Source organism: Phyllobates terribilis, unplaced genomic scaffold, assembly GCF_046119375.1.
Source record: "Phyllobates terribilis strain yellow unplaced genomic scaffold, ASM4611937v1 Scaffold_2__4_contigs__length_985480577, whole genome shotgun sequence".
Lineage (NCBI taxonomy): Eukaryota > Metazoa > Chordata > Amphibia > Anura > Dendrobatidae > Phyllobates > Phyllobates terribilis.
Genome location: NW_027362762.1, coordinates 371,099,347 through 371,243,525, shown reverse-complemented (window position 1 = coordinate 371,243,525; position 144,179 = coordinate 371,099,347). Strand labels below are relative to the sequence as shown.

The 144,179-nt window shown below is 43.4% G+C and overlaps 1 protein-coding gene across 3 annotated transcripts; it reads left to right on the top strand.

Annotated features, from left to right (window-relative positions):
* The first annotated feature begins 23,334 nt into the window (after nucleotides 1-23,334).
* On the top strand, nucleotides 23,335-121,828 carry LOC141252203 (uncharacterized). Of its 3 annotated transcripts, none has more exons than XM_073670480.1 (12): nucleotides 23,335-23,644; nucleotides 46,866-47,554; nucleotides 50,835-51,020; nucleotides 52,561-52,648; nucleotides 56,151-56,326; nucleotides 74,727-74,937; nucleotides 79,322-79,403; nucleotides 80,111-80,202; nucleotides 94,185-94,307; nucleotides 95,537-95,663; nucleotides 119,341-119,571; nucleotides 121,610-121,828. In XM_073670480.1, exons 2-12 carry the CDS (start codon nucleotides 46,904-46,906, stop codon nucleotides 121,665-121,667), a joined length of 2,025 nt encoding a protein of 674 aa, XP_073526581.1. In that variant the 5' UTR covers nucleotides 23,335-23,644; nucleotides 46,866-46,903; the 3' UTR covers nucleotides 121,668-121,828. The 3 variants fall into 3 exon arrangements, with proteins under 3 accessions (XP_073526581.1, XP_073526582.1, XP_073526583.1); XM_073670481.1 differs by lacking the exon at nucleotides 23,335-23,644 and adding an exon at nucleotides 24,534-24,649; XM_073670482.1 differs by lacking the exons at nucleotides 23,335-23,644; nucleotides 46,866-47,554 and adding an exon at nucleotides 47,865-48,001.
* The last annotated feature ends 22,351 nt before the right edge of the window (nucleotides 121,829-144,179 follow it).

Genomic DNA, 144,179 nt, shown 5'->3' with positions numbered 1-144,179 from the left:
CAGGACCCTCATCTGGGATTTGCACAGTTCAAGGACAGAGCCATCCGGGTGCTTCGAGAACCGGCACCAGGTGGCGTTGTGACCCCCAGACGCCCCACTGCCACTTACCACCAGGAGGCGGCGCCCTTGTCGGCAGGGCCTGTGGGGCTGATGCGCAGGCTTTGAACAATGACCCGGCTCCAGACCTGCACCATCAGGTCCAAGAGCTAGCTAAAAGCGTTGCTGCGCTAACCCGAACTGTGCAGTCTTTACAGGTTTCCACTCCAGGGAAGATCCAGCTGGCATCCGGACCGGAGGACATCCCGTGGCGTCGACCAAGGAGGACCCCACCGGCCAGAGGAAGACCCAGCGACCGATACAACGAGGACGGACGACCCATCTGCTGCCGCTGCAATCAACCCGGACATATGGCAAGGTACTGTCCTTTAAACTGGCACAACCTGGGGTAGAGGGCCAACCCCCAGGAAAAAGATCACCAGGCCCATCGAACTGGCGCGACAAATATGTGGGAGGACGTCCAGTCTTACCCGTAATACTGGATGGCATTCCTATGAGTGCCCTACTGGACACCGGGTCACAGGTCACCACCATCCCGTACGTGCTCTTCAAGCAGTACTGGAATGACTCGGATATCACCCGCTACCCTGACGACGACTTGAGTATCATCGCCAGCAATGGTCAGCCCGTGCCACAGATTGGATTTAAAGAGGTGACCATTAAAATCGGTAGAGTCGAACTGGCAGCACAGGGACTGATCATTGTAGACATTGACAAACACGAGAGTCACCCAAAGATAACTCTAGGAACTAATGTAATTGAAAATTGTCTTGCAGAGGTGATTTTCCTTTTACAGCAGGTTGCCAAGAACGCCAGCTCCGGCCAGCAGCGAGTGCTCCAGAAAGAGATCCGGGCACTGATGCGACGGCAACAGCTAGAACTCTCCGGTGGTGAGATTGGTAGCGTGCGAATGTGTGACCCTTTCCCTATTGCCATGCCCCCGAAAAGTGAAATGATGATTTGGTGCCGGGCAGCTATTGGTCTGAGAGGTAGAGATTACCAGGCAATGGTAGAACCAGTTTACTCAGACAGTAGGCCCACCATTTTGACAGCACGGGGGGTGGTCAATGTACGCCATGGGAGGGTGCCCGTTCGCATAATAAATATCGGGAAGAGGGAAGTGTACCTGCCCCGGTATGCCACGCTAGCCAAATTGTATACCATCAATCAAGATTCCATACAGTCCGTAGAACCCTTGCCTCCATCTTCCCCGGAGGAAGGTAACGGCTCTCAGAAAACAATGGAGGACTGGTGTCAGCAACTACATTTGGGTACTGACTCCACTCCCTCACACCAGAAACAGGGAGTCTATCGGATGGTTCAAGAGTACGAGAGAGTGTTTAGTAAACACCCGTTAGACTTCGGGCGAGTCAAGGGGGTAGAACACCACATCCCCACGGGAGACCATCCTCCCATAAAAGAGAGGTATCGACCCGTACCCCCTGCACACTACCAACACGCCAAGGGGATGCTTAGAGACATGAAGGAGGCTGGGGTGATCAGGGATAGCTGTAGCCCCTGGGCAGCTCCACTAGTCTTAGTCAAAAAGAAAGACAACACCATGAGGATGTGTGTAGATTACCGGAAAATCAACCGTATCACACACAAGGATGCGTACCCCTTACCAAGGATAGAGGAGTCTTTGGCTGCTTTAAGATCTGCTAACTTCTTCTCTACCTTGGATCTCACTAGTGGGTACTGGCAGGTTCCTGTAGCAGAGGCGGACCGGGAGAAGACCGCATTCACCACCCCGATGGGACTTAGCGAGTTTACCTGCATGCCGTTCGGACTCTGCAACGCACCAGGAACCTTCCAACGATTAATGGAGTGCTGTCTGGGCCACAGAAACTTCGAGACGGTCCTGCTGTACCTGGACGATGTCATCGTATATTCCAAGACGTATGAGGACCACCTGAAACACCTGGCGGAAGTGTTCGAAGCTCTGGCAAGCTACGGCCTAAAGGTGAAACCCTCCAAGTGTCACCTCCTGAAACCAAAGGTGCAGTACCTGGGACACGTGGTGAGCGCTGATGGAGTGGCTCCCGACCCTGATAAGATCACCGCAATTAAGGAATGGCCAAGTCCCTCCAGTGTAAAGGAAGTGCGGCAGTTCCTCGGGTTGGTAGGCTATTACCGCAGATTCATCCCCGGTTTCACCAAAAAGGCAGCTCCTATGCAGGACCTCCTGATAGGCCAGTCCCGGAAGGCCAAGAACCAGAAGCCACCCTTCAAATGGGAGAAGTTAGAAGAAGAGTCCTTCCGCCAGCTGAAGATGGCCCTCACGGGGGATGAAATCCTGGCGTACCCTGATTACAGCCAGCCCTTTATCCTCTACACCGACGCAAGTAACATCGGGCTAGGAGCCGTACTGTCCCAGATCCAGCAGGGGAAAGAACGAGTAATCGCTTACGCTAGCCGAAAACTGCGACCCACCGAAAGAAACCCTGAGAATTACAGCTCATTTAAGCTAGAGTTCCTGGCAGTGGTGTGGGCAGTCACCGAACGCTTTAAGCACTACCTCGCTTCTTCCCGGTTCACCGTGTACACGGATAACAACCCGTTGACACACCTGGACACGGCAAGACTCGGTGCCCTAGAGCAGAGATGGATGGCCCGTCTGTCCAACTACGAGTTCACAATCAAATACCGGGCAGGACGCTCCAATACCAACGCGGACGCCCTGTCCAGGATGCCAAACCTACCGGACGTAGGAGAAGATCCAGAGGGACTGGAAGAAGTCGAACTCCCCGCGTTCCACCGTCATGGGACTATCCAGTATTCCCATCGGGTAAGGAGTAAGCAAGCCGCTACGTTTAACCCCTTGCCTCACTACGACTGGGAGGAAACGCAAGACAGTGACCCTGCCGTCCGGCTGGTAAAAGAGATGCTGACTCGGCCAGAGGCTCGCCTTGACCCAGACGCTCCGGAGGAAGCCAAGCAACTGTGGGCTGAGAAGAGTCGACTGTTCCTTTACAAGGGGAAGTTGTGCCGCAGAATGGTTAACTCCCGGACGCATGAACTAATCTGGCAAGTAGTGGTGCCACGGAGAGACGCAGCCATGGTGATGGAGGCATACCACGACGGGGCTGGACACTTCGGATGGAAGAAGCTGGAGTTCCTGCTGCGTGGGCGGTTCCACTGGGTAGGCATGAGGGGAACCATCGAGAGGTGGTGCAGAGACTGTGGCCCGTGCAACCTAAGAAGGAAGGACCGTGCCAGCCAGAAGACTCCCCTGCAGTCCATCGTCACCCGGCAGCCGTTGGAACTGGTAGCCTTGGATCATGTAAAACTGACCCCAAGCAGAAGTGGCTACGTCTACGCGTTAACCATTGTGGATCATTACTCCCGGTTCTTGGTTGTCGTCCCCGTCAAGGACTTAACGGCTCAAACAGCAGCTAGAGCCTTCCAGCAGCACTTCTGCTGTCCACACGGGTACCCGGACCAAGTGCTGACGGACCAGGGACCTGCCTTTGAAGCGGAGGTCTTCCAGGAATTCTGCAATCTGTATGGCTGCCGGAAGATAAGGACGACACCCTATCATCCGCAAACTAATGGACTTTGTGAGAAAATGAACCAGGTGGTAATGGATCTCCTGAAAACGTTGCCCCTGGAAGAACGCAGTCTGTGGCCTGAGAAGCTGCCCGATCTGGTGGACCTATACAACCACATCCTGGTAGGTTCCACCAACTGTACCCCGGCTTACCTAATGAGGGCGAGACCTGGTAAGTTACCTGTTGACCTGGAAATGGGAGTCCTGACACCCGAGGACACTTCACCAGAAGCAGACTGGGACACAGAGAGGCAGCAGCAGTACCGGAAAGTACAGGAGAGCGTGGAGCGAAGTCTCTGTCAGGCTAGGGAAAGACAAGAGAAAACTTACAACCAGTATGCTCCCGCTGTTCCCCTGGTACCCGGAGAGCAGGTCTTGAAGAGGAAAAGACGGCTCCACAAGTTGGACGACCAGTGGGAGAAGGACCCGTACACCGTACTGCCCTCAAGCCACGAGAACCCGAAAGTCTGTACCATCAGTAAAGACGGAGGGGAGACCATAGCCATTGTATCCCGGGATCACCTGAAGAAGTGTCCTGAACAGCTACGAAACCCTGAAGAGGAACAAGAAGACCATCGACCGGTAGAGGAAAGGGAGGATATGGTTAGTACTGTGCTCGGAGACTTCCCTCGGTCCTGGACTCAAGTCAATGGTGCAGTTGTGGTACCCGTCCTCACGTTCCTCCAACCAGCATCCCAAGTGCCTACGGAGCAACAGGTAGAGCTGGAAGAGCAGCCGGTCCAGGAGGCAGAAGACTCCACACAAGCAGAACAGGAGGATCAACCCTCTGCTTATAGTGAGCCTGCCGTACCCCTAGTGAGCCAAAGAGCCGGTAGACAGCTGCCCAGTTTACCCTTGACAGCTCCTACACCCTGTAGTTCAGGGCTAGACAGTCAGCTCCGTAGGTCCACTAGGGCCACTAGAGGCCAGCTACCCGCACGTTGGAGGATTTGAAGTGTATAAATTGTTTTATTTGTGGTTACCTGTTTTTCTTGTTGCTTGTGTATAATTATGTGTTTCTAGTTATTTATAGGAGTCCTTGGTGGATTTACCGGGAATCCTTTGTGTATAGTTGGAGCGTAACCCAGGACGGACTAAAGACTGTTAAGGACTCGGGGCAGGACAGACCCCTACCTGGTTACGTCTCCCTGTTTTGGTGAAATGGACACCTTGCTTTTCTTCAAAGACTGCACCCGGTTGCGGACACGCCGTAACCATCTTTATGTGTTTTTCTTATTGTATTATTATTGTTTATACCTTGTTATGTTTTTCTAAAAATATGTTTAGTCCCGGAGTACTAAATTTCACTAGGGGGGAATGTGGCACCCCAGGGGTCTGGTTTCCACAGTAACGGCAATGTTATGTCTGAGAGCAGGTGGGAGGTCTCTTGGTCAGGGATCCTATGCATGCCACACCTCCTGCCCAGTCCTGGGAGGGGAAGAACTTCCCCTATATAAACCTAGGGCTGAGGCAGGGTTAGTAAGTAGAGAAGAAGTAGAGACAGAGAAGCAGATATAGGAAAAGAACATCAGGAGCTCTGTGGGAGCAGTACTACAAGGAGTCAGGGGCTGGCAGCTGCAGAGCTCGCCCTGACTGAAAAGTTATCACCGGACCCGGAGTCCGAGGCTGTGGGGACTAACTCCTATCCAGCAGCAGAAACCGACCGGCAGGGGATTGCAGGTCCTCTGGCCCAGAAACCCGAAGGCACGGTCACACGCGTGGGACCAGCACCGCCGTCTTGGAGCGGAAGCTACTAGAAGGCCCCGAGTCACCGGCCATACGGGTGAGCACCACACGGTACACTCAGGGACGTGGGCTACTTATACCCGCCTCTAGCAAGGTAGCCGGAAGAGTATCGTTAGTTTGGGAGGCCTACAACTCCGCCTGGCCAGGGGAGATCCCATCTGCTCAAGGACTGACCAGGCCCCAATCGCTAGCCAGTACTCCGGGAGGGTCTATCTTTGTCACCAGTAAAGACCCTGAACTACACCGTACCGTCTCCGAGTGGTTCCTGCTACCTCCATCATCCACGTCGGCTGCCCTGAGGCCATACCCCTCCCGTTGGGGGTTATACTATCACGCTGCACAATCCTACCCCCGGCCTCAGCGGTCTGCCCTGCAGCTCCAAAGCTGCATTCAACGGGTGGCGTAGTCATCCAACATCCACTGCTAATAGACCGCCACTTAGTTTGACTCCCTGGGCACGGACCGGGTCACCGCCACAAGACTACAACCCTCAAAAGATCCGGCTCCGGGTAAGCTCCCGCGTGCACAACGCAGCGCGACACAGGCCCAGGGGCGCGTCACATACATATAGGGATATGTAGTTTTTATGTGCTGCTTCTGTGGTTTGTCTTTATTTGTTATGTATTGTGGTCACCTATTTAGTCATACCACCATTTGTAATAAGAATCTTTTAAATAAAATTTTGGTAGTATTTTTGAATAAACTGTATCCCATTTCCTCTCTTTTTATGCTCGGTAGTTACATATGTTCTTTGAGGGGGTTTTACCTATATAGAGAATCATTGTTTGTTTCATAACACCGTAATAGGCCTCAAACCTTGTTACCTTCAGAGGAAATTATTCTGAGATCCTACCCTCCAACAATACAAACTTACACAACAGTACTCTAAGCACACTGCTATATAGACGTTACTTTAAATTTGAGGTTTTGAGTACAATTTAAAAAAAAAATTGTGTGATCTCATCTGCCAACGACAAGATGAATTCTTCATCTGCTGGAGAAGAATCGGAAGGTCCCCATACACATTAGATGGTCAACTAATCCTGCGAGTTCAGTGGCTGTTTCTTAATGTACAAATGTACATAGAGGCCTTTAGCCTCAACTATAAGATGGTTTGAAGGCATTAAGTCTAGGATGAATCCATGAAACAACCTGCAATGAGCACTAAGATGTAAATTAGGACAAAAAAAATAACCATGTAAGGTGGTGTACATCATAATAATGACATACATCAAAGTCATTGCATGTAAATCTGGAACAGTGTTTAATGTATTCCAAAGTTTCTTGAATGTCATTCTCCTTCAGCAGATTTGCAGATGATTTTAATATATTTAAAATTGGCAAACTTGAATCAAATTTCCACCAAATATATTCTTTTTATTTAGACCGGAGCTTTGTGTAACTATACATGATGAAAGTTTGATTTTAGCAAAAGGCCAAATCTGCATTTTTTACATTTATTTGACTCATTGAAATTCTGTTCCATTAAAAAGATGCCTTAAAAGTTGAAATACTTTTATATTTGACATGCAAAATTATTGAATTGTTGAAAGAAGAAAATGCTTTTCAAGTTAAAAAACGAGGAAGAAAAATAGCCTAATAAACATTTCAAAACCCAGATGAAGGTCTATATTTTCTGCTCAAAAAATATATGTAGTTAAAAATGACATTTCTCAAACACATCATTTCACAATGTTATTATGATACCACAAGCAAAACACAGTGACACCTAAAAAGTCTTAGTCTACTAGAATGATGTAAAACAAAGACCATACATATAGAAATTAATCCTAGAATCTAATTAAATGTAATTAAAATGAAAAGGCAGGAATTCAGTAACTAGCAGACTTTTCAGAAAAATGCATTTATAGTATACAGTATATCTTTACTGCAAAATAGAATGCATCCATAATAATAGAAAAAAAGCTACATGGCAGCCATGATTACATTGTAAAGGAACACTGCCTGACAGTGACACATTTACAACTACAAGTTATAAAATTGGTCTCCTAGTCAGGTTAGGAATGCCATTCTGCTGTGCTAAATTAACATATAGTGCTATACTGTGACACTAACTGGAACAATGCCTAATGCTATCGAATAAATAAATGCATTAACATGTCTCTCACCACATGCTGAATGACAAGGAGAGAAATGGTAAAAATCTTATCACTCATGGTGTGTCTCTCATGGTCACCAAGATGGTTCTCCTTCCTTCCTCTCTTACTCCCTCTCTTTAGTCTCATCTCTTTTTGCAAAGAGAGACTTTGGTTGAATTTATTCCTGCAGTGTATTAGGTTGTCCAATGTCCATACCTCTTCAATTTCTATTAACTGAAAGCTTGTTTTACTGACAGCTTCTCCTCCCCTATACACATTCACGCTCAGATCATATGACAATACTTGTGTCTTTAATGGGGAAAGGGGAGTAAATTATTGCCATACAACTCTGGTAGCAGGTTATTTCCCCTAATTACAAAAGGATCAGAGGCTTGCAATTAAACATGCCTGATCCTTCTTTCCCACAGGAATGGGTTTGGCCAACCTTAATGTATGAGGGACTTTAAATATAAACAAGTATCATTGACTTTATATTACTGTGTCCAACAGATCATTACCTTCTTTATTCTCATTAAACTCCTCCTGATTGGATGAAAGACAAGTAGGAAATATTTATAAAAAAAAAAAAAAAAAAAAAGAATTTGGGATACAATGGAATTCTGTACACTGAATTTGTCCCCACTCAAAGCGGACCTATTACTCAAAAAATTGAGTTAAATACCTTGTAAAAATCCATCAGAAGACTTAATTATGTTGCTTTTTTCCATTTTGCGTTGCGCCACTCCTTTGCAGAGATATTCAGATTTGTTGCTTTTGAGGCGCAGTATGAGAAATCTCTGCGCTCGTAGTGAGTTTCTTTGCAATCTGCTCTTGGGGGGTGTACACTTTCACCCATCACAGACACTGCCAACCACTGATCAGTAGCTGGTCTAGCAGTCTGAGTCTCAGACATTGCCGAGTTGTGATTGGCAACATCTTGAAAGGAGGGGTGAAAAATATACACTCCCACAATAGTGTGAGAAGAAGCCCAATTAGACTGCAAGCAAGAGATTTCACAAGTTGCACACCGAAAGAATCAAATGTGAATATCTCTGCAATGCAGTGATGCAGCGCTGAAAAAAGAAACAGAATCAAGGGAGCTCAGAGATTTTCACAAGTTATATAACTCATTTTTTTGGAAAAATTGGCAGTTCCTATTTATAACAATATTTCTTTGTGAAGGAAAAAAAATTAACAATTCTCTACTAGAGGGGTCAGCATGTATCCCATGGGAACTAAGGATAAGACATTATCATCTGCTGTTATGGAAGAATCAGGAGACCTCTAAAACATTATATTATTGGTTGATCTCATTGGGTTCCCAAAGTCAATAGCAAAGTCTTTTACAGTTTTGCAGAATGTGCTAACAATAGAAAGAACTAAGATGAGCATGACGCTCTAATGATATTGTATTGGAAAACTATCAGACTGGAATAACTAAAAGTTATGAGATAATTAAATAGAGAATAATGCAAAATATTGATTGAATAAATAAGTCTGGAATGAAATTCATTACCTGCATTCGATTCATTGTAATTCTAATAAATATTGTAGTCAAAATAAATATTTAGTTTATAGGTAATAACCAAAGTGCCATATTTATTTATTTGCCATTGACAAAAATGGTGAAATCCTAATATGAACTCAAAAGACTGAAGCTCTAAAATGAGAAACGCTAATTTTCCATTGACTGCCTCAGTAATAATAATTACACATGGTCCCAAAGGTCAGGACTGTCAGCGAACAATAGTTTCTATAATTTATACGGTACATAGTCCTACCTTAACTCATGTTTAATCTGCCAGATTTGGGAGACCTAATCATATTGAGACTCCTATTGCAGCCCAGCTTCTCATAGCCATTACCCTGAAAATTGTTAAATATATTGCTTATAAGCATTCAAAAATCTATTAAGCAATTGTGTATAAGTGTCTGGATTGCATAGTTTTAATTAAAATCCATTCACGGAAAGAGTAATTCATAGAAATTGATAATTAAACAATGACAGATGGAGCTTAATAGCAAAATGCCAACGTCTCATATATATAAATGATGTAATGCCTCACAACATGCCATCCAACGGATTTTCTAAGGATGGATGGAAAAAAGCCTTCAAATTATCATATTCAATGACAGCTGTAGTGCCCTGCAAGGGTAGTTTTCATTGCATGTAATTTAAAATGCTAAGAAATTAATAAAATGCATTAATATTAAGGAGCTATAGTAAAGTGCAGTACACAGTATATTTAGAAGAGGGCTATTAAATACAAACACCTGTGTTCTGCCACAGAAGAGAGACAGTCACGTCCTCCAAAAAATCCAGTTCAACACCATTGACTCAAAAAAAATCCATTAATATTTCCTTATAGTTGAATAAGAGGTTACATTTAGAAATCTAACTAATGATTTAGGATTCAGTGGGCACAATACATTAAGTGAGATGTGTTCTTTGCAGCAAATAGAAACCACCCCTGACTGCAGAGGTGCCGTTCATGGGCAAATATGTAGTTGTCGATCTGAGTCCTTTTGAGGTTGAGTACCTGGAGAAGGGCACTTTTATTTCTGGCAGACAAAAGGATACAATAAAGGCCCATTTAGATGAACAGATCATAGGGGAACATGCCCATTTATTGGCTTGTCTAAACAGGTCGTAATCACACAATAACTGTCCAGAATGCTCTTTCGTCTAGTACAATAATTTTTAAGCAAGCTTAAAAATTATCAGTAATGGCAGCACATTGCCCCATGTATGCAGATGACCTGCTGCTGGTAATACCGTGTTCTGTGTGCACAGAGGGATCGTATTAGCAACTGTTCAGTACTCATAGAATGTTTGTTGCCTGTTTAAACAGGTCACAAAACAACGGATGAATGGTTTGCATGTAGCTGAATGGCATATGGTCAGTAATGTCTAAATGTGCCCTAACTTAAGAGTATTTACATCAGAAATAAGAATAAAAAGACAAGGACAGTAGCACAAAATCTATTAGTGATCTTTTATAATAATGCTAAATTGGAGAGGCAATTAATAGTTTGCCATTAATATTCCCACAATTGTATTTAACCGTAACACAAAATAATTGGTATGTTTCATAAAACTGGCCTTAGTAGCCCTCACAGGATAAATCAATTGCTGGATTTAGTATGTCAACATGTGCTGAGAAACACAGGAATAGAGGCACCACGTGAAAAAAACTGCAATCTATCCTTTAAACATTTATACAAGTATATTCATTATATTAATATTTTACATGAATGATGCACACAGTGATCATGGTAATAATGTACAGTATCACTATACAGAAATAATGAAGTGGTGATATAACAGTTATGTCACGATACATGCTTAACCTCTTCTCACCCGAGCCTGTTTTCACCATCATGACCAGGCCAAATTTTACAATTCTGACCACTGTCATTTTATGAAGTGAGAACTCTGGAACGCTTCAACGGATTCTGAGTCTGTTTTTTCGTGACATATTGTACTTCATGTTAGTGGTAAAATTTCTTTGATATGACTTGCATTTACTTGTGAAAAAATTTGAAATTTGGCGAAAATTTCGCAATTTTCAAACTTTGAATTTTCATGCCCTTAAATCAGAGAGATAAAATAGTTAATAAATAACACTTCCCACATGTCTACTCTACATCAGTATAATTTTGGAACCAAAATGTTTTTTTTTTCTAAGAAGTTATAAGGGTTAAAAGTTGACCAGCGATTTCTCATTTTTCCAACAAAATTTAAAAAAACATTTTATTAGGGACCACATCACATTTGAAATGACTTTGATGAGCCTTTATGACAGAAAATTCCCAAAAGTGACACCATTCAAAAACTGTACCCTTCAAGGTGCTTAAAACCACATTCAAGAAGTTTATTAACCCTTAAGGTGCTTCACAGTTACTGAAGCAACAGGGAAGGAAAAAATGAACATAAAAATTTACCTTAGACCCAATTTTTTTTTATTTTCGCAAGGGTAACAGAAAAAAATGGACCCCAAAATTTGTTGTGCAATTTCTCCTGAGCACGCTGATACCCCATATGTGATGCAAAACCACTGTTTGGGCGCACGGCATGGCTTGGAAGGTAAGGAGCACCATTTGACTTTTGGAATTCAAAATTGGCAGGAATCGATAGCGGACGACATGTTGTGTTTGGGGAGCCCCTGAGGTGCCTAAACAGTGTAAACCCCCAACAAGTGACCACATTTTGGAAACTAGACCCTTCAAGGAACTTATCTAGATGTGTGGTGAGCACCTTGAACCCCTAGGGGCTTCACAGAATTGTATAATGTTATGGTGTGAAAATGAAAAAACAAATTTTTACCACAAAACTGCTATTTTAGCCTCAATTTTTTTATTTTCACAAGGGCAGCAAGAAAAATGGACCCCAAAATTTGTTGTGCAATTTTTCCTGAGCTGAGCACGCTGATACCCCATATGTGGTGCAAAACTACTGTTTGGGCGCACGGCATAGCTCGGAAGGTAAAGAGCGCCATTTGACTTTTTCAATGCAAAATTGTCTGCAATCGATAGCGGACTCCATGTTGTGTTTGGGGAGCCCCTGAGGAGCCTAAACAGTGGAAACCCCCAACAAGTGACCCCATTTTGGAAATTAGATCCCTCAAGGAACTTATCTAGATGTGTGGTGAGCACCTTGAACCCCCAGGGGCTTCGCAAAATTTTATAATGTTGAGGTGTGAAAATTAAATATAACGTTTTTTTCATGAAAAAGTTGATATAGCCTCAAATTTCTCATTTTCACAAGGGTAAATGAATTAAATGGATGCCACAGTCGATTGTGCAATTTCGCCTGAGTACGCTGATACCCCATATGTTGTTGGAAACTGCATTTTAGCCACAGTGCAAATCTCAGAAGGGAAGGAGCGCCATATTGGAGAGCAGATTTTGCTGGAATGGTTACTGGGTGACATATCACATTGTCAGTGCAATAAAATGTTGCTCAGTGAGTATTTTCACATCCTCAGATTCTAATGGATGAACGGGGCTAACATTTTCAAAAACAAGATTTTCAATTACCTTGTCTTGATAGTCAAGAAAAGTATCTGAATTTCCTGCTTTTTTTGTATACCACAAAAGAATTGTATGTGGCCACCTGAAACAAATAACTAACTTTTTATACCAGGTATAGGACTTTCTTGATACCTGGTATGGCTGTAGAACCTGGTCTGCAAGGTCCACACCCCCCATGTGTTTGTTGTAGTCAGTGGCTGACACAGGTTTTTGTTTTAGAGTAATGGATCCTAGTTCTACAGTGGCCCTTGTGGCATCTGTGTGGATCGAGCTGAGGATAAAAATATTCTTCTTATCCATATACTTGAGGGCCAACAGCTCTCCATTGTGTTCAACCCCTGACTGCCTCTTTTGGAACTTTTGGTTGACCAATGGTTGCGGAAACCCTTGACGTTTTTTACGAATGGTCCCGCAAGCTCCTATGTTGTGTTCAGCCAGACTTTTAAATAAGGGTGTGCTGGTGTAATAATTGTCCACATACAGATTGTAACCTTTTTGTAAAAATGGACTTATCAGCTCCCAAACAATTTTTCCAGATATCCCCAGATAAGTAGGGCATCCTGGTGGATTTAGTTTAGTTCTCATATATGGGAAAACCGGATGTGTATCCGGTTGAACTTTCACACATTTTATAGACCTTTATTCCAAACCTTGCCCTCTTAGATGGGATGAATTACTTGAGGTGCAGTCTTCCTTTGAATTTTACAAGGGACTCATCTATAGAAATGTTTTGCGTTGGGGTGTAGAGCCTTAAGAATTTTTCTGTCAAATTTTCAATGATAGGTCTGATTTTATATAATCTGTCATGTTCTGGGGCATTTCTGGGCAGGCATTCACTATTGTTGTTAAAATACCAAAACCTCATGAGCATATCATAACGGGTCCTAGGAAGAACGACTGAAAACATAGGTGTGGCTTGAATAGGGTGGTTGGACCAGTAGGATCAAATGCTTGGTTTTTTAACAAGCCCCATAAGAAATGTCAGTCCTAAAAAAAAATTTATTTCCGGGAAATTAGTTGGTGTCCATAAATTTTCCCTAGCATAATAGGATCGTGGATTCTGGCTAATGAATTGGGACGCGTATAAATTTGTTTGCACGACAATATGCTCTAGCAAGCTGTCTGTCAAAAACAAATGAAAAAAATTAATTGGTCCAAAATCTTTCACCTCCACATTTATACCAGGAAAGGCGTTGAAATCAGTGCTTAATGGAGCAGCCGAATCCAAAGCCTCCCATCTGGGAAATGCTATATCAAGTGGCAAAGCCCCTTGTACACTGGCGTGTGACAATTCACTATCACTAGGGACAGCGCTTGTACTGGGCAGTGTTCCCTGATCTGGAGACGTTTCTCCAGTAGCGCTATTTGACCCCCTTGTACTTGTGTTTGAGGATGGACTAGAATCACTGCTCATTTCTGAGCTATCACTGTCGCCACTACTAAAGCAATCAAAATCCACATCTCCATCTGACATTGCACTTTTGTCACTGTCAGAACATATCAGGGCATATGCCTTCTCTGCAGTATAAGTCTGACGGGCCATTTTATTTGTTTTTATATTTTTACGAGACTGACTGACTGATGAGAATGACGAGACTGACTGACGACACTAACTGACGAGACTGACGACTAACCCTAACACTAAGCTAACCCTAACCCTAGGCTAACCCTAACCCTGAGCTAACCCTAACTTTAGCCTAGCTCTAATTAGCCTGACTAACTTTCTTTATATGTTTTTTTTTCTTCACAATGGCAAGATCACTGACTGACACAGCTCCTGTCAGCAGCGCTTGTCACACTGTTTCTCCTCTGATCTCTCCCACATACAGTGCCTACAAGTAGTATTCAACCCCCTGCAGATTTAGCTGGTTTGATGAGATGCAAATAAGTTAGAGCCTTCAAACTGCAAACGAGAGTAGGTTTTATGAACAGAAGCATAAATCTTACAAACCAAAAAGTTATGTTGCTCAGTTGAATTTTATTAAATTTTAAACCTAAAAGTGTGGGTCAATTATTATACAACCCCTATGTTTAATATTTTGTGGAATAACCCTTGTTTGCAATTACAGCTAATAATCGTCTTTTATAAGACCTGATCAGGCCGGCACAGGTCTGTGGAGTTATCTTGGCCCACTCCTCCATGCAGATCTTCTCCAAGTTATCTAGGTTCTTTGGGTGTCTCATGTGGACTTTATTCTTGAGCTCCTTCCACAAGTTTTCAATTGGGTTAAGGTCAGGAGACTGACTAGGCCACTCCAACACCTTGACTTTTTCCCTCTTGAACCAGGCCTTGGTTTTCTTGGCTGTGTGCTTTGGGTCGTTGTCTTGTTGGAAGATGAAATTACGACCCATCTTAAGATCCTTGATGGAGGAGCGGAGGTTCTTGGCCAAAATCTCCAGGTAGGCCGTGCTATCCATCTTCCCATGGATGCGGACCAGATGGCCAGGCCCCTTGGCAGAGAAACAGCCCCACAGCATGATGCTGCCACCACCATGCTTGACTGTAGGGATGGTATTCTTGGGGTCGTATGCAGTGCCATCCAGTCTCCAAACGTCACGTGTGTGGTTGGCACCAAAGATCTCGATCTTGGTCTCATCAGACCATAGAACCTTGAACCAGTCTGTCTCAGAGTCCTCCAAGTGATCATGAGCAAACTGTAGACGAGCCTTGACATGACGCTTTGAAAGTAAAGGTACCTTACGGGCTCTTCTGGAACGGAGACCATTGCGGTGGAGTACGTTACTTATGGTATTGACTGAAACCAATGTCCCCACTGCCATGAGATCTTCCCGGAGCTCCTTCCTTGTTGTCCTTGGGTTAGCCTTGACTCTTCGGACAAGCCTGGCCTCGGCACGGGAGGACACTTTCAAAGGCTGTCCTGGCCGTGGAAGGCTAACAGTAGTTCCATAAGCCTTCCACTTATGGATGATGCTCCCAACAGTGGAGACAGGTAGGCCCAACTCCTTGGAAAGGGTTTTGTACCCCTTGCCAGCCTTGTGACCCTCCACGATCTTGTCTCTGATGGCCTTGGAATGCTCCTTTGTCTTTCCCATGTTGACCATGTCTGAGTGCTGTTCACAAGTTTGGGGAGGGTCTTAAATAGTCAGAAAAGGCTGGCAAAAGAGATCTTTAATCCACACATGTGAAGCTCATTATTCTTGGTGCCTGAACTACTTCTTAATACTTTTGGGGGACCAAACAGAATTCTTGTGGTTTGAGGGGTTGAATAATAAATGACACTCTGAATTAACTTTTAACGTTTAAAAAAAAAAAAAAAAAAAAAAATTTGCTGCAGTGCATTTCCCACTTCCAGGCTGATCTACAGTACAAATGTCACAATGCCAAGTTAATTCCGCATGTGTCAACCAGCTAAATCTGCAGGGGGTTGAATACTACTTGTAGGCACTGTATGAGATCTGAAGAGAAACACTGTATTTATCAGGCAGATCGCCCGAGAAAGTTTGTTGCTACAACAAACTTCCCCAGTGATCACTCTGATTGGCTGGCATGACGCTGACATCATCGAGACCAGAACCAATCAGGTCTCGATGAGGTCAGGGGTCACAGCCAGCATTCTGCACTGGGATCCCCGCTTTGTACAGGTATGTGGGGGTTCTGATAACCGCAGAACTGGCTGTCACTTCTATCTTTTAAATGCCGCAATCACGATGATCGCAGCATCTAGAAGATAGGAACGGGTTAACATGTTTCATGCCAGAGCTGTTGCCCTGCACCGGATCCGCAGCGCTTGCAGGACCCTGGGGGTCCTGTGCACTGCGGGACCGCCGACCATTTATAAACGTCTGCGCTGCATAGACCCCAGGCAGCGCAGACGTTTATGTAGAGTGGGCGGTCAGGATCCGGTTAATAAACCATGAAAAGGCACAGGAAAGAGTTCTTCTATGCAATTCAGTCACAGTTATGGGAACAATGTCCATAATTAAGTCAAAAAGGGATAATAAATATAGAAATGTTATAGCTATTAGCACAGATGGACCACAGTGATGTCACAGAACTGGGATCACAGTACAATAGATGGATAGTAAAAGTAAAACTATTAGAAGCAGATTATAATGAGCGCAATCTGGGCTTCTACGCAAAGCTCGAGGCTCCAGGGGAAGGTGTCCATGACCAGATTGCCAATATTATAGCCAGGGGCAGACACAGACTGTAGTGGGCCCCTGTGCAAGAATTTTTTTTGGCCCCCCCCCCTGCCCTTCATAGGGGGCATGAAGGCCCCCCCCCCGTGCATCTCTCATCCCCCCGTGCATCTCTGATTCCCCCCACTCCTAGTTAATTAATTGTATTTAAAAAAAATAAAACTTGTTATACTTACCCCCAGGGCCGGTTCCAGGTTTTTGTGGGCCCTGGGCGACAAAGTTTTAGTGGGCCCCTTTAACACATACCATGATTCATGATGCACAGATACCGAAGAGAAATATATATATATATAGTACAAGGCCAAGGATTTCACTTACTACATTACATGAGCGATATCTATTGTAAATTCTACAATAGCTCAGAAACCGGCGAATCCTCACAGCGCACAGTGCAGACCGGACAGTATAGTCCTCTATACAGTATTATGGGCCCCATATAATGCTCCATACAGGATACTGACCCCCTTATAATGCTCCATACAGGATACTGGTCCCCATATAATGCTCCATACAGGATACTGGTCCCCATATAACGCTCCATACAGGATATTGGTCCCCATATAACACTGCATACAGAATACTGGCCCCCATAAAATGCTCCATACAGAATACTGACCCCCATATAACGCTCCATACAGAATACTGACCCCCATATAACGCTCCATACAGAATACTGGCCCTCATATAACGCTCCATACAGAATACTGGCCCCCATATAACGCTCCATACAGAATATTGGCCCCCATGTAACGCTCCATGCAGGCTGTTCCCCCCTTATAATGCCCCATGCAGGATGACACCCCCCTTTTAATGCCCTATGCAGGATGTCACCTCTACCCCCCATAAAATGCCCCATGCAGGATGTCACCTTTCCCCCCCATATAATGCCCCTTGCAGGATGTCACTTCCCCCCTTTTCAATGCCCCATGCAGTATGTCAGACCACCCCCTCCCTTATAATGCCCCATGCAGGTCACCCCCCCTCCTTATAATGCCCCATGCAGTATGTCACACACCCACCCTCCTTATAATGCCCCATGCAGGATGTCAATTTCCCCCTCTCCCTCTTATAATGCCCCATGCAGGATGTCACACCCCCTCCCTTATAATGCCCCATGCAGGATGTCACTTCCCCCCTCCCTTATAATGCCCCATGCAGGATGTCACTTCCCCCCTTCCCCTCTTATAATGCCCCATGCAGGATGTCACACACACCCCCACCATATAATGCCCCATGCCCCCATACATGAAAAAAATAAAAAAATCCAATACTCACCTCACTTCTTACCTGCTGCTGGCGCTGCTCCGGAATACAGCGTCTTCCCGCTCTGCACTGTGTCAGGTGTGTCCTGCGGGGGGGCCCCATGAGGAGACGCACAAGAGGGGGGCCCCAACGGGGCTCCGAGGGGGCCCCGACCGGCCGGGCCCCATGCTGGAGTCATGGCAGTCATGCCCTGATGGCGGCCCTGTTGGAGGCTGGAGGGGCCCCCTCTCCCTCGCGGGCCCCCGTTCAATGAACCGGCTGCACGGGCGGTAGGTCCGCCCCTGATTATAGCATTGTTTTTCGCCACCATTGGTGGTGTACATTGCCATACAGGCATTCTTGTAGCTCTGCTGCCAGCAACAAAGAATCTCAGCGAAGCTGTAAGAAGTCATTCTTGGCTTCCTGGCTGTAGCTTTTTCTATGATTTAGTTGGCATGATGACATCATCATGCCATTTGCATCATTTAACACATACGCACCAGACAGAATAGGAATTTACCGCTGAGGGAAGCGGAACTGAGAGGGATTGTCTGGAAAGGTAAGTGATTCATTTTTTATATTATTTTTTTCATAAAATTGAATGAATTAGAGGTGGAGGGTGTGGTGGGAAAGAGCACATGAAATTATAATGAATTGGGGGGCGGGAGAGATGACATGTAATAATGAATTGGGGGGCATGCAATTGTAATGAATTTGGGGAGTAGGAGGAGCACAGTTGTGGGGGTTGAGGACACAAAAAAAGTGACTGGTAATGTATTAAGGGAAAGAGTACAGTGGATAATTAATTTATACTTTTATTTGATTTGGAAAAAGTGGCTAATTATTGTTAATAGAGTGCACTGTGCTGGATTATCAATTTATATTTTGAATGGAGGGTTGCACAAAGGCTAGTTATATATTAATGGTGTGGTGCATATTTTCAGGGGCACGGTCATCTGTGAAGCAAACTTGGCAGTGACCAGGCTCTAAAGAGAATCTGTCAGTAAGATTTCACTCTCCAAACTATTTATATGTGCATGTAGCTCTTTCAAAGACAAGTGAAGTAATACCTTTACATGGTCAGTCAGTTCCTCCAGTGCTGAGAAATCAGCACGTGAATTAATATGCAAATGAGGCTGAAGAGCTATTTGTAGATATGAAGCCTCTGTCACTCCAGCTCTATTTAAAGAATTCACTGATAAAGGACCTTTTGACTCCCAATTGTATATCCACCAAAACGATAACAAAATCACTGACACATATTAAAATGTAACTTTTAATTTATTTTAATTAAAATATTGTCACCTTTTCCACCGTGCTTGTTTGCAGTCTATCCACTGCGCCTTAGTAGATGAATATAAAGGTCATATTGTGGATACTGATAAAGATAAAACAGACAACTGAGTGCCTTTTAATAATGAAACAGCCCAATAATCAATAATATAGGGGGTGCCCCCTAGATAAACACACCTAACTGTAACTGTATCAAAGATTTTAGAAGATTTTATAGAGCCCCTTGCAGGAATAAAGTGCAATCCGCATTTAGGAGTTAAGCTATTGCACCTTGCCCTATCATATAAATTGGATTGTTTGATATCCACAAAGTATCTAAAATACCGGGACTAAGTATCTTCCCTTCAATGATCTCCTCACTATCTGGATACACTGATGCTATACTGTTTCAATCCTGCATGGCTTAATCGGACATCAATCAATGGTACATTTAAATGTGCGTCTTGTAAGGCCTGTGATTTTGTGGAGAAGAGGACAACCAACATTTACCAGTGATGCAACAGGAAAAGTCTATCAAAATAGAGAATTTAGAAACTGTCAATACTGTCGCATTGTATATCTAGCTAATGTACTTGTCCGAAAACCTATGTAGGGAAGATGAGTCGACAATTTAGAAAAAAGATCCTGGAGCATATAGGGGATATTCGAGGAAAGAGGATACCCCTATTTCCAGACATGTATGGGAAATGCATGGGGGAGATACCAAGGTTATGAGATTTCAGGGTATCAAGAAGGTAAGGACATCTCCCAGAGGGGGTGACCATGATAATAGGATTTTAATGAAAAGAAGCACAGTGGATCTTTAGATTAAAAACTGTGACTCCATTAGGTTTAAATTAGTGCATTTCATTTGTTCCTTTTATCTAGAATTTGTGATTTCTATCAGGTTTACATTTAATCAGGTTATCTAGTTTATATCTATTACAGATGGATGTGAATATGGTTTATATTGGGCATCAAGGTGGCTCAGTGGTTAGCACTGCAGCCTTGCATTGCTGGGGTCCTGGGTTCAAATTCCACCTAGTTTGTGTGGGTTTCCTCCGGGTTCTCCGGTTTCCTCCCATACTCAAAAAGACATACTGATATGGGATCTAGATTGTGAGCCCCAATGGGGACAGTGATTATAATGCCTGTAAAGCTCTGTGGAAATAATGCCACTATGTAAGTGTGTAAAATAAAATATTAGGGAGTATACAATGAGGATTTGGCAACTATGCAAAAAAAAAGAGTTATCACCATCCTAGTGATGTTTTCATAATAAGAGTAGGGAGCATTAATACTATAGGGATCAAATTATTGGATCTGTATTTCTTATTTTGGCCCCTTCCCCAGTTGAAATCATTTTGGATTATTAGTGAAATCAATGGTGGAGTTCAGTCTGCATACTAAAAACTGAGAAACTGACAATGTATTTGATAATTAGGATTGGGTTAATAGCTAGTGATCTTTCCCCTTATATATTATATACTTCTCCCTGATGTATTGGGGATAACCTTTATTAATCTGATTATCCATAAATATGCTGCACAATATAAATCTAAGTAGTCATTGTTGCCGGACTACAAACAGTTAACATCCTCCGGAATCTATCTGTCGTCTTGCTGGTATCCTGAAAACGGCCGCATCTCCGCTGATGTAATGATGTTCGCGCTTGACGTGGCCGCTCTGGATTGGCTCGGAGGTAGCGAACCTGTGAGTGGCTGGTGTGCGTGCGCGTGCGTCATAGGTGGGAGGCGGAGTATTCTTTATAAATGTCGGGCATCTGTGCGCCACGCGCAGCTCATCATGCCCGGGAGTACAAGCTCCTGTGCATATGTATAAGCACAAACTATAATATAAGCCTCCTGATGTGCCCAGTGAATTGATTAAATGGGTGAAACGCGTCGAGGCTGCCCAATATAGGTTTTTATGGACTATGGCATCACGATCTATTATATATGTTAGTGATGACTCGCTAGCCTCTAATGATCAATAGGGGCAGTGTATGTATGTGTGGGGGATGCTTAGTAAAGGAAGAAATAAGAATGCATCTGACCTTTCATTGAGCTCAAGTAACTCATCCTCCTAATATAATAGGAGCTGTTATTCAGCAGTATCTATATTGTATCTCATTAGATGGAATAGACACGAGGGAAATACTGGAGAATGTATGGGGGTGGCAAAGTATTGCATCAGTGTCCAGATAGTGAGGAGATCATTGAAGGGAAGATACTTAGTCCCAATTTTTAGATACTTTGTGGATATCAAACAATCCAATTTATATGATAGGGCAAGGTGCAATAGCTTAACTCCTAAATGCGGATTGCATTTTATTCCTGCAGGGGGCTCTATAAAATCTTCTAAAATCTTTGATACAGTTAGGTGTGTTTATCTACTGGGCACCCCCTATATTACTGATTGTTGGGCTGTTTCATTTTTAAAAAGGACTGAGTTGTCTGTTTTATCTTTATCAGTATCCACAATATGACCTTTTATATTCATCTACTAAGGCGTAGTGGATAGACTGCAAACAAGCACGGTGGAGAAGGTGACAATATTTTAATTAAGAAAAATTAAAAATTACATTTTAATATTTTTCTAGTTCACCAAAGTCAGCTCTATTCCCTGCCCAACACCGCTTCCTAGTGCTTGAATGACCGCCTCTATTCTTTGTGACTTCAAGCAAAGGACCTGTCAGTCAAGCAGGAAGAGGCAGGGAATAGAGCTGTGCGCCTCAATCTCCTTACACCTACAATGTGCACCAGAGTGCCTATGTATTCATTGTGTGAATTATCACATAACATGTGTTTAGGGAGGTTATGTGACATGTCATATGATAAATCGGGTGCTGGGTAAGCTCACACACTGTAAACTGCCTGGGTCTTTGGCTACTCTTAATCGACCCCTGAATACTAATATAACGAAGAGCAAGGTATAAAGTGTTGTCACGTCATTGGAAAGGGTTATTGTATATTGCGATGGCACGTTATGAGAGTAATGTGCACAGCGATGTCACTGAGTAAACATAATAAACATAGTTATAAGTTCTGGCTAAGGATAATACAGCATCATGATACAAGAATAATTCACATAGTAATGACACTGTACAGGATTGAATAATATTTCATTTCATACTTTAGTGATACTGTAAAAATACACCAAAAAGGGCAACAGTGTTTACCTGCCCAGATCCAAGAACTAATGCACTCAGGATGCAGGAAGCTCATATAACAAAGATGGCGGCAACACAGGTGCAAAATACTGATGAGACAATCACTCACAACTTACCCAGTTCATGGAGGGGGTGATTGCTTAGCATTAAAATTGCACACAAAGATGGCTTGTATAGGGCGCTGTTCACACATGGGTAGTGCACAGCATCTGGCTTACAGCCTATTAGTGCGCCCATACTATTGGCTTAAGCAGGCTGCCCAGTACGATCTAAGTGCACCCCATGAGGACAGATACCCTAGTTTGCAATGCCAACACTGATGGGCCTGGCTGCACCCTGGAATATAAAAGTGCAAAAATACATATATATAACATATGAGATATTGGTTGATATTTTGGACAAAATACGCAAGCTCGCAACCCACGTCAAGGGTCCTCACACATGCGAGTCCTAACACTAACCTAGAAGCGAAGCCACAATAAGAATAAAAATTCCCCCAAATGTCACTGTACGGGAGTAAATCATATTTGATTTCATACTGTAGTGATACTGTAGTGACATCAGAGAGTAGTGGTAATAAAATAGGAATAAAGGTAAAAGACACAGTGATTTCATAGTACAGAAAATAAATACTGATATCTCCTTGTTTGGCCAAGTTCCTACTTTAAAGAGAACCTGTCCTGTTTGCCGATTGTCAGTGGCTTGGATCTCCGAGACATAACTTTTCACTACTGAACTTGCATTATTTTTATGAAAATAATGAACAGACAAACAGTACAAAGTGTTTAGGTGTTCACCAGACAATGACTGTCACTCACACCTCTCTGTACGGCTGTGTGTAGAGTATCTTGGACACACATTTATCATGATCAACTGTAAGTAACTGCAGAAAAGATGACAATGACATTAGTGCCTCAGGGTGTTTGCTGAGGCATTGTGTTGTTGGCTGCCTCCTCCTGTGGACATGACCAACGCTTAAGCAAACAGCTATAATGGACTATAACTGTAACCCTGCCTTGCCGCCTGGATTTCAGTTTCTTCCCTGTCTTTTGTATACACTCAATGAATGTAACTTGGCCTCCAGGTGGGACCGGCTGCCTGGTCCTGGGTCTCTTGTACCTGTAAAGTGCATTTCAGTTGTAAGGACTAACTTAGGGAGCACCTCTCCTGGCACTAACGGAAATCAATGCATTTGTGAAAGTACAATAGGAGCGAACAGCATAAAAGTGCCCAGGGTAAAATGAGGAGAAAATTGGAATCATGTGAATAGGGTTCTTCTGAGCCAGAATCTCTTGCTTCGGGAAATATAAGGTAAGTTGACTGCTATTTACTGGTAACCTGTTCATATACTCTTAAATTGTATTGCTTTATATAACGCAGGTTTGGAGCTAAATTCCTAACATACTGTTTTTTCTAAATTTAATTTCCAAAGTGCTGATCACGAGCGCAGCAGCTCCAGGAAAAGTTAATAATGTCTTCTTACATATCCCATCTGTATAAGAACAGTCTATGTCGCTAGATCCTTAAAGGGAACCTGTCACCAGAAAAAAACACTATAAACCTGCAGATATTAATAACGTTATTAACCTGACCTGTGCCAGCACTTAGCTGAATGCTACGGGAAGAAAATGAACTTTATTCCCCTCCCCGGCAGCATTCGGGTTTCAGTCACGGGGGTGGTGTCGGCGCAGGTTCAGTCTGCGGCTGTAAACGCGCCCCTGGCACTGTCTGACAGCCGGCCGCAATACAGAGCCAGTGTCAGTCAGTGCCGGGACTGTATACTCAGAGCGGTGACTGAACCCGCGCCAGCGCCGCCCCCATAACTGAAGCTGGAAATCTGCCGGGGGAAATAAAGTTAATTTTCTCCTGCAGCGTTTGGCTAAATACCGGCACGGGGCGGGTTAACAACGCTATTAGCCTGCAGATTAATCCCCACATCTGCAGGTTAATAGCGTTTTTTCTGTTGACAGGTTCCCACTAACTTTTTTATTCAGTAAATGAGTGTGTATGTGCATGTAATGTAGTGATTGTATTAATATACTCGCCGACCACTGCGCTCTCCGGTGTGCAGCACCATTCTTCTCAGTGACGTGACCGCTCTGCAGACTGTCTGGGTCACTCTGCACTCTGTGTGAGCCGGAAGTGACTGTTACAATGTAAACCTATGGAGCGTCAGAAGGAGGCTCCATAAACTTATATTGTAAAAGAGACTTCCGGCTCACACAGAGTGCAGAGTGACCCTGTTAGTCTCAATCTCCGTGACGTCAATGAGAAGCGAAGCAGAACAGCGCTGGACACTGGAGAGAGTGGCAGTAGGTGAGTATATTAATACACTCACACACGTTTAATGAATAAAAATCTTAGTGGGAGTGATTCTCTAAGGATATAATTCACATGTAAGACCCTAAGAGTGGTGGCACTTAAATACCAATACTTTTTGTTAAGGAAAATAAAAAAACCTGAGAACATTTATGAATCTGTTTCACTGAAGAAGTTACGATAAAGCATATTTATCAACTGACACTGAAATCTGCTTGGAACTGTATATGCACACCCAAGATGACGGCTCGGTAGTGTAATGTGCAATACTAGGAGCTTATTTATATAAAATATATAATTATTTTATATTTTTAGCATGTGACACAGAAAAAAGTCGTCAATATAAGATTGCCGGGGTAGTCTCTCAGCTGTTTCAAGGGGCTGTAGCACTTGTGCTAGCACTGCTGCTTTCCCAATGTTTTGCATTGCTTTATGCATCTGCAAGCAGTCTACGCGGCTGCGGCTGAGCTGGCTACTGCAGCATTGTCCCATCCACCTCAGTGGGACAGTGTTACATAAACAACATGCACAGAACAATTCTTGGCTTATTTTACATCCACATCTTATTAATTGAAAATTATACTTTTATATGAAAGTTGCATGTATATGATACTGTTTTCACCTTTGTGTTACTCTAGTTTTGAAACACATAAAATACTGTTAAGACTGCAGCTGCTCAATGATATAAAGCAGCACAGTGGTTCAGTGGTTAAAAGACTGTACCCTTGCAGCACTGGAGTCCTGGGTTCAAATCTCACTAAGGACAACATCTACAAGAAGTTTATATGTCCTCCTCACATTTGCATGGATTTCCTTTGGGTACTCTGGTCTCACACTCCAAAGACATACTGATAGGGAATTTAGATTATGAGCCCCATTAGGGACAGCGATGACGATGTCTGTAAAAAAAAAAATACATGGGTAGATATACCACTGGTGCAACCTGTGCAGGCGCACAGGGTTCCAAGAGGTAAGGGAGCACAATACCACCTCCAAAGCAGGTAGAATTGGGCATTATGATGAACTATTGGACAAAAAAAAGAGCCCATTTAATGTTCTTGCACAGGGACCCTCTTCTGTCTATGTCCACCCCTATATAAAGCTGTATGTATATCAAGCCTAGTAAGTATTTAACTTTTTTTTAAGAAATTGTTTGCCAGGAACATACTTCCTGACAACTAATCCACTGGACTGTCTTTTATGAAGCAACTAAATTAGCAATATGCTAAAAGTAGATTACCTGCAGTTAAAGGGAATCTGTCAGGATCACTATGCCGCCCAAACTGCCACCAGTATCACACAGATCCCTATCACTATGTTTTATTGAAGTGAACTCTGTAGCCATAAGTGACAAAAAACACTTCTGCTTTTCCGCTGGTTCATGAAATGCTAATTAGCTAGTACTAGTCCAGTGTCTATTCTCTCCGGTCTAGTCCCAGCCTCGGGTGCTGTAATCACGCACAATCTGCATGATTGACATTTTCTTCACTGAGCTCAGACATACCTTCATTTTTTAAGTTCTTGCACAGGCACCTAATAGCCTATACTGAGGCTATGACTGGGCATAGTGAAGAAGATGTTAAATGCACCAAGTGGACGTGATTACAGCACCCGAAGCCAAGACTAGTCTTAGCGAGAATAGTCATAGCCAATTAGCATGTCATGAGCTGCGAAACAAAAGTGTTGTTGGCGTTTGTAGCTCCAGAGTTGTGTCACACCATCACAACAATTGATTAAAAGGAGAGTTCGGGCTGTGTATGATACTGGTGGCAGTTTGGGTGCCTTAGTTTGTTGGCACCCGGTCTCCTCGGGCTCGTATGATATTGTTATGTCACACGAGCCCTGCAACTAATCAGCGGTTGCTTACACTCTCACTTACTTCAGATGAAATTGACACCTGGAAGAAGTGAGAGGTGCTGCTGCTCTCCAACTTTCTCCTTTTGTCAGTTACGTCTAAAAGAAGTGAGAGAGAAGCGGATGGTGATTGGCTGTAGGACTTGTGTAACATAATAATGTAATGCGAACCCTGGAAGACCAGGTGCCAATATCGCTGAAATGGCGCCCCCACTGGAGGGGATTTCTAATTATTATTTTACATGGGGCAAATATAGTGATTGAAAAGGTGTTGTCTGAGTGTAAGAGTGTGACAGGGACCGTCATGTGCCTTCCTTCCTGAAAGACATATATATATATACGTTTATAAAATGTGTGTTGTGAAATGTGATTTTACTGTATTTCTGTGGAGTAATTTAGTATTGGAAAATGCATAGAATCTTCTAAGCACTAATGTATGCAGTTCCTGTATTATAATATAACCAATGTACAATATTAGTAATGTGTAGTGTACAGGGAAAGTATAGCATTAGATTTAGAACATAAAATGTAGTACAAAGCTTAGAGGTTAGATTAAGGAATGGAAATATGCAGTGGTGGGCATATTAGTTGTAGGAAGTAGTGTACAGAAACAGATTCAGTCAATATGGTTTGGACCTGCCCAGCATGGGAGGGGAAAGGTCAGACAACAAGGGAGAGAATTTCTTGATTAGGTCAGATAGAGATAGTATTCAGTAATAGAGACAAGAAAACCAAATTCACGGGCAGTGGGCTGGAGGCACGAGAAGTATTGATTGTTCTGTTGCTATGGGATCCTGTGGAACTCCCTGCGGACATTCCTGGAACATCCGGAGCCTAAGACTTGGAAAGGCATGAGGAGTATGGGGGCAGATATTGTCAATACTGCGAAGCTGGACAGAAAATCCCTGGGGCTGAAGGATCAAGTAAGTGGAGGGATAGTTCAGGATGAAATGACAGAGAACATTAAATTGTACTGTGCTATGGACTTAAGTGAAAAAGAAGGTTGTGCCCAATACTGCATGTGGTCATCTATGGAACTTGGACTATTAAGTAAAGTTGAACTGGTCCCCTGATTTATGTGCGGCTGTTTCTCGATCTGGAAGAATGGAGACCTGTGGCCAAAACATGAGTGTTCTGCATGGTGGTACACACGGCACATGTAGACTGGGACAAGTTTTATTTGTAAGGAGCCAGGGTGATGAGAAACAGCCCCTCGACAATGACTACCGTACCTTACATGAGTAGTGGACAATCCCTTTAAGAAATTCATATCAGGATGTGGTGAACATTTTGAACCCACAGGTGCTTCACAGAATTTTATACTGTTGGGTTGTCTAAATGAAAAATTGTATTTTTGCCAGTAAAATGATGTTTTAGCCCCAAATTTTTCATTTTCAGAGGGAATACATAATAGGAGGAAATGGACCCCAAAATTTGTAAAGCAATTTTTCCTGAATGTGGCAATACCCAATATGTGGTCAAAAACTTCTCTTTGTGCACACGGGTGGGCTCTGAATTGCTATTTGGTTTTTGGAGCACAAATTTGAAAGTAAGACCACATGCACATGTGTCACCCCAGGCCTGGATGCCACAAACTTGTAAGGCTGTGTCTGAGAGCAGGAGGGAGGTTCTCTGGTCATGGACCATTTGCATGCCGCACCTCCTGTCCCAGGCCAGTAGGGGGAGCAGGCTGCCCCTATAAAAACTGGTACTGAGGGCAGGGTTAGGGAGACCAGGCCCCGCTTCTGAAGCATCCAGAAGGGTTCCCAGAAGCTGAGGGACAGGTCAGCAGCAGCGGAGGAGTCCAGGAGGCAAAGTAGGAGCAGAAAGCCAGGGACAGAGGCGACGAGAGCCGTTCCTGGCAGAGAGAGACTACATACCGGACACTGGGGTCCGAGGCTGTCAGGGTTACAAGCCCTGCAGCAGAAAACCAACCCGCAAGGGATTTCAGGTCCCTTGGCCAAAAAGCCTGGAGGTTCTGCCACCCAGAGGGACCGGTACAGCACGGAGAAGCTACAGGTACCTAAGGCCCGAGTCGCAAGCCATACAGGCGTAGTACACGGCAAGCTCAGGGACGTGGGCTATAGTACCACTAAAGGGGGAGATAGTCAGCAAGGGCAGAGAGAGAACGGTAGGCCTACCTACTCACCCTGACCAGCGGAGCTCGCCTGAATGCCCTCAGACACCCAGGTCCATTCCTACCCTGTACTCCTGGTGGGTCTATGATAAGATCAGTAAAAGACCCTGGACTGCATTATTGGACTCTGTGTGGTTACTGCTGCGCCTGCACCATCACCCCCAGCATCCTATCACACGGCCCTGAGACTACACTCCTCCCGTGGGGAGTTGTACTATTCCCTGCTGCATCCCCAACACCAGCCTCAGCGGTCTGCCTTGCAGCTGCGGTCCTCCCTGACCGCAATCCATGGGTTTCGTAGTCGGACATTACCTAAAACACATCATTGGCTACCACTGGTCTGACCACCCTGAGCCACGGGACCGGGTCGCCACTACTACTCCCAGCATTGCCCTGAAGTCCGGTCCTGAGTGCCCCACGGCCCAGGGGGTGAGTCACACACATTCAGTATTTGGTCAGTATTTTACCTCAGTATTTGTAAGCCAAAGCTAGGAGTGGGTGATAAATACAGAAGTGGTGACTAGTGATGAGCGAGCATACTCGCAAGTACTCGGTACTCGCCCGAGCATCTCGGTACTCAAGATGCTTGGAGCTCGCCGAGTACTTCAGAGATGCTCGAGTCCCCTCCCTGCATGTTTTGCGCCAATCAACATGCACTGATTGTCTGCCACACACTGTAATGCTGCAGCCATGTTGGTTGTGGCATTACAGTGATTGGCTGGCCGCACAGCATCATCAGGTCTATATCAGACTTGGCGCCGCCGTGCTCGTCACAGTCGACTCCGCAATCAGGCAGTGTAGGGAGAGGTGCTGCTGAGCTAGGGAGAGATTTGGTTGTTTATTAGTTAGTGTAGGTATTCTACAAGGTTCTCTACATATCCAACTCAACTAACAGTCCTTCTGAGGACTAATCCAGCTGCAGAGATATCAGTGCTAGGCAGGCAGGTAGGGTATATAGCAGACTGCAGTGCATATAGCAAGAGGGTCAATTCCAGTTCTGTCTGCTGGAGCTTTCACAGATATTTCTAGAAATAGCCCCAGGTATCAGGGGCCAGGAATATTTTTTTTTATCTTAAAATCCTGATTATTTGCTTAAAAAGCAATCCAGAGAACACTGTTTTTCTGCACCATTTGCTTGTTGGCACTGCAGAATACAGCCAGGTCCTTTCCATATTACAGAGCTAAAAATCCAGCCATTTAAAACTGTGGTTTGTCCTACACATGGATCACATATAATTGCGCTGAAAATTCTGCCATTTCTGGCCTCCATTGAAATTTTGTTGCAGTGTGTCAGCGAACTTATTGACACGAGGTTGCTGTTAAAAATAGTTACCTACAGACCAGCTATTTAAAACTGTCATTTGTCCGTCACACGGATCACATATAAGTTCGCTCTAAATTCAGTCATTTGTAGTGAGCGAGGAAGATATTGTCCTCCATTTAAAATGGGCAAGGCACGTGGCAAGGGACGGGGAACTGGACGTGATGGTGATGGTGCATGCAGAGGCCAAGGCCGTGGGTAAGCTGAAATTGTGCCACAACAAACACCCACATCTTCTCGCTCGACCTTCCTGTCCCAAGTAATAGGGGACCGCAGAACACCACTATTGAACACAGAGCAGTGTGAAAATGTTATTGGTTGCATAGCAGATAATGCTACCAGTCACTTAGCCACCACCACCACCACCCTTTCTTCCACATGGTCAAGTCTCAGTAGCCGTGAGTCTGGACCGAATATTCCTCACCCTGATCCTCCGTCTTCCCACCATACCGAGTGCCCGGAGACAACTGATCCCACACTTGGACACTCTGAAGAGCTGTTCACTTTTCCATTTATAGATGAGGGCCTCTCGCCTGGCTCACTTGAAGCGCGGCAAGAGTAGATCGCATGCAACGATGCCCAAATATTTGAGCAGTCACGGTCATACGAAGGCAACAGTGGGAAAGTGTCACAAGAGGTAGACGATGATGAGACACCATTGCCAGAAAGTTAGGAGGAGGACCAGGGTGCGGAAGTGGAAGACGAGGTGGTGGATGATATAGTAACTGACCTAACCTGGCAGGAGGACATGCAGAGCGAGGACAGCAGCACACAGGGGGAGGGAGGCAGAGCACCCCAACAGGCAGGAAGAAGCAGTGTGGTGGCTGCAGACAGAAGACGGGCAACCGTTCCCCGTAACACCAACATGACGGAAGTTGCCAGTACAACTGTTAGGTCTTCCCGAGTCTGGTTGTTTTTTAAAGACTCTGCAGATAACCCCAAAAAGGCCATTTGCACCACCTGCCAGGCCAGCTTCAGCAGGGGTAGCAAAACTACCAGCCTGACCACCACCGGCATTATCAGGCACGTGGCAGCAAAGCACCCGACTTTGTGGGCCGAACCCCAGGGTCCAGGAGCAGTGTCTGCGGGTGACACCACTGCTTCTTCCGCTGTTGTGCGTGCAAGCCAATCCTCTCTCCATAGTGCATGTGAAGATGCCTCCTGCCCTGCACCTGTCGTTGCACACTCTCAACTAGCATCATCAGCAAGCACGTCCTTGTACCAGTGCAGTGTTCAGTTGTCCATACCCCAGTCCTTGGAACGCAAACGCAAATACGCAGCCAATGCCCCACAGGCCATACTACTAAATTTCGCGATTGCTTGCGCTCTCAATGTTGCCTTTTAGGCTCGTGGAGACGGAAGCTCTCCGCAACCTGATGGCGGCGGCCATCCCTCGGTACTCGGTCCCCAGCCACCACTATTTCTCTGGGTGTGCCATCCCCGCATTACACAAGCACGTGTCCCACAACATTAGCCATGCCCTCAACAATGCAGCTACAGGGAAAGTCCACCTAACCACGGACACATGGACAAGTGCTTGTGGGCAAGGATGTCTCGCTGACGACACACTGGGTTAACATAGTGGAAGCCGGGACCCAGTCGGATATTGGGAAGGAAAACATCCTCCCGACACTGAGGATTGTGGGCCCTGGTCAATCAGGGTTGCCCCCACGGTCTAAAGCTCCTGCACCTCAGCCTCCATCTCTGAAATTATCACATCAGTCACAAGCTGGAAGCACTGCCTCAGCCAAGTGGCAACAGGCTGTGCTGAAGCTAATATGCTTAGGTGACAAACCGCACAATGCTGAAGAGTTGTGGACAGTTCTGAAAGAAAAGGCAGATCTGTGTCTGACACCGCTGAACCTACAGCCAGGCATGGTCGTGTGTGACAATGGCCGGAACCTGGTGGCAGCTCTGAGGCGAGGCGAGCTCACACATGTACCATGCCTGGCCCATGTGCTCATGGTTCAGCGGTTTCTCAAAACTTACCTGGAGCTGCCGGATCAACTTGTCAAAGTATGTGTGCCCATTTTAGAAAGTCAGCTACAGCTTCCTCCGCCCTTGCCATGCTTCAGCAGCGTTTGCAGCTTCCAGCTCACCGACTGGTGTGTGATGTCCCCACTCATTGGAACTCTACACTGCAGATGTTGGGAAGGATTTGTGAGCAGAAGAGGGCAGTTGTTGACTTCCAGTATCAACATGGCCGTCGGTATTCAGTTAAGACTCCACACATAAGACCTCAGGAGTGGACATGGATGTCAGACATATGTACCATCCTCCAAAACTTTGAGGACTCCACCAAAATGGAGAGCGGCGATACTTAGCATCACCATCCCGCTTCTCTGTCTTCTGAAACCCTCTCTGCTCAAATCAAAGAGGATGCATTGCAGGCGGAGCATGATGAGATGGAGCAAGGAACCATACAGGGTGATTACACACAGCCCAGCCTCATCTCATCCCAACGTGGATTGGATGACAATGAGGAAGAGGAGGAGGAGTAAGAAGAGCTAGTTTCATGCGCTATAGACGGTACTACCTGCACAACTGTCATACCGTCTGTTCAGAGTGGATGGCCTGAGGACTGGGGGAAGGAGGAGGAGAGCATGGTAAGTCGTCCTCTTGGTGACGACACGGAAGTCTTGCCTGTTAGCAGTCTGGCACGCATGGCTGACTTTGTTACTCTGCCTTTTCCGTGACCCTCGCGTTCTCAAAATTTTGGGTGACAGTCATTACTGGTTGGTGACACTTCTAGACCCACGCTACCAGGAGAACTTTCTATCTCTTATTCCTGAGGCGGACAGGTCTACAAAAATGGGGCAGTACCAGAAGGCCCTTGTTGCGGAATTATTAAAAAAATTCCCATCTGAAAACGCTGGCGGCAGAGGTCACAGTTCATTGGATAACCAAGGAGTACAGGCTAGAGAGACACAACTCCAATCCAGCAGAGGCAGGGGAACACTGTCAAAGTTCTGGGAGAATTTTTTCAGCCTCTTCCATCGCACAGGTCCTGAGGCGTGGTGTACTCTCACAAGGAGTGCAAAGTTTGGGAAGATGCTGAGGGAGTACCTTGCCGACCATACCAACATCCTCCATGATTCCTCTGTGACTTATAATTATTAGGTATCCAATCTGGACATGTGGAATGAATTGTCTCTCTCTGCGCTCTCTGTCTTTTTTTGGGAGGTGTATTCCCATGCACCTTTTCATACCCACAAATGGGTATACGCTTCCTGGTTTTGGCTATTTGCTCTTGTCCTCCTCCTTCTCCTCATCCTCCACCACCATATCACCAGGGTGACCGTGGTCCGTGATGCAACACCCACATAATTTTTTTAAAGGGTGTTTATGATGCAAGTAAAAAAAAATTTTTATACAGCATGTTCATGTATACCCCCAGGGGTAAATGTTTGTCAGCCCACTTAGTGTATGGGCATTACAAGTATAGGAGACCCGCTCCTTTCTAATGGGAACATTTTTTTATGAGGCCCTCCTCCACATCTTTTCCAAGGTGCATTGGAGTGTCTCCCAATTTTTGGCAGCCCTTGCATTCACTGCATAGGCCAACACTATGGGAGACCCACTTCCTAATAATGGGAACATTTTTTCATGAGGCCCTCTACGTCTCTTCCAACGGGCATTGAAGTGCCTCCCAATTTTTGGCAGCCCTTGCATTCACTGCATAGGCAAACAGTATAGGAGACCCACTTCCTAATAATGGGAACATTGTTTTCAGGAGACCCTCCTCTAAGTCTCTTCAAAGGGGTATTGGAGTGCGTCCAAATTTTCAAAGGGGTATTGGGGTGCGTCCAAATTTTGGGCAGCCCTGCCACTCACTGCATATGCAATAACAGTATAGGAGACCCACTCTTTAGTAATGGGAACAACAAAGCATAGCCGGCTGATGGCTCTCTAAGAATAGTGAGGGCCAACTGCTGGCCCTTTAAGAACAGTAAAGGCTGCCTGATGGCCCTATAAAAATAGGCTTTGTGACTTTCAGAGTCCCTCCTTCATAAATGAAACAGGATGTGTATTATCATGTCTCACACACCACATGGCCAGATAAGGTTGTAAAATGTTAAAATGACATTTCCCGGTGAATGCATTTGTCATGGTTGAAAGCAATGCAAAAGTGCAAAAGCACATCAAAAACGCTATGTGTGAACATAGCCGAAGGTGTGGAAGAGTATTTTTGTTTTTGGCTATTTATTTTGCCTTATATACAAGTCATTACCCTGGAAAGCATGATCCTTAACATATTTCCCAGGAAAATCCATTTTGGTTTCGTTTTTGTATTTTTATTGTGAGTCCGTAAAAGTGGCGTAATACCTCTGACAACGTTGTTGACAGCAGTGACCTGGGAGTCAGAAATGCTTCCAGAGGTCTTCCCCATGCTGTTCCCATGTCATTTGAGCACTATTCCCATCGATTTGGGCAATTTTTAGGCCCTCTGCAGACCGCCGGGGAGCCACCTGAAAAATGCTCGAGTTTCCCATAGACTTACATTGGGCTCGTTGCTCGGGTCGAGCACCCGAGTATTCCAATGTGCTCAACCCAAGCAACGAGCACCAGAGCGTTTTAGTGCTCGCCCATCACTATTGGTGAGTGTTTCTATTATACTTTTCCTCTAACTATTCCCCTTCCCTCAGATACTGAGGAAAAAAACTGAATGTGTGAACGTGGCCTAATAGAATGCCCCTTACATTGCCCCAAAAGTGACAGAACAGAGAAAAACCTCAGTGATCTCAATTTAAATACTAAAGTCCTCACTAAATTAATTTAGGAGTATAATGAGAATTTTTATCCCACAGATATTTCACAGATTTCTTTAGCTTGGGCTGTCTGAAAATGAAAAATGACAATTGTTACAATAATAAATAGCACAAAATGTTTCATTGGCTAGTTAATTCATTGATTTTTTATTTATTTTACTCACTTATATAGCACCATTAATTCCACAAGCGCCTTACAGACATCATAACTGTCTCCATCGAGGCTCACAATTTAAATTCCCTAAATTAGCAATATACTAAAAGTAGATTACCTGCAGTTAAAGGATCACTATGTCCCCCAAACTGGCACCAGTATCATACTGATCCCTATCACTGAGTTTTATTGAAGTGTCTGGAAGACAGTGACTAAAAACAGTTCTGCTTTTCCGTTTGTTCATGAAATGCTAATTAGCTAGTACTAGTCCAGTGTCTATTCTCTCCGGACTAGTCCCAGCCTCGGGTGCTGTAATCCCGCACAATCTGCATGATTGACAGTTTCTTCACTCTGCTCAGACATACGAGGTATGAGATGATAAAGATTTCCCCTGACCCACTTCTATTTATCACAGGACACTGAAACTTCACGTGTAATGATATAAGTCTCTGTAGGTTATGTGCCAATTTGCAACTCAGAACTGTTAACAGTCTTGATTTTACAGGTGCTGAAGTGGTGTGAGGTTTGATAATGGACCCAGTGGAATACAGAGCAGTCATCAAGTTACTTGAAAGGCCGCACACCAAAGGAGACGTTCGATGAGATGAAAGAGGTTTATGGTGATGATTCCCCATCATATGATGTAGTCAAGAACTGGCATCGTCAATTGAGATGTGGTCAGACTTCGTTGCAAACAGCTCCAATTCCAGGGCGACCCCACTCTGCTATTGATGAACACACCATCCAGCAAGTGGAGGTCGCCATTATGGAAAATCACCGCGTAACCATTCGCCACCTAGCCCAAAATGTCAAGATTAGTGTGGGGTCCGTGGAAAAAATCATCCAAGACCATGTTCACATGCATAAGGTTTCCGCTCGCTGGGTTCCCCGGCTGCTCACACCTTTCCAGAAGCAGGAACGAGTCGAATGCTCTCAGGCTCTATTGATGATGTGCCATGGAAACCAGGAGGACTTTTTCAACAGACTGATCACACAGGATGAAAGCTGGGTCCATCACTATGATCCTGAGACTAAAGTCCAGTCGATGCAATGGAAGCATCATGACTCACTGCCTCCAAAGAATGCACATGCCCAACCCTCGGCAGGCAAGGTCATGCTCACAGTATTTTGGGAACAGCACGGAGTAGTATTGATGGATTTCCTAGCAAAGGGCACCATGATCACTGGGGCATGCTATGCTTCACTGCTGCGGAAATTATGGGAGGCCATCAAAACCAAGAGACGTGGCATGCTCACCAAAGGTGTCCGCCTTCTGCAAGACAATGCACCAGTTCACAACTCACATGTTGCCCAAATGGAAGCATGCTCCTGTGGCTTTGAAATTCTACCAAATCCCCTTATTCACCCGACCTCGCAGCATCAAACTTCTACCACTTTCCAAAAATGAAGTTATTTTTGAAGGGCAAGTATTTTCCAGATGATGAGACTCTGATTTCTGAAGTCACAACGTGGCTTTTGGAGCAACATATCGACTTCTACAAGCGAGGTGTTTACAGTTGCTTAAAGAGATGGAAGAAGTGTGTGTCCCTAGATGGCAACTATGTGGAGAAGGACTAATAACTGTTTCATTGCTCTCAGTCCACAGGAAGTGGGTCAGGGGAAATCTTTAATGAACGCCCCTTGTACCTTCATTTTTGGAGTTCTTGCACAGGCACCTTATATCCTGTAATGAAGCTATGACTGGGCACAGTGAATAAGATGTTAAATGCACCAAGTGGATGTCTAAGTCTCTTTCTGCACTTCTTGCTGTAGATGTAATAAAACATCTTTTTTATCTGCTGCAGCTCAGTTAGTTCTTGAATATTGAGCTCCTCCTTTAACTGCAGATAATCTACTTTTAGCATATTGCTAATTTAGCTGCTTCATACCAGACAGTCGGGTGGAGTAGTTGTCAGGCAGTATGTTCCTGGCAAACAATTTCTTAAAAAAATGAATATGCAAATTGCCTCTTCAGAGAAAAAGAGGACTTGAACTCTATAGCGCCACCTATTGGAAGCAGCAATCCTACAAGTCACAATCAACCCTTTAACGAGTCGTGCAATATGACTTAGGATAGAAGCCAAATCAGAATCTGAATTTGCAGACACGGTGTTTCGGGCTGTTGGCCCTCGTCAGTGCAAAGTATGAGAACTGATTTGGCTAGATGAGGTCGGGACTGAGGTCTTGGGGGTAACATTTCTCCTCGTGGAGAGTGACATACCGGCTCTGGCATGTCAAGGTAAGGAGGCTTATTCGCCGTGCAATGCTCCTATGGGAAATGTAATATGCAAATTGCCTCTTCAGAGAGAAAGAGGACTTGAACTCTATTTAAATTATTACTAGGCTTGATATACATATAGCTTTATCTAGGGGCGGACACAGACAGAAGAGGGTCCCTGTGCAAGAACATTAAATGGGCCCTTTGCAGTCCTATGTCCAGTAGTACTTGCAATGTCTTTGGAGTGTGGGAGAAAACTGGAGAACCCAGAGGAAACCCACGCAAACACAGGGAGAACTCCTTGCAGATGTTGTCCTTGGTGGGATTTGAACCCAGGACCCCAGCGCTGCAAGGCTGCAGTGCTAACCACTGAGCCACCATGCTGCCCTTCATAAATTGTACTCCGTCATTTGTTCTGCTAATTCTCCCAAGTATGGCAATACCCTAGATACGGTCATACACTGCTGTTTGGGCACACAGCAGGGCTCAGAAGAGAATGGGCATAGAGATCACTGAAGTAGTTTGTTTGTACCACTTACAGAGCTCCTTGAGTGACAAAACAACAGAAATTTCTAAAAAGTGACCTCGGTTCGCAAATTACGCTCAGGGAATTCATCTACATGTGTTGTGACTATTTTGAACCCACTGTTGTTTTCCAGAAATTAGTGCACAATGGATGTTGCAGAGTGAAAATGGCAAATATGCCATTTTACTGCCCAATATGTAGTGTCCAGCTTGGACTTCTGGAGACATGCCCGCCATGAATTGTTAAACAGTTTGTCCATGATATGATATAATAACTGATGATCTCACCCGATTAGCGACTCAAACTAAGCAATATATGGGCAGAATACAGGAGCCCTATAAATTGCTTGGTGGCCACTGCCGAGCTCTGCAGTACATTCACTTCAATGGGAGATAAAGCATAGGACACATCTGCAGCCAGTAAGCAATGTATAGGTCTGCTATGTTCAACTTCCACCCATACATTGCTTAGATCCGGCTGCTGCAGGAGTGATTTTCAGCTGATCAGAGGGTATGCCGGTGTTGGACCCCCACTGATCTCATATTGATGACCCAGAGATACCCCTTAAATGGGTTCCCCCCTCTGCAGCAATGCCAAGTATGCTGATGAAAACTGTGTGTTTTTGCACGCCGCAGGGTTCTGAAGGGTGGTCATTTATTTGGCTTTGGGAGAGTGGATTTTATAGATTGGTTTTTGGTACCCATGCCACTTTTCTTGTGCCTCATTTTTGCATTGACAGACAACAGATCTAAGTAGAGGTTTTTTTTTTGCAGAATGAATTGAAGTGTTTATTGCTGCCATTTAGGGGGAAAATAACATTTTTTAATTGCTTTTCATTCTAATTTTTCAGAGACAGAATAAACACATAAACAGCAATTCAGGAATATGTGGTAAAAGTCGTAAGACTCCAATTTTTTCATATATAGTTTTTTAATAATTTGCTATTTTTGCGCACTAAAAACACTGATTTCCAAAAATGGAATAGCTTTTGCATTGCCATATTCTGAGAGGTGTAACTTTTTTTATTTTTCCGGCCAAAAGAGTGCCTTGTGTAGGGGGTTTCTGTTTTTTGGGATGTGTTAGTTTTTTTTTGTGTTGCCGAGTGAACAAAACCACAATTCATGAATTGTTTTTCATTTGGGTCAGTAGGATCGCAGTGGTACCACATTAATATAGATTTTTTTTTAAAGTTTCGCTACTTTTGCAGACTAAACACTTTCACAAACTAATTTGTTTTGTTTGCATATTCTGATAGCTATAACTTTTATAATTTTTGGCTGACAGACTGACAGAGCCATATGAGGATTTGTTTTTTGCAGGACGAGATGAAATTTTTTAATGAAAAGTTTTATTTTTATATACATGGCTTTTTGATAACTTTTTATGTGATTTTTGTGTCTAATTCTGATGAATAAGCTTTATTTTTCGTGTGCTTTTAATTTTTTTTACAGTGTTCACCGCGTGGGTTTAATAATATTAGTTTTAAAGATTGAGTCCCGAGCGAGGTGATACTAATTATATGTATATTTTTTGTTTAGCTTTATTGTTACAGAAAAACAATGTTTTAGTCACAAAACATTTTTTTTCGTTATTTTTTTGTACTTTTGTATTTTTTTAAATATATTTTTAAGCATTTTTAACCTTTTTACTTAGTCCATGTACGAGACTTCAACTTTCACTTGTTTTTTGCTGGTCTAACACTCTGCAATACTTCTGTATTGCAGGATATTAGACCTGTCAAATTTACACTGACAGGAAGAGTGTTAGGTCCTCTTTATTAACAGAGCCTAACAGGCCACCATAGCTGGTTGACCCAAAGCCATTACTTGGTCTGGGTCATCATGGCAAACATCGCCACAGTGAGAGAACAATCGCGGACTGTAAATAGTGATAAAGAGGGAGCCATCTTCCTCAATTATGGCAAAAATGGAAGCTGGCACGTTTAGGCTGGCTGTGCTGCGGGAATGAAGAGCGTTGGGATTCCAAAACGGTTTTTATTAATACCAGTGCAGCAGGATGTCAGCTATCATATCCAGCTGACAACCGCTGATTATTTTGTCGGCTCTGTTTTGTGCCGTACATGTAAATCGGTTCATGGGAACGCATTGCCCATTGTTTTGTACATGTACTGCGGATGTTGGGAAGGGGATAAAGAGAATCTGCCATCAGGTATTTGCTGCCTCATCCGAGGGCACCATAAAGTATGAGTAGGAATCCTGATTGTACTGCTGGGTCTCCTTCTGTACTTCTTGCTGTAGATGTAATAAAACACCTTTTTTATCTGCTGCAGCTCAGTTAGTTCTTAAATATTGAGCTCCTCCTGTGTAATTATTTATAGTAAGGCGTTCTGGCTAATCCCACTCACAGCTATTGATTGGAAGCTTTCTGTCTATGCACAGTGTAGAAATAAAACTGTCAATCAATAGTGTAGGCGAGGTTAAACTAAGCTCACCATTGAGAGGACTTGCATAGCTACTGCAGATAGAACAGATAATTTTATCAAAACTACAGTAAGGAGCCCAAAAAGTGACAACACTGGAATCTTATGCTGCCCTCGGATTGAGAAGCATAAACCTAGTGACAGATTCCCTTTTAAGGAGTTGAATAATAGAAATAAAATACAAGGTAAAAGTACACAAATATATAAAACATTCTTAACAAAATCTTCGTCCAATGTGGAACAAAGTGTCCCCCTCTACATGAGCATACAAACATTTTACTATCGAGAATTCACCAGATAATATTATGCTGGACACCATTTCATGTCCAACTCCCTGCTTTGAGCATTGTTAGGCACAATGACCCTGGAGGTCTATCTATTTTATTGTGCCAGTATTTATCAAGAAAAGGTTGGAATGTGACACCGATTTCCAAATTCAGTCATCACAGTTAAATTCTGTACAATAAAATAAAACCTAATGTAGTGGCCTAAATTCTAATAGTTTTCCAGCAGACAGAAAAAAAATTAAATATTTTCTAGTCAGATTTTCTTCTACAGGCGCTTCTTACTAAATTAAAATATCATCACAAAGTTAATTTATTTCAGTTCTTCAATACAAAAAGTGAAACTCATATATTATATAGAGTCATTACAAACAGAATGATCCATTTCAAGTGTTTATTTCTGCTAATGTTGATGATTATGGCTTACAGCCAATGACAACACAAAAGTTAATATCTCAGTAAATTAGAATACTTTATAACATCAGCTTTAAAAATGTTTTTAAAAATGTATGTTCAGTTAAATACACTCAATACTTGGTCGGGGCTCCTTTTGCATCAATTACTGCATCAATGCGGCGTGGCATGGAGGCGATCAGCCTGTGGCACTGCTGAGGTGTTATGGAAGACCAGGTTGCTTTGATAGCAGCCTTCAGCTCGTCTGCATTGTTGAGTCTGGCGTCTCTCATCTTCCTCTTGACAATACCTTAAAGTCAGGCGAGTTTGCGGGTCAATCATCCACAGTGATACTGTTGTTTTTAAACCAGGTATTGGTACTTTTGGCAGTGTGGACAGGTGCCAAGTCCTGCTGGAGAATGAAATTTCCATCTCCAAAAAGCTTGTTGGCAGAGGGAAGCATGACAAGCTCTAAAATTTCTTGTTAGATGACTGAGCTGACTTTTGGTCTTGATAAAATACAGTGGACCTACACCAGCAGATGACATGGCTCCCCAAACCATCACTGATTGTGGAAACTTCACACTAGATCTCAAGCAGCTTGGATTGTGTGCCTCTCCACTCTTCCTCCAGAAGCTGGGACCTTGATTTCCAAAAGAAATGCAAAATGTACTTTAACCTGAAAACAACACCTTGGACCACTGAGCAACAGTCCAGGTCTTTTTCTCCTTGGCCCAGGTAAAATGCTTCTGGCGTTGTCTATTGGTCATGAGTGGCTTGACACAAGGAATGCGACACTTGTAGCCCATGTCCTGGATGCGTCTGTGTGTGGTGGCTCTTGAAGCAATGACTCCAGCAGCAGTCCACTCCTTGTGAATCTCCTCCAAATTTTTGAATGGCCTTTTCCTAACAATCCTTTCAAGGCTGCGGTTATCCCGTCTGCTTGTGCATCTTTTTCTATCACACTTTTTCTTTCCACTCAACTTTCCATTAATATGCTTGGATATAGCACTCTGTGAACAGCCAGCTTCTTTAGCAATGACCTTTTGTGGCTTACCCTCCTTGTGGAGTGTGTCAATGACTGCCTTCTGGACATCGATCAAGTCAGCAGTCTTTTCCATGATTGTGGAGCCTACTAAGGGACCTTTTTAAACGCATAGGAAGTATTTGCAGGTGTTTTTTGTTAATTATTTTAATTTACTGAGATAATGACTTTTGTGTTTTCATTGGCTGTAGTCCATAATCATCAACATTAATAGAAATAATGACTCTATATAATATGAGTTTCACTTTTTGTATTGAAGAACTGAAATAAATTACATTTTTGATGATATTCTAATTTTGTGAGAAGCACCTGTATGTATACTTAATGTGTGCACAGAATTGTATATTGGATTATTATAAAATAACATATTATATTGTGTTAATCTAGCTAATGGAAATTTGTTTTACTTTAAACAAAAACTATAAACCTAACCTATGGCCTATACCTTTTACCAAGTGATATGCACTATACACCATGGAAATCTTATTGTTATTCATGACCCTATACATTACAGAAAGTAAGAATAGACACTGCACTTATCCCAGCAGTCAGCGCTAATTGTGTAACAATTTCCCGGCATTTCGTGTGTTTATGGCTTAAAATTCTACAACTTGCTTAAAACACATCCATTAGTTTTTACACTAAAACTCCTCTAAACCTTAGTAATGAATACAAATTGCCCAAGCCTGCTGTGTGTGGAATAATATTGAAGTGTTAGCAGGATTTCTGATATTTACAACACACATTCATTTGTTTCTTTTCTATTTAGCTGTGTTTATACAGCATCTAACCATCACAATTTATTTTTTTCCATCTTCAGTGCAATAAAGGTGTACCTCCAAGTGTAGAGACTCGACATAAGTTGTCATTGGTGAGAGCTCGAATTCCAAGACCCTCACCAGTCGCTAATACCAGCTCTGCAGTCCTCATCAGCTGAGCTTTTATCATTTCTCGTAAATCTCTCTTAGTTTTGCTTAGGAGAAAGAGGAAAGGTTATTAAAATCCAGTAGGACATATCCTAGTCAGCAAAAACATCTTGGTGATCTTCTGCCAGCCCTGATTGCTGTTTAAAGCCTCCATCATGTAACATAATGTAACATTTGGCTGGGCTGAAGAGTGTAATGAAACTTTACTCTGTTTGCCACCACACCCCTGAAATAAAGCAATCTTAAGTACGGTTCATCAAATTTAATGAGAATAGTACAGGGAAGGTAGAAGCCAATGAATTTCATTACTGGCACCATAAAACATGAACTTCAAGAAATCGATTACAATATGTTTTTGACTGACTACAACTATGTGCCAACACCTTTCTGACACAACTGTGCCATAACCGTTCAATGCCTTGACAAAACGCAAACTGTGATAAGATTAATAGATGAGAATAACAACTTGTGTAATGGTAGATTTTATTAAACACCCCCATGTAGAGATTACCTTGAAACCCATGAAATGGACACAAGTATGTAAAGAAAATTTCATGTTAAACGTAATCTGTCAGTTGAATCAACCCTCAAAATGTATATGGGCATATAGGTCATAGGAAGCTGAATAAAATGATACCTTGATATCTGCGATCTGATGTCTTATTCCAGAGAAATCCACATTTTTCCTAATATGTAAACTAGAAGATAAGATCTATGGGCAGGATAGAGATCTCTCTTAGAATCTGACTCCAGAGCTTATTTTAAATGAAAAGGGGAGTTACTAGTGTAAGACATGTAGATCAGGAGAGCAGACTGTCAGCCATTACATGTCTCACACCGGTATCGTCCCCTTTCATTTAAAAAAGCTCTGGAGGGAGATTCTCAGGGAAATGTATGTCTGGCCCTTATATCTAAACAGCTCATTTACATATCAAGATAAATATGGATTTCTCTGGAATAAGACATCTGATCGCAGATATCAAGGTATCATTTTATTCAACTTCCTATGTCCTACATGATCATATAGACGACTTAGTAGGGCCGATCCTACTGACAAATTATCTTTAATAAAAAATTGTTTATAGAGATCACAATTGACAAAAGCCCCAATTCATTAAGGTGTCTTCACCAGAATACTGGCACTCTACGATTTCAAATGTCGCAAAATTTTTGCACAACAGAAACTTGGAAATTCTGGCATTTTCACGCCAGTTTCATCCAGCTCCACCTAAGTAGGCAATACTGTGATGGAGCCCGCCTAATAAATTCATCAAAGGTAACTCACACCTGACTGGGGTAACATTTCTGACAGAGGTGCACACCAGTGATAAGATGCGCCTAATTAATTAAGTGATGTATGCCTCTTAATGAATTGATAGCCCTCTTACTCCCGCATGCCCATTATTTAAGACTGGTTTTCGAAACGCCGGTAGAAATAAAAAGGGCCCAAAGGGTTCTAAATTAGCTATATAAATAAAAACCATACTATGCCACATAAAGATAAAGCCTGTCCAGAGAACAAAGGAAATTCAGAAGCTTATGTTTATTTTGTTTAGCTAATTTTTTTCATATGGAGTAGTCAATGAATCTTACATCTTTTCTATATGTGCTTCTGTGATGACACTGGGTCTTCCGTGTGCATAATACTACTCAGACAACTCAGGGTGAGGGTAAAACAGTGTGGCAATACTTTATTGAACCCCAAAATAGACAATAAATATATATAGAAGAGTCCCAGCAAACACCCAAGATGGTGCAAAATTACACAGTCTCACCGGGAACAGAGCTGCTGCGACTTTGGGACTTCCAGGGCCAACTGTTTCAACCAGTGGCACCCCGCTTTGAGTGGACACCCACAGAGAGGAGGTAGCGGCAAGCTTAGGAAGCTGACAGTCCATTGAGGTACAAGGCCAGGAGACCAGAGGGTCCCACCCTGGCTTCTCCAAACATATCCATGGAGCAAGGTGACCGGATGGTCCCAACCTGGCTTTCTCCGAGCGTATTCATGGGTTCCAGGTGACCGGAGGGTCCCAACCTGGCGAACCCAAACATATCCGTGGGGCCAGGTGACCGGATGGTCCCAACCTGGCTTCTCTGAACATATCCATGGGACCAAGTGACCGGAGGATCACAATCCTGGCTTTCTCACACGTCTCCATGGGGTCTGTGATGGTCAATGGCGCATATCTGTATCCCTTCAGCTGGGGCCAGGGTCCTCTAAGCTGACATCCTGTAAAGTCAAATCTGTATCCCTCTTGATGGAGCCAAGTGTCTTAGCTGCTGTACTAAAGATTCTCTCTGCCTCTCTTTGCAGTACGCTAGAAATCCCTTTTTATATTTACATCTGTGACTCAGGTTATCATTCACAGGTCAGGGGGGAAGGTGGCAGGGGCTATGTCTCATTGTTTGAACATTTAATCAATTTACATAGTTTGTATCCCACTGCTTCCGCAAGTCAACAAACTAGCTGGCCAAGTACAATATGTAATTAGCATATTAGCAAACATCATTGTTCAAAGACCCTGAGTCACTGTCTTTCTTGACCCACCAAAGAAAAACACATATAAATTCAAAAGTCAACATAAAGATAATAGTGTATTTCTCCTGGCCTACTGAATTTAGACGTCTGGATAATTAAGATTAAATGCTGTGTCGTCATTAACATTTTTTGCTGTAAAACACATAAGAAAAAGTGCTTAAAAAGCCATGGTCAACATTTATGAGGTTCAGCAGCATGTGATTTTGCAGTATGGTTTTTGGACAACACTGTACAATACTGGTATGGGGGAATATGTGGCGCCCCTGCGGGTCCAGTCGCCACAGAGGTATTGCATCTCACCCAGAGGTGTGGTACCCCACTCTCAGGTAAGGAGGGAATACTACCCGGGACCCACCCACCTACATTCAACACTACACCATTCTAGACAAGCAGGAGGGGCAAGATGCACTTGTTCACTGCTGAGCCCTGTCCCTGGCTGGAAGGGGGGGAACCAAGAGAGTGGGAACCATGTAGTGGGTGTGGGTGGAGGAAGTAGTTCAGTGGAGCATAGAGGGTAGGAGTATAAAAGAGAGGGTGGAAGGTTCTAGAGAGAGTTCTGCTCAGGGGAGCAAGGTGAGAGGACAGAGTCGAGTTGGGAGCAGGAGCTCAGGAGGAGCTCAGCTCAGAGGAGTGGAGAGAAGAGTCGGGCCTAGTGAGAGAGGCCCAGGAGGAGAGTGAAGAAGGAAGAGAGGAGCAGTGAGAAGGGCTCCAAGAAAGACAGAGGGGATCCCAGGGGCACGGCGAGTGCAGAGGCCACCCGTGCGCCCGAATTCACGCTGACATGGAGGGATCAGGCGGCAGAAGGGGACTGGCCCCCAGACTAGTGGAGAACAACCAGGCTCAGCTAGCCAACCGGAGGCTGCAGGATTTGCAAGGTGCTGCAGCCAAAATCCACAATTATATCGCCGAAAAGGTGGCTGCATAGGGTCCAGGGGACTGAGAGCACATTGCCTGACAAGGCCCAAGGCCACTGGCTTGGGACACTGATTGTGAGGTGCAGGGCAGAAGGGCGAGAGCCAGCGCAGTGAGACGATCGGGAAAGGTACATAGAACGGGGTCCCGTTCAAGTGCTCCTGAGGTACCTGAGAGATTGCTGGATCCCTACCCCGGAGGACACAGGACGACATGGGTGGTCAGTACCGGCTGCAGCGGTGACCTGGAACTGCCTAGAACTGCACTCCACTGTGTCCTTGACTCATTACTGCGCCACCAGCCCTGCACTACACCGCACCGACAACACCTCCTCATAAAATCATCATACACTGCCCTGGAGCTTAGCTCTGCCCGTGGAGAGCTAAACCAACTCTGCTGCGTCACCATCAGCTCCAGTGGATCTGCACCGCAGCGGCGGCCCCATATAGCCGCATACCACTGGTGGCATCATGAACATTATTCTCCAAAAACTTTATTCCTCTTTTACTTTAATCTTTAATTGACCGCCCTGGGCCACCGTGACCTCCCCAGCACCGACCGGCCCGGCTACAGAGTACCCCACGGCCCAGGGGGCGCGTCACATACACAAAGATTCTTGAAGTACTGATGGCTAATTGATGACACACTTTGCTTTTCCATACTATTTGATATCAGTTTTCACTTTTTTTTTTCAGACGCTTATTGTTCCATGTTGTAACGGATTATATTGACTATGGAAACAAATGTAATTCCAAGTCCTCCCTTTAAGAGCACAAACAGTCTGAACATTAATGCAGTCCAGTTTGAGTCTCAAGATTTAAGAAGTTACCGAAATATTACAAATAGATATTCGGACATATCTATGGAAAAGACTATTCAAGATGATTCCTTGGACCTAAAACAAGGCATTTGGAGACAAACAGAACAGATTATGTTGGAATCGAAGTATAAAATTGGCGGGTCATGTGAAAGTATATTTTCTCAAGCCTCCTTTCAAAGCCCTGAATTGACAATACTGAAATCAAGCAAGTCTCAAGATGGCATAACCTCTTCTCTAAGCTTTTCTCAGGATAGAAACTGGTTAGACCTAGAAAATGAACGTGAGAACCCTGAAATTGTTGATGATGTTGTGGGTGATGAAGTAAAATTCAAGTCCCCATGGCAGCAATTGGAACAGAAAAAAGCAGACTGTCAGCAAAACCTTAATAAGACTTCTCACTCGGGTCATTCAAATTCTAAAATGTCGCTATCAGAATTTTTACCAGAACATACTAAAACCAATGATGAAAAGCTCCTCCGCTTTCTACAAGAAATGAAAACTTATCAGGGTGAAAAGGTCCAAGGCCTTGTCAGTTGTGAAGAAGTGTATTCTGATAATTCTCAGGTAATATATACTCTAAAAAGATAACATCAATGTTTTAATGATTTATCAGCAGTTCATGGTTATAGTTTACTGGAGAGTTTTTTTTGCTTTTAGATTTCTTACTACATGTCAGCTCTTAGTCAAATGTGTTTCATGTGGACACCTACAGCTTAAAACACAAAGATTCTTTGATTTTTGTTTTTATAGTTAGAAAATCAGAATATAACAGGATCTACTGTGATATAAGGTGAATCTCTACCCAGTCGCCAGTGTAGTTATGTGACCTAGATATACAAGAATTGCTATTGGTAGGCCCCAGTCAATCATTTCTGTAGCAGCAGCGATCTGCACTGAGCTCTTTGTGTGAAGTCTACAAAAAAATGTGCATAATCATTGCCGCCGTAAGGCAATGCTGAACAAAGACTCTGGATGCATGCTGACAGCAAGCCTTTAAGCTACACAATGCAGGTAATGTGGAAAAGGAATAGCTCTTTTACATCCTGCTGATTATACTTGTGATGAGGCATGAGACTGAACGGTTCACATTTACACATATCTTCGTTATTATATATGGTATTAGATGTGAGAGTGTACAGAATCTTAATGCTAAAATGCCTTCAAAATCTTATTCAAAGTAAAAGTACAGGCCAGACTCAATGCTGCGGCATTTCTAAATGCGGTGTCATCTGAGATTAGAAAACAGTCAGCTTTGCTTTCAAGAAACGCCACTCCTGTGGATTGGATGAATATCATTTAGCCTCATTAAATGTGATTTTCTTGATAATCACTACATTTAAGACCAGCCTCATATATGTTTAAGACTGCAATGTCTGCCCTGCTTCAATGCCAAATTAAATACTAACTTATTCTATGAAATTTGATTATTTGGGATATTACCTTTTAGTTTAAAGGGGTATTTCTATCTCGGACATTAATGGCATATTTTATGAATAGATGTCTGATAGATTTTGGTCTTACCTTTGGGGCCGGTATGTCTTAAGAACAGGGCCTCTTCCTGTGCCAAAGGGAATGGAATGATTCTTATGCATGCTTAGTCTTTCCATTCACTTTTATGGGCGTTCCAAAAGTAGCTGAGCAAGTGTGTGTATTGGGTCCTGAGAAGAAAAGAGGGTCCAGCTTCCAGATCCGCTAAAGATGAAATCATTCTGTTATAGAAACCTATGTATTTTGAACGTTGAGCATGTTCTTAGTCCTGGTATACCCTCTTTTCTTCTCAAGTGCACCCACAAGTGCCGGGCAGTGGCGAGGTCTCGGCTTCCTTACTATCTGGACTTTTCGGACTGATTTGGATAGGTTGAGCTGATATTTATTTTTCTTCAAACTTGAACTATATTTATTGGGACTTCCCAAATCTCCTCTGACTGATGATGTCAGTGGGGAGAGAAGGATTGGGCAGATTGAATTGAAATGCATGATCCCTTTGTTGTTCCTGGAGATAAGTCTACCAGAAATGTCAGAAAAGCAGTTTATTCTTCTCCCCATACTGAAAACATCCACTCTCAGCTGAGCTGAGAGTGCATGATACTGGAGGGATTGTGAGAGACAGGAGTTGGCCAAACAAACTTTTAGCCGACATCCATCTGATGTGTATGGCCAGCTTTAAAACCAGAATGGTAAATTATTCTGTGAGAATGGTTGGTGAATTCATCCCATGCACGTATATAATTACCAGAAGCTGCAGATAAAATGAAAGAATAGCTGTTTGAGTTACCCCCTAATGAAGGCCGATCACCAGGGGTCAGTGAAACCAGACCTGTATTGATCAGTTGATCTGCATCAGATTCCATTTAAAATAAGGTTGTCTTTATGAGGCAACAAGTTTCAGCATTAATCCATAGCTTTGACAAATTTTACACAAATTTTAAGATTATCCTAAGTTTTTGGTTGCATAATGAAGTTTTACACCGTGGAACTAGAACAGGGATATATTGAATATAATATTGCTCCATAAACATAGTCTCAGTAGTGTCCTTTATAGGAGTTGCCTGGTGTTTGGATTAAAGTCTGCAATCATTCTATGTGTCTGCACATTTCTGAATCCGTACAGCGTAGACACTGCACGATCAGGATTCTTTGGTGATGAGGCCGAGAGTGAGTTTCCATGTGACCACAACCACATTGCAACTAGACGTGCTCGGCCTCGTCAATGCGTCTAGTGGGCCCATGATTGCATGTATACTAATCACTCTTGCCCACTCTCACCAGCAACATCGGAGAATCCTGACAGCGTATGTTGCACCAGCTGTAACGATTCAGAAGTTTGCAGTCATATAGAATGATTGCAGACTTTTATAAAAAGACCAGACCACCCCTTTAAAGGGTTATTCACAAAAATTCAAGTTATCGCCTATCCAAATAATGGGGGATGAATTGCACATACTCGGCCTCTGCTCCTTTCAATGTCTAAGGCGATTTATCAGTGTTTCTGTAAAAATATTTTTAGTTTGGAAAACAGATATTTAGTATGGGTCATCTAAGGAATTAGTGCTTGTTATTTTTGATAGATCTCTACTAAACCAGCTAAATTATGGACTTTGTAGGAGTAAACTAGTATATATATATTCAGATCTCATTTACCATAACTTTGTCGGAGAACCACAGCTCATATCTGTATAGCTATAGCCATATCTACAATATAGATACACTGTAACTCGAGAAACAGGAGCTGTAAGGTGACAAGCACAAACAGTGCTCTATGGTTACATGCTACATATTCACCAGTATTGCTACTGGAGTAGCTTACAAACATTAGAGCTACAGACATATTGGTAAGTAGAAAAACTTGCAGTGAATTTTAGTGGCAGTGTAAAATTTGGATTTGCTTGTTTGACATATCACTTTTAGCTAAAATCTGTCCAGAAGACCATCCTTTTATTCAGATCACATTTCCGATGATACTTTTATCCGAGAAGCATTTCATCATTCATTTAACAAACTACCCAGTGAAAGTGAACGTTTCCTTATTTATCTGCTGTTTTATATGAAATTCACAAAGTACAATTTATGTTTAACAACAAAAAGACTGTTTTTGCTCAAAGTAATTTTACTATTTGTTGATGTTTTGGAAGATAATATTGTTATATACGGTATAATATAACTAGATAGTATCAGTATACACCATATAAATTAGAGCTGGTAAATGTTCTCCATTCTAGTTCAATAGAAGAATGCTTTATTTTTATTAGACTCTTGTAAATTACGTATTCTAAAATGTTAAGCGTCTGTGTCCATTCTATAGATAACGTTATGCTAATTAAAATATCAATTCCTTTGGTTCAAGGCTACAGAATCGAATGGATCTCAGAAAATATCTGTATCACTCCTGAAATCGATACTCATGGAGCGAGAGTTTAAAATAAACGACCTCAACAAAGAAATAAGGAAAATGCAAAGGGAGAATCTGCACTTGCTGGAAGAAATGAAACATCTTATTTCTGACAATGATAGACTTAAACGGAAAGTAGAGGTAGGTAATTCTCTTCATATTTATATGTATTTAAAGGGAACCTGTCACCAGGTTTTCCCAATGTAAACTACGACCACCACCTTTAATGCCTCTTTTACAGCATTCTAGTAAGCTGTATTTAAGTCCCCAAGCCCCTCTGAATAGCACAAAAAATAACTTTTATTATACCTTCATATGGCGCTGTCGGGTCCAATGGGCGTCACTGGTCTTGAACTGGCACCTTCTCTCTTGTCCCAATCACCGTCCTCCTGCTTGCTTTATGTGAACGACATGTCCTACGTCATCCACACAGTGCCCACCAATCTTCACTCTGCCCTGCTGGGGATTGAGCAAAGTACTGTAATGAGCATGCGCCAGCTTTACTTCCAGGTCATCGGCGCTCTTTGACCTCTCCCAGTGCATGCGCATTACAGTATTCTGCTCTATCCTCAGCAGGGCAGAGCGATTGGGGGACATTGTGTGCATGACATAGGACGGGTCATGCATGTAAAGCAAGCAGGAGGACGGTGATTGCGACAAGAAAGGAGGCACCGGATCAAGACAAACTTACTAGTCTTACATACAGCTTACTAGAATACTGTAAAAGAGCCCTTAAAGGTGGTGACCGTACTTTATATTGGGAAAAGCTGATGACCAATTCCCTTTATCATGCTTTTAAAGGAGAAATTATTTTTAAGCATGCTGAAAAATCCTCATTCTCGACAGCACATGTACACCAGACATGTACTGTTGAGAACAGTGACATTTTACGTGCACAGAATGAGCTATTACCGATCTTTCTGTGCACATTTGAAGTGTGGTCAGCCTATCTAAATAGGCTATTAAATGACCGCTGATCAGGAAACATGCAGCCAATCAATGATCATTTAACAGCTGCCACTGACTGCCAAGTCACAATAACCCTAAGGGTGTGTGCAGACAATCCGGAGCCGCTGCGAGTTTGACACTGCGGACTTATGCATCGTCAAACCCGCAGCGGCCAGTTGTTATAGCATAGTGGATGGCATTTGTACAAATCCCATGTCCACTATGCGTCTCTGTGCACATGACATGCGGCGCGCGTCTTTCCAGACCACAGCATGTCAATTTCTCCTGCGGGTCCACATAGACCTAATCTTAATGGGGAAAGTCAGTAGGTTTAAAAAAAAAAAGGCGGAGCTCAATTGCATATCCGAGCGTCGCTCCTCCGCAGCGTCGGAGCGCAGGTTGGGAGATACGTCTGCACATACCCTAAGAGTTCCTGCTCCAAATCAATGCATGACAGCCACTGATTCCCCCGTATGAGCAACAATCCTTCTATTTACGTTTTAGCTCTAAATACCCTTTGTGGGTCTGAAAGAGTGCCATTATCAGGTCAGCACTTGAGCTCATAAAGGAAATTGCTGCTGCCATAAGCACTAACAGGTCCTCATTAACCTTTTTTAGAATACATTTTAATAATTGCAAAAAAAAGTGTGTATGAAATGGAAACTGTAATTAGTCATATTTAACACTTGTTTGACACTTTCTGGGTTTTTTTTTGTGCGTTTTCTTTTTCCAGGCTATGACATTTGACAAAGAGAGAAAGGAACAAGATTTATTACTATCATTTGACAAATGTTCCCCTTTGATTCTTCAGAAAGAAATTTGTAAGTACCTATAGTAGATTGTTAAACTACTATCTCACAATAATGGAGACATTTATTGTGTATTCATGAATGTTCTCATATCAGTTTTGGCAGGTTTATAAAGTACCTAGAAAAAGGGTCTAAGAATAAGAGAACGTGCACCATTTATTTGGGTCAAACCATTCGGTCACATGTATACCAACCATGAAATGGGGTAAAGTAGAATGTCTAACATGCTTAGTGAATGTGTCAATATCATTATCCCCACGAGTAGAAATCTACCACTCGATATAAAGCTAACAGTGTAATTCATCCCACTTACATATAATGTGAAATACCTGGGAATGGATTCAATATTCTCAACAATATAAACTACATCTCGTACAACTAGTGTAACATTTTGTTTGTAAAACAATTTGCTGTTCCTAATAGTAAGTGAGCTGCGACAGAACAAAGTACATTTGTTCCTTAATAAATCCAAAGATTGCTTTATTTTGCAATTAGTTCTGCTATTAGGAGGCCAGACGAGGTTAAATCTGAAAGGAACAATTTATCAGCCAGAACATTTGAGCTTTTCCAAATGATGTGTTATAGAGCACTAATATATTTTGAATGTACATCTGCATTCATCAAACTGTCACCAGCAATATAGAAATCTGTAAGTAACACAAGCGGCAGATAACTTGTTTTTGCATGCTTTAATAGTTAAGCTCTATTTAAAGTGAACCTATCGATATAATATATTATATCACACTGTATTGTATCAAACTATATTGCTGAGGAAGGTCTTTATTATTCATGTACTTCTTCATTGTATTTATTAACTTTACCGATTGTTTATTATGATGCTGGCAGAATTGACTTAAAGTACCCCCTCTTCATTTATGATAGGGTAGCGCATACAAAATGTATGCCACATGTACTGTATATGATGTACCCTGCTCATTTGTTGTACTGGTACCCAGCAATGATATACTAATTGCAAATAGTGGCTCAGTGGTTAGCACTGTTGATTTGCAGCACCAAGCACAACATCTGCAAGGAGTTTGTATGTTCTCCCCGTGTTTGCGTGGGTTTCCTCCGGGTTCTCTGGTTTCCTCCCACTTATCCACTGATAAGGTATTTAGATTGTGAGCCCCAGTGGGGACAGTGATGATAATGTCTGTACAGCGCTTTGGAATTAATGGCGCTTAAATGAGTAAAATCTATAAAATAAGTGAGTAACGTCTATACAAATAAACTGTGAAACCACCAAATCCAAAATAATATCCTTACTTGATAAATTTCCCAAGTTACATGATTTTAACGTTTTTCTTTTTTAATAGGTTATGTCCTTAATTGATCTCTGTAAAAGGGTTGGCATTTATAAGTAGAACCGCTCACCTTGCGTGGTTGTCTGGTTGTTCTGAAGAAGGAGTCATAGGACTCTGAAACGCGTTGACAATAAACCTACAGTTCTATTACCAATACTTGTGTCGTATTCCGGAGAGCACAGAAATACTTTCTAGTTTCTTTAAAACTTAATCGATCTCTAGCTTAGGTATCAGTTAAAGGTGATAGGTGTGAGTATATAACACACTACTAGGTTATAAAGGACTTTGTATGTCACATACCCAGGGTGTCCATAGTGCAGTTCAGGGTTCACATGTTGATTTCACTTTGCATTTTTTACCATAATTCTTCTAAAAAGTAGCAAAAAAACAACCAGTTTTGCAGAGTTTTTGAGCGAAAAACCCAGCCTATCTCAGGGATTCTAGTTATCAAGTACAGGGGATTAGTAAGGAGTGCAAAGAATCAGAATCTAGCACATCAAAAGTATGAAGTGCTGACTTACAGTTTTTGTTAAATTACGTTAATGCCTTTTTTCACTTTTTGGATGAGACAAGTCTTTAGAATTTTACTTCAAGATGAGCTGGATCCTAATAATCCCTAGGATTTCTTGGTCTACATGGGTTAATGTACTTCATGTACCATTGGACATTAGGGAAATAGGTTTATGAACAAATAAAACACTTTCATCTTTCACAAGCATTGCTGCACTGTGCCATAATGGTATGGGGTACACTATTGCACTTTGGGGGCTGGTAGAGGTTCATGAGCTGTGTCTGTGCAATCTACACTGGGTTTCTGTTTCAACTGCTGGGATAAGAAGGAATTCCAAACAAAGCTGGTTAAGCCCGTAGGCTGGGTTCACATAGTGTTTTCTGCTACTGTCAGTGGCTCCATCCCCTGCAAAATGAGATTCAGGCTTATGAGCCAAAGGGCACACTGGCTATAATGATGCAGACAGTGTCTGTTATACATCATTTTCAGCCATATACACCTCTTAAAGGCGGGCAAAAAGATGTAGCCAACGGCATCTTGCTACCCGCCTCCATTAAGTGTATATGGCCAAAAAATTATGTATGATTGAGCACACTGTGACTGTCCTGTCGGTGCATACGCCCAAATCCCGTTTTGAGGGCGTTCGGAACGTAAGCCCCGACAGAGCCGCTGACCGTAGGAGTAAACGCTATGTGAACCTAGCCATAGATGCCATGTTTCTTATTGACTGCAGAACTGGTTTTAAGGAGGGAGGTGGCTAAATCTGTAAGCCCAATAGTGCCCCTGCAATGTGATTGCAGGATGCTGATAAGGTGCCGGGAGCCTGACAATGTGGGTGCAATACTGCCAGATAATAAACTGCTATATTTCAGTTTTGTGGGTGCAGCGGTAGAAAATTCTTGACATGTTCCATACTTATTTCAAAGTAAATATATTTCTAAAGGAGCTATTTTACATAGCTTTTTCTCTTTGTCATTTCTCATTATTACACGTAACATAACCTAATTTATGGACATCTATGGTTGATTTCAATGCGTGTGTGGATGGGATGGGTTGTTACCGACATCTGGTGAGAATTTCGTGTTCAATACTTATTTCACCCGCTGTATATTATGGCTTTTACCAGCAACTGACTGTTCCAGCTAATGACTGACTGCAGCGGTCACATGTCAGTGTCGATTAGAGTAGCAGGGCATATATAAGAAAGATAATAAAATGTAAGAATCTGCATACCCCTGCTCTCATATTGTCAATTGACAGATATCACAATATCTACTTATAAAAGGCCAGTTTTGTCAATCATAGGGCAAAGGAGTGAAATAGACTAATCTCTAAGTCCAGTGTTTTACACTGATTTTATAGAATATTTACTATTAAATAGAGCAGCCCTTATTTAAAATAAATATGCCTAGTCTCAGCAGCCCAGTCTCTGCCCACACAAAGACCTTTATATTATGATATTATGCGATGCCAGATTTCTTTTATATTTGCAAAAAAAAATCTGTTAGTCAGGTCATTACTTTACCCTGGCTCTGCATTAAACATACTTCACACAAATAAGGTCAATAATACTATATCAAGCATTGCTTAGTAATGACCAAAAGTGTCAAGGCTAAATCAAATATAGTTTGCTACTGTATGTCCATACGATTTTACAAAGAATGTTTTAAATAATGTGACTTTTTGCATTTTCTCACAGCGAACCTTAAAAATCAGATTAATGACCTCCAAGAAGCTAATGAAAGTGCTATTTTGGAGCTAGGAAAAGCAGATGAGGAAATTTCCCAGCAAAGAAAAGAATTTGCAAAGCTGAAAGCAGAATATATTCACAACCTTGAAGTGTCACGAGAAGAAATAAAGGTCCTTACAGAAAAGGTACAATAATATGCAGCATATATACCAGTAAAAACAACCCCAATCCCAAACAAGTTGGGACGCTGTGTAAAATGTAAAGAACGCAAGAATGGGAAAGCAAGTCTTGGAAATCTCTTATAGCTATATTATAGTCACTACAATTTTATATTGAAAGTCTTTGCTATTTTATGTTGTGTAACATTTTTCTTAAATGAGTCCACAATTTTTAGACGCAGTTGTTCACAAATTGGTGATCCTCTGATCATGTTTGTCTCTTTGCTTCTGGGAGACTCTGCCTCTCTAACATGCTCTTTTTATACAGTTATGTGAAGTTGAAATTGACCCTTCTGCTGTTTTTTATTAGTACCACTTACTTTTCCAGCCTTTCTAAAGTCTGTCCCAACTTTTTTGAGCTGTGTTGCTGCCATTAATTTCTAAATTAAGTTAATTATGTCAAATTAAATGGAAAAATGTCTAACCTTCAACTTCTGATTTGTGTTCTATATTCTGTTGTAAATAAAATATGTCTGTAAGAGTGCTAACAATTTTGGCCATGACTGTATATATATATATATATATATATATATATATATATATATATTTATATACAGTGTATATACCCATCGGCTAACTCGTCTGCACATAGAGGTAGACACAGAAGCGTTGTCTCTTTAAATCTTCCACAGGTACTGCATAAACCAGTGCAGCGTTAGCAAAACAGACACGACCTTTCTGGCCTAACGGAAAAACAAAAGGGTAACGTATAGCACAGTTCGTATTGCTGCGGGGATCCGCCTGCTTACGAACAAACAACAAAAAGTTCAGCTTTCCTTATCATGAAAATACAGCTCTGGAGCTTGCACCTCCAGGCACACCCAATACTGAATGAGCCATAAAGCTGTGGACTCCACCCTGGGATGGACATATGGTGAACAGCCTCCCATCCACTCTACAGATGTTCACTCAATCTAGCCCTAAACATGGCCGATTAACCCCTCTCAGCACTTAGTGTGCTGGAGCGTTTTCCTAGGTTCATATCATTGAAGCTAACAACCTCAATGATACATACTGTATCTCCGCTTCTCCGCTCCATACATATATATTGGGTGTTGGCACCGTTGGAATAGTTCCAGAAAATGAAATATTTCTCCCAAGAAAATAATTGCAATTACACATGTTTTGTTATACACATTTTTATTTCCTTTGTGTGTATTGGAACAACACAAAAACAGAGAAAAAATGGGGGGGGGGGGACTGCATGTCATTTTTTCATTTATTTATTAGGTTAAACAAGCCTCAAAAAGTGTAGAATAAACTTCACATGAAAGGCACAAAAGGGTGCAAGTTTATTATATGTAGGGGGGTTGTGAAAATATATGTCTGCACGATATCTATCTATCTATCTATCTATTCTGAGGGTTCTGGCTGTGAGCTTGCTGTACTAGGTTAAGGAAATTTCTTGGTTCCTTTTGAGATGTGGGTGTAAAAATTCTGTTGCGTATATTGGAGGAGACTCACCAATGCAAGTCAATGGGAGAGAGAAAAAATGGACGGCACATGGACCATGCATATGCCGTCCGATTTTTTTCCAACTCCTATTGACTTGCATTGGCGAGTCTCGTCCGATATATGCGGCCATACACAGCATGCTGCGATTTTTTTTTTTAATCTCAGCCCGATTACAGCCGAGGAAAAACTCACAGATCAGCACTGACTCATTAAATTACAATAATCAAAGTGTAATGCGATTTTTTTTCTCGCATTGGACTCGTCTGATTTCTACGATGCTAGCGAACACTAAGTGTAGGCTTACTATTTTTTTAAACTCCTTTTTAAAGAATAATAAAAAAAAGCTGATGAATTCTAAAAGCACAGTAGTCATAATGGCTTAAACCGTATAACCTTTTATTGCACATTTTAGTATTGTGCTAAAATGATTTTGCAATATGCAAGATTTCTGACCAAACAATGTCTGTAGCCAGATACAGAAAATTATTGATTAATAGAAGACGTGCTCCTCATGAAACGATACATCTAGAGCAGTATTTTAGTTAATGGGTAGGAGGTTAGAAACCTCTCTTAAGGTAAATCATTCAGTTCCAAATCCTTTATATCCTATTTATAAACTCCCATAACCATTAAATGTCATTTCAGAAGACTGGAAAACAGCCATTGAATAGCACATTTAATAAGAAAGGTTTCTTTGAGTTATCATGTCCTCAAAAGGAAAGATGAAAAAATACACTCCTCAAAAATTAACCCTTTCCTGACATGGCCAATTTTTTTCTTCAGTTTTTGTTTTTTTCCTCCCCTTCTTCCAAGAGCCATCATGTTTTTATTTTTCTGTCCCTATAGCCATATGAGGACTTGTTTTTTGTGAGACGAGTTGCACTTTTTAATGACAACATTCATTTTACTATATGGAGAATGAGAAATAAATTTCCAAGTGTGGTGAAATTGTGAGACCCCCCGCAATTCTGATATCATTTTTGGAGATTACGGCATACATTTTGAGGTAAAAATGACCTGGCAATACGATTCTCCTTAGCAGTACACTTATAGCGATACCAAACTTGTACAGTGTTTTTGTTTTAATGGAAAAAAACGCTTTCATTTTTAGTTGATAGAGCCATGGGCGCACCCAGGATCAAAACTAGGGGGGGGCAAGCCATGGTCACAGATATCGAAGAGAAATATATATGTAAGAGGATGACCTCTTCCCTCTTAATGCACATAATGCTGTGTTCTATGTTTATATATGAGCATTCATATGATCTAATGACCGATGCGGTCGCAGGTTCCCTCCTTAAGAAGGAAAAATGGTTATAAAATTGTGTATTAAATAGAATTATACCTTCTGCATAGAATCTCATAAGCACTAAAGTTACACGGTTAAAGTACTGCTTTAATATGTCTTCTGCTAAATGCATAATGTGTTTGTGTCACATGTAGAGATTAGTGCCTAAGATCTGTGTTAAGAGACAGCTAGAGGTTAGGTATGAGAGTACAGATGTGGGCACTGTAGCACACAGAGTATACAGTTATAAGTTAGGAAACAGTTAATAGTCTTGTGAGCTGCTTCAGTGTGGGAGGAGCAGGATCAGGGAAGAACTGAGACACTTCCTGATTGCAGACAGTTCAAGTTGAGTGAGGGACAGTGACTAGTGAAGACATGTCAGGAAGACACATTAGAAAGTACAGGAGAAGGGTGGGTGTGTGTCACAGTTTGGGAGTTTTTAGACAACATTAACTGGAAGGTGAATCCGAACAGTCTAAACAGCGGGGACAACAAGAACAGATGTACATGGAGAGGTTAATGTGGGAACTTCACCTTACATGCCAAGACAGGACAGCCTCATCAGGGAGGTGGATCCAAGCAGGTCAGGCAGTGGGGCAGAGAATGGAGTTACCCGGAGAGCTGGCGCATTCGGCGTTATTCTTCATATCCAAATCGGTGTCTGTGTCTTTCATCACTGGTAAAGTACCGCTGTATGTGAAGAGATCACAAAGAGACTGTATTACTTGTTACTCCTTGTATGTGACTGTAACTGCAAGTAAAGAAGTTTTTACGTTTTTAAGCTGGTCTGGTTTTCTCCTTCTGAAGGCTAAAAGACTCAACAACTGGGATGGCGAGACAGAAGTGAGTATGGAGGTATGCTCCATGGAGACACCACAACACACACACACCCAGGGATGCTCCGAGTCCCCTTTTTCTGTAGCAGGCCAGGGTGAGGGTTTAATCACTGAAACTGACGTGCCACTCGCCACCGACTGCCACCCTGCCCCCCCCGTTACATTTGGCGTAGTCGGCAGGATGCGAAGTCCTCGCATCCAAACAGCAGGGTGAACAGGTCCTGTGGCAAGAGAGAAAAGATGCCAGATAAGGACCGCAAGAAAAATGCCCCTGGCGCAGATGAGGCGCCTGAAGATAAACAGATAAAACGGAAAGAATTGAAAAGTGTACGAACCAAGATGGCGGATGAACATGGCGATATCAAGATGGTGGCCGGCATTGTGAGTCCCAAGTTGGCGGAGGGTGGCGCGGAGATTGGCGAAGGTTCCGCCCATCGTGGGCGTCCTGAGCACCAAACGGCGCGGAAAACAGTATGGTATGGACGCTGGGCCAGACGGAGATGGCGGCCCCCTGTGAGCGGTATCCGCCCACGATGGGCGCGGCGAAGAAAGAAGTTCCGCCTACTATTGAAGATCCCAGAGACAGAGTGGGAAGAATGGCCGAAGGCAGCTCCACCCATGGATGGGCGGAGCCTAGGAGGAGGACTCCTTGTACTGAGCAGTGCGGCGCCATTGCTGAAAGGAACGGTGAAGCAGCGACAGCCTAAGAAGATGTCTCATCGTTGTGGCTGCGGGAGAAGGGAGTGGAGCCGGCGCAGGGAGCGCCAAGAGAAGGAAGAACGCCCAGGAGGCCGCTGGGGAGTTTTTGACCTCCATGACTACCCCCTAGAGAGCGGCTTACCGTTCGTACCAGGCTGGTATCCCTTCCACGATCCGCGGGGGGATATCATCTCTCTCACTGAGGCCCTGAAGGGGCTCACAACCACGAGCCCCGGAGAGACACAAAAAGCGGTCCAGGAGGAAGCGGCCGGAGGAACGACGGCAGTGGAGGTGCCAGCAGATGACGGCGAGCCAGCTCCGGTGACCGTGGCAGCGGTGAGTCGCAACGCGGGCCCTGTTCCCATCCCCCAACCCCCTACTTACCAGGAAGTAGTGAGAACCCCCGGTGAAGAGGAGGCCAGGTGGATCGCTGGGGTAATCGCTGAAAAGAAAAGGTGGGAGCGCCGCATCCGCGAACAGCTGCAGAAGCCGGGAGGAAGAGCAATGTCCGGCCGGATGACTTGCGGCATAGTGCGACACTTTGACTTGTCTCGCAGCTACGGTTTCTTACAGGAAGTGGAGACCGGCGAGAAAGTGTATGTCAATCAGGGGTCTATTGATGCCCCCGGTCCCTTGCTTATGGGTGGCCGGGTTGAATTTATTTTGAATTTATTAAAGAACGTGGGCCCCGAGGCCCATATGCAGTGGCCGTCACCGTTCTGTCCGACACAGAAGAGCAGACGATGAATCAGCCTGTGCGGCCGACTGTAGTGGCCGCAGTACAGCTGGCTGTGGGCCAGAGTGAAAGTGTAAACCCCAGAGTAAGATCCCATACGATGGAGTCATTGGGAGCAACGGCCGATTCTCAGGGAAGCGTACGGTGGGAAGCCCTGAGTCTGTCAGCATCGGAGACAAGGAGCCGGAGCAACAGCGGAGGATCGGTCTCCAGTGATTCATCCTCTGGGACCACCATCATCTATATGCAGGGTGAGGGAGTGGCTCATTATGGCGGTCACAGGGGAATCCCTGAGTGAAGCGACTACTTTAAAAGTGTCTTGTTGTGCTAGTTGCACGGTGAAGCCTACAAAGAGGAACTGTTCTGGGTTCCTAGGGGCAGGAGCCCCTTTTCAGCCCGGTGACGACCGGAGGTGGCCAAGGATGTGGTCACCAATAGAGACTGTTCTGCGTCTCTTAAAGGGCAAGTAGCCCTGATAGCACCAGGAAGCAATGGTGCTGGCCGGACGGCCAGAAGATGACTTTATGTTTGTGTGTTCCCCCTCTCTAAGTTCTGTTGCGCACGTTTGTGCATTCCCCTGCTGGATTACAGGACTGAACCCTGATAGGGTTAACTGAAGGACTGTGTGCAACTGCTCCATGGACTGTGCTCTTGTATAGGAGCTATTGAGCAGTACATGGTTCTTAAAGGGACCGTACTCAGTAAAAAGGAGGGAGGGGGAGAAACTGTCAGGACGACCCAAGTATCGTGTCGGGTCACTGCTCCAGGACTGTCGGAGCAGGATTTGTTGGCCAGTCGGCCTGAGATGGACATTTTTCTGTGGGTCCCAGGAGCAAGGGGACTGGGGTCAGACGGACCCATATTCAAAGGAACTTGAACTCTGTGTTCCAGGGTCCCAACCGAGTGGGACCGAGGTCAAGGTTGACCATCAAGAAGAAGTGATTAAAGTGAATTGATCTATCGTGCATTTTGATATAAACATATGTGCTGAATGTTTTGAATGTGCATTGGTGTTTCTTTTTACAGGTGTTTTAGGAGGGAGGTATGTAAGAGGGTGACCGGGACGGTCATGCGCCTCTTCCCTCTTAATGCACATAATGCTGTGTTCTATGTTTATATATGAGCATTCATATGATCTAATGACCGATGCGGTCGCAGGTTCCCTCCTTAAGCAGGAAAAATGGTTATAAAAGCGGGGGGGAGCGGGCGCTGACGGTGAGGCCCCCCCCCGCCTGCTCAGGGCCCTAGCATTTGCCCGGGTGCTGACGCCAGCCCTGGTGTGCGGCTTGCGTGCCTGCTTCTAGGGGGGGGCAGCTGCCCCCCCCCTGCCCCATGGTTGGTACTCCCATGGATAGAGCTATGTGAGGACTTATTTTTTGCTGCACGAGACAATGTTTATACTGATGCCATTTTGGGATAAATATGACTGTTTGATCACTACTTATAGCATTTTTTTCACTATTGCAATAACCAAAAAAAGCAATTTTGGTGTTTTAATTTTCCTATAGCCCTCCACTGCCGGCAGTGTCTGTAACGTCAGTACCCTCTGATGTACAGTTGGTCTCTCCCGAACCTGTAATAGCCTTCCCTAATACATTTTGTGGAGAGAAAGACCAGTTTGGGGTCTTCAGGGAGAGCTATAGGTTATTTTTTCACCAGTCCAGCAAGAGCAAACAAATACCGGCACCTCTGCACCGCATGGAGCCTAGATATACCAATGTAGCAGTGGGAACCTATTGAACATCTCGTCCCATTTTAAACCGGGTGCTATTGTGAAAAAAGCCTTAGGTAGAATCCATATAAAAAGAAAAAAGAATGGCACTTACCGGTATTGTAAAAACACTCCTTTATTCTTTTTTCATGATAAAAGCAGCGAGGCAGGGGAGCATGCGGAACACTGTTCAGACGAGGGCCGTTTCGCACTACAGCGCTTCAATGGGTTCTGTGTTACGGGGGAAATTACGTTATTTCGACAGTTTAGGTCTGATATATGCTGAACCAGGATCAAGGTTGCTGAGGCTAAGATCATGAACCTGGCACAGGGGGGTCGCACAGCTGAGGATTAATGTACTGAGTTCTGACAGTGGTCCACTGCAGTTCTGTGGAACGATGCAGCTCTCAGGTGCCAGTTCCACAAAGGCCTTTCCGAAACCCTTAAGAATGCTCTGGTCCTTCATGACGCCCCTTGTTCTCTGGCGGAGGCCATGACCCAGGCCATATGAATGGACCACAGAATCCGTGAGAGACGTGGTGAACACCAGGCTGCCCATTATACTTCCCCAGAGCAGGCCCATTTACCGGAGGTGGAGCCATTGGAGGTTAGAGTTTCCAGTCTTTGTGTCGTGGAGAAAAGATGTACACAAGATCTCGGTCTCTGTCTGTACTGTGGCCTCTCTGGACATTTTCTCAAGAATTGCCCAACTCGTTCCCTGGCTAGTAAACCATCGGGAGACCGTCTGAGTCTGGGTGACGGCCAAGGAGGTCACTCAGACTCCCAAGTACCTTTTTCTTCCTCTGATACAGTACTGATAAATACGGTGTTATCCTTTGAGAACCAGGTGTGATCAACATTGGCGTTAATTGACTGTGGGTCTGCTGCTAACTTTATTGATTCTGGACTGGTTCTGAAGTTAGGGTTAGGGACAGTTTGTTTAGAAATATGAATTCAAATCTGCGCCCTTGACAAGACACCATCATCCCGGAATTTGGTCAAGAGGGTAACGGTGGATTTCACGCTCCAAGTGGGAGCAACTCCACTCTGAATCCATCTCATGTTTTGTGTTGGATAATTTACCTGCTGGTTGGTACTGGGGCTTCCATGGTTGCAGAGTCACAATCCTGTTATTGATTGATTGGTAACAGAGGGAGATTGTTAAATGGAGCCCCAATTGTTGCAAGAAATGTCTAAAAAGTGTACAAATATGCTCCGCTAGTCTGAAGGGTCTGCCGGGGTAACTGAATGACTTCGGAGATGTGCTCTCAGAAAAATAGGATAAGATACTACCTCCCCATCATCTTTATGATTATGCTATTGATCTTATTCCTAGCGACAAATTGCCTAAAGCTTGTCTTTACAATTTGCCTGGGCCTGAACGGACCACCATGAAAGAATATGTTAACGATAGTTTATGGAAGGGTCATATCCATCCTTCCTCCTCTCCGGTAGCTGCCAGATTTTTCTTTGTAAAAAAGAAAGATGGGGGTCTCCATCTGCCTGAATTTCCAAGAACGAAACAAAATGAAGGTTAAAAATACTTTACCACTTCCACTCATCCCCAACCTATATGATCAGCTTTTGGGGGTGAGGTTCTTCTCTAAATTTGATCTTAGAGGGGCTTGCAATTTGATAGACATCTGGAAGGATGATAAGTGGAAAATGCCATTTTTAACGTCTGAAGGTCTTTTTGAAAACCTCGTCATGCCATTTGAATTATCCAATGCACTTGCTATGTTTCAAAATTTTATGAATATTTTCTCTGATTGCATTGGAAAGATATATTGTGATTTATCTGAATTATATTCTAATTTTCTCTCCAGATTTGGACTCTCACCAGGAACATGTCCGTGTCGTATTACAAAGATTAAGGGAGAACTCTTTGTTTGCTAAATTAGAGAAATGTGTTTTTTTCCGTTCAGGAAATTTCATTCTTGGGGTTTACCTTGTCAGCAGAAGGGTTTAAGATGGACCCTGGGAAGGTACAGCCCATAATTGATTGGGTTCAGCCTCGTGATCTTAAGGCTTTGCAGCATTTTCTGTGATTTGCCAACTATTATAGGAAATTTATCAAGGGTTTTTCTCAGATTGCTAAACCTCTTCCTGACCTTACACGTAAGGGGACAAATCTCAAGGTATGGGTCGCCAGGTGCTATCAGGGCTTTCAAAAAATTAAGAGTGTTTCATGTCTGCTCCCATTCTGATCCAACCTTATCTCCAAGAACCATTCATTGTGGAGGTAATCCTTCGAAGGTCGGAGTAATGGCAGTTTTATCGCAAGGGCCCACAACTCTGACTAACTTGTGTCCATGTGCCTTTTTGTCTAAAAATTTTCGGCAGCGGAAAGAAATTATGATGTTGGGAATTCGTGAGTTACTTGCTGTCAAATTGGCCTTTGAGGAATGGAGGCATTTTTTGGAGGGGGCGGTTCATCCAGTTACTGTGGTCACTGTTCACAAGAATCTAGCTTACATTGAATCAGCTAAAAGGTAACTCCTAGACAGGCCAGATGGTTCTTGTTTCTCTCAAGGTTTAATTTTTCGATTGCATTCAGGCCGGGGTCTAAGAATGTGAAAGCTGATGCTTTATCTCGTAGTCTCGATTTAGTTTCTCCTCCATTTTTCCTCACGGTATTGTGGTTTCTATGGTAACATCGGAATTGGAGGAGGAGATCCATAAAGTCCAGTCGTTGGCTCCTACCGCTACTCCAGGATCTAAATTATTTGTGCCTGTGTACCTAAAATTGTGAGTGTTACATGAATTTCATGATTCCGTGTTGAGTGGTCATCCTGGAGTTACTGCTACATGTAAAGCCATTGCTAGACTTTTTTGGTGGCCGTCTATGCATAATGATATCAAAGATTTTTTATCTGTTTGTGAAGTCTGTGCATGCGCTAAAGTCAGTCATAGGCCGGTGAATTGGCTCCATTGTCAATTCCAGAAAGACCCTGTACTCATTTGTCCATGGATTTCATCACGGATTTGCCTCTGTCTGGTGGGAAAACTGTTGTCTGGGTGGTAGTTGACCGATTCAGAAAGCAAGATCATTTTGTTCCTTTGTCTGGATTACCTAATGCAGAGCCACTCTCTAGGTTGTTTATTTCTCATATAGTAATGTTGTATAGGATTCCTCTTATCATTGTGTCTGCTAGGAGAGTACAATTTGTCTCTAAATTCTGGAGAGCTTTTTGTAGTAAACTCATGATTGACTTGTGTGACGATACAGCGTAAAATCTTAATTAGCCAGACGATTAGCTTTGTTAATCCAAGAGAAATACATTATTGTGTTTTATTAATGTTCTGCTTGCTCATCAGTTTATGTACACTAATTTAACTTGTAAAATGTCCAGCATTCCACTAATCTCATTAGTATCTCAGGAGCCCCTAATCATTGTTCAAAAATCGTCTAGGCCCATTGTGTAAGTGTTGAAAGAACATCCGTCGGAGCCTCACCACAGGGAGTCTCACGTGTAGACCCAGGTGATGTGGTCGACCTGAGAAAGATACCTTCACTAATGCACACTTAGCTTTGGAGAAGAGGGTGAGAGCAGTTCTGCCATTCAGGTGGCTGAGCCCAGAGAAGCAGAAGGGACGTGTTTTTGTAGCAGTTTGACTTGAGAAAGAGAATCAAGGAGAGTCAGAAAGACTTTACAAGGAGAATGAGATACATCCTTCAGGATAGCAGATGGATTGCATGGCATTACCCAAAGAGACACAGATTTGAATTCTATGCGATTCTAGCCTAAGGGTACAGCCCTGACTGGAAAGATATGGATATACTCCATTAACCATCAGGGAGACCATGGATACATTTTGGGGAGACCAGGGTGCGACGAGGAAGTCACCTGGCCCCATGGGTATGTTGTTTGGAGTTGCCAGGAGGGACCCACCGGTCACCTGGAACTTATGGAGACATTCGGAGAAGCCAGATTGTGACCCGTCTGTCATCTGGCCCCATGGAAACTCTCAGAGAGGCCAGGGTAGGACCCTCGGGTCTCCTGGCCTTGTACCTTGATGGACTGCTAGCTTCCTAAGCTTGCCGCTACCTTCTCTATGTGCGGGCTTGCCAGAAGCGGGGAGCCACTGGTTGAGGTAGTCAGCCCTGGAAGTCTCCAAAGTCACAGCTGTTCTATGCCAGGCGGGCGGAGATGGAAGGGTGAGACTGTGTAATGTTGTACCATCTTGGGTATTATGCTGGGACTGGTCTATGTGTTTATTGTCCGCTTTGGGGTTCAATAAAGTATTGCCACGCTGTTTTACCCTCACCCTGCGTTGTCTGAGTAGCGTTACGCCCGCAGAAGACCCCGGGTCTTCACAACTTGTCATTTTCATCTGCTTACTACCCTAAAATCATCTGTCAGACTGAGGGGACAAATCAATCTTTGGAACAAATTTTGAGGTGCTTTGTGGCAGCTCGGTAGGAGGACTGGTCTTTGTTTTTTCCTCTCGCTGAATTTGCATTTAACAGTAGAGTAAATCAGTCTACTGGAAACCTCGTTTTTCTGAAATTATGGTTTTCATCCCCATTTTGGTGAATTTTCTAGGATTAGTTCTGACTGTCCTGGGGTGGAGGTCACCGTACAAACACTTGGGGCTGTCTGGAAGGAGGTTCAAAAAAATATTGGGACTGCTCAGATTCGTCAAAAATGGAAGGCAGATAGAAGACGTTCAGTGGGTTCTGTGGCACAAACCCCTTTTGCACGAACCAGTTAGTGGTTAAAGAAGTTTTAAGTAATATAGGGGATTTTATATAGCATGCACACAAACAGTTATCTTCACATGAGTATAATAATAATAATAATCTTTATTTTTATATAGCGCCAACATATTCCACAGCGCTTTACATACACTATCATCGCTGTCCCCATTGGGGCTCAGAATCTAAATTCCCTATCAGTGTGTGGGAGGAAACCGGAGAACTCGGAGGAAACCCACGCAAACACGGGGAGAACATACAAACTCCTTGCAGATGTTGTCCTTGGTGGGATTTGAACTCCGGACTACAGCGCTGCAAGGCTGAAGTGCTAACCACTGAGCCACCGTGGTGCCCTATAATCAGCTCACCCAACAAGGGACCTGACATGTGGTCAGCTTTGGCTGCTGCAAGTAGTCAGATAGTTATCTAGGCGGTTTATTGTCAGCTAGTTTAGATAGATAGGATCCTGTGTGAAATCGTCCTTGCAGCATATCAATCCTTTCTGCTAATGGTGTGGTCCAGCCAGGAGTCCTCGTTTCAGAATCTAAATCCTTTCTGCTAATAGTGTGGTCCAGCCAGGAGTCCACATTTCAGAATCTAAATCCTTTCTGCTATTAGCATGGTCCAGCCAGGAGTCCACATTTCAGAATCAAAATCCTTTCTGCTAATAGTGTGGTCCAGACACCATGCCACATTTCAATCCTTTCAGATAATAGTGGGGTCCAGCCAGAAGTCCACATTTCAGAATCAAAATCCTTTCTGCTAATAGTGTGGTCCAGCCAGGAGTCCACATTTCAGAATCTAAATCTGTTCTGCTAATAGTGTGGTCCAAGCAGGAGTCCACATTTCAGAATCAAAATCCTTTCTGTTAATAATGTGGTCCAGCCAGGAGTCCACATTTCAAAATTGAAATCCTTTCTGCTAATAGTGTGGTCTAGACACCAAGCCACATTTCAGAATCTAAATCCTTTATGCTAATAATGTGGTCCAGACACCAAGCTACATTTCAGAATCTAAATCCTTTCTTCTAATAGTGTGGTTCGGACACCAGGCCACATTTCAGAATCTAAATACTTACTGCTAATAGTGTGGTCCAGCCAGGAGTCCACATTTCAGAATCGAAATCCTTTCTGCTAATAGTGTGGTCCAAACACCCTTTTACATTTCAGAATCGAAATCCTTTCTGCTAATAATGCTCCATAAGTCTTAGATACAGAGGTTTGTCCAGCAAACCTTGGGAATTTCAACACTTCCTGCACTGCTTCTGCCCCGCCCACCTCCTCTAGGGCCTCCACCTGCTCCTTCAAACTCTCCCTTAATAAGACATGCTTGCCAACAGTGCAGAGAGAATCCCTCCCACCTCCATACTGTGCAGCCAGGGCTCAGCGCAATCAGGCAGTGTTTAAATTAATATGCCTTGGAGATCGCAGTCACACAGCTCAAGAGTTGTGGACAGCTATCCAGGCCGAGTTTGAACAATGGCTGTCTCCAATGAACCTGGAGCAAGGGAAGGCCGTGTGTGATAACAGTGCGAACCTGGTGGTGGCCCTATGCCGGGGGAACCTCACACACACGTGCCTTGCATGGCTCACGTCTTCAACCTGGTGGTACAGCAATTTCTCTGCCTGGATGCGCTGCTGCAGAAAGTATGTTCGCTGTGTGCTCACTTCCGCTGTTTGAACCCTGCGGGTCATCGACTTGCGTCGCCACAGAGGTCTTTCGACCTACCTGTTAACCAGTTGATATGCGATGTGCTGACATGGTGGAATTACACTCTGCACATGTTGCAGCAACTGTGGCCACAGTGACGAGCCCTGTTGCAGTTTGTCATTTTGTATAGCCTTGGCCATCGCAGTACGGATGTGTTGCAAATCACACTTGCGGAGTGGGCACAGATGAAGGACCTCTGCACCCTTCTGCACAGTTTCGAAATGGCTACTAAATTGGTTAGCGCTGACTATGCCATCATCAGCATCACTATTCCGGTCATCTACATGCTGGAGCACACTTTGAATAGTCTCTGCGGGAGGAGGTGGTGGTCCCAGGGGAAGAGGAGGAAGCAGAGGAGGATGCGGAAGGGATAACAATATCTCTACATTTCAGACTGTCATCGCACCGGTGGGTGCCATGTGGATTACAGCGATCGAGGGGTCTCATATTACAAGACAAACTATTAGTTAAGGTGCAGGAACTGAGGAACAAATGGAGAAGGATGAAGAGGAAGAGGTGATGAGCACGCAACAGTCTGGAGATGAAGAGGATAATGATCCCCTCTCCATTGTCCGTGGTTGGTGGGAGGGGATGGAGGAAGCACGCTTGAGTGTTACCCCGCCACCAACACACCATGGGCTTGGACCTCATGGAGGCGCCGGACACATGAGCGCCTTCTTGCTGTACTATCTGCAACATGATGCCCATATTGTTAGGATTAGAAATAGTGCTGACAACTAGGTTGCCACTCTGTTAGATCCACGGTACAAGAGTAAATTTTGCCATATGCTTCCTTCCCTGGAAAGGGACGCTCGCATGCTGGAGTATTGAAACACGCTGGTGGACAATCTTAAAAGTGGTTTTCCCCAAGACAGCAGTGACGCACACAGTGTGCATCGCAGTTCTAGACTTCCAACCCCGGGAATGTCGAGTCATCAAAGCAAAAACATTAGCAGCAGCAACATTGTAAGTGGCAGAAGCAATCTCTGTGAGTCGTTTTTTTTAAACCAGCCCATTCACCAGCAGAACAGAGTACAAGTCTGACACGTAGTGAAAGACTGGAGAGGATGGTGCAGGAGTATCTCGAGCTCAATATCAATGCCATTGAGGGGGGTTGGACCCTTTTGCATTTTGGACTTCAAAAATGGAAGAGTGGCCTGTCACACCTTGGAGTTTTTTTCATGCCCGGCAGCCAGTGTTCTCTCAGAATGTGTCTTCAGCACTGCTGATGGTGTCCTGGCGGATAAGCGCATCTGGCTTTCCCCTGAAAGCGTAGACCGCCTAACTTTCATTAAGATGAACAAGTCATGGATCTCCAATGACTTTTGCACATGTCGCATACTGGGTAAATTAGGCGATAGTGTAGTTTTTAGTGTGCTGCATTGATCTCGAGCTGTTGCAGTCTGTGACACTTTTGTTGTGGCTTCTGTGCCTGCTGTTGCAACTGCTGCTGATGTTACTAACAATGTTTTGAAATGTGGAGACACCAAGTTGGGTCTCCATCTGGTGCGTAGCCTGTGGTGGAAGGGGTGTCAGAGCCCCATTATACTATTTCTACTCTGGGGAAATTGATGCCACTTTATTGGTGTGTGGCAATAATTTTTTGAAATGTGGAGACTCCAAGTTGGATCTCCTTCATGTGTGTTGCCTATAGCAGTAGGGCTCCTAGACCGACAGGCTGCACTGCATTTCAGTAAACTATCTGTGTTACTATCCTTAAATTTTTCTAACAATAGTAGTTTACAAAACTGATATTTGTGCAACCTGAGTGTGGCTGAGCAGAAAAGCAGTTTGAGCTGTTGCATGAGGTATCAGGGCTCCAAGCACAGCAGGCTTACGCCAATCCCTCACCCACCTCATCTTAATTTGAACTGAAATTCAAAGCTGTAAATGCTGGCCCAGAACCTGATACCTCATGCATTGCCCATGCCTGACTGCTGCTGTGCCATTATAGCATTTAGACTGTTGGTCAATTGATGACATTTTTCCTGGTCTCTGACCCTAATTTTTGGAAATGTTGGGTCTCCTTCATGTGTGTTGCCTGAATTTGGCAGGGTGCTCAGAGCATCAGGTGTACATCTGTCACTCATCCACCTGTTACTGATCAATGTTTAAGCTAAAAATGCTGGTCCAAGCCCTGTCCCATGCATCCATGTTGCGCAATGTGTCAATTGATGCTACTTTTCCTGGTGTATGCCCTAATTTGAGCTGCTTTGGCAGCTTTTGGGCCCCCCTGAAGGTGTTGTCTATGCTTTTGGTTTTGCCTCCCATTGAATTCAATTGGATTCAGATATGTTTGACGAACGTAGGGATGTTCGCCGATTTGAACCGAACCTTGAAAGGTTCGCTCATCTCTACTGCTTAGTGTTGTTTTGATTAAATCACTGTATTATCAGCAGGAGATTATCAATGATTGGCAACTTCCTGTGTACACTGTATATGGATCCAGTAGCGCTGAGTCTAGCAGGAGTGGTTCACCCATGCCGAGGATCTCAGTCATATAGCAGGGGTGAGCTGGTTGTTCCTATTTTTACACTGTACATAGGCAGAAAACCGCCAATCTGTGGTGTGGCGTGATTATACACAGCTTAAAGGGAATCTGTCAGCAGGTTTTGCTACCTCATCTGAGAGCAGTATAACGTAGGCAAAGAGATACTGCATTCAACAATGTATCACTTAGTTTACTGGGTGCAGCCGCTGTGGTTTTTAGATTTAGCAATGCTGTGGAGCTGAGAAAGCTAAACCCTCCCACACCAGGCTCTGTATGTACATAGCTATAAACAGTGAGGTGCTCATCACAAAAGGGAGCTGAGTCGGACTAGGGCTTACATGCTGCTGTAGCTTCTGTAGGCCAGCAATGATAATCACTAGGTGATTAAAGCTTCAGTCTAAGTAAACAACACCATACAGCCGGACATGTGGCACATCGTTGAGTACAGTGCTTTAACCCCTACATCATGCTGTCCTCAGATTACGTAGCAAAAACCTGCTGACATATTTTCTTTAACATTCAAATAACTGCTAGATCTGCTATGGAGAAAACAGTGATTTAATCAAAATGACAGCAGTTAGCTCAGTAAGTGATACATCGCTGGAATCAAAGACTCTGTCACTACACTATGCTGCGCTCAGATGAAGCAGCAAAATCCTGGTGACAGATTACCTTTAAAAATTGTTTTGTATTCTAGTTTATTAACTTTTTGCATAGCATCCTCAATATTCTACTTAGGATGGCCTCAGTCTTGCAAACATACAGTATGTATATTTCTTTCTTTTCCATAACCCATGAAGAGTCATCAGAGCAATTTTTTCAGGCTGTAAAAAAATTCTCCATAGGGTATTTTTGATTGCATGCTTAGGGTAAAAATGTTTGGCATGTAGCAAGGTATTACCTGAAACCTCCTTGTGATGCATTTTAGTGGATATTTCACCTGCCTAAGAATAAGCTTTAATATACAGGTTCAAAAATTCCTAGATCACCAGTGTGTACATTGTAGCTAAACTGAACATTGAGATCATTATGATTCAGGTAAGAAATGAAGTCTGGTACGACCGCTACACCCCCTTCTCCAAATGAGGATAACATCATCAATGTACCAGCTGCACCAGGACCATCAAAAGTTACATTTCAATCAGAAAAATGTATTTGTGTTCAAACCATTGATACCATTGATGTATGCAATATCATGTTGCCAGGTTACTTCTACTGCACAATGAATGTCATAAAAATGACACCAAAACCACAATGGCACAATTGAGTAAATGTTTGCATATTACAGCATGACATCACTGTAAGAGCTGTCCCTTTGCAGAGAATATGATTCCAGCTGGTGTCTAAGGTGACTCAACATTTCTATTGAGAAATAAAAATATAGCTTTATGACTATTATTATTTGTGTGCATATGTATTATTATATCATAATAGTACAAGACTCAGTCAGTACAGGTCCATCAAAAGAAAACTAAAAAAAGTTAAGGATCTCAGAAAATGGCAACAAGAACAAAACACGTTTTGAATGTTTTAGCCACTAAGCTAAAAAAAAAATTGACAAGTTTGGCATCACCATAATTACAGTATACTGTCATGTAGTATCATGTTACTAGGTTATTTCTACTCCACAATGAATGTCATAAAAACGACAGCCAAAAAAAACAATGGCATAATTCCATTTTTTCACCATTTCAACCTCCTTGGATTTGTTTTCTCATTTTTCAGTATATTATATGCTAAAGTGATAGATATCATTTGAAACTACAACTTATCCCCCCCAAAAAATGTCCTCATAAGGTTTATCAACAGAAGAATAAAAAAGTTATGGCTTCTGGCGGAAAAATGAAAGTGCCAAAATGAGAGGAAAGGTGTTTAACGGGCACTGAGCTCTAACATTACTGTGTGTCCTGTCCCTGTATTGTATACTGTGTGGTGTTATTTCTGTTTGCATTTAACAGCATGACATCACTGTAATAATTGTTGCTGTGCAATGACATCATTGTAAGAGCTTTTTTATGGCAGTGACATCACTTTATAAAGCTTCAGAAGCAAAAGAATACTTTAAAGGGGTTTTCCCAAGAACAAAGTACATTTTAATGACTAGATCTTGTAATAAAAATAAGTACCACAATTGGATGTGTTTATATAAAATGTTCCTGTGCTGAGATAATCTTATAAATGTGCCCCTGCTGTGTACTGTGTAATGGCTGTGTCTGCCTGTGCAGGAACACGGTCTGATCATACCACATCTCCTGGGCAGGGGGTTAAGCCAAAGAGAGTATACAGACAAGGCAGTATGGGAACGCAGCTGCTGCTTTCTGTGAGGTAAAACATGTTTAAAAATCAGGCAGGGAAATATTTTACCTCACAGAAAGAATCAGCTGTGATCCCGTGCTGTAATGTCTGTATTCTCTGTTTTGCATCTTCCCCCGCCCAGGAGATGTGGTATGATCAGACCAGTCCCTGTACGGTCAGACACAGCCATTACACAGGACACAGCAGGGACACATTTATAAGATTATCTCAGCACAGGAACATTTTATTTAAACACATCCAATCGTGGAAGGTATTTTTATTCCAAGATCTATAGATTAAAATGTACTTTGTTTATGGGAAAACCGCTTTAACAAATAAAAGGATGACAGTATTTTTAATATTATTCTATATATGCATTATATTATCAATAATAATAATATATTATTAATATTATTGTTTTTGTATATATGTTGTATTCAATTACAGATTAGTCAGACATCATCTAGATTATCACATCCTGAAAATTACCAAGACGGTCTCCAGAAGGAAATTACCCAACTTAGAAGTGAATGTAGAAGATTAAGGACCCAAAGCCACCATTTGAGTGAAGAAAACTACTGCCTTAAAGAAGATTTATGGGACCTTAAAATGCAACATGAATGCTTGCGTGAAAGAAAAGATGGATTTACTCTTGAGAGTGAGTGGAAATGTAATTATTTAGCAGCAACATCACATTATATTGTAATGTACTCAGCTGACATTTTAATTGTATCCCCATTTGGAGGTACCTGGACTAATTATTATTATTATTATTATAATATATTATTATATGTATCAGACTCATTCCTGAACTTAGAGTATGGAGAGGGGATAAGCAACAACTATAAAATAGTCTGAAACTATTATAACAAAAAGTTTTTTGTATCTCCCACCCTTTAGACAAAATATAGATGCTGATGGAAAGATAATACTATGAAGCGAGGACCTTGAGTTGGCTTACTTTATGGGACTAGGATTTTAATTTAGAAACAATTCTGCCCCCATTAGCAATATGCTATCTCTAGTTCTATTAATCGTCAGCAATATTATAATATTATAAAGCTTTCTTAATAGATGCAGTGAACAAATACTATACCTTCAGCAGTAAATATAGTTGACGCATATATCTCATTTACATGTTCAGTGTATATAATATAATTTGTAAAAAAAAAAATGAAAAGAATTTGAGAAACCAGGTTTTTTATTGTCACTAAACACTATGGAGTTGCTTAGACTTTTATGCAAGCTAAGCTATTACCAGGCTGCGCTCAACTACATTTTCATGAATGGCTAGCAAAATATGCTGCAACGAACAGCACGTAACTAGAGTCCGATGGGCATCAGTGCAAAATTTGGACCTGGGACCTTCCCCACTCCCCCTTGCATGTTGGTCAGATGTATGGGCCCTAGTAGCGCTCTAAATCCTATAAGGATATACGTGTTTCCCCTCTCCCTCATTATGTAGTAATGTCCCCCATCCAGGGCCCCTTCCAGGTATATATGTCCCCATCCTGGTATGCATGTCCCACATCTTAGTCCCATCCTGGTATATGTCTCCTATCCTGGTATATATGTCCCCATCCGGTTATATATGTATCCCATCCTGGTATACATGTCCCCCATCCTGGTATGTAGGTCCCTCATCCTGGGCACATCCTGGTATGTATGTCCTTCATCCTGGGCCCATCCTGGTATATACAGGTGCATCTCACTAAATTAGAATATCATCGAAAAGTTAATTTATTTCAGTTCTTCAATACAAAAAGTGAAACTCATATATTATATAGAGTCATTACAAACAGAGTGATCTATTTCAAGTGTTTATTTTTGTTAATGTTGATGATTATGACTTACAGCCAATGAAAACACAAAAGTCATTATCTCAGTGAATTAAAATAATTAACAAAAAACACCTGCAAAGACTTCCTAAGCGTTTAAAAAGGTCCCTTAGTCTGTTTCAGTTGGTTCCACAATCATTGGGAAGACTGCTGACTTGACAGATGTCCAGAAGGCAGTCATTGAAACACTCCACAAGGTCCCAGAGTTCCAATTTTCATTTGGAAATCAAGGTCCCAGAGTCTGGAGGAAGAGTGGAGAGGCACACAATTCAAGCTGCTTGAGGTCTAGTGTGAAGTTTCCACAATCAGTGATGGTTTGGGGAGCCATGTCATCTGCTGGTGTAGGTCCACTGTGTTGTATCAAGACCAAAGTCAGCGCAGCCGTCTACCAGGAGAGTTTAAAGCATTTCATGCTTCCCTCTGCCGACAAGCTTTTTGGAGATGGAAATTTCATTCTCCACCAGGACTTGGCACCTGTCCACACTTCCAAAAGTACCAATACCTGGTTTAAAAACAACAGTATCACTGTGCTTGATTGGCCAGCAAACTCGCCTGACCTTAACCCCATAGAAAATCTATGGGGTATTGTCAAGAGGAAGATGAGAGACACGAGACCCAACAATGCAGACGAGCTGAAGGCTGCTATCAAAGCAACCTGGGCTTCCATAACACCTCAGCAGTGCCACAGGCTGAACGCCTCCATGCCACGTCACATTGATGCAGTAATTGATGCAAAAGGAGCCCCGACCAAGTATTGAGTGCATTTACTGAACATACATTTCAGTAGGCCAACATTTCGGATTTTAAAATAATTTTTCAAGTTGTTGTTATAAAGTATTCTAATTTACTGAGATAATGACTTTTGTGTTTTCATTGGCTGTAAGCCATAATTATCAACATTAATAGAAATAAACACTTGAAATAGATCACTCTGTTTGTAATGACTCTATATAATATATGAGTTTCACTTTTTGCATTGAAGAACTGAAATAAATTAACTTTTTGATGATATTCTAATTTAGTGAGATGCATCTCCCATGCTGAGGCCATCCTGGTATATATGTTTCCCATCCTGGGCCCATCCTGCTATATATGTTCCCCATTCTGCAGCTGTTCTTTAACGCATAAAATAAACTATTTTACTCACCTTCCTCCACTCCTGTGCCGCTTGGTGTCCTCTTCTGTAGCTGGACAAGCGATGGGCAGCGCCATGCGACGGGCAGCACCACGTCACTGCCATGCGCTGCTCGTGTCGCTGCACATCAACGTCACCTGCTAGCTTCTTACTGGCCATGCAAGGACCCAGAGGGTCTCTACCCCACAATGCATTTCAGCTGAATGTGCGCCCTTGGACATACAGTATAGACCAAAAGTTTGGGCACACCTTCTCATTTAAAGATTTTTCTGTATTTTCTTGACTATGAAAATTGTACATTCACACTGAAGGCATCAAAACTATGAATTAACACATGTGGAATTATATACTTAACAAAAAAGTGTGAAACAACTGAAAATATGTCTTATATTCTAGGTTCTTCAAAGTAGCCACCTTTTGCTTTGATGACTGCTTTGCACACTCTTGGCAGTCTCTTGATGAGCTTCAAGAGGTAGTCACCGGAAATGGTTTTCACTTCACAGGTGTGCCCTGTCAGGTTTAATAAGTGGGATTTCTTGCCTTATAAATGGGGTTGGGACCATCAGTTGTGTTTTGCAGAAGTCTGGTGGATACACAGCTGATAGTCCTACTGAATAGACTGTTACAATTTGTATTATGGCAAGAAAAAAGCAGCTAAGTAAAGAAAAACGAGTGGCCATCATTACTTTAAGAAATGAAGGTCAGTCAGTCTGAAAAATTGGGTAAACTTTGAAAGTGTCCCCAAGTGCAGTTGGAAAAACCATCAAACGCTACAAAGAAACTGGCTCACATGAGGACTGCCCCAGGAAAGGAAGACCAAGAGTCACCTCTGCTTCTGAGAATAAGTTTATCCGAGTCACCAGCCTCAGAAATCGCAGGTTAACAGCAGCTCAGATTAGAGACCAGGTCAATGCCACACAGAGTTCTAGCAGCAGACACATCTCTTCAAAAACTGTTAAGAGGAGACTTTGTGCAGCAGGCCTTCATGGTAAAATAGCTGCTAGGAAACCACTGCTAAGAACAGGCAACAAGTAGAAGAGACTTGTTTGGGCAAAAGAACACAAGGAATGGACATTAGACCAGTGGAAATCTGTGCTTTGGTCTGATGAGTCCAAATTTGAGATATTTGGTTCCAACCACCGTGTCTTTGTGCAACGCAGAAAAGGTGAACGGATGGACTCTACATGCCTGGTTCCCACCGTGAAGCATGGAGGAGGAGGTGTGATGGTGTGGGGGTGCTTTTCTGGTAACACTGTTGGGGATTTATTCAAAATTGAAGGCATACTGAACCAGCATGGCTACCACAGCATCTTGCAGCGGCATGCTATTCCATCCGGTTTGCGTTTAGTTGGACCATCATTTATTTTTCAACAGGACAATGACCCCAAACACACCTCCAGGCTGTGTAAGGGCTATTTCACCAAGAAGGAGAGTGATGGGGTGCTAAGCCAGATGACCTGGCCTCCACAGTCACCAGACCTGAACCCAATCGAGATGGTTTGGGGTGAGCTGGACCACAGAGTGAAGGCAAAAGGGCCAACAAGTGCTAAGCATCTCTGGGAACTCCTTCAAGATTGTTGGAAGACCATTTCTGGTGACTACCTCTTGAAGCTCATCAAGAGAATGCCAAGAGTGTGCAAAGCAGTCATCAAAGCAAAAGGTGGCTACTTTGAAGAACCTAGAATATAAGACATATTTTCAGTTGTTTCACACTTTTTTGTTAGGTATATAATTCCACATGTGTTAATTCATAGTTTAGATGCCTTCAGTGTGAATGTACAATTTTCATAGTCATGAAAATACAGAAAAATCTTTAAATGAGAAGGTGTGTCCAAACTTTTGGTCTGTACTGTATATCCAGCTGAAATATACGCTGGCATCAGCGAGCCCCCCACCCGCACAGGCCCGGTCATGGTTGCACCCTCTGCAACCTCTATCGTTACGCCCCTGGTATCACCACTTCAGTTAACTGTAGTAGGTTCCCCCTTATATAAAAATAAGAGCATATTTTGCGGACCCGTAAAATGAATGCATGCATTACTGTTTACACTCATATTATATCCCTGTAGATGACTGGATTGAAAAAGACCATGTAACTGTTCCCTCAAACAAAAAACATCTCTCACGTGGATGGCATAAAGAAGAAAATGGGTAAATTTAATGTTCTTAGTAAAATTTTATTCTGGCACTTGTTCATAGCCTAACTTTTGAACCAGTACACTTACTTCATCTTGTACCCATGGTGATTGATATTCTAGAATGTAGTGATTGCAGTGTGGTCCTAGGTATGGGTCTCATTAGTACGGTTGTATGATGTTTGGAGATGGACTTATCCCTGTGTAAAAAAAGGATTGGGCATGTTTAAATCTAGCGTTACCAATTTTTCTTCTCCTTGAATTGGACAATTGCGAGGATCCAGAGACCCAACGCATATTTAGATTGTCAGCCGATCACCCCAACCTTTACTCACCTCTTTCATGCTTCAGCATTTCTTCCCTACCAAATGACATAAGGACTCACAGGTGACTTTATGTCCCATCGCAGATGCCTATTAGCTGATATTATTGCTGGAGAAGTGTTTTGTTCTTTACAAATTAGAAGTTTAAAATAACTTCTCAACTATCTTATGTTTAATGTATCATATGTTATTATCTATCACCCCATGGATACTTCTGATATCTGTAATAATTTACATTTTAATGTTGAGGGCTACTTAAAGTGACCATAGTCTTATCACGTTCAAAAGCTTATGAGAACTGATTAAAATGTAAATGTGTCTAACAGTGACCACAAAGAATACATCTTTTCTGTGCCTTGATAACAAAGTGCCACTTTGACTCCCGAATCTCAACTTTTAGTCTTTACAGGAATGATGCTTTTAAAGTTGATGGAACATATTCAAAATGCAAAGCAGCCTTGAGTCCTGTGAACATAAAAGAACCCTGGGAAAGTAAGTACTAAGAGTCATTTTCTTTTACATGCAACAATGATTAAAGATGGGACTCTGATTGCTGCCTCTTCTAATTATTTTTACTCTACCTGTGTTGAGTAAACTCATTACTGAGTTGACCTAAGAAATGTTAACCCTTGCATACAATATAGCGCATTTATAAAATTGATTATTTAAGTTTGGTAATTTAGGGAACCTTAAGGCCCCGTCACACTAAGCGATGCAGCAGCGATCCCGACAACGATACGACCTGTCAGGGATCGTTGCTGCATCGCTAATACATCGCTGGTGAGCTGTCAAACAGGCAGGCTCACCAGCGATGAGGGGAGTAGCGATATCGTGGAAAGAATCGTTCCACGATGTCCTGCTCCCGTTCCCAGCCTGCTGCTTAAGCAGGAGCAGGCTGGTAACTATGGTAAATATCGGGTTACTAAGTGCGCGTGTGCCCCTAGTAACCCGCTGTTTACCATGGATACCACTCTGCTACCGTGCGCTGGAGCCTCCGCTCACCGTAGCAGAGTGGTATCTATGGTAAACAGCGGGTTACTAAGTGCGCGCGTGCCCCTAGTAACCCGATATTTACCATGGTTACCAGCCAGATCGTTGGTCCCGCTGGTCACACACAGCGATGTGTGCTGACCAGCGGGAGGCCAACGACCAAAAAATGGTCCAGGACACTTTGCAACGATCAGCGACCTCACAGCAGGGGCCTGATCGTTGCAAAGTGTCACACATAGCGACATCGCTGGTGAGGTCGCTGGTGAGTCACCAAAACTGTGACACAGCAGCGATCTCGCTAGTGATATCGCTTAGTGTGACGGGGCCTTTACTGTAGGATATTAATATGTTTCCTGCTTGTAACTTACTACCCATCGTGTTTTTCACCAGCTATCTGAGCAAGTTTTCATGGCCAAAATACAGATGTACAGTGGTGCTTGAAAGTTTGTCAACTTTCATATTTCTGCATAAATATGATCCAAAACGACATCAAATGTTCACACAAGTCCTAAATGTAGTTAAAGAGAACTAAATAAAACAAATGAGGCAAAAATGTTAGATTGTCATTTTTTTCTTAAGAAGATGAGCCAATATCACGTGTCTGTGAGTGACAAAAGTATGTTAACCCTTAAGACTAGCAGATAATTTGAAGATGAAATTATAGTCTGGTGTTTTCAATCACTGGGTTAACAATCTGGTGTGAGTGGGTGACCTTTTTTATATAAATAACAGGGATCTATCAAAGTTTGATCTTCACAACACATGTTTGTGGTAGTATCACGGCATGAACAAAAGAGATTTCCGTGGACCTCAGAAGAAAGGTTATTGATGTTTATCAGGCTGGAAAAGATTGTAAATTCATCTCAAGAGTTCGACTCCATCAATCCAAAGTCAGACTGTGTACAAATAGAGGAAATTTAATACCATTATTACAGTTCCCAGGATTGGTTGACCAACAAAGATCACTCGAAGAGTAATGCATATAATAGTCCACTAGGACACAAGAGTCAAAGGTAACCTCTAAACAACTAAAGGCTTCTCTCACATTAGCTAATGTTTATGTCCATTCGCCCACCATCAGAAGAACACTAACCAATAGTTTGCATTGCAGAATTGCAATGAGCAAGCCACTGTTCTCCAAAAAGAGCATTGCTGGCCATCTGCAGTTTGCTAATGATCACATAGACATACAGAAGGTTATTAGAGCATTGTTTTGTGGACGGATGAGAAAAAATTGAGCTTTTTGGTTAAAATAAAAAGTGTTATGTTTGAAGAAAGATAAACACTACATTACAGAACGATTAAAAAAACACTCACACAATCTGTGAAACACAGTGGAGGTGGTAGTTTCATGGTTTTAGCCAGTTTTGCTGCATCTGTGCCGGAACAGCTTGCCATCATTGATTGAACAATGAATTCTGAATTATACTAACAAATTCTAAAGGAAAATGTCTAGACATCTGTCCATGAGTTGAATTGCAAGAGAAAGTGGGTCATGCAGCAAGACAATGATCCAAAGCAAACAAGTTGTTCTACAAAAGAAAGGCCAAAGAAGAATAAAGTTAGTTTTAGTCTGACTTCTAACCTTAATCCTATAGAAATGTTGTGGAAAGACGTGAAGCGAGCAGTTCGTTTTTCTCATTTAAAAAAATGAAAAAGTCTAATATATTTGATTCATGTGTTTGACCTTGCTCTCTATATCTACTTTTAGGACTTGTGTGAAAACCTGATGTAGTTTCAGGTCAAATTTATGCAGAAATATAGAAAATTCTGAAGGGTTCACAAACTTTCAAACATTTTTTCACGCAAACTTTCAATATACATACCTCATTTAAACACTTTTATTAAAAAAAACCTTAGTCTTCAAAGGTGTTGTCCATTTTAAACTTGAATATTCCATATGCTTGACCAGTGTAAAATAAATTTGTCAGAAAAAATTAGAAATGTTTTAAATATTATAACATTTTTGAATGGTATGACACATGGGCGTACCCAGGATCAAAACTAGGGGCGGGGGGTCAAGCCATGGTCACAGATACCGAAGAGAAATATATATATAGTACAATGCAAAGATTTCACTTTTTACATTACATGAGTGATATCTATTGTAAATTCCACAATAGCTCAGAAACCAGCGAATCACTTCACACAGTATACTGGCCCCCATAAAATGCTCCATACAGGATACTGGTCCCCATATAATGCTCCATACAGGATACTGGCCCCCATATAACGCTCCATACAGGATACTGGCCCCCATATAACGCTCCATACAGGATACTGGCCCCCATATAACGCTCCATGCAGGATACTGGCCCCCATATAACGCTCCATACAGGATACTGGCCCCCATATAACGCTCCATACAGGATACTGGCCCCCATATAACGCTCCATGCAGGATACTGGCCCCCATATAACGCTCCATGCAGGATACTGGCCCCCATATAACGCTCCATACAGAATATGGCCCCCATATAACGCTCCATGCAGGCTGTTCCCCACACATAATGCCTCATGCAGGCTGCCCCCCCCACATAATGCCCCACGCAGGCTGTTCCCCCTACATAATGCCCCATGCAGGCTGTTCCCCCCATATAATGCCCCATGTAGGATGTCAACCCCCCTTATAATGCCCCATGCAGGATGACACCCCCCCTCCTTATAATGCCCCATGCAGGATGTCACACCCCCCCTCCCTTATAATGCCCCATGCAGGATATCACCCCCCCTCCCTTATAATGCCCCATGCAGGATGTCACACCCCCCCTCCCTTATAATGCCCCATGCAGGATGTCACACACCCGCCCTCCCTTATAATGCCCCATGCAGGATGTCACCCCCCCTCCCTTATAATGCCCCATGCAGGATGTCACCCCCCCTTATAATGCCCCATGCAGGATGTCACCCCCCTTATAATGCCCCATGCAGGATGTCACACACCCCCATATAATGCCCCATGCAGGATGTCACACACCCCCACCTCACCCCCCTCCCTTATACTGCCACAGGCCTCCATACAATAAAAAAAAAAAAAAAAATCAAATACTCACCTCACTTCTCACCTGCTGCCGCTGCTCCGGACTCCTCAGCGTCGCCGGCCTCATCCCGCTCAGCACTGTGACTGCTCAGGAGAGAGCGCGGTGTAAAGAAGTCACCGTGCCCTCTGACCTGATACGTCACAGTGCAGCAGCCGCGGAAGAGACAGGACCTGCTGCGGAAGCACGGGGAGGGGTAAGTATTCTGCCGGGTGCCGGGGCCCTGAGCAAGCGGGAGCTGATGGTGAGGGGCCCCCCTGCCTGCTCAGGGCCCCGGCATTTGGTGTGCAGCATGCGTCCCTGCCCCACGGTGGGTACGCCCATGGTATGACATATGAAAAAATCTTTAAAAAGTTTTGATATATTCAACTTTTAAACACTAATGGGAGCTGCTTCTAACATTTGCAATGAAAACCTAGTGTACTGCTAGCTCACATTACTACTGCTGTAAATGGGGGCAGGATCTGCTTGCATGTGTATGATGTCACTCCCCCCCTTCCCTTCTATGTGTTTAAAAAGGATAAGGAAGGATGAAGCTTAGGATCACAGTGAGGAGCCATTTTCTTGGTGGCTGCAATGAGATACTGACATGTGGTCAGTGTTACTGAGGACGGCTGTCAGCACCGACTCTGGCTTTTCTGAAGTGAAAATGTAAATGTTGCCCTTTTTAATCATTTTTTTTCTTTGGGCGGAGGGGGAATAGGTAAGTGTTCATTATCCGATAAAATTACTTTTTGTCTTTTTGTCTGTTTTGACTATTGCAGTCCAGGCCCATATTTGTTCTTTTTGTGTTAGTAATAGCATATAATTGCTAGTACTACTTTGTGTCGCTGCGTTCTAAGACACATAACATCTATTAGATCAAAGTAGCTGTATAAGGGATTGTTTCATTTTTTGGTGGGAAGTTCTGTGGTCATCATTGGTAACAGTACCATTTTGGAGTACATATAACTATTTGATACTTTTTGCTCTATTTTTGGGATGCAGGCTGAACATTTAGCAATTCTGGCATTGTTTTGTCTTATATAAACCTTTCCCAGGGTAGTGAAAACCTCAGAAAAAATGAAGAGCTCCATTAACCGTATATTAAAAGAGTATTCAATCTTTATTCAAAACACATATACAGACAACTGATCACATGTATGATCCGAGATAAAAAAAAACAGAAAATGCCTCTAGAGGGCACTGCAGCTACATACAATATAATAGTGATGATCTCAATATAAGATTAAAAGAATTATGTCTATAGGGTATCACAGTGATATATGCCCAGTGGCCCAAATAACCCTATGTATAGACAAAGGTATTACCCTAGAGTAACAGGAATAAATATTACCTAGTAGAATACTATCAACCACTACAGCATAAAGATTTACAAGGATAATTCTATTAGTGGATCATACCATTATATATTGTTCAATAGTAGCAGTATTAGAAATGTCCTGATAATATTGCACATAGCCCCTTATTAATATGTCCCAAGTTACTAATAGTGCGTGTCCTTAGGGAGACTATAGATGATATTATACAAAAGAAATCCTCTGTCTCAGCAGGTAAGGAGATTACCTGTAAGTATGTAAACTGTGGAGATGACCGCAGTGCCCTCTCACCCCGACGCGCGTTTCTATTCGGTTCTTCCGGAGGCATGTCGGGGTGAGGGGCCGTTGCCTAGTCATACACAGCTGTATCCAATGGGAAGGCGTCCTCAATTAGAATTATTGGTGACGCGATGGCGCATGACGCATCTGCCAAGCCTCACTATCAAATGAGCTTCCCTTATATGCGCCATGACCCGCAAGCGTGGAACGCATGTGGTCATGTCGGCGTGAGGACAAGGAAGCTGCGCATGCACTCTGTCACTCAGGGCGGTGGCTGGTTTAAGCCTTAATAGAATATTAGATCTATCGCAATAAAAGAGTAAATCATAAAGGGGAAAATAAGAGTAGTTAATTTTGTTCCTCTTGTATGGTGATGACAAGATGATTCGGATTGTAAAAAGGGCAATATTAAGATATACATCCCTTGCATGGGTGAGTAAAGATGTAGCTATAACACATTATTACATATATTACCACAATGACGATAAATTTTGTTCCCTCTCAATATAGAGAGACAGAAATACAAATAAAAACTAGGAGGGAAGATAAGTGTTTTATTTTATAAATATTCTAAAGAAATGCCTTGAAGGGATGCCCAAAGACATTTACAGTAGATATATAAATATCTTTGGGCACCCCTGATTTTGTTTGTTGCAGCGGGGTGTTGGTTGCATATTGCAACTGACACCTACTACCATTTGTTCCTGTGGCAGTGCCATCCACTGGACATTACTGTAAGCAATGCATCGGCTGATCAGATATATAGTTAAGGGGGTATTCCCATCTCTAAGATCCTATCCCAATATGTAGTAGGTGCAATAATAATATTAGCAAATACCTCCAATTAGAAATGCAGTATAGTTCTTCTGATTCGCTATGTCGCTTACCCCATGTGCAGGGCATTGCAGTAGTTTAGGTATCCATGGTTAGTTCTCACTACACAATGGTCAAAAGTAGCTTTTGGGCTGGTTACAGTGAGTGGCATGAAGCAAAATTTACATTTGGAAGGCTTTAGGAGCTGTAGTAGATGTTAGAACCTTGCTCTTAGGTTTTTTTTCCTTTGCTGGTCACATGACCTTGTTGGCCTATTTAATCCTGCTCCGCCCTTCTGGCTTTGCTGGACTTCATTGTTTAACTACTTTCTAGCTAGCCTGTGCTCTGTATCTAACTCTGTTAGTTTGCTTGGTCTACGGACCTCTTTGTTCTATATATTTTGTTTGTTCGTCTGTCTGCTACTATTTCTGTTAGGAGGTGTCCCATTTTCCTCCCAGTCCTTAGTACTTGTAGGGATTCCTTCCCCACATCTATAGGTCTCCGTACAGACTAGCTGAGGACTTTAGCAGGTCTGATCGCAGGATCAGGTTCCCTGTTACATCGTAGGGATTAAGCTGAGTTCTATCGTAGGGACAGATCTCCTCTCTTTCCTTAGCTCTGGTAGCAGAACATAACAGTAAGTCCAGCCCAGCAAATGCTCTAAGGAAAGATTTTTTCTGTTCCATCATGGTGTCGGTTCTGGATTTGGCTAAACACCTGCAGGGACTCTCTTTGGAGGTGACTGAGCTCCGTCAACACGTGAGTAACTGTCCTGGAGCACATTTCTTGGAGCCTAAGGTACGTTTGCCGGATTTATTTTTTGGTGAACACCGAGAATTTTTTTCATTTAAAAATGCTTGCTTATTGTATTTTCGTTTGAGACCCAAGTCCTCTGGGGATGATTCCCAGCGCATAGGGTTTATAATGTCACTTTTGCGCAAAGAGCCTCAGGAGTGGGCCTTTTCTTTGCAACCTAGTGATACATGCTTCAGTTCAGTGGATAGTTTTTTTTCTGCTTTGGGACGATTATATGATGATCCTGATCGTGTCTCATCAGCTGAGACTGAGTTAAGACGTTTGAGACAGGGATCAGGTAATGTGGAAAAATATTGTACTCATTTCCGTCGATGGTCTACTCAAACAGGGTGGAACGATTCTGCTCTGAAAAGTCTATTTCTTGCTGGGCTCAGTGAAAGGGTTAAAGACCTGCTAATTGCTTATCCTACACCTGAAGATTTGCAACAGGCTATGCAATTAGCTATACGGGTGGATAGGCGACTGCGTGCAAGGGTTAATGAGAGCAAATCCTCTGCTATGTCAGTTTCTGGTTATGAGAATGTGTGTACTAACAGTGGTGAACCGATGGAGATTGGATCGGTGGCACCTCGCTCTCAAGAAAAAGACCGTAGATTTTCTGAAGGCTTGTGTTTCTATTGCGGAAAATCTGGTCATTTAATTAAAGACTGTGAGCTTCGTATCAAGAAAGAAAAAAAAATGGTCAGTCATACCTGTATTGCCTGTTTAAATTCCAAGGGTGTATTTTTAGCTGCTTCCACGATTGCTCAGGAAAAATTAATGGAATTTCGGGTGTTTGTTGATTGTGGGTCTACTCTGAATGTTATTGATGGGGGATTCTTGGAAAGACTCAATTTAAAACCCGAACCTTTATCATCCCCCATTGCTGTGGTTTCGGTGGATGGCTCCCCTTTGAAGAATATTACTCTCAAGGTCTGTGAATTTCCTCTCACTATTAATGGTGTTCACCACGAGAAATTGGATTTGGTAGTTTTGAATAACTTGCCTTCTCCAGTAATATTGGGATTGCCCTGGTTAAAATTTCACAATCCTGTACTGGATTGGTCTACCAGTGAAATTAAATCCTGGAGCCATAAATGGTATGACAAGTGTTGTAACGGGCGTATTGCAGCTTTGGATAGGGGAGAATTGCCTGTTCCTATTCAGGATTTTTGGAGAGTTTTTTCTGAGAAGGAATCGCAGGTTTTGCCTCCCCATAGAGACTATGATTGTTCTATTGAATTTGTCCCTGGAGCGACTCTTCCTAAAAGTCGTTTATTTAACCTTACTATTCCTGAGAGGAAGGCTTTGGGGGAATACATACAGACAAGTTTGGCCGCCGGTCACATTAGGCCCTCTAAGTCTCCTGTGGCGGTTGGATTTTTTTTTGTAAAAAAAAAGGACGGCGGTTTACGTCCTTGTCTGGATTTTCGTGAGATTAACAAAATTACTGTACGCAATCCTTACCCACTGCCATTGATTCCTGATCTGTTTAACCAGTTAATGGGGGCCAAGTGGTTCTCTAAAATTGACCTTAAGGGGGCATACAATCTGTTGCGCATGAAGGAGGGTGACGAATGGAAGACTGCTTTTAACACTCCTGTGGGTCATTTTGAGAATCTGGTGATGCCTTTTGGTCTTACTAATGCTCCTGCATTTTTTCAGAATCTTATTAATGACATCCTTAGACCTTTGATCGGCAAAAATGTGGTTGTGTATTTGGATGACATTTTGATTTATTCGCCGGATCTGGAGTCTCATTGGCGGAGCGTACGTGAGGTATTACAGTTATTAATGGACAATTCGCTTTTTGCTAAGCTGGAGAAATGTGAGTTCGCTGTACAGAGAATTAGTTTTTTGGGTTACATTATCTCCAGCGAAGGTTTTGAGATGGACCCGGTTAAAGTTCAAGCTGTACAGGAATGGCCTAGGCCTATTGGTTTGAAATCGATACAGAAGTTTTTAGGTTTCGCCAATTATTACAGAAAATTCATAAAAAATTTTTCTAGTATTGTCAAACCTCTGACCGATCTCACCAGGAAAGGTGCTGATGCGGTTCAGTGGTCTTCTGAGGCCATTGAAGCTTTTGTGTATCTCAAGGAGAGGTTCACCTCTGCTCCCATCCTTATGCAGCCTGATGTGACTAAGCCGTTTTTGGTTGAGGTTGATGCTTCCTCTGTGGGGGTTGGCGCAGTATTGTCTCAGGATAACGGGGATGGATTACATCCCTGTGCCTTTTTTTCAAAAAATTTTTCGGAGACTGAACTGAATTACGATATTGGTAATCGGGAATTATTGGCTATTAAACTCGCATTTGAACACTGGCGCCACTTCTTGGAAGGTGCGGAATTTCCCGTTCAGGTTCTTACGGATCATAAAAATCTGATATATCTTGATGCTGCCAAGCGCATGAATGCCCGTCAGGCTAGGTGGGCACTGTTTTTCTCGTGGTTTAATTTCTCCGTTACTTACATCCCTGGTACTAAGAATGTTAAGGCGGATGCCTTGTCTCGCAGTTTTTCTCCCATAGTCGGTGCTGAGAAAGAGGAGAACATTTTACAAGAAGGTGTTGTGATAGCTGCTTTGGACTCCGTTTTGGAAGATGAGATTCTTAAAGCACAGGAGAATGCCCCATCTAACACTCCTCATGGGAGGTTGTTTGTGCCTGGGACCTTTAGGAGAGATTTGTTTGTTGAGTGTCACGAATCTCGGTTGGCAGATCATCCCGGAATCTCTGAGACCAAGAGACTGGTGGGTCGCAGTTTTTGGTGGCCTGGATGGCAGAAGGAAGTCATTAAGTGGGTGCGTCAATGTACTATATGTGCTAGATCTAAGTCCTCACATACTCCTGCTGCGGGGTTGCTTTGTCCTTTGGAGGTTCCCAGTGCTCCTTGGACACATTTGGCTATGGACTTTATAACTGACCTTCCCCCCTCTGAGGGTTTTACTGTCATCTGGGTGGTCGTGGACCGTTTTAGCAAGATGTGTCACTTGGTTCCCTTCGTCAAACTGCCCTGCGCTAAAACTCTCGCTAAGGCCTTTGTCAAGGAAATTGTCAGACTTCATGGCGTTCCTACTGACATTGTTTCTGATAGGGGTCCTCAGTTCGTGGCTCGTTTTTGGCGTGCCTTTTGTGACAGGTTGGGAGTTCATTAATCGTTCTCGTCCGGATATCATCCTGAATCTAATGGCCAGACAGAAAGGAAAAACCAGGATGTTGAGCAGTTCTTGCGTTGTTTTGTGGCAGACAATCAAGAGGGGTGGTCTGAGTTTCTGCCACTTGCTGAATTTGCTCTGAACAATCATACATCTTCTTCTGCTGGTTGTTCGCCTTTTTTTTGTTGTTCTGGGAGACATCCGTCGTTTGGGTCGTTCTCCAAGTTGGGATCTGCCGTGCCTGAGGAGGAGAATTTTTCCGGTGATTTGGAGAGAGTTTGGACGGATGTGCATGGTAATCTTCAGGAGGCCAACAGAAAATCTAAGGACTACTTTGATAGGAAACGACAGGAGGTTTTGTTCGCTGTTGGTGACATGGTTTGGTTGTCCTCTAGGAATCTGCGGTTGAGGATTCCTTCTAAGAAATTGGGTCCCAAGTTTGTAGGGCCCTTTAAGGTGCTTCAGGTTGTCAACCAATCTGCTGTTAGGTTGGAGGTTCCTACCTCCTGGAGAATTAATCCGGTATTTCATGTCTCTCTGTTGAAAAAAGCTGTTGTATCGGATTGTGACGCCTCTGCCTCTGTTCCTCCGGTGGTGGAGGACGGGGAATATGAAATTTCTCGCATCCTTAACTCTAGACTGTATAGAGGTAGTTTGCAGTATCTTGTGGCCTGGAAAGGTTTCGGACCCGAGGATAACTCTTGGGTGAGGTCGGATGATGTTTCCGCGTCTAGACTTATCAGAGCGTTTCACAGGAGATTTCCTGATAAGCCTGGTCCTAGGGGATCCGGAGGATCCTCTTAGAAGGGGGGGTACTGTTAGAACCTTGCTCTTAGGTTTTTTTTCCTTTGCTGGTCACATGACCTTGTTGGCCTATTTAATCCTGCTCCGCCCTTCTGGCTTTGCTGGACTTCATTGTTTAACTACTTTCTAGCTAGCCTGTGCTCTGTATCTAACTCTGTTAGTTTGCTTGGTCTACGGACCTCTTTGTTCTATATATTTTGTTTGTTCGTCTGTCTGCTACTATTTCTGTTAGGAGGTGTCCCATTTTCCTCCCAGTCCTTAGTACTTGTAGGGATTCCTTCCCCACATCTATAGGTCTCCGTACAGACTAGCTGAGGACTTTAGCAGGTCTGATCGCAGGATCAGGTTCCCTGTTACATCGTAGGGATTAAGCTGAGTTCTATCGTAGGGACAGATCTCCTCTCTTTCCTTAGCTCTGGTAGCAGAACATAACAGTAGAGTATTCAATAACCAATGTAACCAATTTTTGGTTCCTAATACAAGCCCTTGTTTAGATTGTCTACTTTTAATGTGTTTATTATTATAATTAATTTATTAAACAATTAAACTAAACAAATCCCTATACACTTTTATAATATGCAATGCATATTTTTTTTTAATAATTTGCTCCCAGACAGCATCTCGAAAACTTATGTTTATATATAATGTATTTGGAAAGGTATGTAAAATACGAAATATACTGAGTTCTTTCTGGCCATTTCTTGTCCTAAATAAGAATGCATTTATAGCTGTGGCCAGGGGTGGATTAAGAGTAGCAAGGGCCCCGGGCAGTTTAGAAGGCGCGGGCCCCCCCCCCACACACACACCTGATTTATCACGTGACATGTCACATGATCCCCTGTGATAGATCATGTGATAGTTCACGTGAAATTAATTTGGCACAATATTAATTATAATATTTTTTTTTAGGCTGTGTGCCCACTATGCGTTTTTTAAGCGTTTCCGCAGCGGCAATTCCGCTGCAGAAACGCATAAAAAATGCTTGGTAGAAGGTCTGCCATGTTCCCCAATGATAATCCGCATGTGCTGTGTACATGCTGCGGAAATTTCCGCTGCGGATTATCATTGCGGAAAAATCCGCAGCACTACCAATTATTTTGCAGAAGCGCGGTGTTTTCGCTACCATTGACTTGCATTACAATGTATGGAATCCGCATCACTGCATCTGTAGATGCGGAATCCATGCGTTTCAATGTGCGGATGGTACCCGGGTGTGGAGGACAGGAGACTCTCCTCCGGACCCGGGTACCATAGAACCTGTAAAAAAAGAATAAAATAAAAATAAATATTATGCTTACCTTCTGATGGCCCCCGGTGTCTTTATCCGATGTGTCCTGGCTTGCCGGCAGCTCGCGATGGTCTGAAAAGGACCTGCCGTGACGTCATTTAGTCATGTGACGGGTCACGCGACCGCTGACGTCGGCAGGCCATCAGAAGATAAGTATATATTTTTTATTTTTTACCATTCTTTTACAGTCACACTATATAAATCCATGCTGGTTGCTTGGATTTATATAGTGTAACCAAGTTGTCAAGCACTTTCCAAGTGATGCTAAAATCGCTTGGAAAGCGCTTGTCAACCCGCATGCGGAAATGCAAGTGAAGAACGCTTCACATACGCATGTCCCTGGCAGGAAAACGCATGTACAATCCGCATGTAAAATCCGCATGTACAGTCCGCATGTACAATCCACATGCGTTTTTTCTGCCAGGGAGATGCAGAAACGCTCAAAAAAAAATCCGGAACATTTCTGTATCGTGGGCACATAGCCTTATATTAATTCTATGACTCAATATTGAGCACACGTAGCCATCTATACACAGCGGGAGGCTGCATAGTGCCATCTATACACAGCGGGAGGCCGCACGTAGCCATCTATACACAGCGGGAGGCCGCACGTAGCCATCTATACACAGCGGGAGGCCGCACGGCGCCATCTATACACAGCAGGAGGCTGCACGGCGCCATCTATACACAGCAGGAGGCCGCACGTAGCCATCTATACACAGCAGGAGGCCGCACGGCGCTATCTATACACAGCAGGGGGCCGCACGGCGCCATCTATACACAGCAGGGGGCCGCACGGCACTTCTATACACAGCAGGAGGCCGCACGGCGCCATCTATACACAGCAGGGGGCCGCACGGCGCCATCTATACACAGCAGAGGGCCGCACGGCGCCATCTATACACAGCAGGGGGCCGCACGGTGCCATCTATACACAGCGGGAGGCCGCACGTAGCCATCTATACACAGCGGGAGGCCGCACGTAGCCATCTATACACAGCAGGAGGCCGCATGGCGCCATCTATACACAGCAGGAGGCCGCACGTAGCCATCTATACACAGCAGGAGGCCACACGGCGCCATCTATACACAGCTGGGGGCCGCACGGCGCCATCTATACACAGAAGGGGGCCGCACGGCACCATCTAAACACAACAGGAGGCCGCACGGCGCCATCTATACACAGCAGGGGGCCGCACGGCGCCATCTATACACAGCAGAGGGCCGCACGGCGCCATCTATACACAGCAGGGGGCCGCACGGTGCCATCTATACACAGCGGGAGGCCGCATGGCGCCATCTATACATAGTTGGAGGCCGCACGACGCCCCCCCAGAGACAGCAGGAGGCCGCACGGCGCCAACTATACTCAGCAGGAGGCCGCATGCAGTCACGCACACACACAAACATATACAGACATATACATACACGCATAAACACAAAAATACATATAAACAGACATCACACAATGATATCTGCCTGCACACGCGCACACACATACACACACATACACACACACACACACACAGACTCACCATCCTCCGGCTCCATTCTTCCTGCCTGCTCTGACTTCTCCGTTGCAGCAGTGCAGGCTGGGCACACACTGCGTGACGTCACAGCTAGGAGACACGGCCGCGCACAGGGCCGTGTCTCCTAGCAGTGACGCGGCCGGGCCAGCACAGGGAAGTTAACTGCTGCAGTGCTGGCCCGGCCGATGAAGAAGTAGCCCCCCCTCCCACCACTGCTACTGGTATGTGCCGCAGCAGCCCGCACATATAATGAGGGCAATCCGGCATTAGACACCCCGCCGGAGCCGCGGGCCCCCTGCAGGCTCGGGGCCCCGGGCGGTAGCCCAGATTGCCCTCATTATAATCCGCCTATGGCTGTGGCCCTGAAGCCTGATGGAGTCAAAATTGCTATAGCTGGACTTATTTACACAAAATCATCTTTAGTGATCTGATTACTGCATTAATTTAGACTGTGATCATTCCAGGTAAACACGAGGAACGTTTTACTCTTAACGTGTCACCATTTTCAATGGACAGTGAAAACACTGAGGTTTTGCTAATGGCTTCTGAAGATGATTTTCGTAAACCTGCTGAAACACATGTCCTTGGTAAGTAAGTATACAGTACTAAAGAAAGAGTGTATAAAATACTGGGATATTTATATTTACACAATGGCGGGACATTGTATAGTATGTCATATACGTGGGAAATGATTTTGTTTTATAACAGATCACAAAATAGTTTGCAAAATTAAACAAGAGAAAATGAAGCAAATGTCCATCCAGCATGCACCTATGATTAGCAGAATAGATGGCATCGCTTTATTGGGGCTTGTCCAAAGAATCTCTTCACTTAAAGAGCCTTATTGCACCATTACCACCGAGCTATTTCTGCTGAGATGCTGCATACAGCAGGGTCAGCTGTCCATTGCCCTGACATGGTCATTCATATTTTACAATCTTTATTGATGTCTCCAGGTTTTACCTTTATTGATGTCCTCCAGGTTGTCTCCTTACCTTGAGACAGCTTTATGACGAGCTTAGAAACAGATCTAGAAAACTGACCGTGACATACAGCGTTATATACATTGTAGCACCTGTGTAAAATACACATCTGTAGCTGCTTTTTGCATCAATCAAGACAAAGTGGATTTTCAAAATAAAAATTGTGTTTAATCCCTACAGGACATAAATATGTTTTTTTGAGTTTTCTTCTGCATTCTGCTGTTATATTTTTTTTTGTTCAAAGTGACTTTTTGAGGCTATGTTTTTGGAAAATGAGTTGTAATTTATGCCATACCATGTTTTGTACATTAGTATTTAATTTATTTATTTTTTCATCATAAAAGATGTTCTAAATTAATTATAGAGGCTATTATGGGCATTATGATGCCACTTAATTTTTAAAAAAATGTATTTTACCCTTTCTTGTTAATTCCATCCATAATGAGTATTTTTATTTTATTTTATTTTTTTAACTATACTGTACTTTTATATATCTATATGCAAGTATATGAGTTTGTGTGTACGTTCCGCATGACACGACAAGTACAGTATGTACTTCATGACGTGGCAACTGACTGCAGCTCCTTAGGAGTATCCCCCCCCCTCCCCGATTAGTCATTAACTGGTTTAATAGAACATTAAAAATTAATACATGCTAGGGGTTTTGAATGTTACACTATTTGGTGAGTTATTATAACTTAAAGTTACAATATAGACCTGTATTGGGAAGAATGTGGTTAATTGAAGTTCTGTCATATTACTAGACTATGGCAAGTATCTTCATTGTTTCAAGACATCTAAAAAATGTAATAACCAAGTAACATTTCTTGCAGGTGAAGAAATACAGCTCAGTGATGAAGACCTATGTTCTGAAAACCAGAACCAAGATATTCTTCCTATCTCTCCACATGCAACAAACACATTTGGTACACCTACTATCAAAATAACTGCTAGCAAAAGGTAAAGGTGGAAAATATAACTGATACTGTCTCTTTAAAGCTGACTGTAAATCTATAAAATAATCCAAACTATAATCAGTCATAATCATTACCTTTCTGACCAAGAAAGTACCCTTCCAACAATAATAGAATGTAACCTACTAAATACATGTTAACCAAAAATAGGGTTGAGGTTTATGGAAGTCATGATAGGAACTAGCTGCTAGTGAGAGTAAGGTTCATAAAATACGGATAACGTTTTTGTTCCTACTGTGACTTCCATAAACTTCCACATTGATTCAAGACGTTCCTTCTGCCTTTACAGGATGGGCAGCAGTAATCGAATTCATACATTCTACAATAGGTGTTGTGTTCCCAACACATAACAATTATTTGAGCTTGCCATTAGTGAAAGGAGGGATTTACCTTTTTTATATGGTATTCTCCTATGAGTGCTTTTTTTTCTTTCTATACTCCTGGTCTAGCTCTCTCCAACAGGACAGATAAAGGTAAGTATGACTGCCAGAACAAAGATTAGACAAGAAGTGGGAGGATAGTAGTAGTAGTCTGCGCTGCTGATGTAATTCAAGAATCCAGAAGACATTGTACAGGATTGAGCATGCGGTTTATTCTCAACACGTTTCAAAGTTGGACTAACTTTTTCAACTGGAAAACCACAATAGTCGCCTCCTGATGAATAAGTTGGTCCAACTTCGAAACGCGTTGAGAATAAACCGCATGGCCAATCCTGTACAATGTCTTCTGGATTCTTGAATTACATCAGCAGCGCATTCTACTACTCCTGTCCTCCTATCTTTGTACGTCTGGATCTCCCGACCTGAGGTTACTGCATCAGCTGTCAATCCCAAAAGGTGAGTAGTTTACCCCTCACCTATGCCAATTTGTCCATCGGATAAGACTCTATTGCGCTTGCTATTCCCTTGTTTTCTCTTGGATCAAAGATTAGACAACACAGAGTTTATTTGTAGCTTATAGACACATTTGTCATGTGTTAAGAAGTGGTAAAATTCTCAGTCTCAGTGCAGACTTATGGGCTAACTTCATTCGCTGCTGTTTAACCACTTGGATGCCACTGTGAATCTCTGACAGTGGATAAAGTGATTTGATTTTCGGATGGGAGATTTGTTTAGGTGCTCATCGCCCTCGCATGATGATATTCCGAAGTGCTGATGGATTACCAGGGCAGTTGGGTGCCACCTGAAAGCACCCATCACTACCATCTTGGTGCTCCTTTGAAGCCAGTGCTTCAAAGGAGGTCAATAATTTCACAAGTGATAAAGTAATCACAGGTTCAATCCATCCACTAGAACGACTAAAAAATATGGAATATTTAATTTAAAAAGTTAATATAATTAAAAAACTGAGTTTATGTTATTCTCAATTTTAATATAAAGATTAAAAAAACATATTTGGCATCACCACATCCATAAATGTTCAGCCTAGAAAAATGTAAAAATTGCCCCCCTTTTCATTTTTTGGCCACTGACTTCCCCAGAGAACTGCAATAAAAAGTTATCAAAAATTGCATGTACCCTCAAAATGTACATTTTAAAACTATAGTTTCCCTCTCCAAAAAGTGATCGTATATGTGACGCGCCCAGGGGGAAACGGGGGTTACTCGGTACCCAGGCCTTGACCTTCTGTGGGATGTCACGGCAGTCGGCTCCCAGGCCCGTACCCTGGGGTCACTCTTTAAAAGGGGTTTTGTTAACAGTTAACAGTTTTGTCTCGTGACGCCACCTGTGGTTTCTGGTAATGGGTACCAGCGCTGCGGCAGACCTCAGGGGGTGATGGGATGGCAGCTGGGATGTTTCTGCTCCCTACAGGCGGGGCAGGGTTGATGAAAGGGATGCAGGTGAGAGGTGGCCCGGTCGGGTCAGGGGCAATGATGGACACGCACACAGGGGATTCGCTTCAGTACCTTTACTGGTGTAACGGCAGGTATGGTCCAGGGTACCTAGTAGGAAGAGTGCACTTCTGGACTCTCCCCAGTGAGCGGGTAGTAGGCCTCCTGGTCCGTTTCTTCCTCTCTCTAAAGCTTTTGACCAGCCTGAAACTAGGCCTAGCTTCTATGCTGTTTCACTCTCTCACCTGTCTGCTTGGTAATAGAACTTTTCTCCGGCTACCACTATCCCTGGACGCTGGGGCCTTCGTGGTTCCTAGTTCTTTAGATGATTGTAGCTTCAGGTTGACCAGGGGTTTAGAATCCTCCTGGTATACCGGTTATTCCTACTGGGCGTAGAGGACCCTGTAGGCGCGGACCCGGTGTCCGGCTTGTGTTCTCGGGTGAGCCTAAGATGCTCCTCTGCCCCCATAACTTCTCTCACTCTTCTCCTTGCCTCCGGCCCCACTCTAGGCCCCAAGGCTTCAGCACGTGCTTTAGGCCCTGGCTGGCCCTCAGCACAGCAGCTCACATGCTGCTTCTTCACTGATCTGACGTGCCAGCACACTCACTGACTGCCTAACTCCACCCTCCAGTATATATATCCCTAACAGGGCTCCCTCTGGTGGTATGAGGTGGAAGGGTGGAGGTGTCTGTTATGTAATGGGGGCCTCTGGTGGAGAAGTCCATCCATGCACCCTTTTGGGTCCTGTGGTACCTGTAATAGCAGGGTGCCACATATGCATATGTATACCCGTTCCCAAAATATGACGTATTGGTAGTTCATATATTGGGTTCCCTTGGATGGGTTCCCTTGTATGATGCCGGCTCAGGAGCTGAGCCTGCATCATACCCATCATCTGCTTCTGACACAAGTGAGTCTTGATTTAGCTCAGTCCACTGCTAGCCCCTTAATTGCATTTGTTAATCTCTGACCATGGCATGGAAAGCACACGGTCCAGGGGCGCATCTTTCCACATGTCCATTGCCCTCCTATGACGTGATCACGAGATGCCGATAGGTTGCCATGGCAGCCAGATGCCTGCTGAAGGCCCCCATGCCTACCATGACAGTACTCGTGTGAAGAATATCCAAGGCTGGGCTTCATAGGAAACTGTGATTTTGTACGATATACTGTGGCACTGCAGTGTATATTACAAGCCCTCATACAGCTATGGCAACAGAAAAATTTTAAAGTTATGGCTCATACTTTTATGTACAATGCAGGTGATAAATTATTTCAATAACAAGCTGTCAGTCATGCCTAATTTAAATTTAACATTTTTTTTTTAGATATTTTATTTCTCGCTTTACCAAATTTGATGTTAAAATATTTCAACTTTACAGATTTTTTTTAAATAAACTGCCAAGCACAGTCAATTAACACTTGGTATTGTACAAGGAAATAAAAATAGAAACTAAGTTAATTAACAACTAATAAATTTAGAATAAAAGAAATATAAACTTTACAGGATCATGAGTGGGAGACTGTTTTCTTGGAACATCTCCCATGCATCTTATGCTTCATTGAATATCTGTCTGGAACCAATCTGCTGTCCAACTATTGTTTCACTTGTAAGGTGTTTATAGCCATCTTTGCATAATGCAGTAGTGATACCCTGCATGTAAATGAATGGGGAAATATGATTTCATGATCTACATTATTATTAGTTTTTCAATAACATTAATTCAGTAGTTTTTAACTACCACCATAAAAGAGGTTGTCCAGAATGTCTTGTCAAACAATGAACTATTTTTTTTTAAATCACGTTTATATGTTAAACAGTTTTTAAACATAATTATTAATGTTTTAATTGATTTCATTTGTCTTTCTATAAAACTTAAATCCAGAAATATTGCAGTTTTCACACTGCCCATTAAACCTTAGAGCAGGCTGACACTTCCTTTTCTGTTGCGATCATTTCTCAGCGATGATCTTATAATTATGACAGACAGGAATTCAACAAAAGGTTTTGCTTTTGTATAGCTAACATAAGATCAACCATTCACAATAGGTTATAGTCGCATCTCACCTGCTTCTTATACTCTCTGCACAATGACCCCTGCGCAAACCTCAGAGCATGACTAGAAAACACTCATAGAAGTCAATGAAGATCTTCATACTATTGTCTCTATGGCCCATGTGGCAGCTGTAAAGCATATCTTTAACCCTCTCCCGACATGCGCCGTATATATAATGCTCTGAGGGAGCTGCGTTCCCGCAAAGAGCAGTATATATACCGCGCAGTGCATGCGCGTGCTCACGCTGCGCGCCATCGCAATCACATGCGGGTGTCAGCTCTATGTGAGAGCTGACACCCCGCAGCAACTCCCATGATAAGTGCTAGCAGCGATTGCGGTCATTTAACCTTTATGATGCTGCTGTCAATAGTGACAGCGTCATCGCGAGGCATCGCAGAGGGAGTGAGCTTCCTCTGTGATCCCATCAGCAGAACGCAATGCGATATCGTTGTGCTGATGTTCTCCATGGTGACCCCCAGTCCCAAGATGGCCACGGGATCATTCAGGAAGGTGGCCTGTCAGCGCCTGCTCAGAGAGCATTGCAATAAATTTATTTTTGTAAAAAAAATAAACAAAAAAAATACACATTTGGTATCGCCACTTCCAGAACGACCCAACCTATATAACTGTACCATCAGTTAACCCCTTCAGTGAACACCATAAAAAAAACCTGTTATTGCGGTAATCGCACCGACCCGAAGAATAAAGTCAACTAATTACTTATACCGCACAAGGAACGTTGTAAAAAAAAATAAAACCAATTCTTCATCTGCTGTTGATTTTTTCATTCTGCCTCCCAAAGATCGCAGTAAGGCTCTGCTCACATTTATCTTGCGCTCTATGCTGGGCGCTTACACCGGGGTTTCCGTGTAAATCTCTGAAATCCGTGATTCAGAAGGAACCCCCAGCAGAAAATTCCCTATAATGAGGCAGATGGAGGCACTGTGGATGCTGTCTAGCCTATGATTCGGCGGTGTCCGGTCTTTTTAGGCATGCATAAAGAATTCAGTTTGGCGCCCCCCCCCCCATTCCCACCACTCAAAGCACATAAGTGATTTACACTCTTACAGTCACATGCCGGATAGGTGCTCTTCCTAATTCTCTCAATGTTTAGTGAAAAACTGAGAGAAGCAGGAAGAAAACCTAGTTGTCACGTGACCGTGTGAAAATCGCATATGAGTGAGGTATCCATGTGATGATTGCTGGAACCGGCAAGCAGAGCTGAATCCTGGCAGTGACTATATTACTCACTGTTAGAATTGGCTACAGGGCTTTATTTTATAGTTAAAGGGCTTATCCAGGTTTGAGATGAAAGTCTGCAGTCACTCTATGTGACTGCAGGCTTCTGAATTCTCACAGCGCATGCACTGCACACTTTTAGGATTCTCCCTTGCACAAGTATGCCATTTGTATACTTCTGGCCACATTACGACTAGACTTGTCCAGCCTCATTCAATTCATTGAGTGAGTCCACGCATGTCTAGTCAGCACGTGACCGCAAGCATGCAAATCGCCAGCATGAGAGAATCCTGACAACGTGCAGTGTGCACTGTGAGAATTCAGAAGTCTGCAGTCACATAGAGTGACTGCAGACTCATCACAAGACTGGACAACCCCTTTAAAAGTATGAGAATTAGTATCTCAAAAAAAACATTTACATCCAGGTACCTTTTTAGATGAACAACTTCAGAGACAACGTCTTTTTCTTTTCATCTTCATCTTGTCCAGACTCCATGATGATTTTTTTCATCCACAGCTTGTCTCTGCAGACTTACATCTTCTCCGGTCTTCTGCAGTATTTCCCCACACTATGCCCTTAAAGATAGCAGTGTCATTATAATGCTCCTGAATAAAAATATCTGACCTACGCTGAGCCCCAGAATAAATAATTGCCCTTACTATATTCCCTGCACAAAATATGACCCCCAAATTGTGCCTCTTATGGTATAGGTCCTCCATACTGCCCCCTCCTTTCCATACTGGGCCCTCTTTTCACACTGACCTCTCACACTGTGTCCCCCTTATAGGGCCCAGTCTCTATACTATGCCCCCTCATCACACTCCCCCTCCTTAGCATGCTGTCTCCTCCTGGCAGTGCCCTTACACTTTACCCCCATGCAACCCCCTCACACTACTCAGTCTTTATTCTGTGCCCACTCACACTTTTCTCCCCCATACTGTCTCTTCACACATTTCCCCCTCCCTCTTCATACGTTCTTCTCTCACATCCCCCCCAACTCCCCATACTGTGTGTGTACCCATCCCCCCACTCGCTCCCCATACTGTGTCTGCATACATTTCCCCTTCACTCCCCATATTGCGTTCGCACCCATACTCCCCATTCTATGTCTGCACCAATCCCCTCACTCACCATACTGTGTCTGCACCTATCTCTCCCAATCACCATATTGTGAATGCACCCATCCCCTCATACTATTTCCTCATATATGCCCCCATCTCCCCACCGTCTCTTCATACTGTGGCTTCAAATCTCTCCTGCTCTCCAAATTGTCTAAACCTGTCCCTCCCTTGCTCCACAAACTTGTGTTCTCAAATCTTCCTCCCTGTTACACTAAATTTTCCCTACCCCTCTCCCCCACACTAAATATTCCCCTCACAGAATATTGCCCCGCCAGCACAAATGGCCCCCATGTCTCAAATATCGCCCCCACGGCACAAATATGCCCCCCCCCCCCTTACATTTAATTTTCAGGGTCTTCAGCTCTAGCAAGTAGCACTTAACAGAATATTCCCCCCACGGCAAAAATATTCCCCCACAGCATAAATATTCCCCCCACATCATAAATATCCCCCCTCCACAGCATAAATATTGCCCCCTCTCTTTTCATTGTCTTCAGCTCCAGTGTGGAGCACTTACCACCATCTTTGTGTGCAGCAGCGCCGACCAGTGACGTCAGCAGTGTGATCACGTGACCTGATCACGCTGCTAGTGTTGCTCTGACCCGGCAGTCAGAGCTTCAATTGTACTTGCGTCTGAAAGACACAAGCACAATTGAACACTGGAAGCCGGCGGAAGAGGAGGAAGAGGAGCCAGCAAACGATACAGTGAAGGAGCGGTCAGATAGGTAGGAGGAGAACCAGGATAGAACAGTGTCCTTGAGCCCAATAGAGCAGAGCATTTTGAGGAGGAGCTGGTGGTCCACAGTGTGAAAAGCTGCAGAGAAATCCAGGAGAATCAGCAGGGAGTAGTGACCATTAGATTTAGCTGTTAGTAGATCATTAGAGACTTTAGTGAGGGCAGTTTCATTGGAGTGTAAAGAACAGAAACCGGATTATAGCGGGTCATGAAGAGAGTTATCTGAGAAATAGCGGATTAGACGGGCGTAGACCAAGCGTTCCAGGAGTTTAGAGATGAAAGGAAGATTAGACACACGTCTGTAGTTAGCAGCACAGTTTTGGTGAAGGGATGGTTTTTTAAGTAATAGATGTATGCTTAAATGATGAGGGAAAGATACCGGATGAGAAAAAGAGATTAAATATTTTAGTTAGGTGAGTGGTGACAGCCGGGGAAAGGGACTCAAGGAGATGTGAGGGAATAGGGTCACTGGTACAGGTAGTAGGGCGAGAAGATGCAAGGAGCCTGATCACTTCTTCTTCCGTGACTGGTTCAAAGACAGAGAGTGAGATAGATGCAATGGGAGAGGAAGGACTTTGCATGGTATTAGGGGAGTGGGAGAAAATTTCCTGTCTGATATGGTACATTTTTTCTTTGAAATAATTAGCCAGGTCGTCAGCGCTGAGGTCTGTAGTCAGAGCTTTCACTCTTTTATGGAGGAGGGATTGAAAAGTGTCAAAGACGCATTTAGGATTTTTGGAAAGTGAGGTAATGAGGATATTTAAATCGGTTTGTTTGGAGAGGTGAAGGGCGGAGTTGTATGCTTGAAGCATAAACTTATAATGGATGAAATCTTCGGCCAGATTGGATTTTATTCACAGACATTCAGCGCACCTGGAGCACCGCTGGAGAAAACGCTTTTGTAGCGTGTGCCAGGTTTGTCGCCGTCTGTGCCGAGTTGTTCTATGTGTAGGAGGAGCAGGTTCATCCAGGGTGCTCTGCAATGTATCATTATAATGTTTCAGTGCAGAGTCAGGACATGAGAGGGAGGAGATCGGGGCAGTTGATGACTGCAATTTCTTTATAAGTGGGAAGCACCTGGGAGTTAAAGGTGCTCACCACATATCTAGATAAGTTCCCTGAAGGGTCTAGTTTCCAAAAGGGGGTCACTTGCGGGAGTTTTCCACTCTTTAGGCACATCAGGGGCTCTCCAAAGGTGACATGACACCAGCAGACCATTGCATCAAAATCTGCATTCCAAAATGTTACTCTTTCCTTTCTGAGCCCCTGCCGTGTGCCCAAACATTGGTTTTACCCACATATGGGGTATCTGTGTGCTCAGGAGAAATTACACAACAAATTTTGGAGTCCATTTTCTCCTGTTACCCTTGTGAAAGTAAAAAAAATTGTGAATAAAGGAAAATTTGTGTGAAAAAAAGTTAAATGTTTATTTTTTCCTTACACATTCCATTAATTCCCGGGAATCACCTGAAGAGTTAATAAACTTCTTCACTATCATGAAGTACAATATGTCACGAAAAAACATTCTCAAAATCAGTGGGAGCCGTCAAAGTGTTCCAGAGTTATTACTTCATAAAGTGACACTGGTCAGAATTTAAAAAATTGGCCTGGTCAGGAAGGTGAAAACAGGCTTCGGGGTGACGGGATTAAATGTTGTTTTCAGAAGCTCTGGTAAAATGAGTACCCCTATAATTGTTTCAAGAAAATTGAATAAAAAATATAAAATCAGAAAATAAAAACAGCATAGATACAAAGATTATGTATTAGTAAATGTATATCATTATTACTTAACTTTTGGTACAGCTGAATATTTTTTATTATGACCCAAAACACACCATTTCGGTAATTTTTACCAGAACATTGTGCGATTCAAATAACGCGGTATCCAGACGTCTTCTTTTTAAAGCAATGCTTTTTTTAATCATTTATCATAGAATTTTCATGGGGTAAGAATAAATTCAATTACACATACACCATATTCACCATAGAGATCAAGACACATAAGTTTGGTGTAGATGATCCTCTTCACCTGGCCGAGCCGACAATATGATGAATAGAGACACTGCTTGACACTGAAGGAATCCGCACCTGAAGCAACATTTCAGGGATCCTCCCCTTTTTCAAGCACATCATTCTAATCCTTTTCCTTCCTTTTTAAACTATACACCGTGTGACAACCTCGACCAATCTCTTGACTCATTCAAAGTACAGAGTAGAGAGTAGATCAACCCTGGAAATATCGACAGACTCGATTCTGTTAAGAAAGTCTTTAGTATCCTTCAAACAATTGGGACGTTTTTTCACTGTTCTTTGTAAAAAAAAAAAAAAAAAAATCTACATATAAATCTTTAAAGGGGTTTTCTCAAAAGTTCATTTTAATCAATACATCTTGGAATGATAAGAACTTCCACAATCCCCTTCGAAACCCTGGGATTTTCCGTTTTTGCATTTTCGTTTTTTGCTCCCCTTGTTCCCAGAGCCATAGCGTTTTTATTTTTTGGTCAATATGGCTGTGTGAGGGCTTATTTTTTGCGGGACGAGTTGTACTTTTGAACGACATTACTGGTTTTACCATATCGAGTATGGGAAAACGGGGAAAAAATTCCAAGTGCGGTGGAATTGCAAAAAAAGTGCAATACCACAGATGTTTTTTTTTTTTACCACGTTCACTGAATGTTAAAACTGACCTGTCATTATTATTCTCCAGGTCATTATGAGTTCGTAGACACCAAACATGTATAGGTTCTTTTTTATTTAAGTGGTGAAAAAAAATTCCAAAGTTTGCTAAAAAAAAAAAAAAAGGCGCCATTTTCCAAGACCCGTAGCGTCTCTATTTTTTGGGATCCAGGGCCGGGTGAGGGCTTATTTTTTGTGCGCCGAGCTGAAGTTTTTATTGATACTATTTTGGGGTAGATCCAATGTTTTGATCGCCTGTTATTGCATTTTATTGCAATGTAGTGGCGACCAAAAAACGTAATTCTCGCGTTTAGAATTTTTTCTCGTTACAGCGTTTACCGATCGGATTAATTCTTTTCTTATATTGATAGATCGGGCGATTCTGAACGCGGTGATACCAAATATGTGTATATGGGGTTTTTTTTTATTATTTTATTTTGAATAGGGCAAAAGGGGGGTGATTTAAACTTTTATATTTTTGTAATTTTTTTTATATTTTTAAAAACATTTTTTTTTTCACTTTTTGCTTGCTTCTATAGTCTCTCACTTATCTGATCGCCTCTCCTACATAGAGGTGATCAGCAGATCACCTCTATGTAGCATAAGTGCTCCTGTGCTATGAGCTAGGTGGAGCTCATAGCGATCAGCTCATGGCAACCACTGGAGTCTGCTGCAGACCCAGGGTTGTCATGTCCACGCATAGGTGACCCACGATCACATGACGGGGTCACCGATGGGCGGGGTAAGTGACACACTTCCCGCGCGGCGATGTTAAATGCCGCTGTCAGAGATTGACAGCAGCATTTAACATGTTAACAGCTGCGGGTGGATTGCGAGTCCACCCGCGGCTGTTGCAGGCGCATGTCAGCTGTAATAATCAGCTGACATGTGCCCGGTTCAGTGTGGGCTCAGCGCCGGAGCCCGCACTGAACAGGGGTGACAGCCTGGTGTGTACTATTACGTACCAGGCTGTAAAGGGGTTAAATAAAACATTCCTGTGCTGAGATAATCTTATAAATGTGCCCCTGCTGTGTACTGTGTAATGGCTGTCTCTGACCATGCAGGAACATGGTCTGATCATACCACAGCTCCTGAACAAAGGGAGTGGGAAGTATACAGATATGTGAAGACCCGGGGTCTTCCATGGGCGTAATAATACTCAGCCAACACAGGATGAGGGTAAAACAGCGTGGCAATACTTTATTGAACCACAAAGCGGACAATAAACACATAGAACAGTCCCAGAAAATACCCAAGATGGTACAACATTACACAGTCTCACCCTTCTGCTCCGCCTGGGATAGAACAGCTGCGACTTTGTAGACTTCCCAGGCTGACTACCTCAACCAGTGGCCCCCCGTTTCTGGTGGGCCCCCACAGAGAGAAGGTAGCAGCAAGCTTAGGAAGCTAGCAGTCCATTGAGTTACAAGGCCAGGAGACCCGAGGGTACCACCCTGGCCTCTCCGAGAGTTTCCATGGGGCCAGGTGACCGGCAGGTCACAATCTGGCTTCTCAGAATGTCTCCATGGGTTGCAGGTGACCGGAGGGTTCCACCTGGCAACCCAAAACAACATATCCTTGGGTCCAGGTGACTTCCTCGTCCCACCCTGGTCTCCCCAAAATGTATCCATGTCTCTCTGATTTTCAATGGAGCAGATCCGAATCTTTCCAGTCAGGGCCGATACCCTTAGGCTAGATTCATGTAAAATCCAAATCTGTGTCTCTTTGGGTAATGCCATGCAATCAATCTACTGTCCTGAAGGATGTCTCTTGTTGTCCTTGTAAAGTCTTTCTGATGCTCCATGATTCTGTTTCCAGCACTACAGACATCCCTGTTTATATTTACATCTGTGCAAGGTCATCAGTCAAAGGTAAGGGTGCAGGGCTTACACAAGTCCCATTGTTTGAGCTAATCAATTTACATAGTAGGTATGATATGGCGCTCTTGTAAATACACATCTAACTGGCTTTTTAGTACAATATGTCATTAGCATAGTAAACATCATTGTTTCCAAAGGAATAGAAGTCAGCATTCAGGGTTATACAAATAATAGCCTGTGTTAACCAAAGAAGATCACAGGTTAAAAAGTCAACATAAAAATAAAGGTATGCTGATCTTGCCATCAGAAAGTATATCTGGCAAAATTAAGATTTTACGCTGTATCGTCACAAGACATTACAGCACAGGATCGCAAATGATTTTTTCTTTGAAGTAAAACAGGGTTTAAAAACAGGCAGTGACATGTTTTATCTCACAAAAAAATCACCTGCGATCCCATGCTATAATGTCTGCATGTTCTTTTACTCCCTCCATCCCTGCCCAGGAGATGTGTTATGATCAGACCATGTTCCTGTACGGTCAGACACAGCCATTACACAGGACACAGCAGGGGCACATTTATAAGATTATCTCAGCTCAGGAACATTTTATTTAAACACATCCAATTGTGGAACTTATTATTCTAAGATTTATTGAATAAAATGAGCTTTTGTTCGTGGGAAAACCCCTTTAAGTCTCTACACCAATAATCTCCAATGAGGAAGGAATTCGGGCTGTCAGAGAAAAATTGTGTGAAGACTCACATCTGACTAATCTTAAAATTGGTTTCATACTGTCTTTGTTGGAGGCTATTTTCTGTAAGAATTATTTCAGATTTGGTGAAGATTTTTACCTGCAGCTGCAGGGGACTTCGATGGGGTCCCCTGCAGCTCTGGGTTTTGCAGATATATTTATGGCAGATTTTGAAGAGAGATTCATTTATTATAGTCATTTCAATATGCATTTAGGATTGAGGGTCTGATAGAGGGTCTGACTGGAGTGTCTAGGGTCCGTCCACAGGAGTGATTGATTTCACAGGGCCATCCTACTCTATGTAGAGATTTTAACGGTTCATACTCTAGCCTGATGCACATGTACCTGAGACACAATACAGTGTGTAAAACAGCGTGTGCCTCCTAATGAATTTGGCCCATTTTTCAGCTTACAAGCTTCACCACAGTCAGGGACTGGAGGACATTTCTGTTGCATTTTCACCACTTTTGTGGAGTAAACAATGTTAAAAATGCTTTTTTTAAGGAAAAGAGATTTTTATTTGGTCTCATGCTACCTGTGTAGTGACGCCAGTCCCGGTAATGTTGCAGTGGCTGGTGATCACGTCTACAAGATGGCCTGCCTGGATCAGAATTTTCTCCGATCTCGGCAGTTACAGCAGGAGTGCAGCTGTTTATTGCAACCATCCTTCTCCCGCTGTTGATTCTGTGAACACAAAGTCAGTGACTGCATCATCACCTTGATGTCATAGTATGTTAGAACCACTTTTGTGGCACATGGAATGTAAAGATTTACTCGTTACATTTTTTTAGGGGAAAATGGGAGGATTGGAAAAAAATAGTGAATCCATAACCATTTTTTAATGCACGTGCATTCTCTTTATTTTTATTATATCAAGGTGCGACGGCCAAGAATGACTGTGGTATCTGAGGGCAAAGAGCCAGCAAGTGACAGTGAATGCATAGGTCGTGTAACTAAACCATCACTATGTCATAATAGCACTGCAGTATGCGGTGAGAGAGACTACAACTCCCAGCAAGTAACAGTGCAGGCACCAGTCATGTAACTAAACCTTCACTGCATCATAACAACTCTGCAGTATGCGGTGAAAGAGACTACAACTCCCATTAAGTGACAGTGCAGGCACCGGTCGTGTACCTAAACCATCACTGGGTCATAACAGCTCTGCAGTATGCGGTGAGGGAGACTACAACTTCTAGCAAGTGACAGTGCAGGCACCGGTCATGTACCTAAACCATCACTGGGTCATAACAACTCTGCAGTATGCGGTGAGGGAGACTACAACTTCCAGCAAGTGACAGTGCAGGCACCGGTCATGTACCTAAACCATCACTGCATCATAACAACTCTGCAGTATGCGGTGAAAGAGACTACAACTCCCAGCAAGTGACAGTGCCTTCACAGGTCATTTACCTAAACCATCACTGTGTCGTAATAGCTCTGCAGTATGTGGTGAGGGAGACTACAACTCCCATTAAGTGACAGTGCAGGCACCGGTCGTGTACCTAAACCATCACTGGGTCATAACAGCTCTGCAGTATGCGGTGAGAGAGACTACAACTACCAGCAAGTTTTTCTTTTTCTTTTACAAGCTGCTGCTTTCCACAGTGAATTACCAGAAAGATCTGCACCAAAATTACGCAGTGCAAATTTGCTGTTGTGGACTTCCTTGCAGATTCTTGCTAATTTGCTCTGATTTTCTATGGAAATTCTCCACAACAAATCTGCTACATTTGAACAGATCCTCAGGCCTCATTCAGACATCTGTAGTTTTCTGGTATGCTGAAAAAACAACAACAAAAAAAAATGAATTGATTTTTATCAAAGGGATGAATCAGAATTTTACCAATGCTTGTTACTATATGCAAAAAAAATATCACATATCACTGTTATGACGCAGTGATGGTTTAGTTACATGACCTGTGTCTGCACTGTCACTTGCTGGAAGTTGTAGTCTCCCTCACCACGTGCTGCAGAGCTATTACGACACAGTGATGGTTTACGTAAATGACCTGTGAAGGCACTGTCACTTGCTGGGAGTTATAGTCTCTCTCACTGCATACTGCAGAGCTGTTATAATGCAGTGATGGTTTAGTTACACGACTGGTGCACTTGACAGTGATGATAGTTCATATCATCAGAACAAGGATATTATGATTAAAAAAATTGTTGAAAGGGGTTATGATGGTTATGACAAAAATTCAATAATTAATACTACTGAGGAAATTGGTATGAGGATGAGGGATGAACTGAGAAGGAAGAAGGTGAGGAATAAAATTAATAAATGTTCTTTTATTTCAACTTATGATATCTGACGTGCCCAGGGGATGGGGATGACTCGGTACCCGGGCCTTTACTTGGTTTGGGGATGTCGCGGTGGTTGGCTCCCGGGCCCTTACCCTGGGGTCACTCTTGAAAAAGGGGATTGGAACTTGGATAGAAATAAAAATAAAATAAATAGTTTGTGACGCCACCTGTGGTACCTGGTAAGGATTACCAGCGCTGCTGCAGACCTCTGGGAGGTGATGGGATGGCAGCTGGGATGCTTCTGCTCCCCACAGGCGGAGCAGGCCCCCGGGGCAGTGTGGAGTTTGATGGTGGTGATGCTGGGACCTGTAGTGCAGGCGGAATGGCGCAGCAGGAGTAACGGACAGAGACAGGCGATTCGCTTCAATACCTTTACTGTTGCGGATGTCAGGTACGGTCCAGGGTATTCAGTAGGGTGGGTGCACTTCAGGACTTCTCCCCGGTGAGCGGGTATAAGGCCTCCTGGTCCGTGTCTGCCTCTCTGTATGCTCCTGGCCAGACTGCAACTGGGCCTAGCTTATGTGTCATGCTGTTCCTTCACCTGTCGCTTGGTAGTAGGACCTTCTGCTGGCAACCACTATCCCTGGTAACGTTGGGGCCTTCGTGGTTACTGATCCTGTTAAGGGTTTAGCTTCAGGTCGGCCAGGGACTTGTTGTCCTCCTAGTATGCCAGTGATCTCTACTCGGTATAAAGGACTCTGTAGGCGCAGACCCGGTGTCCGGTTTGTATATTCGGGGTGAGCCTATGATGCTCCTCTGCCCCTTCAACTCCTCTCTCCTCTCCTCCTCGCCATCTGCCACACTCTGGGCCCTCAATACGGCAGCAGAAGTGCTGCGTCTTCACTGCTCTCAGTGGCATCACACTCTAAACTAAACTGGCTGGCTCCAGCCTCCATATATATATCCCTAACAGGCTCCCTCTGGTGGTATGAGGTGGAAGGGTGGAGGTGTTTGTATGTAATGAGGGCCTCTTGTGCAGAAGTCCATCCATGCACCCTTTTGGGTCCTGTGGTACCTGTGAACAGCAGGGTGCCACATATCCACTCCTCATTAATTAGGAATTCAATTAGGAAATATTGGGGTCTATTACAGCATAATCCAAAGTTTGGAGGATTGTTCAGGGAATCACTTAGGTTTATTTTTCTCAAGGGTAAAACTATTCTTAATAGTCTTGTAAGAGCTGACTTTAGGACACCTAAATTGTCTAAACAAATTTTCTTGCCGACACAGAGAAAGGGCACGTTTGTCTGTATGAATTCTCAGAATTGTAATGCTATTATTAGGGGGGACTACGTGTCCCATCCAACTTTAGACACAAAGATTTCAATACTGGGCTTTTTTTTACCTGTAATACATCTAATGTGGTTTTATTTTCTCAAGTGCCCCGTGGGATGGGGTTTGTAGGTCTGACATACAGATGAACATCGGTCAGCTTTTAAATTGTATGGAGAAAGAATGAAGAATCCCCAAAAAAATGGATAGAAGGTGGATGAAATAAGAAAGAAAAAAGACGTGGGGGATAAAAAGTTCAGTGAGGCCACTGTTGCAAGACATTTTTGGGAATGTAGACATGGGGTTTCTGATCTCAAATGGATGGTGTTGGAGGGAATTAATATGGAAGATAGTAGGAGGATTAAAAATAAATTGTTACAGAAGAGGTGTATTGAATTTTTTTTCTTAGGGACCTTGACGCCGAAGGGAATGAATAAAAAATGTAGTTTCAGCATTTTTTCAATAAAAACTCATGTATCGAATGTATATGTATAATATGAGAATATCAAATAGGGTTTGTGGCAGTTCGGCTCACGTGGTTGCACATAGAGGTAGACACAAGAACAATGTCTCTTTAAATCTTCTGTGGTTTATTAAGGGAACTGCATAAACCACGGCAACATTAGCAAAAGAAACGCGACCTTCTCGGCTTTTCACAATGCACCAAATGTTTTCTATAGGTGAAAGGTCTGGACTTCAGTTGATCACTTCATCACTGGAGCTCTTCTTCTGACAAGCTATGCTGTGGTGTTGGATGTCGTATGTGGTTTAGCATTGTCTTGCTGAAATATGCAAGTGCTTCCCAGAAATAGACATTGTCTGGATGGAAATGTTGTTCTAAAACTTCTCTATATAATGCTCAGCATGGATAGTGCATTTCAAGATGAGTAAGCTGCCAAAGCAATTGGCACTAATGCAACCCCATACCATCAGAGATACAGGCTTTTGAAGTGTGCATTGGTAGCAATCTGAATAGTCCCTCTCCTCTTAGGTCCGCAGGATCTGGCATCCTTGGTTTACATAGTTACATAGGTTGAAAAAAGACCTAGGTCCATCAAGTTCAATCTTCATCCACTAATTGTAGATTTTGTCACCAATTTAACTATAACCCACAATGTTATGTGTATCGAGGAAATCATCCAGACCTTTTTTAAAAGCTGTTAGAGTCTGCCATTACTACCTCTTGTGGTCGGCATTCCACATTCTGACTGCTCTGGCTGTAAAGAACCCTTTCCTATTTAGCTGCTGGAATCGCCTTTCTTCCATCCGTAATGAGTGCCCCCTGGTCCTTAGTGTGTGGTCTTTGGAAAGAATAAGTCATGTGTCAGTACCACATATGTATTTATACATGTAAATAAGATCTCCTCTGAGATCTTTTTTCTAAGCTAAACAAGCCCAACTTGTAATAATCTAGTTGTCCACCTTTGAACTGACTAAGTTCTAAATATCCTTTTTAAAATGTGGAGCCCAAAACTGGATCCCATATTCTAGATGTGACCTCACAGGTGATTTAAAACGGGGTAACAATACGTTGGAATCGCGGGATTTTATTTCTCTTTTTATACAGTCTAAAATCTTTTTGCTTTTGCGGCTGCTGCTTGACATTGAGTACTGCTGCTCAGCTTACTTGTAACCAGAATACCCAAGTCCTTCTCCTGTTCTGTAGTGCCGAGTATACTCCCATTTAATGTATATGCAGCAATAGGATTACTCCACCCTAGGTGCATTACTCTACCTTTCCATAAAGAAGTCCAAATTTTGATTAATCTGATCACAGAACAGTTTTCCATTTCACCTCGGTCCATTTTAAATGAGCTTTCGACCATAGTAGACTACAGTTTTTCTGGATTGTGTTGCTATATGGCTTCTTGTTAAAGCTTCATCTTACATTTGTGGATTGCACAGTGAACTGTGTTCACAGACAATGATTTAGGTAAGTATTCTTGAGCCCATGCCCATTCCTGTTTTTAATGCAGCGCAGTCTGAGGGCCTGTAGATCACGAGCCTTCAATATTGATCAGGATCTCTGAATTTTTTGAAAATATGTACTGCAACAGGTTAGATATTCAAAGTCTTTGCAATTTTGTTCCACAATTTTTAGACACAGTAGTTGATTGTTCCTGGGTAGAAAGAAGTGGAGGAAAAAGGGAAAGAGAGCGCTACCTGAGAGTAAGTAGAGACTAGAAATTTTAAAAGAATATAAAATCTTTTATGCTCACCTGAGCAAGTTGTGCTGATAGGCACAACTCTATTTGAGGAATTTGTCTGTTATTAGGGTTCTCAGACCACGGTTTGCAGCTCTTCCATAGACGGTGGGGGTATATTTGTCCTACCCGACAGACAGCCACCACGTGAACAAATTGAGACAAATGGATTCTGGAGGCGCTCCCGTGAAAGAAAGAGTAACCAAAAAATTGTTGAATCTTTCAAATGTGGTGCAATCACATGGAGGATATTCCACCAGGGATTAATATTTGTAGGTTTATTAAAAAAATCATAAAACCGTGAATACACATAAGGGACATGGATGTACAAAAAAGGGAAGGGAGAAGGGAGTCTTTAAAAAGGATCACACAACGCATTTCTGCTCATAGAGCCTTCATCAGGTGTGTTCCCTGGTGGAATATCCTCCATGTGATTGCACCACATTTGGAAGATTGAACAATTTTTTGGTTACTCTTTCTTTCACGGGAGCGCCTGCGGAATCCATTTGTCTCAATTTAGACACAGTAGTTGACAGATTGGGGATGCGTAACGATCGCAGTTCGTCAATGCAAGTGCCTATTTCACCTGGACTGTGCATCAGCTGACATGTATTGTGGTTCGGAGACCCGCCAGCTCTCTGCAGCGCAATACACATTGTCTGCGTGTACATCACAGGCTTATGGCAGTGATGTCATTCCCGCCCGCAGAGGGCACACCAAAATTAGCTGCTGGTTTAGTCGCCAGCTATAGCAGAGGACGCCGCATGTCATGTGAGTGAAGGAAGTTAAGAAGAAATTATTTGTTTCTTTTTAAAATGTGTAGTAGAAGAACAGAAGGTATTATAAATGGAAGGGGCCCTGGATGAAGGACATTATTATAGGACAGGGCCCAAAATGGGGGACATTATTACTGGACGCGGCCCAGGATGGTGGACATTATTAAATAAAGGGCGAACTGCGACGGGCCTCCAGGGTTGCTGAGCGTAGATGGAAAAGGTCCCACTCCCATGAGCACTTCATCGCATTCAAACAGTCCCTCACTTCAAGTCCACACTCACTGCAGCAAAACAAACATACTTCACATCTCTCATATCCTCCCTGTCTCACAACCCCAAACAACTATTCAACACCTTCAATTCTCTCCTCCGTCCCTCAGTGCCTCCTCCTTCTCCTCTTATTTCAGCCAAAGACTTTGCCTCATTCTTCAAGCAGAAGATTGACACCATCAGACAAAGCTTTTGCCTAAAGCCCCCACAGCCCCTCCCCACACATACTCAACCCTCTTCCTCCAAAACCACCTTCTCCACCATTTCTGAAGATCAACTTTCCTCCTTACTCTCCAAATCACACCTCATCGCCTGTAAACTTGACCCAATCCCGTCCCACCTCATCCCAAACCTTACCACTATCTTCATCCCAGCCCTAGGCCACCTCTTCAACCTGTCACTAACAACTGGTGTCTTCCCCTCATGCTTCAAACATGCCTCAATCACACCCATCCTCAAAAAGCCCTCCCTTGACCCATCCTCTGTGTCTAGCTATCGCCCCATATCACTTCTCCCCTATGCCTCAAAACTACTGGAACAACATGTCCATTCTGAACTGTCCTCCCACCTCTCCTCCTGCTCCCTCTTTGATGCCTACAATCTGGTTTCCGACTGCACCATTCTACTGAAACTGCACTGACTAAAGTCACCAACGACCTACTAACCGCCAAATCTAAGCGACACTACTCTGTCCTCCTCCTCCTAGACCTGTCATCTGCCTTTGACACAGTGGACTATTCCCTCTTACTACAGACTCTCTCATCTATCGGCATCACAGACTTGGCCCTATCCTGGATCTCCTCATACCTAACAGACCGGACATTCAGTGTCTCCCACTCACACACCACCTCCTCATCTCGCCCCCTATCTGTCGGTGTCCCCCAAGGTTCAGTTCTAGGACCGCTGCTCTTCTACATCTACACCTTTGGCCGGGGACAGCTCATAGAGTCTCACGGCTTTCTTTATCACCTCTATGCTGATGACACACAGATCTACCTCTCTGGACCCGATATCACCTCCTTACTAACCAAAATCCCACAATGTCTGTCTGCTATTTCATCCTTCTTCTCTGCCAGATTTCTAAAACTTAACATGGACAAAACAGAATTCATCATCTTTCCGCCATCTCATTCAACCCCCCCAACTGACCTATCTATCAACGTCAATGGCTGCCCACTCTCCCCAGTCCCTCAAGCTCGCTGCCTTGGGGTAACCCTGGACTCTGAACTCTCCTTCAAACCACATATCCAAGCCCTTTCCACTTCCTGCCGACTCCAACTCAAAAATATCTCCCGGATCCGCACATTCCTCAACCATGAATCTGCAAAAACACTAGTGCACGCACTCATCATCTTCCGCCTTGACTACTGCCACCTCCTGCTCTGTGGCCTCCCCTCTAACACTCTCGCACCCCTCCAATCTATCCTAAACTCTGCTGCTCGACTAATCCACCTGTCCCCCCGCTATTCCCCGGCCTCTCCTCTCTGTCAGTCTCTTCACTGGCTACCCATTGCTCAGAGACTCCAGTTCAAAACCCTAACCATGACATACAAAGCCATTCACAACCTGTCTCCTCCATATATCTCTGACCTAGTCTCCCGTTACATACCCGCACGCAACCTCCGCACCTCACAAGATCTCCTTCTCTACTCCCCTCTTATCTCCTCCTCCCACAATCGCATACAAGATTTCTCCCGTGCTTCCCCCTACTCTGGAACTCTCTACCACAACGTATCAGACTCTCGCCTACCGTGGAAACCTTCAAAAGGAACCTGAAGACCCATCTCTTCCGACAAGCCTACAACCTGCAGTAACCACCGCTCCACCATACCGCTGCACGACCAGCTCTACCCTCACCTAATGTATCCTTACCCATTCCTTGTAGATTGTGAGCCCTCGCGGGCAGGGTCCTCGCTCCTCCTGTACCAGTCGCTGTCACATTGTGTTTAAGATTATTGTAATTGTTCTTGTATTATACCCCTTTTTCACATGTAAAGCGCCATGGAATAAATGGCGCTATAATAATAAATAATAATAATAATAAATAATAATAAAGGGGCCAGGATGGAGGACATTATTATAGGAAGGTGCCTAGGATGAGGGACATTATTATAGGAAGAGGCCTAGGATGGGGGATCTTATCAAATAAAGGGTTCAGGATGGAGGACATTATTACTGGAAGGAGCCCAGGATATGGGACATTATTGCTGGAAGGGGCCCAGGATGGAGGACATTGTTATATGATGGGGCCAAGGATGGAGGACATTATTTAATAATGTGGCCAGGATGGAGGACATTATTATAGGAAGGGCACAGGATGAGTGAGATGACATACCAGGAAGGGACCCAGGATGGAGACCAGGATGCAGGACATTATTAAAGAGGCCAAGATGGACGACCTTATTATAGAAAGGGGTCCAGGGTGGGGACATTATTAAATAAATAGACCAGGATGGAGAACATTATTATAGGAAGTGGTCCAGGATGTAGGACATTATTATAGTAAGGGGCCCAGGATGGAGGAAATTATTACAGGAAGGGGCCCAGAGTTAGCTACATAATTACAACAGGAAGGTGCCTGGGATGTGGGTCATTATTAAATCAAGGGGCCAGGATAGGAGACATTATTATTGGTTGGGAACATTATTGTAGGAAGCGGCACAGGATGGGGGACATTATTAAATAAAGGGCTCAAGACTGGGGACAGTCTTAAATAAAGGGCTCAAGATGGGGGACATTATAACACGAAGGCGCCCAGGATGGGCATATTATACCAGGAAGGGGCCCAGAATCTGGGACATTATTTAATAAAGGGGCCCAGAATGGTGGATATTAATACATGAATGGGCCAAATAAAAGTGCCAGGATTGGAAACATTATTGCAGGAAGGCTCCTGGATGGGCATATTATTATATGAGGGCGATCACCTATGTCTTTATGGCATCTAGAATTCTACAAGGGCTTATACATCTGACCAACATGCAGTTTGGGGCCCAGGTCCAAATTTTGCATCAGGGCCCATCAAACTCTAGTTACACCACTGCCTCTGATCATCTTTGCTTCATTTTATACACAGTTATGTCACTTTGTTAAAAAGTGACCCTCCAGCTGTTTTTCATTAAAACCACTTACTTATCCAGCTTTTTGTCTGCCCTTGACTTTTTTGAAATGTGTTGCTGCCATCAATTTCTAAATAAGTAAATTTTGTCACATGAAATGGAAAAATGTCTACCTTTCAGCTTCTGATATGTGTTTTATGTTCTATTTTGAATAAAATATGGCAATAAGAGATTTCCAGATCCAGGGCCGGCATCACCACCCGGCGCACCCGGGCAAGTGCCGAGGCCCTGGACAGCGGGGGGCCCACTCATCTTGATTGGCTGCTATGTGAGCGCTGGCACTGCAGAGCCTCCCGCGGCGTCCTGGGTTACCGCCGGCCGGCAGATCCTCTTCTGGACAGTGTGGGGCCCGCACTCACCTTGGTTGCTATGTGAGCGCTCCCGCCGCGTCCTGGGTTACCGCCGGCCGAGCCGCTGATGTATCCTTAGCCTCCCGCCACAGCGCATGCACCGGCAGCGCAGACATCCAGTCAGATGATGGCACCATCTATTCTCAACTGTCTACAGCGCATGCGCTGCCTTCAGCCTGGTTCCCTCCTCCGAGATCGAGCTCCTCAGTATTCAAGCACCAGCCAGCAAACACCGACCGCCGGTAACTTTATCTGACTGCATTTCTTATGTAATATCTTTCTATATATAGATACTGTGACAGTCACATGCATCATCATGTATTTATATATAGAAAGACATAGATATATTATATATAGTCAGCATAGCACTGTCTGCAGTCTGTCTGCAGCATCTTACAGGAAATCCTGGCCTAACCTTCTGACTGTGTAGAATGGCAGAGAAGGAAGTGGCAGGCAGGGGCAGGGATGATGGTGACTGTCTTCTCCGCTATAGGAGGGCTATACTGTAATGGTATGTGACCCTTTCTCCTGGCACTGTCTGACCACCTGGTGCCCATCTCTCCACTATGTGGGGTCACTGGGTGAGTTACTGCCATGGCTCCTGTCAGGACTATGTGGGGCCCATTATTCTGCATGGAGGACAATGTGGGGCCCATTATTCTGTATGGAGGACTATGTGGGGCCCATTATTCTGTATGGAGGACTATACTGTCCGATCTCCACAGTGAGCTCCGTGGATTCGTCGGTTTCTGAGCTATTGTATAATTTAGATATCACTCATGTAATGTAAGAAGTGAAATCTTTGGCATTGTACTATATATATACACATTTCTCTGCGGTATCTGTGCATCATGAATCGTGGTATGTGTTAAAGGGGCCCACTGAGACTCTTTCGCCCGGGGCCCACGAAAACCTGGAGTCGGCCCTGTCCAGATCATTGAATTCCTGTTTTCTTTACATTTTACTCAGCATCCCAACTTTTTTGGAATTGGTATTGTACTTCCATTTTTCCACTATTAGAAAATACGTACGATGTAATAGGCTGAAGGTCTTTATTAGAGTAAGTTGGAATATGTGTAGTTAAGAAAATCTGAAAAAAATGCATTTTGTATTTTTTCTTTCTTGCTATAGACCCTATATACCTGTGTTACCACGTCGGCCATTTGCTCCAAAAAATGTTGCAGACATAAATCTTGGAGATCTGGTAAAATTTTCACGTCCAGGTGGAAAAATAAGTAAAGGCACAATAATTTACAAGGGGCACCTGCCAGGAAGAGAGGACGTATATGTCGGTGTTGAACTGGAAGGAGATGAGCTTGGGAAACATGATGGCATTTTTCAGGGAACTAGATATTTCCTTTGGTAAGAGAATTTTGCAATCTTTGTATCAACAGAAATCTGTCTTTATAACTGTATTTTCATAAAGTCTTGAACTGCTTTTACTTTTCTAGAGGAGTTGTGGACAGGAAGAAAAAGACAAAAATTCAAAAGAAAGTAGAAATCTGCACTATAGGGGCAGATTACCATTCTTATTTGCCTACATAGTGCTATATTTTGTAAGTCTAATGGAATTCTTAGCTAAAGGTTTACAAAATGGTAACACAAGGTATACCCACTCAGTGTCAGACTGGGGTTCCCTGGGCTCTCCAGAGAATCAGTTTTCTTGAGGTTCACCATACATATGCATATCCACTTTTATTTGTGTCAATAACATTGTTATCATTGCTTACACCACATCGAATGTATTATTACATACTAGTGGGTTATTTGTAAATCAAGCTATAAGAAATAGATCGCCTTGACAAATGATTGGCAGCAAAATCAGCTTTAATGTCTTCTACTGAACTTTTATGTTCCATTATTGTATTAGAACCTTGGTCTACCAGAGGATCCTATGATTCTCTTGTGTGTTAACATCCTAGATTATCTGCCGAGTTAAGATTTTATTTTTTGTAGGTAGATATCATGGTTAGATTCTATCTGTCTGTCTATAGAAAGATATATATAGAAAAAAATAGTAGAGACAGCACTCCAAAATAGATGGTTTATTAGCTCAAAAATAGCTGTGGCCACAGCTCTTGCTGAGCTAATAAACCATCTATTTTGGAGTGCTGTCTCTACTATTTTTTCTATATACAAGAAGGTTTGGTATTTACCTGGAGGACGGGCACCCAGCCATTCATATTTTGTTTGCTTGTGCTGCTTTTTTTCTAGAAAGATCTATCCATCTATCTATCTATCTATCTATCTATCTATCTATCTATCTATCTATCTATCTATCTATCTATCTATCTATCTATCTATAATATGCAATCATCAGCCCCCCACACCAGACTCCAAGGAGTGCAATGTTAAATTTAGCTTACTTTAGAAGTCATTCAGGTACTTATATCATGAGATTGCATTATATTAAGCCAACAAGTATATTGATAACTAAAAAAACACTTGTCAAATGTCTTTTTGGTTAATGTGCTATTGCAATTGTTATTAATGTCTGTGTAGAAGGGAAGTGCCCTAAAATGTACATATATATTTCCATATACATCTCTCTCTATATGTACATTTTGGGGCACTTCCTTTCTACAATTAGTTACTGTTAGATGGAAGGGCTGCTTATTGGATGAAACGTAGGTGGAAAATATATTTCTAGGTAATTGTGGGTTGAATGTGTCGTATTGTTGTGATATTACTGTATTACTGTTGTTGCATCAATATATGTGCATATATATATTTATAGTCACCAGCTTGGGTATAAATATATATGTATGTAATAGACAGTAGACTTGTGTGTGTGTAATAAATATTCTTTATTAGTATTCAGTTTTGTCTCAGTTAGTATATAGTATAAAGAACAGATAACGTTAAGGCATAACTTAGTGGATATTAATGATTAATAGTCAAATTTGATGGTAATAGTTAATATCGGACCTCAATATAGCTGTAGGAGAGTTCCCCCATTAATAACTTTTATATATTTTTTGGAGGAAAACTCGTCCTTTATCAGTTTGCTCCAGACTATGATTGAGATGAAAAAACAGCCCAGTAAAACTAGTCTAGTTACAGAATTTTTTACATAGGTTTAAGACAAATCCACTAAGACAACAATCACATGGGCATATACAGTACATTATAAGTAACAGGGATGTTGGCATTGAATTTATATGCAGACATATTTTGCTAGGATTTGCTCAACATTAGGCCATTCCCCAATGACTTCTGTTTAGAAACCTCTATTTATGAACAGTTGCTATTTGGCAAAGTTTCATCATGGCTGAGAAAGGAAAGTCATTATAGCCAGTGTTGTTACCTAAATATACACATTCTCAAATTATCATTGCCTTTCGAAATGTAATCTGTTAATAGCAGCTAAATGTTTCTTTTTTTTTTATTTTATCAACAGCAAACCAAATAAAGGAGTATTTGTAAATTTCAGCAAAGTTATCATGGCCTGGAATTAAATTATGGAAAAACCTATTACATGTTCAAAATACCTGGATGAGAAATGTGGAAATTCTATGAGGTTATCTATTTTGATTTGCAATGTTCTGTATTTAGATTAAGGCCTGATTGTTAAAACCCATGTCTGCGTTCTGTTGTAGTATCTCCAAATTTTAACTAAGCCCTATTTTATAAACATTTCTAATTGTGAAGGGTGTTAAGGCGTTTTTTTTTCTTAACTTTTGTTGTGCATAATAAAACCAACCCATATTACACAGATATATGGCACTAGAACATCTAGCATCCAAACTAATACATGACATGATATACAGTATAAATAGGTGATATATACAGTCCACTCTCAGTACAATTACTTTTAGATGCTTTGGTGGTGCTCAGCATTAAAGAGGTTGTCCACTACCCTAACTCCGTTACTGGTTTTGCTTAAAGATAATGCCTCTAAAGATCCCCATATACATTTTCAGCCAAGTTTCATGTTGTTTTATTCCTTTCTACTTCACTTCCTGGACCCTAGCACAGCCTTCATGTCCTCATCAGAATCCTCTGCTCCCTTCTGACTACATGCCCGATTATTACTTGTGCTGTGCTGCAAGCCAGAAGTTATCACACACCCTGTAACTCTGCCAAAAACCCTCCCACTTATCCCCCCGCTTCACAGACAGCCTCAGCACCATCTCTTTTACAGGGCACTGTTACAGGGAATAGAAGTAATGCACAAAGCCCTGACCTTATAATAAAGATTATCCCCTACTCCTCCTCATCGACGGATGGATGGAAAGATGGGATAGATGGATAATTGAGATAGATAGATGAGATACAAAGATAAGATAGATAGATGGAATGGATTGATTGGATGGGGATAGAGATATGAATATATTCATACAATAGAGATCATACAGCAGGGTGTACACGTATACACATCCTACTGTGTACGTGTAATAATAATCATTTTTATTTCTATAGCGCCAACATATGCCGCAGCACTTTACATTTTAGTGGGGACTTGTACAGACAATAAAAGACATTACAGAATAATGTGGCGCCCCTGAGGGTTCGGTCGCCACAAGGGGGGATACTGCAGCCTGTCAGCAGTTGTAGTGTCTCCTCACCCAGGTAAGGAAGGTGCACTGGTCAGGACCCTGAATCTACATTCAACACTACAGACTCCTGACCTATGGGAGGCAAGTATGCACCATAGTGCTGCCTCAGCAGGATCACGAGTGGGGGGAACCAAAAGTTAGGGGAACCAAGTAGTGGGTGAAGGGTAGAACACACTTTTAGTTACACACATAGTTTCATATATATTACCCAGCCATCTTAAGCACAAGGTTCTTTGATTGTGGTCTTTGCAGCTGTCAGTGGCCTTGTGTAGGAGCCTGCAGTGTGCTGAAGATACACGGTCCTCGTGCCCTGACCTTGACACGAGGAGCGGGAAGGAGTTAACAGAGTCTCTACCCCGGTCAAGTTCCCTTGCTTGAGAAGGTTGGGAGCTTTAGTGACAGCTCCACAAGCAAAAGGATCCCAGGGAACACGGACGGAGCGGCGTACACCACCTGTACTCTCCATTCTGGCCCTGCCAGAGGGACTCCTGTTGCAAGAGGGGTATCGGCCTCCGACATCTAACTTTGCCACTTCATGTCTCAGTCAGAAAAGCCCGGAGGCTTAGTGGATCACGGGAGGGATACAGACAGAGCAGCCTACGCCACCTGTACCCCTCTACCTGAGTTTATCCAGTGGGACCCAGCCTTTGCACGCACACACACAGGAGAGGTTCAACGGGGACTGTTAGGAACACTCGGAGGGTCCTGATCGAAGTACCTGAATTCCTTGGGTGCGCTGAGCCCTCATCCCTGGTGGCCACAGTGATCCGTGAGGAGCAGGGAGAAGCCTTGCTGCTGCTTAAAAGAACTGTGAGTAAAAGACCTGAAAGACTATCCCTATGGCCTCTGGTTAATTTATTTCTGCGCTGCACCACACCTCACCCGAGTGACCCAGGACTACTCTCCCCATCCTCCTGTTTCATCTGCCCTGAGGCCCAGCTCTGCCTGTGGGGAGTTATAACATCGCCTGCTGCCACTACATCCAGCCTCAGAGGACTGCTAGCAGCGCTGGTGGCGCATCACCAGACACCACAGGTGGCGTAGTCGATAAATACCACTCAACCCTGAAAGCCCATTACTTTTTAATGTGACGGCCCTGGGCACGGAATGGGTCCAGGCCACGACTGCCTCCCCAACATCTGACCCGGCTCCGAGTACCCCATTTCCCAGGAAAGGCTGTGAGCGTCACAATAACAATCACATAAATCAACAGATACCAGGAGGAGAGAGGGCCCTGCTCGCAAGCTTACATATGTAAGGGGGTGTGGACTGAACTGTCACGTTCCTGTCCCTAAAGACACCAATCGTGTGGTATTGTAGTGTCAACTATGTCCTGCGGTTTTCAGTATATATTGTGTAGTTAAGTGATATTATGGGAATGTATAGTGTATAATTAAAGAAAAGGTAATGCCTAGTGTTGGTTGTGTACAGCATAGGGTAAGAGATAAGTTAGGACCTAGGACACAAGATAAGGGCTGTTAGGGTAAGATAGAGTGTGATAAGCATTGTAAGTGTAATATGCTTAGTGTTATAAGATGCATAGTGTTTGTAAGGGAGATCTGCCCAGCAACAGACAGATATTTGTTAATGTTGGGACTAGCCCACGGTGGGAGGGGCTAGTGACAGAGGAAGCAGCTAGTGAGTTAGGGCCAAGGTCATGTGTAGGAAGCAAGTGCTGGAAAGCAAGGAAAGTACAGTGTTCTGAGCAGTACAAGGTCTTACTAAAATCCCTGGATGAATATACTCTTGTAATGTCTGGTGCTATGGCGAGCACACTAACCCCTTCCATACAGAGGAAGACTGATGTGGAGACACGTGTTGGAGAAGTAATGGACTTTGGATGTACTGCAGGACTGGGTTGGGAATCTCTGGGACTGACAAAAGCACAGCCGGCAGGGATAATCCAGCTAGAACAAAAGGAAAATATGAAAGTGTACTCTGCTGTGGATGCGAGAAATGGAAAGTGCAGTACCCGATGCTACGAGTTGCAATATGCTGTACACGGACTGTTGAGTAAAGTTCTTTGTGATGAAAAGAACTGGGTGTCCCCTGATTCCATGTGCGGCGGCTCCTGAACTTAAAACCTGTAGAGAGATGAGGCCTGCAGCCTACAAGTGAGTGTAATGCGCCCCACACATCACCGCACATTTGATTTGGGGCATGAATTCTCTGTAAAAAGCCAGGGCGACATGGAGTAGCAGCTCGCCCACAACTACTGCCCTCTGGCACCTTACACATACAGATAGGAGAGAGAGCTGTGTCTGAAGCAAAAAAACATGCACAGGAACAGAATGGAGTCACGCCCATGCATGTGGCAAGCCTGTCCCCTTGTTAGTTTCCAGAGCTCGGAAGTGAGGGAGATTTAAACGTGACATCACAGGAAGACAGGAGATTCTCAGCCAGAGATCATGTGACCAGAAGAGCAGCTCAGGATACAAAAGGATTTGCAAAACCAAGGTATTTAGTAAAGTGCGGATCTATGGAAGTTAGTTCACATGAAAAGGGACTTATAAAGTAGTGACCAACCCCTTGAAGCGTTAAAAGATCTGGTCATGTCTGATAATGCTGACTTTGCACTGATGAACTGCACCGCGAGCTGTCAGTCAGTGCTGGGGTGTGCTCCGGGCATGCCTGCATGACTAAAAGCTGGTGGCTATTGGGAGGAATAAAGTTTTCTCCCAGATGATGCACTTTCAGTACTGCGGCCAGGCACCTTCATAACGCTATTAACCTGCAGATTAAAGACCCCGTCACACTAAGCGATGCTACAGCGATCCCGACAACGATACGACCTGTCAGGGATCGTTGCTGCGTCGCTATGTGGTCGCTGGTGAGATGTCAAACAGTCAGAACTTCCCAACGACGCAGCAACGATGCGGCGACCCGTAACGATCTGTATAACGATGCACGCCTATGTGTTTCTGTGTCTGAGTCGTCAACAAGGTCGTTGGTAAGGTGTCAAACACACCGATGCATGCTACCCAGCGGGGCCTCAACGATCAAAAAAATGTCCAGACCATTCCAACACGACCAGCGATCTCACAGCAGGGGCCTGGTCGCTGCTAAGTATCAAACGTAGCGAAATCACTACTGAGGTCGCTGTTGTGTCACAAAACTTGTGACTCAGCAGCGATCTCGCTATCGATCTCGCTTAGTGTAGTGTGACGGGGGCTTTATCCTATATCTGCAGGTTAATAGCGTTATCAGACATAACAGGTTCCCTTTATAATGGCTGTTGTTCAAATGTAAAGTATCCACAAGCTTCTTCGCTGTATTTTAATATATTTTGAATACATTGACAGAATTTTATGTACTGGTATTGCCACAATTATCTTTTCTACTTGAAAAATGTATAGGTGATACATACATTACAAAGCTAAGCTATACTGTTAACAAGTGTGTTAAGTGTACTATTAAATGTTGGTAATGTATATTAAGTAGAATCTTCTTATCCAACTTAATCCTATTTGTCTATCAAACGAATATGGACAAGCAGTTACAGTCTTTAGAAATAGCACTATCCCTAATACTAAAACATATCATATTAAAAAAATCTGAAATCTTGCAATTTTCACAGTAGCCACTAAGCCAAATATTAGGCTAATATTTCTTGTTCGTACAGATTACTTTAAAGCAGTGTGAAGGATCAGCTATGGGTAGATGCAGGTTCACACAGGGATGCAGTCTGCAGGTTCCAAAACAAACTGGTGATTTATTAAGTGTACATAAACCAATCAGGAAAACAAAATATAACAGCCTCTTTTTGGCGCAAAAAGATATAACTGAACAAAAACTCAAAATAACTAGTCCATACAGCACGGCCTCGTCCGTTAAAATAAATTGCCTTTCTCAGCCTCCAGCAGAGTATGAGCAGCACATGCAAGGCTTGCTCACCTTGCACGACACACAGCCACCCTAAGACAGGCGCAGCTGTCTTAAATCATCCCTTCCAAGACCTGGACTGGAGGTAAGTGAGCAGCCGATCCCATCCAGCTCTTTCAGCTGCTCATAAAACCCGACCCTATAATCCGGGCCCATAGAACACCTCTCAGCACTATGTGTGCTGGAGCCTGCTTTTCCGAGTCGTACATCACCAAACCTTGGCACCTTGGGGACACATACCTCCTGTCCATGACCTGTCTGGCTGCAACCTTACATACCTCCCCCGCCTGCCCAAAGCTGGGAGGCTTGGCACCTTCTGCCACCATACAATAGACCCTTGATAGGGCATCAGCATTCCCATGTTGTTTCCCAGGCCTATGCTCTACCTGGAAACGAAAATCTTGTAGGGCTAGGAACCATCTAGTTACTCGGGCATTGTTCCCCTTCTTTTCTCGCATCCACCTCAGTGGGGCATGGTCCGACACTATCCTAAACCTTCTACCTAACAGGTAATACCTCAGAGTGTCCAATGCCCACTTGATGGCTAAATATTCTTTTTCCACTATGGAGTAGTTCTTCTCGCACGTGGACAGTTTCTGACTGAGGTACATTATAGAGTGTTCCTCTCCGTTAATCTCCTGGGACAAGACTGCTCTCAGCCTGACATCCGATGCGTCCATCTGACCACGAACTCTTTGGAGAAGTTGGGCCACCCCCAAGACTGGCTGTTTACAGAGGGCCAGTTTTAATTCCTGGAAGGCCGCTTCAGCTTCCGGAGACCACTTAGCCATAGCCGACTTCGTCCCTTTCAGAAGATCCGTCAGCGGAGCTGCTATCAAGGCAAAGTTAGGGACAAATCTTCGATAGTAGCCCACGATGCCTAGAAATGCCCTGAAGTGCTTCTTAGTGAGGGGCCGTGGCCAGTTCAAGATCGCCTAGACCTTATTTATTTGTGGTTTTATTTCCCCTCTACCAACCATGTAGCCCAGATACTTGGCTTCCTCCATCCCCATAGCACATTTCTTCGGGTTGATGGTAAAGCCCGCCTTTCTTAGGGCGTCAAGTATGGCTTGAACTTTGCGAAGATGACTTTCCCAGCCCTGGCTGAATATGATGGTCATCCAAGTAGGCCTCTGCATACTTATTGTGGGGTGTTAAGTTCCGGTCCATGGCTCTTTGGAAAGTGGCCAGAGCTCCCTGCAACCCAAGCGGCATCCTGACTTACTGATAACATCCGTCTGGCGTTGAGAAGGCCGTCTTCTCCTTGGCCTCTTTGGACAGGGGAATTTTCCAGTATCCTTTGGTGAGGTCCAGGGTGGTGATGTACCAAGCGGGTCCTAGCCTTTCTATAAGCTCATCTACTTTAGGCATTGGGTAGGCGTCAAACTTCGAGACTTCATTCAGCTTCCTATAATCGTTGCAAAACCGCCATTCTCCATGTGGTTTCGGCACTAAGACTATGAGACTGGACCAGCCACTCTTGGAATCTTCAATGACTCCCAGGTTAAGCATCTGCTTCACTTTTTTCGAGCTCACCTCTCTGCGGACCTCTGGGATCCTATACGGTTTTAGGTTGATGCGAACATGAGGCTATGTGAGTACCTCATGCTCTATCACCTGAGTGAGTCCTGGCAACTCCGACAACAGGTCTTTATTTCGCTGTAGCAACTCTTTGCACTGTTGCTTTTGGGCACGTGACAATGACTCTGCCACCTTGACCTCTTTCACAACGGCGTCAGCCTCAGCCACTAAACATGGAGCTTCCAGGGCTCCCTATTTCGCCAAGGCTTAATCAAGTTGATGTGGTATACCTGGTAGGGCTTTCTTCTTCCTGGCTGGTGGACTTTATAGTTGACCACGCCAACCTTTTCAATTATTTCATAGGGGCCCTGCTACTTCACCAGGAATTTGCTCTCCACTGTAGGTACCAGCACCAGTACCCGATCCTCAGGGTTGAAGTGTCTCACGCTTGCCGATCTATTGTACAAATAGATTGTGCCTCTTGTGCTTTGAGGAGGTGTTCTTTCACGATGGGCTTCACCCTGGCAATTCTCTCTTGCATTCGGGACACGTGTTCGACTATACTCCTGTAGGGTGTAGACTCCGCCTCCCAGGTCTCCTTTGCCACATCCAGGAGACGTCGGGGGTGTCGGCCATACAACAGTTCAAAAGGGGAGAATCCAGTAGAGGACTGTGGTACCTCTCTGAGGGAGAAAAGAAGGTACAGCAGTAGGCAGTCCCAGTCTCGGCCATCCTTCTCTACGACCTTCTTTAACATGGCCTTCAAGGTTTTGTTAAACATTTCCACCAAGCCGTCCATCTGTGGATGGTAGACCAAGGTCCGTAGTTGTGTGATTTGCAGAGTTTTGCACAACTCTCTCATCACCTTTGACATAAATGGGGTCCCTTGATCCGTTAGGATCTCCTTAGGTAACCCCGTTCTAGAAAAAATATGGACCAACTCCCGGGCTATACATTTGGAGGAGTTATGTAGCAGCACAGCCTCCGGATACTGTTTCGCATAGTCGAGTACCACCAGGATATACTGATGCCCTCTGGGGTACTTGACCAGGAGCCCTACCAGATCCATGGCTATGCGATCAAATGGCACCTCAATGATAGGTAACGGCACTAAGGGGGTGTGTCACCTGGGAGGTAATTCAGAATTTCTCGGTGACAACCGGGCCAATGGAACCTCCGGAGGATTAATTTCTGTGTTTTTTTCTAATCTATATCTAATACCTTATGCCTCTATGTCCCCGGCACCAGCAACTACTCGACGAGCTCCCCTCTCACCTTGGTGACTCGGTATAGCAAGTCCCCATTGACGGCAAAGTATGGGTATCTGGTGTCACCCCCTGGCTCTTGAGCAACACCGTTAAGTACAGACACATTAGTAAATGCCCCTTTAAGAATTAAATCCCTGAGTTGGGCATTTCTAAAGTTTCCCTCAGACACCTCCAGCTCAGGGATGTTGGCCTCAGGGAATGCTGCCCCATCCTCATCGACCACAAACACACACATTGGAAACTCGTCAGTTACGGCCTGCGGCGAGGTTTCTTCAGGGGTGTTCTGGCTGTCGTCCGAGCAACCAGGTGTCACCGCTTTCTCCCACATGTCCCAGAATAATGCACAGTCCTGTCCGATTATTATCGGGTGCAACAAGTCTTTAACGACCCACACTTCCTGAGCTGTGGTGCCACAGTCCGTGTTTACATCCACCCGGGCGGCAGGATTTTAGCGTCCCCATGGATACATCAGACACCCACCACATTCACAGGAACCAGCCGATGAGGGAGTGTGACCCTTATCAGGGTCACCAAACTTCCTGAGTCTAACAGTCCAGACACTTGCACCCCGTTTACGGACACTGAGCACGCCTGAGGGCCCTCACCATGTTGAGAAACCGCGCTACAGGCGGGGTAGGCAAAATAGGAGCAACGCCGGCCTATGTTGCGGTCCATTGGTTCAGAGTTCATGAGACACCGGGCGGCTATATGACCAGGGGCAAGACACCGTCAACAGAGGATGGAATAGGACTCATTACCCAGCTGCGATTCAGCGGCCTTTGGGGGCCTGGGGCTTTGGATGCCCACCCAGTGAGGATTTAGTCCCCTTCTTTTGGGAGCCATCCCCCCTTTGGGAACCCCAGAAAGGTGACCTAACCCCTGCTTGACCACTCAGGGAACCCTCTACCATCCGGTACCTCTCCACTAGGCCCACCAGCTTGTCCGCATTTTGGAGATCTCTCTGGGCAGCCCAGGACTGAATCTGGTTCAGCAGAGAGTGGATAAACGATCCATGACCACTCTCTCAACCATCTGGGCTGGAGACCAAGTCTCTGGCTGCAGCCACTTCTGGACTAGGTGCAGGTCAAACATTTGCTACCGGGGAGGTTTGTCCCTGTGGAAGTCCCAGAGGTGGACTCGTTGTGCACTGACTGCCAGGGTTACGCCCAGCCAGGCCAGGATCTCAGCCTTAAGTTTGCTATACTCTTTAGAGTCTTGCAGGGCCAAATCACAGTACGCCTTCTGTGGTTCCCTGATCAGATATGGCGCTAGAATCTCCGCCCACTGCTTCGGTGGTAGTCTCTCACAGTCCGCCACTCTCTCAAACACGGCCAGGAACGCCTCAACATCATCCTCCGGAGTCATCTTTTGCAACACCCCTCTCACAGTTTTCCTCACCTGGGTCTCGTCTCTTCGACCTGGAGGTGGCTTCTCTGCCTCGGACTGCCTCCATCAGGAGCGTCATCTGTTCCTTCTGCTGTCGCTGCTGCTGCATCTGTTGCTGTTGAAGTTGGAATTGTTGTATTAACAGTTTATTCGGATCCTGCTGACCTTGCTGCTGATGCATATTCGCCTCCATGCTGCCGGACGAACCTTGCTGGTTGGCAGCCTTCACCCAGGACATGTACGGTTTCCTGTAGCAGTCACACTGCCCCTTGGGATTCATGCCCACTCCTCTAGCACCAATTTGTGAAGGATCAGCTCTGGGTAGATGCAAGTTCACACAGGGAAGCAATCTGCAGGTTCCAAAACAAACTCGTGGTTTATTAAGTGTCTATAAACCAGTCAGGAAAACAAAACATAACAGCCTCTTTTCTGGCACAAAAATATATAACTGAACAAAAACTCAAAATAACCAGACTATTTTAATGGCTGAGGCTGTGGTGTATGAAGTGCCTTTCTCTGCCTCCAAGATCTGGACTGGAGGTAAGTCAGCAGCCGATCCCATCCAGCTCTTTCAGCTGCTCATAAAACCCGGCCCTATAATCCGGGCCCATAGAACACCTCTCAGCACTATGTGTGCAGGAGCTTTTCCAAGTCCTACATCACCAAGACTTGGCACCTTGGGGACACATACCTCCCGTCCACGACCTGTCCGGCTACAACCTTACAGAAGCCATTATAAATATAGGCAGAATTACATTGATTGATACTACCACTATATACAGTAGATAACACAGGACCCACCATTCACAATAGGTGATGGACAGAGATTATATTCTACCTCTTCTCTTCACAATGTCCATTGCCCAGAAAGCTTTCATGTAGTCCTTAATGAGTCAGAGCCAGTCTATTGCTGTCATTGTGTATCTAAGTGGTTGATTTAAAACATATCTCTAAATGATGTTGACAGAAGCTGAAGCAAGATGGCAACCCCCAAAATACTGTGCAGAGCAGGGCTAGCTCCAGGTTTTCGTGTTCCCCCGGGCGAAAGAGTCTCAATGCACCCCTTTAACACATACCACAATTCATGATGCACGGATAAGAAATATAGATATAGTACAATGCCAAAGATTTCACTTCTTACATTACATGAGTGATATCTATTGTAAATTCTACAATAGCTCAGAAACCGGCGACTCCTCCACAGTGCGTGACCTAGGATGGGGGAGGGGGAAGTCAAATGTTTTCATTTTAGACCAGACAATATAGTCCTCTATACAGAATAATGAGCCCCATATATTGCTCCATACAGAATAATGGACCTCATATGGTGCTCCACACAGAATAATGGACCCCATATAATGCTCCATACAGAACAATGGACCCCATATAATGCTCCATACAGAACAATGGGCCCCATATAATGCTCCATACAGAGCAATCGGCCCCATACATTGCTCCATACAGAATAAAGGGTCTCACACATTGCTCCATACAGAATAAAGGGTCTCATACATTGCTCAATACAGAATAAAGGGTCTCATACATTGCTTCATACAGAATAATGAACCCATATAATGCTGCATATAGAAGAATGGGCCCCATATAATGCTGCATACAGAATAATGGGCCTCATATAATGCTGCATGCAGAATAATGGGCCTCATATAATGCTGCATGCAGAATAATGGATCCCATATAATGCTCCATGCAGAATAATGGGCCCCCTATAATGCTCCATACAGAATAATAGACCCCATATAGTGCTCTATACATAATAGGCCCCATATAATGCTGCATACATAATAGGCCCCATATAATGCTCCATACATAATGGGCCCCATATAATGCTCCATACATAATAAGCCCCATATAATGCTCCATGCATTATAGGCCCCATATAATGCTCCTTATATAATGGGCCCCATATGATGCTCCATACATAATGGGCCCCTTATAATACTTCCTACATAACGGGCCCCATATAATGCTCCATATATTATAGGCCCCATATAATGCTTCATACATAATGGGCCCTATATAATGCTCCATACATAATAGGCCCCATATAATGCTCCATGCATAATGGGCCCCATATAATGCTCCGTACATAATAGGCCTCATATATTGCTCCCTACATAATGGGCACCTTATAATGCTCCATACATGATGGGCCTCATATAATGCTCCATACATGATGGGCCTCATATAATGCTCCATACATGATGGGCCCCGTAAAATGCTCCAAACAGGAAACAAAACCTCAAATACTTACCTCTCCTTGGTCCTCGATGGCTGCAGCTCCGGATTCCTCAGCATCTCTGCCCTGTGACGCCCCTATAGTGACGTCATCGCACCCTCTGCCCTGAGACGTCACAAGTCTGCAGACGCAGAAGAAGCTGGAGCTGCAGGGAACAGGGAGAGGTAAATATTGCAAGTGGGGGGGGCCCACTCGCAGGCGCTGGCAAAGGGCTCCCTCGACTCACTGGCCCCATAGCGTGCCGGTGTCCCCGATGGCGAGTGGGCCCCCCTGCTGGCTCAGGGCTCGGCACTTGCCCAGGTGCTGACGTCGGCCCTGGTGTAGAGAATAAAATAATCTAAAATCTGAAAATAAAAACAGATAAAAAGAATAACAGTGTCTGGTTTTAATCTTTAAAGATAATATAGATGATTGTGATCCGATCCGATTTTCTCAGATGAGGAGAAGATGGGAAAAAAAAATCTCCATCTTCTCCATTCTGTCAGTCTGTGAAAATCTCACTCAGATGTCATTCGAGTACAGTCCAAGGTTTCCCATGGACTTATTGACTTGCGTGGGTGAGTGTGATCCGAATATTGGATGCAAATCGTGCATGCTGCGTTTTTTTTTTTCCTTGGACAGATTCTGAGGAGAAAAACGGACATGTGCATGGCCCCATAGAATAACATTGGTCTGAGTCCGATCCGATGTTTTGTCGAATCACACTTGGACCAAAAATACAGTCATCTGCATGAGCCCTTAGGGAAAGTCAGTTTAGTGTTAATTCAAAGCTCATTAGGTTTAATTGTGAAAAGAAAGTAATGAGTACTAGGATATTTTCGTAGACTACATCAGATTAATTAGCCTCAATCATAAAGTGCCTACGATTATTGCTGTTTGCTACTCCTTGTAGAATGTTGTTAGAATGCTGTAGAATCTGATGGCGACAGTGTTATAATGTGTAATTCCCTGACCACGGTGTAAGGGTAAATCCAAATAAGTAATTCAAGTAAAGTTATTCTTGTGGCAAGAGCTCTGGGTGACATTTATACGCTGACATTGGTTGCATACAGTTAATATTAAAATCTAAAAATAAATGGTACATTTAAGTACCCAGGAACTCTTGTGTACATGGATAAATTCTTAGAATTGTTTCTTCTGCTTGCAAATTGGAAATAATGACATAACTTCATTTACATAATGCAATACTGTAAACTTGATGCTGTAAGAGGACGGTTAGTCAAGTGTTTTCACTTGGTCTACTCACTGAACTAAGGATTTTTAAATTACAGCTTCCAGCTAAAAACCTTATTTTATAGTTAACATTTTCTCTGACTCATTGACTTGGCTGTATAAATTGGTAGAATGCTTTGACTTCAATACACAGCATACTCATTTGCATAAATAAATTCTGCTGCCCTATAGTTAAGAAATCATATTCTCGCTGTAGAGTACAGGTCAATTCAGTCTTGTTGAGATGCACTTAAAGGGGTTTTCTGCTTTCAACTTTCCTGAGACCGTTGATTTGTACTAGATTAAAATAACATATCAGCATTATTCACTTTCCCCATCACACAAGAGGCGGCTCTTTGGCATCAAGGTGACATCACAAATACAGCGCATGTGACTGCAACCAATCACTGGACTTAGGTGCTGGCGCCATCAGATCAAAATGACACAATATTAGTGTTTAATTAGTCATAATTTGTAGTTCAGCTATACTATTGCGTGAATTCTATATATACTTGTGTATACATATTGATATATAAAATTTTATATATATATATATACATATATATACACACACACACACACACACACATATATAATATATATTTATATAGTTAGGTCCAGAAATATGTGGACAGTGATTTGGGCTCAGTATACCACTATTTTTGATTTAAAATGAAACAACTGAGATGCAATTGAAGTGTAGACTTTCAGGTTTAATGAAAAGGGTTGAGCAAAAATATCTTGTGAAACATTTAGGAATTGCAACTATTTTTCTACAAAGCTTCTTTATTTTCATTGGACAAATTAACTTTACCATAAATAAAATGTTCATTTTTAATACTTTGTAGGGAATTCTTTGCAGGCAATAAATGCCTTAAGTCTGATAGCCATGGGTGTCACCAAACACTGGGTTTCCTCCTTTATGATGTAATTCCAGGCCTTTGCTGCAGCTGACTTCAGTTGTTGCTTGTTTGTGGGTCCTTCTGCCTTAAGTTTTGTTTTAAGCATGTGAAATGCATGCTTGATAGGATTGAGATCTGGTGATTGAGTCGGCCATTACAGAATTTTCCACTTCTTTGCCTTAAAAAACTCCTGGGTTGCTTTTGTAGTATGTTTAGGGTCATTGTCCATCCATTCTATTGTCATGCGTCTGGGTTCGAGCCCTTGAGCTTGTGCTTTGTGATCAGCTTCTCTATCCGCTGAGCCACAGCAGATACACCTTTTTCTCTAGGTGTTTATTGTCTGTTATTCTTGCTTTAGTCTTTTTAGGTTAACAGGTGTTTTCATTTATTAATTTGTCGGCCAAATCACCTTTTGGGTACAGCTATATATATATATACTTTCTCCCCTGGTGATATTTCCTGCTGATAGTCTCATTTGGATGTCCAGCCATAGTGCTGAAGTTTACGCCAGTCAGTGAAGGATCAGCTAGGGTTTATCTCTTTGCTGTTCTTTACTCTGCACCTATCTTCTGTTTCTTTTCAGGAAGTAGACGGAATATTTTCTTCCAGCACGTACTTTATCCTTTTTGTATTTTGTGACTTGTTTTTCTCACTCTGGGATCTTTTTCTTTTTCAGCACACTTTCCCTTCTGTAGATAATTTACACTCTGCTCTGGAGGAACATGAAGCGCTCAACAGCCTTTCAGGCCGTCAGTATAGGTCTGAGTTGCCATCGTCTAGTTTGTGATTACGGCTATCTCGGTGCATGCAGGAACCACTAGGGCAGGGGTCCTCAAACTACGGCCCGCGGGCCACATGCGGCTCACGGAGGATTTTTATCCGGCCTGCCGGGCTGTGGGCGGAGGAGAGCGGTGTCAGCGCCCGCTCCCTACCGCTTGCTCAGGGCCCCGGCAGCCGGATACTTACCTCTCCCCGTGCCTCTGCAGATCCACTATCTTCCTGCTGTGTGCTCCCCGTAACGTCTCAGGTCAGAAGGTGTGGTGACGTCTTTCCACCGCACCCTCCCCTGAGCCGTCACAGGCAGTGTAGAGCGGGAAGACCCTGGCGACGCTGGAGTCCGGACCCGAGCAGCGACAGCAGTGAGAAGTGAGGTGAGTATTTTTTTTTTTAATGCATGGAGGCATGGGGCATAATATTAGGGGTGACATCCTGCATGGGACATAATATGGGGGGATGACATCCTGCATGGGGCATTATATGGGGGAGTGACATGCTGCATGGGGTATTATAAAGAGAAGGGGGTGATATCCTGCATGGTGCATTATAACGACAGGGGAGTGATATCCTGCATGGGGCATTATATGGGGGTGTGTGACATCCTGCATGGGGCATTATATGGAGGGTGACATCCTGCATGGGGCATTATATGGGGGGATGACATCCTGCATGGGGCATTATATGGGGGAGTGACATGCTGCATGGGGTATTATAAAGAGAAGGGGGTGATATCCTGCATGGTGCATTATAACGACAGGGGAGTGATATCCTGCATGGGGCATTATATGGGGGTGTGTGACATCCTGCATGGGGCATTATATGGAGGGTGACATCCTGCATGGGGCATTATATGGGGGGTGACATCCTGCATGGGGCATTATAAAGACAGTGGAGTGATATCTTGCATGGGGCATTATATGGTGGGAGAAAGGGACATCCTGCATGGGGCATTATATGGGGGGTGACATCCTGCATGGGGCATTATAAGGGGGAACAGCCTGCATGGGGCATTATAAGGGGGAATAGCCTGCATAGGGCATTATAAGGGGGAAACAGCCTGCCTATTGAGGACCTATGCTGCCTATTGAGGACATTTACCTGCTCATTGAGGACCTATGCTGCCTATTGGGGACATTTACCTCCCCATTGAGGACCTATGCTGCCTATTGGGGACATTTACCTGCCTATTGGGGACCTATGCTGCCTATTGAGGACCTATGCTGCCTATTGGGGACATTTACCTGCCTATTGGGGACCTATGCTGCCTGTTGAAATACCGGTTGATTTAACTTTACTTGTTCTTCATTTTAAATATGGTATTTGTTCCTGTATTGTTTTTTTACTTCAAAATAAGATATGTGCAGTGTGCATAGGAATTTGTTCATAGTTTTTTTTTTTTAAATTATATTCCGGCCCTCCAATGGTCTGAGGGACAGTGAACTGGCCCCCTGTTTAAAAAGTTTGAGGACCCCTGCGCTAGGGCCTGAGGGTCAGGGTCTGTAGCCTGTACAGGAACCGGCAGGGTCAGCTGTAGTTTTTTAGTGTGTTAACTTCACAAACTGTGAAGCGCTGTCCAATCAACCTTGCTTCATTTGGTTACGTAATTACATAGTTTGAAAAAATACCTAGGTCCATCAATTTCAACCTTTCTCCATCAATTATAATTTTTTTGACACTAAATTACCTATAACCCACAATGCTATGTGTACTGAGGAAATCATCCAGCAATTTTTTAAAAGCTGTTATAGTGTCTGCCATTACTACCTCTTGTGGTAGGGCATTCCACAGTCTCACTGCTGTAACTGTAAAGACCCTTTCCTATTTAGCTGCCAGAATCACCTTTCTTCCACCAGTAATGTGCGCCCCCTTGTCCTTAGTATGGTCTTTGGAAGGAATAAGTCATGTGCCAGTCCTTTGGATTGACCACACATGTATTTATACATATAAATGAGATCTTCTCTGAGACGTCTTTTTTCAAAGCTAAACAAGGCCAACTTTTCCAACCTCTCATTATATGCCAAAAACTGGATCCCATATTCTAGATGTGGCCTTACAGGTGATTTATAGAAGAGTAATAATGTGTTGGGATCACAGGATTTTATCTACTTTTTATACACCCTAAAATCTTGTTTGCTTTTACAGCTGCTACTTGACATTGAGTACTGCTGCTCATCTTACTTTTAGCCAGAATAGCCAAGTCTTTCTCCTGTTCTGTAGTCCCGAGTATACTCCCATTTAATGTATATGCAGCAATAGGATTACTCCATCCTAGGCTCATTACTCTACATTTATCAAGATTAAACCTCATTTGCCAAGTGTTTATGTTTACCCATTCAAACATCTTATCCAGATTGTTTTGTGATACTGTACTGTCAAGGTCAGTTTTTAATATCCTACATAGTTTGGCATCATCAGCAAAGACTGACACTTTACTCTCAATCCTATCCACAAGGTTATTGAGATTAAAAAGAATCGGTCCTAGCATAGATCCCTGTGGTACCCACTATATCCCATGTAGAGATCGTACCATTTATGACTACTCTTTGTTTCCTGTCATTTAGCCAATTCCTTACCAATCTGCATATAGTTTCCCCTAGTCCCGGCTTCTGGAGCTTCAGTATAACACTGTTATGTGGTAGAGTATCAAATGCATTTCCAAGTACAAATAAATAATATCAGCCGCATTGCCAACATCCATATTTGCACTTACCTCCTCATACAAACCCAATATGTTGGTTAGACACAACTTATCTTTCATGAATCCAGGATGGTTGTCTGCAATATATTTTGGTTGAATCTGAGCAGAGAATATAACCCTGTAGACTTCAGAATTCATGTGGCTACTTCTGTCTTCAGTTACATCATCAATAAACACTAGTGACCCAGTGCCATTGGAAGCCATGCATGCCCATGCTATCACACTGCCTCCACCATGTTTTAAAGAGGATGTGGTGTGCTTTGGATCATGAGCTATTCAAAGTGTTCTCCATACTTTTTTATTCCCATCACTCAGATACAGGTTGATCTTTGTTTTATCTGCCCAAAGAATGCTTTCCAGAACTTGGCTGGCTTCTTTAAATGTTTTTTTGGGTGGCGCCACCATAACGCCCAAGCAGCAAGCTCGCTGTCTTGGAGTCATATTTGACACACGACTTTCCTTTATTCCCCATATTCAATCACTCATCACCTGCACCTTAAAAACATCTCCAGAATCCGACCTTTTCTCACCTTTGATAGGGCAAAACCTCTTACTGTCGCTCTTATTCACTCTCGTCTGGACTACTGCAACTCTCTTCTGATCGGTCTCCCTCTAAACAAACTCTCTCCTCTCCAATCCATTCTGAATGCAGCAGCCAGGGTCGTATTTCTATCAAGCCGCTTCACCGCCTCTACCCTGTGCCAGTCATTGGACTGGTTACCCATTCACTACAGAATACAATACAAACTCATCTCTCACCCACAAAGCTCTCCACAGTTCTGCACCGCCCTACATCTCATCCCTCATTTCTGTCTATTGCCCCTCCCGTGCCCTCCGTTCTGCAACTAATCTAAGACTGACATCCTCCTTAATCCGAATCTCACACCTCCGGCTCCAAGACTTCTCTCCTGCCGTGCCAGTTTTCTGGAATGCACTGCCCCAAACGATCTGACTGATATCTAGCCCCCATGTCTTCAAACGTTAAAAACACATCTGTTTAGACAAGCCTATCACCTCAACTCACCAACCTAACTCTCCTCTGTTCCCTCCTAAATATTAATCTTAATCTGCCCCTGCGTATTCATCTGTCTCCACATCCGTCATGCACCAAATACCACACGGTAACTGCCCTTACATGGATATTGGCTGATGACCTATTGTGTCCCCCCATTTCCATGTAGATTGTAAGCTTGCGAGCAGGGCCCTCACTCCTCATGTAACTGTTGAAATGTGATTCATTGTATTGTTTATATTGTTTGTACATATCCCTACTTAATTGTAAAGTGCTGCGGAATATGTTGGCGCTATATAAATAAAAAATATTATTATTATATTATTAGTTTTTGGCAAAGTCTAATCTGGCTTTTCTATTTCTAAGGCTGATTAATGGTTTGCACCTTCTGCTGAACCCTCTACATCTAGATTTAGATACTGAAACACCTACTTCCCAGAGAGTGTTCCTCACTTGGGCGGATGTTGTGAATGGGGTTCTTCTTCATCATGGAAAGGGTTCTGTGATCATCCACCACCGTTTTCTTCCATGGATGTCCAAGCCTTTTTGAGTTCCCAACCTCACCAGTGAGCTCTTTGTTTTGTAGAATGTACCAAACTGTTGATTTGGCCACTCCTGACATTTATTAGGATGTCTGATGGATTTATTCTTTTTTTTTCAGCCTAATGATAGTCTGTTTCTCTTCCATTGAGAGCTCCTTTGACTACATATTGCGGGTTCACAGCAACAGCTTCGAAATACAAATGCCACACCTGAATATGCTGCAGACCTTTTTCATGCTGATGTATTAATGAGCACTAATGAGGAAATAGCCCATGCAGCTCATTAAAGGGCTTTTGAAATATTTGTCCAATTACTACATATTAAAGAGCTGTAATTCCTAAACCCTTAATCCAAACAGGATGTGAATACTATCAAGGCATTATTTTGCTCTGCCTAAAATATCTACCTCATATGCAATGAGCACTCTGTAAGAATATTAGAAAACTACATGCTATAATATGTCATCATTCAATGTCATTAATACATTTCGGTTACTTTACTATCTGTACAAATGCATTAATTGACATACTACTGGTTCTCCATTTATGTATAATTTGCTATTTGGTTCTATTGCTATAACCAATGGTACACCTACCATCAGTTTTTATACTTCTTGTTCTTTGCATCCACATCACCTTAGATTTTAATGGGATTTATTGTCAACAAATAAAGCTTTGTTATTGTTTTCAATTATACAATTTAGGCCACATTCACACATTCAGTAATCGGTCAGTATTTTACATCAGTATTTGTAAGCCAAAACCAGGAGTGGAACAGTCAGAGGAAAAGTATAATAGAAACACGTCACCACTTCTGTATTTATCACTCACTCCTGGTTTTGGCTTACAAATACTGATGTACAGTACAGACCAAAAGTTTGGACACACCTTCTCATTTAAAGATTTTTCTGTATTTTCATGACTTTGAAAATTGTACATTCGCACTGAAGACATCAAAACTATGAATTAACACATGTGGAATTATATACTTAACAAAAAAGTGTGAAACAACTGAAAATATGTCTTATATTCTAGGTTCTTCAAAGTAGCCACCTTTTGCTTTGATGACTGTTTTGCACTCTTGGCATTCTCTTGATGAGCTTCAAGAGGTAGTCACCGGAAATGGTTTTCACTTCAGAGATGTGCCCTGTCAGGTTTAATAAGTGGGATTTCTTGCCTTATAAATGGGGTTGGGACCATCAGTTGTGTTGTGCAGAAGTCAGGTGGATACACAGCTGATAGTCCTACTGAATAGACTGTTAGCTGCTTTTTTCTTGCCATAATACAAATTCTAAGTAAAGAAAAACGAGTGGCCATCATTACTTTAAGAAATGAAGGTCAGTCAGTCCGAAAAATTGGGCAAACTTTGAAAGTGTCCCCAAGTGCAGTTGCAAAAACCATCAATCGCTACAAAGAAACTGGCTCACATGAGGACCGCCCCAGGAAAGGAAGACCAAGAGTCACCTCTGCTTCTGAGCATAAGTTTATCCGAGTCACCAGCAGCTCAGATTAGAGACCAGGTCAATGCCACACAGAGTTCTAGCAGCAGACACATCTCTACAACAACTGTTAAGAGGAGACTTTGTGCAGCAGGCCTTCATGGTAAAATAACTACTAGGAATCCACTGCTAAGGACAGGCAACAAGCGGAAGAGACTTGTTTGGGCTAAAGAACACAAGGAATGGACATTAGACCAGTGAAAATCTGTGCTTTGGTCTGATGAGTCCAAATTTGAGATCTTTGGTTCCAACCACCGTGTCTTTGTGCGACGCAGAAAAGGTGAACGGATGGACTCTACATGCCTGGTTCCCACCGTGAAGCATGGAGGAGGAGGTGTGATGGCGTGGGGGTGCTTTGCTGGTGACTGTGTTGGGGATTTATTCAAAATTGAAGGCATAATGAACCAGCATGGCTACCACAGCATCTTGCAGCGGCATGCTATTCCATCCGGTTCGCGTTTAGTTGTACCATCATTTATTTTTCAACAGGACAATGACCCCAAACACACCTCCAGGCTGTGTAAGGGCTATTTGACCAAGAAGGAGAGTGATGGGGTGCTGCGGCAGATGACCTGGCCTCCACAGTCACCAGACCTGAACCCAATCAAGATGGTTTGGGGCGAGCTGGACCGCAGAGTGAAGGCAAAAGGGCCAACAAGTGCTAAGCATCTCTGGGAACTCCTTCAAGATTGTTGGAAGACCATTTCTGATGACTACCTCTTGAAGCTCATCAAGAGAATGCCAAGAGTGTGCAAAACAGTCATCAAAGCAAAAGGTGGCTACTTTGAAGAACCTAGAATACAAGACATATTTTCAGTTGTTTCACACTTTTTTGCTAAGTATATAATTCCACATGTGTTAATTCATAGTTTTGATGCCTTCAGTGTGAATGTACAATTTTCAAAGTCATGAAAATACAGAAAAATCTTTAAATGAGAAGGTGTGTCCAAACTTTTGGTCTGTACTGTATAATGCTGACCAAATACTAAGTGTTTGAATTGTAGCCATAAGGAGTCTGTTTTCTCATCAAATTATTAGTCAGTATCGAGTAGGAGTGCCACGCGCAAAAATAAAGGCGCTTACATGCCTTGGCATGCTATCATTGAGGTTATTAATGATTGTCCGAGGAATGTTCTGCCTCGCTGAATGAATTTGGGCCTGCACATCAGCAAAATTCACTGATTGCAGCTTTCTTTGCACTTGTTGACCAATGATGCCCAGATGTCGATGGAAGACAAGTCTGGAGATGCTGCCATGTTAGAAGGTTAAGCCCATGCAGGCTGCTGACAGTAGCATGACCAACATGTGGCCAGGCTCCTGGGACACTTTGAAGAAATGGCCGTAAAACTGGTTCCATAACCAAATCCGTGTAATGCTGAGCTGTTAGTGTACCTGGAATGAATACTAAAAGGGTCCAACTACTGTACGTTATACCACCCTACCTGGGAGTAGGACAAGTATGAGATTCTATTGTGAAGGACTCTTCATAGCATTGCCAACACGCTCTCCAAAACAATCTCCTGCTATCAATACATCAAAGACAAAAGTAGAACTACTCACTGATAGACCTCCATTCAGGCCTCTGTTGCCATCATGTTCTGCACCATGATAGTCTTTGAGAACATTGGAACATTGGTGTGAGGTCAATGGAACATCTGTAGCTGGATGTCTGGCTCGTAGCCCAATGTCATGCAAATGCCTTCTGATGGTGTGGGGTGGCATAATGTATAGAAGCCGGACCCCTTAAGTTTTCATTCTAGGTACACTGGCAACTCAATATTACATTGATTTATTTCTGGTACAGCTAATTCTCCAACATGTCCCAGGAACCGTTTTTCAACACATCACCAGGCCACATGTTGTTGTGCTGTGAGCAGCCTGCATAGCCTAAACACGCTGCCATGGCCTGCAGCATCTCTGGACTTGTCCCTCATTGTTGGGAAATTGCAAAAGGGAGTTGCCAGCAGCATATCTTGATGATTTACATGCCCAAGTACATTCAGCTTGGCAGAACTTTTCTCAGACAACCATTAATAACCCCATTGAAAGAAATACCCGCTCTTACACACGTGGTCAAAATTGTTGGTACCCCTCATTTAATGAAAGAAAAACCCACAATGGTCACAGAAATAACTTGAATGTGACAAAAGTAAAAATAAATTAAAAATCTATGAAAATGAACAAATGAAAGTCAGACATTGCTTTTCAACCCTGCTTCCACAGAATTTTTTAAAAAATAAACTCATGAAATAGGCCTGGACAGAAATGATGGTACTCTTAACTTAATATTTTGTTGAACAACCTTTTGAGGCAATCAAACGATTCCTGTAACTGTCAATGAGACTTCTGCACCTCTCGACAGGTATTTTGGCCCACTGCTCCAGTTGACTCATGTTTGAAGGTTGTCTTTTCCAGACGGCATGTTTCAGCTCTTTCCAAAGATGCTCAATAGGAT

What these genes read in the sequence shown, in the direction of transcription:
- LOC141252203 (XM_073670480.1), top strand. Translation starts at nt 46,904, where the DNA reads ATGGAAACAAATGTAATTCCAAGTCCTCCCTTTAAGAGCACAAACAGT. An exon ending in TGGCATAAAGAAGAAAATGG is followed by an intron (nt 79,404 to 80,110) that starts GTAAATTTAATG and finishes CTCAACTTTTAG; the next exon opens with TCTTTACAGGAATGATGCTT. An exon ending in TGCTGAAACACATGTCCTTG is followed by an intron (nt 94,308 to 95,536) that starts GTAAGTAAGTAT and finishes CATTTCTTGCAG; the next exon opens with GTGAAGAAATACAGCTCAGT.